Genomic DNA, 144,179 nt, shown 5'->3' with positions numbered 1-144,179 from the left:
GTAACGATAAATTACGACTAAAATATGATGCTAGTCAAGGAGAGGTGCCATGCTAAGGATGTAAAGCCGTAGCATTGTCTTTTTCTGCTATAGAGCTGCGTGAAATAAGCTACAGAAGGACTGAAATTTGGGCCAAGTTAAGGTGAAAAGAGTATAGTAGTGGCTCGGGATGGTCAAATGTCTTAGAGGCCTGGTCCGTCACCTGAGTGGTCCAATTTCAGTACCTGGGATGTGTATCTTTGAATAATGATCAGATACTGTGTTGTGTGCTTCCCTAGAGCGCTCCGTGTTATCTCCCGCCATCGTCTTTCATCCATCACCGTGTCGCAACGTAGAGGGATAGGATGGCATGGTATGGGAATAGGGATAAGGACTGAAAAATAGAATACTGGAGACCATTACTTGTGGGCCATAATGTATTGTGTGTTGCGACAGGCGATAGATGAAAGATAGATAGCTAGATATATAGACAAACGGACGAATATAGATATCTGTAGATAGGTAGATAGATAGATAGACAGATAGATCAACAGACAGATAAATGAGTAAACAGGTCAATGAATGGACATACATACAGTAGTTTTCACTCAGTATCTCTCGGTCCTACGGATCAGTTCAAGAGGCGTAAAGCATGAACGTGTGTAGTACAGCTCCCCACCCATGTCTGCTGTGTACACACGGACGACTACAAGGCTTACACACACACACACACACACACACACACACACACACACACACACACACACACACACACACACACACACACACACACACACACACACACACACACACACACACACACACACACACACACACACACACACACACACACACACACACACACACACACACACACACACACACACACACACACACACACACACACACACACACACACACACACACACACACACACACACACACACACACACACACACACACACACACACACACACACACACACACACACACACACACACACACACACACACACACACACACACACACACACACACACACACACACACACACACACACACACACACACACACACACACACACACACACACACACACACACACACACACACACACACACACACACACACACACACACACACACACACACACACACACACACACACACACACACACACACACACACACACACACACACACACACACACACACACACACACACACACACACACACACACACACACACACACACACACACACACACACACACACACACACACACACACACACACACACACACACACACACACACACACACACACACACACACACACACACACACACACACACACACACACACACACACACACACACACACACACACACACACACACACACACACACACACACACACACACACACACACACACACACACACACACACACACACACACACACACACACACACACACACACACACACACACACACACACACACACACACACACACACACACACACACACACACACACACACACACACACACACACACACACACACACACACACACACACACACACACACACACACACACACACACACACACACACACACACACACACACACACACACACACACACACACACACACACACACACACACACACACACACACACACACACACACACACACACACACACACACACACACACACACACACACACACACACACACACACACACACACACACACACACACACACACACACACACACACACACACACACACACACACACACACACACACCTCACATCACACTTAACATACCTCTCACTCATTTTCACCATCATGTTCACTTTGCATTCACTCTCTCTACGTCATTTCTCAGAAGCAACCTCTCTCACGCATTCAGCTTCATTTTCAGCTTTCACCTCTTTTCACTTGGAGCCTCACCTCTCGCTCACTCGCCCTCACTTACTGACTCATTCACTCGTTATACATATTTCATTACTCATCCTCAGCTTATGGCAAACTCACCCATCTGTCATCTGAACGACCGTATCATAAAAATAAAAAAGTATACGAAGGTGTATATTGACCTTAATTTATGGTGATTCATAAAAAAAATACCAGTAGTAGCAGTAGTAGTAGTTTTTGTTATTGTTGTTGTTGTAGTATTCCCAGGCTCATTTGAATTTTAACCTTGTAGACTACAGGCTGAAGCTGTCCTCTTCCTGCAATCCACCATCCTCCTTTCAGGTGATAGGAAGGAAGGTGAGGGACGTTTACATAGCCGTGCAGTAGCACCACATGCAGACTCCCTTCTCCAGAACCCAAAGCTCCGGTGAGGACAGGAAATGGCTGGACTGCTTTTCTTTCTCTTCGCATCCCAATCACACACCAGTCCTCATCTCACACCCCACTCATATACCAGTCCTCACCTCTCACACCCCACTCATATAACAGTCCTCACCTCTCACACCCCACTCATATACCAGTCCTCATCTCACACCCCACTCATTTACCAGTCCTCACCTCTCACACCCCACTCATATAACAGTCCTCACCTCTCACACCCCACTCATATAACAGTCCTCACCTCTCACACCCCACTCATATACCAGTCCTCATCTCACACCCCACTCATATACCAGTCCTCACCTCTCATACCCCACTCATATAACAGTCCTCACCTCTCACACCCCACTCATATAACAGTCCTCACCTCTCACACCCCACTCATATACCAGTCCTCATCTCACACCCCACTCATATACCAGTCCTCACCTCTCACACCCCACTCATATACCAGTCCTCACCTCTCACACCCCACTCATATACCAGCCCTCACCTCTCACACCCCACTCATATACCAGTCCTCACCTCTCACACCCCACTCATATACCAGTCCTCACCTCTCACACCCCACTCATATACCAGCCCTCACCTCTCACACCCCACTCATATACCAGTCCTCACCTCTCACACCCTACTCATATACCAGTCCTCACCTCTCACACCCCACTCATATACCAGTCCTCACCTCTCACACCCCACTCATATACCAGTCCTCATCTCACACCCCACTCATATACCAGTCCTCACCTCTCACACCCCACTCATATACCAGTCCTCACCTCTCACACCCCACTCACATACCAGCCCTCACCTCTCACACCCCACTCATATAACAGTCCTCACCTCTCACACCCCACTCACATACCAGCCCTCACCTCTCACACCCCACTCACACACCAGTCCTTACACACCTGCTTTCATCGCTCACAGTCCTCTCACACCAGTCTCCACCTTTCACATGCCACACACTCACCAATCTTCACCTCTTATACAACACTCACACCCAAGTCCTTACTCCCCAGATCTCTCTCATACACCTCTCACCTCTCACACTCCTTTCATACTTCTCATACCTTCCTCATTCCTCATCCCAAACACTCACCAACACCGTCATCCATTCGTCCTCTCGCTCATCTTTTTCCACACTCATCAAACCCTTATTCTTTTCACAACCTTCATCCAGCCCTCACATACACCTCATATCCCTCTCACTCCTTATCCACACTTCACACTCTGCTCACCCTCCTTCATACCCCACCTCTCACCCTCACACACATCCTCACTCACACTTCACATCACTCTCTTGCCACTCATCCCCACTCATACCCCACTCACACACTTTCATCCACCCCTCATACCTCATCTCAACACACCCATCACCCACACTCACACACCTTCATCCACGTCTCACATCCCTCTCTCACCACTCATCCCCACGCCTCGTCCACACATCTTCATCCTCCCCTCACATCTCACCCCCACACCCCTCACCCTCGCTCACACCTCACCCCGACACCCTTCACCCTCACTCACACCTCACCCAGCCGACCACCCGGATTCCTACACCTCCACGCCAGGCTAAGGGGATTAATCATGATCTACCACCAACTTTTAAGGCTTAGGTGAGCGGGTCGGATGCGAGACGGGCAGTAAGACAGAAGGTTAACAGCCCCAGACATATTTACAGGCGTGTCTGGTGGTGCCCAGTGGGAGATTTTGTGGTGGGAGAAAGGTGGGGGTGAGTTGTTGCTTCTCTGTTTGGGAGAAAGGAAAAGAGAGGAGGAGAGAGGAAGGAAAGGAGAGGAGGAGGCTATGCAGAGAATTGTTATGGCTGTGGAATTATTTACCGGCGTGTGTGATGGTGCCCAGTGGGAGATTTTGTGGTGGGAGAAAGGTAGGGGGTAGCTATTGCTTTTCTGCTGGGGCGAAAGGAAAAGGAAGGAGAGGAAAAACGGAGGGAGGCTATGAAGAGAAGGTTAAGGGCTACAGAATTAATTACAGGCGTGTGTGGTAGTGCCCAGTGGAGGACTTTGTGTAGAGTGAAAGATGTGAGTGAGGGGATGGTTTTCTGTAGGAGAGTTAAGTGAGATATAAGGAAACAGAGGAAGGAAGGAAGCTAAGGGAACTGGACCATAGAACACAAGGTTAACAGTCCCAGACTTTGGGTGTGTATACTGGTGTTCAGTGGGTGATTTTGTGTGGGGTGAAAAGTGGGAGTGAGTGGTTGGTTTTCTGTGTGGGAGAAAAGAAAGCAGATGAAAGGGAGGAAAGAAGGGGAGGGAAAGGTAAGACAGAAGGCTTATGACTCGCGCCTTATTTACAGGGATGTGTCTGGAGGTCGTTGAGTTGGTGATGGTGGTGGGGATTTGTGCGAGGGCAAAGGTGGGGGTGAATGGTTAGGTTCCTTTAGGTGGAGGATAGAACAGGAGAAAGGGAAGGCGATGGAAGCAGTTGGACAAAAGGCTAACAGTACCAAGCTTATTTATGGGCATGTGTGGAGGTGCCGAGTAGGGGAAATGGTACTGGGAAAAAAATGGGGGTGAGTGGTCTTCAGTGGGGGAAGGTGAAGGAAAGAACAATTAATTTTCTACAGGGGAAGGAAGGATGAGAGGGAAGGAAATGGATGAAAAAAATAGGACATCAGATTAATAGCTCTAGACTTACTTACAGGCGTGTGTGGTGATATCGAGTGGGGATTTAGTGGAGGGAGGGGTGGGGTGAGTTGGTGGTGGGGGGAAAGTGGGGTGAGTGGCTGGGGGGGGGAGGAAGAGAGGGTAAGGAAGGGAAGGAATGTGGGGGTCAGAAATATAGAAAGCCAACAAATCCAGACTTACTTACAGGGGTGTGGGGTGGTGCCTAGTGGGGAATTTTCTGTGGGGAGAAATGTGGGGGTGAGTGGCCGTCTTTTGGGGGGAGAAAGGAGGGGAAATGAAAGGAAGGAAAGAAGGAAGAGGAGGGTAAAGAAGAGAAGTAGAGAGGGTAGAGACAAGGAAAGAAAGAAGAGAGAGAGAGAGAGAGAGAGAGAGAGAGAGAGGGGTAGATGGGGAATCAAGGGAGAGAAGGAAGAGAGGGGACGGAGGAGGAGGAAGGGAAGGGAAGTGAGAGGCGAGCTGCTGACAGGAAGAGATGACAGGAGAGGATGAGAAGCGAGGACGTTGAGTGTGGTGGAGGTGATAGTTGCGTCGGTGGTGGTGGTTGTGGTGGTGGTGGTGATAGGATGTGGTGGTGATGGCGGTGAGGATGTTGTGGTGACAGTGGTAATCATGAGTATGTGGTGGTAGTGGTGGTGGTTTTGGTGATAATGATGAGGATGTGGTGGTGGTGGTGGTTTTGGTGATAGTGGTGAGAATGTGGTGGTGGTGGTGGTGGTGGTGGTGATATTGGTAAGGATGTTATGGTGGTGATAGTGGTGACAGTCGTGAGGTTATGGTGGTGGTGGTGACAGTGGTAAGGACAATGGTAAAGATGAGACGAAATACCCTTGCCTCCACCTTGTTTAAAAGCGTTGTATATACTAGATTCACACACAGAGGAAACCACGACCCCTGAACAGAGCCAATAAATGAAAAGAAGTTAAGGAAATCACGGGGTCGGTTCAACACACCTGACATCTGCGAATCTGTAATTAGAAGAAAAGTAATATGATCGCGCCAAGATAAATCACGAGAAAAGACGCCAAGGTTATTGAAACGTGATGAAAGAGCGAACAGTGTGTTATTACAGGTAAATGGATAGTCGTGCGGAAGATTGTATCAAGCTGGAAGATGGAGGAATTGAGATTGTAAGACATTAAAAAAATATATTTCTTTTTCTCCACAGAAGTTATGAGAGAAATTATGAAGTTACTCGTAGGTAGGCCAACATATCCCAAACAGTGGTGAGGATATGCCGTAGTTATGGAGATAATGGTAGTGATAGTGGTAGTGATGGGGGTGGTTATATGATGTTGTGGTGGTGACAACTGTGGTGAAGTGATGCGGTGGTGGTGATAATGGTGAAAATGTGATGTGCTGGGGATTGAGGGGGATGTTGTGTTGTCGTGGTGGTGACAGCGGTGGAGATGAGCTGTGGTGATGTGAGCAATTTGTGGTAGTGGTGCTACAGAAGTTTCAGTAGTTGCAGTAGTAGTAGTAGTGGTGGTGGTGGTGGTGGTAATTACTGATCGATCGTGCCTGTACTGACGATACAGGTAAATATCGAAGAGGCACTGGTTGCGTAAAAAGGGCTAAGAATAGGTGAAACAGAGGCTTAAGATAAAGTGAAGGTCTTTATATTTTCTGCTGAGAGTGGATGAAGCAATACACATACTCTTTCATCTCAACCTGGCTCAGATTTTCGTCTTTTTGCAGCTTATTTCACGTGGCCCAGTGGCAGAAAAAAGACAGTGCTACGGCTCTACATCCCTTCCATAGCACTTTTACGTAACTAGCATCATAGTCTAGCATACAACTCATCATTCAAGATAGCAGTTTTAGGCCAGGTTAGGGTGAAAAGGGTATAGTTGCAAGTTGGTGTCAAGAATTATATAATGAAAAGTGCGTCATCGGAGTGAAGAAGTTAAGAGTGTGGCTGTGTGAGGGATAAGGAGCACTGATAGCAAAGATGTATCTTATCAGTAGCCGGCCTGATGATAACAGAAGGTGAGAGAGAGAGAGAGAGAGAGAGAGAGAGAGAGAGAGAGAGAGAGAGAGAGAGAGAGAGAGAGAGAGAGAGACAAGTTTCAAAGACAAGTAATACCTCAAAAGTTCTTACGACCCATAGCAAAAAGGTACGAAGAGAGAGAGAGAGAGAGAGAGAGAGAGAGAGAGAGAGAGTGAGAGAGAGACGGCAGAGTTTCTCCCGACAGGTAAGATAGATCGAATGAGTTTACACCAATAATTTTCTCTCGTTTATTATTTACATGTTAGTCTCTTTATATCTAACACCATATCTTTTTCTCTCAGACCTAAAATGGATGGACTTAATGTACATGAGATAACTGAGAATAATCGACTATCTTTTTTTGTCATTTTTTTTTTTTTCAATAATTCGACTAACATTTTGTCACCAATTTCTATCAGTATTTCAGTTTTCAATATTAGCATTTTGCACATTCAGTCTCAAGCTTCTAGAAAATGAGAGGGAGAATATCTGTACACGTAAAAAAAGTTATAAAAAAAAAATTCAGAATTTGATTTATCTCTGTTTTGGGTAATTACGAGTTGGTTAGTATTTCACACTGTTTTACTTATTTATTTATTTTATGTTTATAGAAAATGTGACGGGGGAATGGTGTATGTGAGAAAATAATTGCTTAACGTTTGAGCAACATTCTTTCACCATGACTATTTTCGCGTTCGTTTACCTGCGTGTTATTATTCTCTTTTCTTTTTTTATTAACAGCGTTGTATTTATTTTTTGGAATTTCTTTCGGAAAATGTGAGGGAAGGTTAATGTATGTGAAAAATGTGAAGAAATGAGCAATATCATCACCACCATATTTTTCTCAGTTATGATTTACCCGTCAGTTTATATCTTAAGCATCATTTTATTTTTGCATCTACCTCAGGTTTTTAGAAAATGAGGAGGGAGGATGAACAGATCTAAACAAAAAATCGCCTAACTTTTCAGGACCATTTTTCTCCCAATACTTATTTTTTTCCGCCATTTTCCTGTTCTGATATCCAAATGTGTGATTTATTTTAGGATCGAATTCTTTATTTTTTTAGCTTACCGAAAACGATATGGAGGATTTATACAGCGTCAACTCCTCGAACTGATTTTACAGCGAATTATTTTAACTATATTAAACTCATAGAAAGTGACAGATAGAAAGAATGAATATGTGAACTCAGCTAGATAAGAGAATCGATTATATTTTTCTATATCGCGCCTACAGAAAGTGACGAGAGATGGATTTATGTAAGTGGGCTCAGCCATTATGTTTGGGGATCCAGTGTCTTTTTTCTTTCTGTATAAAGCTTGTAGAAAGTGCCACTGAAATCTATTTAAGCTTTTGAACTCGATTTTATAAAAGAACGCAGTGTTTTGGTCTATTTTGGCCGAGCGAGGACGAAATTACTATTCTTTTCGTCTATACTAAGGTCATAGAAAGTGACATACAAGAGGATCTAAACAGACAAACTCAGCGACTTAACCAGAAAGTTTTTGTCCATATGAGCTACATAGAAAGTGACACAGAAAAGGATTTGAATAGGCAAACTCAGCGATACATATACCGAGACGTATATTTTTCTCTGCCCATCTCTAGCCGACGATAATAAGACAGAGGCAGAGATTTATAGAGGAAACTTTGCGTCTAAATAGTGAATAAATAAACAGGGGTCGGGCCAAAAGTCCAGTCTGGTCGGCTATCTGTTTGTGCCATCGAGGGAACAGGTGCCTCTCCCACCCAAACTGTTTATATACTGCGACCAGAGTGTGAGTGTGTGTGTGGGGTGGGTTGGGGTGTGTGTATAGTGGGGTGGTGTGAGTGTGTGTGTCAGTAGAGTGTCTAAGTGCAAGTGTGAGTGTGAGATTTTGAGTGTGTGTGTAAGGGAGAGTGGGGTGTGTGTTTAGGGGAGTATGGTGTGAATGTGGAATGTGTATGTGTGTGAGTTTGAGTGAGAGATCTTGTGTGTGTGTGTGTGTGTGTGTGTGTGTGTGTGTGTGTGTGTGTGTGTGTGTGTGTGACGTGGCAGCCGAGTATAGGATTATGGGTTAACTTAGAGTCGCAGATAGAGAGTGTACCGTGCCGATAATTATAAGAGTGTACGAGATAAGTTCAGTATGTAATCAGTATGTGCTTCTAATGTACCAATGAGTCCTAGGTGTGAATGGACACCTGTAATGTGGTGATTGGAATGTTTTTTTGTTTTTTGTTTTTTTTGCTTTCACTGTTCATCTTCTTAGAGAGAGAGAGAGAGAGAGAGAGAGAGAGAGAGAGAGAGAGAGAGAGAGAGAGAGAGAGAGAAAGTGAAAAGAATGGATTAATAAAAACGTAATTGTATGAAAAAATAGAGATTGTTTCTATTTTCTTCACTTTTCGATCTTTCTTAGGTAAAAAAAAAAAATCCGGTGGTGAAAAGACAAGGACAACCAAACGCTGAATGGATTAAGGGTTATGCAACAGGTGTGTGTGTGTGTGTGTGTGTGTGTGTGTGTGTGTGTGTGTGTGTGTGTGTGTGTGTGTAAGATGTTCCTGTGTATATGTGTGAAACGTATTGTGTGTGTGTGTGTGTGTGTGTAAGTCTATACATGTAAATAAGGTGGCACTGGAGAGAGGCTTAACGAGTATGTGGCACCTTAGAGGCAACACCACACTGACACCCGAGCCTTATATCCAGTCACCCAGCCACCCAGCCAGTCAGTGCCTCTCTGGACGTGAGTGGGAGTGTATACACTGCGCCACTAGAGGGTAGGAAACTGTGACAAGCCTCAGGAGTGGTCACGTACACCTTTTTCTCTCACCGTTCCTCGACCCCCCCACTCCTGTTGTTTCCTAGGCCTTCACTCTTATTAACCTGTCCTCCCTTTCTGCCCATCCACCTCTCTTCCTATTTAAATTTCTCTCTCTCTCTCTCTCTCTCTCTCTCTCTCTCTCTCATCAGCTACTGTTAAATGTTCTGTCCTGCACTTCCTTCATCAGTTATACTTCTGTTCCCTATAATCTTATCATCCCTCTTATCTCTACCTCTCTCTCTTCCTATTTCCTCCCTCCTGCCCCTCCATCCACTCATTTCATTCAATCACCACTCCCTCTCCCTCTCCCCCTTCACTACCCCTCTCTCTCTCCCTCTCCACTACCCTATTCTCTCCCTATCGTGCTCTCCACCACCTCTCTCTCCCTTTTCCACTTTCCCTCCCTCTCCCTACCTTGTCCTTCATCCCCGTTCTTTTCCCCACCTCCCTCTCCAACCCCCCCCCTCTCTCTCTCTCACACACACACACACACACACACACACACACACACACACACACACACACACACACACACACACACTTTTCTTCCCAGGTTCCCGTGAGAAAGTGACAGGTGAACCAAGTACAGTGAACCCCTTGAGCACGATAAGCCTCCACGAGTAGATAAAGAAATAAACAAGTAGTTAAACAGGAAGATAAGCAAGTAAACAAAAACAAACAAACAGACTAATCATGGTCACTTGCACGGACAGCCGATAGCAACTTCAGCTGTCAAGGGTGAGTCGGGGGGGGGGCGGTGAGGCTTAGGTTCTTCGAGGGTGAACTGAACGTATGAGTCAAGTGAACGTGCAATGGGTTACGTTCATATGTTAAGGTGACGTGAACGTGAATGTGTTTGTGAGCTGAACGTGCACTGAGTAACGTTCATTTGTTAGGGGTGAGGTGAACGTATATGCGATGAGTAAAGTGAACGTGCAGTGAGTAACGTTCATATGTTAAGGGTGAGTCGTGGGGGAGTGAGGCTTACGTTCTTTTTCTGTGCTGAGTAAACGTTTTCTGTGCTGTGAGTAAACGTTTTCTGTGCTGTGAGTAAACGTTTTCTGTGCTGAGTAAACGTTTTCTGAGGTGTGAGTAAACGTTTTCTGTGCTGTGAGTAAACGTTTTCTGTGCTGTGAGTAAACGTTTTCTGTACTGTGAGTAAACGTTTTCTGTACTGTGAGTAAACGTTTTCTGTGCTGTGAGTAAACGTTTTCTGTGCTGTGAGTAAAGTGAACGTTGTCTATGTTCCGTAAAGTGGAAGTGAGAGTGAGTTTTATGAATCATGGAGTGGGGTAAACGTTCAGTGTGTCGTGAATAATGTAAACGTCCTTCTTTTGTGAGTATACTGAACGTTCCCTGCTGTGAGTGAACGTTCATTGTGCTATGTGTAAAATGAACGTAATATTGTGTGTGAACGGCTGTGTCATACGCCTCAGAAACCATCACTTGAACGCCTCATTGTAGCGTGATATGAGAAGCGTGAAGGAATGTGACACAAGGCGAAAGCTGGGAGAAGGAGAGCAACACCAACAGCAAGAGTGTAGCGGTGGTGATCTAGACTGTTTATGTAGTGAGGTGTAGGTGTAGCCATAACCACGCTGGCACAGGAAGCCCCGTAGCACCTCTTCTGTAGCGATTTATTTTGCGTAGCGTCCTAGCGATCTGTCATAACGAGAAAGTTAGATGCAGAACAACAACGTCAACAATAATAACAACAGCAAGAGTGAGGTGTAAGTGAGGCTGCAGTCCCGCTGGCACAGGAGCCTCCGTAGTCCCTCTTCCTTAGCGATTTATTTTGTGTTTGTTAGTATCATTCCCTCATCGAATTATTTCGTGTTTTGAACAGGGATTTCATTTTCTTTCCTTGCATTTGTTCATTATCGATTTTGTTTTTTATGTCGTAGTATCTCTTCCTTAGCTATTTATTTTGTCTTTAGTTGTGCCTGTTCATTGGCGATTAATTTTTCTTTTGTAATCCCTCTTCCTTAGCGATTTATTTTTTGTTTTGTAATCCCTCATTCTTAGCGATTTATTGTGTCCTCCGTCGCACCTCTTCCTTGGCGATTTATTTTTCCTATTACACTTTAACATGCACACTTATGTTATTGATACAACATATGTCGATACTAAAAAAGATATAAAAAGGATATAAATAACATACAGGAGAATATTAAATTGTAATGTGCAAAATAAATCGCTAAGGAAAAAGTACCAAGGAAAACACAGACAAGAGAACTGTGGTTGTGTTGTGGCAGGGTACTTGAAGTGAGAGATGGGTGAGGTGGAGTGGGGGGAGAGGGATGAAAGTGGAGTGGAGGGCAGGTGGAGAGATGGATGGAGAGAGGGGAGAAGTGGACAGGTGGATGGAGAGAGGAAAAGACTGGAGGGTAGATGGAGAGATGGAGAAAGTGGTGGATATTTAGAGAGGTAGATGAAGAGAGGAGAGATGAGTGGAGGAAAAACGAAGATGTGAATGGAGAGAGAGAGAGAGAGAGAGAGAGTGGATGTCAGGTGGAGAGGCTCAGGCAAAGTGACGTGGTTGAGTAATGCAGGATATCCGTAGTGGGGGGTAGGTAGGATGGGGTGGGGGAGAGGAGGGATTGGGGAGGGTGGGGAGAGAGAGGAAAGGGGAGGCAAGATAGGGGAGAGAGAGGAGAAGGGTGAGGCTGGGTGGGGGAGAGGAGGGATGAGGCAGGATGGGGTGAGAAGGGGTGAGGCAGTGTGGTGGAGGGGAGGGATGAGGTATAATGGGAGAGAGAGAGTGGAAGGGGGAGGCAAAACGGGGGAGAGGAGGAGTGAGGCAGGGTGGGGGAGGACAGGTGAGGCAGCGTAGAAGAGTATATGGGTGTGGTAGGGAGGTGAGGAGGGGTGAGGCAGTGTGGGGGTGAGGAGGGACAGAGGAGGAGTGAGGCTGGGTGAGGGGAGGGGAGGGATGTGATGGGGTGTGGAGGGAGAGAGGAAGGGAAGAGAAAAAGCAGAGTGGGATGATGGATGGAGAGAGTGGATAGAGAGAGTGGAGAAGATGGAGTGGAGAGGGAAGGGTGAGAGGGCAAGGTTGGTGAAAAAGAGAAGTGAGGATGGGAGTGGAGAGGAGAGGGATGAAAATGGGGTGGTGAAGAGGGTAGTGAAGTGAGAGGGTTGGGGAGGTGGATAGCAAGAAAGGAAGGGGGGTAGAGTGGAGAGGGAAGGAGAAAATGAGTGTGTGTGTGAGAGAGAGAGTGGAAGTGGAGCTGTGTGTTGAGTGAATAGAAGATGTGGGGGTAAGGATAGGGAGAGAAAGAGAGAGAAGGGAGGGAGAGAGAGAGAGAGAGAGAGAGAGAAACGAGATGCTGTCACTCCTAACTCCTACCAACAGACACGGGATTGCCTGCCCCCCCCTTCCATCCCTATTCTCAACGGGTTAGGAGGCTTTATATCACCAACAACTCTTTCAGATCGAGGACACATTTTTAATTTTATGCATTTTATCTCTAGACGATTTTATTCATCTTAGGAGAGGCTGTAGGTGTTAAATATAGCTTTCTTTATCTCACACGGGCTCTCCCAAAAACTGAATAAAATCGTCTGGAAGTAGCAAGAACGAATCAGTAAAACACGTTACAGGACGGAAGGAGTTGGGAAATTTGCTATGCCTGTTACACCGTCACTGCTAAAACCCATTACTCTGTGAAAAATCGTCTGACAATACCTGGAATAAAGGTGACATGGCTGCATCACACTGACCGCACCACTACTAAGACTTGCTTATACCTGCAGACTTACACTAGACGATTTTGATTTAAGCTAGAAAGGTATTACATAGTCTGTCTGTTTTTCATTTGACAAAGATTCATAGCCCTGTTTCAGCTTAGCTTTAGTCTCATGCAGCTACGGCTTAGTTTTTGAGTTGTGGCACTGACCTAGTTCCGTTAGATGAAAACAAACCAAGTACAGTAGACAAAAGCTTAATGATTATAGGAAGAATAAACTAAGAAAAAAAAAAGACGTCATCGCCGTGAAAAGATTGTCACCATATCAATGGAAAATTAAAGGAGACAATTTCGAATCCCTTCAGCATAAGAGATCTCCCATACTCTGAATAACCTAAATGAACAACGTAACTAAAACACAATCACTTGGTTTTAACTCATGCAAAAAATGGGCGTTTCCGTTCTGTTGGGGTTAATGTTTTGAATGATATCTGTAATACCCGAATGTCGACGTGGTTTGCATTTACAACACACTGACTGTTCATTATCTCTGCAAGCGAGGATGGACGGAGGCTATGTTTTTACCCGTGTTTGTTTGCGTGTTGGTCTGTGTACACGATATCTTAAGAAGTTATTGTCAGCGTTCAAGGAAATCTTGTGGATAGGTGGGCAGAGGGTCAGGGAAGAGCTGATTAGATTTTGAGGTGGAGCTGCTTCCGGATGCAGGAATATATCATTAATTTTATTAGCTTCCTGTAAGCCAAGGAACCATTTACAACGCTGGGTGGTAACCATATAACCAAACCATACGTGCTCCCTACGTGTCAAGTGGGTTGGTGGAGGGTTAGTGCCCCTCCCTGTAAAACAAATAACTCAGAGTCAAATGGCCACCCCGTACGGGATTATGGCGTCTGGCAAAAGAAGAAAAGAAGAAGAAGACGGAAGGATGCGCCCTCTGTCTAAGACCTCATAATTATTTAACCATATGAGACCGAGTAATTATTCGTCTGTTAGGGAAAAGATATCGCAGAAGTAAATTATAGACTGGGTGGAGGTATGAGCTTTGTGAGCGCTTACTAGTTTTTCATATGCATAGATAAATCAGTGAAAAATGGTGCTAGGGACTTGTTAACCCCAAGAAAACTCCCCTCCCCCCTCTGTCTGTCTGTCTCTCTCTCTCTCTCTCTCACACACACACACACACACACACACACACACACACACAAAGACAGGCATCCCTTATCACACACCTGCCGGCACAGTCAGGCTCACCACAGGCTCCTCTCTCTCTTTTGCCAAGCAAGGAGAGGCCCTGGTGTACTGTTGCACTGAAGGATAGTCATATAGATATACTTTATATGTACCGGTATATATTTTTAATGCAGAGATAAAGGCTGAGAACCTGCGAAACTTGCTCCTTCCAAAGACCACTGGAAACACACACACACACACACACACACACACACACACACACACACACACACACACACACACACTGATGAGATACTTCTGAGTAGAATATTCAAACTTAATATGGATATTCCTTTACTGACTTTTTTTTTTTAATTTGGTACCGAAACTTAATTAGTCGACTACGTTCATTAGACCTACAGTAATTAAAGAAAATCACTGTTATTTTTGCTGCAGGACACACCATTTTAAGTTAGTGAAATAAAATTGTCGAATTGGTGATGATAAATCTGGTGAACGATCAATAGGCGAGTTAGCTTCTTTTTTTTTTTTTTTTTTTAAAGAGATATGCCTCCACTATCTGACCTTAGTATCCATAATAGGGATTTATCCAACTGAAGTATGAAGTGCAGTATGAAATGCAGTACTTAGTCACAGTCTTCTCCGGATGATTTTTTTTTTTCATTTATCTCTGCTCTTTTTTTTCTTTTCTTTTTTTGTCTTTTTTTTTTTTTCATGGGGAAGTGCGAGAGAAATGCCAGCAGTCGAGAACACTTTTAAAAATTTTTCTAGCTAACCCGACCTTTTTATATAGCTTAGGATACAACTATAAAATTGAAGAGACTCGTACGGGCTATAACTAACTTCAGCAGATAGAAAATTTACTCCTGAACTGAAAAAAAATAATGTATACGTTGTTCACTTTAACTTGACGTAAAATTGCCATCTCTCCATCCTGAATGCTGAGCTATAGCAAGAGGTCAGCACTAAAATATGCCGCTAGTAACGAAGAAGTGCTGTGGAATGGATGTAGGGTCTTAGTGTCGTCTTTTTCTGGGACTGAACGACGGAAATACTGACTGGGAAAGGACGAAAATCTCAGCCAAGTTAAGGTGATCGAGGTATAGTAAAGGGAAGAAGTAATTAAAGAATGATGCAGAAAGGTTGATGCAGTTTCTCTCTCTCTCTCTCTCTCTCTCTCTCTCTCATTCCAGTCCTTCCCGCCTATCCCATTTGTTAATGAGAAAGAAAATTAAAATGATAACCATGATATTGCATTTTTTCCCTAGCTGACATCGAACATTTTTTTTTTTTAATCCGAGAGAAATCTTATGCAGTCGAAATTTTAATCCCTTCAGTCCGACGACGCATTTTTCATTATATTCTTGCTACGTCCAGACGATTTTATTCAGCTTTGGGCAGGCTATTCGACCTGGGGAGGGTTAGATGCAGCCTTCATTCACCCCTTCACTATCAAGAAGTCTCCCGAAATATGCTGAATAAAATCGTCTGGTGGTGGCAAGAATAAAATGAGAAAATGCATCATCGTCGATCTCTCTCTCTCTCTCTCTCTCTCTCTCTCTCTCTCTCTCTCTCTCTCTCTCTCTCTCTTTTCCATGCAGTCAATTCCAGGGTCCACTTAATCAATGCCTTTCCGGCTGTGTCTTGCCATTTATCAGGCGGTCATGCTGATATCTTCCTCATCGCTTCTTTTTGACTTCTTGAGCTGTTGTTCTCGTGTCCGCCTCTGTTGTTTTCTGCCCCTTCCACCTGTCTTCCTCTTTGTCTTCTTTGCCGTATCTTTTTTTGCTCACATTACTCCTTTGTCTATGCTACCTCTGCTTCTTCCCCTGTCATCCTTTCGCTCAGTCCTCTTCGTCTTCTGTCTTTTATTTCCCTTCTTTGCATCTTTTTATTCATTTTTCTTCCTCGTCTGTGTTCCTTTGACTCGCTTTCACTGTCTTTACCCTGGTCATTCTTCGTTACCTTCTGTTTCTCTCGACTGCTTTTGTATTCTTTTTTTCTTTTGTTTCTTCCATCGCCCTCTATTTCTTGTTCCTTTGCCTTCTTCCATGTTCGATCGCACTTCTTTCCTTTATTTTCTGTCTGTTCTTTGTTTTTATAGTCATTTTTCTTGCTCTATATTTCTCTGTATCCTCTCTATAACGCTTCTTCGTGACGGGCATCATATTCTAGTGTTAATTGTTACAGCTGAGGATTCAAGATGAAGAGATGCCAATTTTACGCTAAGGTAAAGAGAGTATAGCAGAGTATAGTAAGCTGTCTGTCTGTCTGTCTGTCTGTCTGTCTCTCTGTCTGTCTGTCTCTGTCTGTCTGTCTGTCTGTCTGTCTGTCTCTCTCTCTCTCTCTCTCTGTCTCTCTCTCTCTCTCTCTCTCTCTCTCTCTCTCTCTCTCTCTCTCTCTCTCTCTCTCACTCTAAGCAAACAGGAAGATGTCGTTTGCGATTCATAAACTGAGAAACTGTTTTGACTTTTTAGACTTGCTCCGATGAGTGCCTAGTTTCGGATCTGCATAAACCTACTTAGGCCTGAATAACAAACAGTGCAAGTTAAAGGTTATGGGAGGGAATGGGGAATCGAGTCTTATCATCATCATCAACATCATCATCATCAACAACATCACCATCATCATCATCATCATCATCATCCTATTTCAATCTCAGTATGTGGAGTAGATTTCAAAAAGTATCATCATCATCATCATCATCAACAACAACAACAACAACAACAACAACATCACCATCATCACCATCATCATCATCATCAACAACATCACCATCATCATCATCATCATCATCATCATCCTATTTCAATCTCAGTATGTGGAGTAGACTTCAAAAAATATGATCATCATCATCATCATCGTCCAAGAACAGGAGCAGGGAAATAGTAACATCTTAAACCTCTTCACTGCGAGGATGTTACAAATAATCTATCATTCTAACACTCCTATAATTTCTCCAGCTTGGGGGAGGTGTCTGGCAGAGAAAGGATTATAATGAAGGGCCTGGTTTAAAATAATACAATGAATCAGGCAAAGAATTTATGGTTTAAGAGAGAGTGAAGCAACATTCCAGCTATGAGAGAGAGACAGAATAATATGTTAGCCTAAGCGTGGAGAAGAAAGATTTGAATTACTACTTAATGACGACCCGAGTTTTAATCATTTAGACAAGCAATTTTTTTCTGAGTCTCAATCTTCACCCTAGAATACGTCTCGCAGTGTCAATGTTACCTCAAGGTCCCCATTTGTTCTGAGTGAAGAGTGTGAAGGAAGTTAGGGGGAGGATAAGCCTTTGATCCAGTTAGAGACCTGTATTTCCTGTATACTAAGCACTCCACAAATATAAGCAGAGGGGGAGACGAGGAAAGAGGTCAGGAGGTACGTTCAGCACAGTGATCTTTCTCAGAGTAAAGCGTCATCTTCATCATCATTACCATCATCATCATCATCACCACTGTAAATATCACTATCTTCCCTCTCCTCCTCGACCTCCCCTTCCTTCCTCCTCATTATCATCATCATAATTATTGCCACCATCATTAATGTCATCATCATCATCATCATCATCATCATCACCCAAAAACAGAAGCAGAAACGGAAAACCACATAAGAGAGAGAAAAAAACACATTATAACTCCCAACAAATTCCTTCATCTCTCTATCCCTTCCTTCCAATTTCCTCCATTTCTTCCAGGTACCTTCCTTTCTCGTCGTAGTTTCCTCCTTTCTTCCTTCATCCTCTTCTCACCCTCCTAATTCCCTCTGTCTCTCCTTTCCTCTCCCCAGCTTTCCTCCTTTCCTTCCCCTCCTTCCTATACAACATTCTCCTTGTATCTCAATTTGTTCTATCTTTACCACATTCCTTCATCTCTCTCTCTCTCTCTCTCTCTCTCTTTCCTTTCCTGTTGCTCCTGCCTGTGACATCAACACCTGGCTTCCACCTTCAGTATCGATTACTCCCCCAACCTGTTGTGCTTGGGCCTCCTCTTCTTCACTTACCTCCTTTCCTCCGCCTCCTCTTTCACCTTCCCTACCTTCCTCTTCCTCTTTTTCCTCCTGACTCCCCAATCCTCTCCTCTTTTTCCCTACCTTCCTCTTCCCTCATGTTACCCCCTCTACGGATACTCTTTTTTCCTATTTCCTTTCCTCCCTCCCCTCCCTCTTTTCCTTCCCTCCTCTCACCTCCTCTACTGATACTCTACTTCTATCTCCATTCCTCCCCCTCCCCCTCCTTTCCTACCTTCTCTTATCTCCTACCAACCCCTCTATGGATAATATTCTCCTCATACTTCCCCTTCTCCACCCCTCTTTTTCTCCTTATTTTCATCACCCCTCTTACTGTCCCTTCTTATCACTTTGCATGGACCATTAATTCACCTTACTGAAATAACACACAATTATTTTATTTTTGTGAGGAAAATTCCAGTATCTAATGGGTAAAAAATAACGTCTAGATTCACCCTTGGAATATATGAAGGATGCTACTGAGAATAAAGCAGTGATAATCTTTATATCACCAATTGCGTCCGTGGCAGAGAAAGTGTTCCAATACCACCATCTTTAGTGATCTGAACCTATAGAAGCCTTGATGTGGAACCCTTATACTCCTATTTTTTGCGTATCTGTCTATCTGCCTGTCTATCTATCTATCTGTCTATTAAACTAGCTACCTATCTGTATTTGTTTATCTGTCTATATAAACTACAGACGTGTATAACTCAAGGTAGAGAGAGAGAGAGAGAGAGAGAGAGAGAGAGAGAGAGAGAGAGAGAGAGAGAGATTAATGGCAGTAAAAGCAGTATGAGGCACAGTGGTCATCGAAGAATAATCAAGATATCGGAAAAAATTGTACTTTTTATAACAGTGAAATCTAGTGTAGGTGTGGGTGTGTAGGGAAAGTGTGTGTGTGTGTGTGTGTGTGTGTGTGTGTGTGTGTGTGTGTGTGTGTGTGTGTGTGTGTGTGTGTGTGTGTGTGTGTGTGTTTGGGTACGTGTGAGTGTGTGTGATATAGTAGTATACATGTTGGAGATATAGCTCTCTTCTGTTTCCCCTCCCCACCCTTTCCCCACCTCCCCTCCCCACCCTCTCCCCACCTCCCCCTCCCCCAACACCTCTGTTTACAATCACACCCACCAATGTTTATTTCTTTACTGATCCTCTCTCCTCTCCTTCCCCCTCCCCTCACTTTCCTGTTGTCCTCTTCCACCTTCCCCCGACTCCCCTCCCCCTCCAGTCACCCTCTCATTCCACTTCCCCCTTCACCTCCCCACCCTTCTCCTCCCCTTTCCCACCCCTTCAGTCCCCTTATCCTGCCACTTCCTCTTCTTGTCTTCTTCCTTCCATTCTCCCTCTCATTCCCACCCCCTTCTCCTTCTCCGCCTCATGCCTCCCCCTTCCATGCACTCCACTTCTCTTCCCTCTTCCCTCCTCTACCCCCTCACTCTTCAACCCCCCTCCTCTGCTGCCCTCCTCCTCGTCCTCTTCCTCCTCCTCCTCCTCCTCCAGTCTCATGTAGTTCTACTGCCTGCCTGCTCTAGTTCAGCCTTGACCCTTGAGCACGAGTGTTTTCTCCTTACTGAATAAAATCGACAGGCGGAAGCAAGGATAAAAAACAAGTCATTCTCTCTCTCTCTCTCTCTCTATTATGCAAATAGCCAAATACTTGTGTCACAACTTTTAATTAACATCAAAATTTCTCAGGTACGCCTCCGTCCACTCTGTCTCTCACGAACCCTGTGTTTCTGGTGCGATTATTATTATTATTATTATTATTATTATTATTATTATTATCACTATTATTACACTTTTTTCTTTTTCTTCAGGATTATCTATGTTATCTAATCAACTGGGTATTCATTCTTATTTCTCTTTCTTTATTTCATCCCCAACCGATCTAAAACACAGACACATACACACACACACACACACACACACACACACACACACACACACACACACACACACACACACACACACACACACACGCAGTATCTTACCTCTCTTTAACCTTGTATATATACATACGTGTGCAGTCAATATCCTCTCTATCTTTGGACTATCACCTTACGTCTAATCTGCTTTCAAGCCCTCTTCACATATCCTCTCTCTCTCTCTCTCTCTCTCTCTCTCTCTCTCTCTCTCTCTCTCTCTCACTAGCTTTCTGGTTGTCTCGATGCTTTTTTATCTCTACCTATCATGTCGTCCTCATTTTCTTCTGCCTCTTCTTTCCTCTCAACACCCTCCTTTCCTTCATGCTTCATAAATCTTTCTTGCTTCCCATCCCTTTTTTTCCCTCTCTTTGCACTCCCTTTCCTCCCTGTCCACCTTTCTTCCAAGTTCCTCCTCTCCCTCTGCTTGTCTCACGCACCCCTCTTTGCCTCCCTCCCATCCACTTCTCATTTATCTCTCCCTCTCTCACCTCCTTCTGCCTCCCCTCCTTCACCATCCTCCTCCATCAACCCCTCCTTTCCTCCCACCTCTACCTCCACTCTCCTTTCCTGCCCCCTCTCTGCTACCACACTTCTGCCTCACTTCACACCCACCTCTCTACTCTCTCCATCACCACTATCACTCTCCTTCCCCCCTAGACCACAACTTCTCGACCACCCGACTCCCTCACCATCCTTCTCTGCCATCTACCTCCACCGTCCCTTCCACAATCACTCCACCCCCCCCCCTCCAACACCACCTCACCACACACCTGCCACCACTACCTGATATAAATTGTATCTTTTACGCCGTGACTTTCCCTCACTTCTAAAATTCGTAACTGGAGCACTTCCACTTGCCTCTCACACCTGCTGGCTCGTTACACATATTTGTTGCTGTACTCACTCCCTAGTACCCCACCCCCCCTCTCTTACACACACACACACACACACACACACACACACACACACACACACACACACACACGATGCAGTAGGTTAACAAACTCTGCTCACCAAGCATTCAATTTACATACCTGGAAAAGCATACACATCTGTTGAAGCGTGCGTGGGCTTCAACAGATGTGCATTAAACATAAGCAGACACCCCACACACACACACATAGATAGATAGATGGGTAAATAGATTGATATGGATAGATAGATAAATAATCAGATTAATAAATATATATATATATATATATATATATATATATATATATATATATATATATATATATATATATATATATATATATGGCTATAGCTATATCTTTCTTTCTATCTATCTATCTATCTAGATAAATAGATAGATAATTAGATAAATAAATGGATAAATATATTGATAGATAGATAGATCGGAAAAAAGCACAGTGTTGTTGTTGCAAATCACTTCACATTTACGCACTCACACACTCATGAGCTGGTGTTGCAGGCAGCCTCAGTGCTGTATACGAAATCAGTTTTTGTGTACAGACATCTTTTGCTGTGTATCGTCAACAAACTGAAGCAGCAGGACGCCACCCCCACGCTGAGCTACAAGGAACCACACACAAAGGCCGCGTCTCTGGCAGTAGGCTTGGAGGGCCCCTCACGTCAACACCAAATAACACCCACAACATTTATCACCAAACATAACTCGCTGTTGATTTTAGTTTTGTAGTCACATGATTTATCACTGGTCATAACTCCTTGCAATCCTGTTTTTACATTCATAGTATTTACCATTGGAGTTAACTCGTTGCGGATTTCATTTATCTGTTATGAGTAATAAATAAGAACAGTGACTCGAGAAAAAGGCCTGGGAGTGGGGGGACGGACAACACTACAGCTTGGTTAGTTAGAGTCTTCAGTGTAGGCTTGGACTGAGGTGAGGTACAATCGCACTAGGAAGTAATGTCACAAACTTCAGTGATTTTCAGTGGACTTGTAACATCACTTAATAGCACAACCGTACAGTACAGTCGCGGACATAAATACCAGTATACCTCACTGCGATAAATAGTGGTAGTGCACAATGATTTTTGGGATCCAGTAACCCAATCTTCGGAATCCAAAAAGCTTTACAGAATATTGGTGTCAGAGTTTCATTATTGTTGGACTAAAGAAAATTTATTCGAGTCTGCAACTGGACTTTTATACTTCCTAAGTCTTTGTATATTGCCGCTGTATAAAGGCAAGGGTAACAAAAGGGAAGTTTTATCAAGGGTAGTCCATACATAACATTCCTCTTCGCACTTCGCCTGGGGTTATCTTGTTTGCTACGAGGAAGACTCAGGTAGGGTTGTCAATATCCATCCTGCACCACATCATTTCTTACTCTCACTCACGCCCACACCAGTAGACTGAGCCGTATCCCGCAATACATAATATACCGCTTGGTGAGTTGCTAGTGGAGCGCTGTTTACACCTGGAAAGTGTATGGTCATTTCTCTGCCTACTCTTTTTTCACTTTCTTCCATAACATCTTAATATAATGGTTTTTGCTTTCTTTAAGTTCCTGTCAACACATCTCACTCTTATTACACTGCTCACTCTTTTTTTTCCCTCTATTTTTTTTTTCACATCCTGCAAAAACTATCCCAATTATTCTACTATACCCTGAGCTCTTCATACACTCTCTCCAACTCTTCTCCTCGCCACTCCTTATATCCCCAGTCTTATTTACATATCCTGTCGCCTCCTGTCAGTCCAGCGCCTTGTTTTCTTTGCTTGCCGGCCATTCCCTGTTTGCCTCCTTTTTTTTGCTCCCTCTGCTTTCTCTCACCTCCTTATTCCACTAAGCTATCTCCTCGACTTCCTTTCCCATCCCTCGCACTACGCACCTCCTAACTCGCACCACATACTCCTTCCTTGAAAATATATTGAAGAGAAGGATTACTTGATAACACGGACTGGCTCATAGATAGAGTGTCCAGCAAATACCCTAATAATCAGTTCATAATTATGGGAGTCAAAAGTCGGTTTGTATATAAGTACCAAATACAACCATTACTAGTGAAACCTCTGATTATACTGTGTGATTTACTTGGAATATACTTATCCAAAAAGACATGATATATACATGACTAGGGATCATATTCAAATATTTATTTTAGACACATTAATCCACAAATACAACGGGTCATATACAGAAAACGACTATACTCCGTTCACTTTAGGCAAAAAATTATCTCTTCATATTGCTTTCTGATTTTATACCAACCAATTGACATTATATTATATTAGGTATGAAGAAGCACCATAAATAGATGTAGAACAGAAAGACTGAATTATTTGCCAATGATCAAAGTTAAATAAGCCCATAGGGGTCGTAAATATCCTCTTAGTTAAAATAAATGAACTGTAGTAATAAATAATGCACGGGCAATATTGATGTATTAATTAAATATTCTTAAATGGTCCTAAACCAACTTGGGAATATTAGCTTACGTGTCTCTAATGGCGAGGTCTAGTTCATCAGCAGGATAATAGGATATTATTCATTTACTGAATTTGTATATCTAGATGTAACTAGTCATTAGTCTGCTCATCCCCTTTTCGAGGTTCTGTCAGACAAGCATTCAACCAGTTTAATATATCATCTGAGAAAATGTAACAAGATTTCTGTTGACGTGTAGATATATGTAACATGTAGAACGTCTCAGATTACATTAGTGATTACTCCAGATACACACACACACACACACACACACACACACACACACACACACACACACACACACACACACACACACACACACACACACACAGACCAGACATCCATATCTGTGTGATCAGGAACCTCAAGTCTTTTCCTTCTGCAGGCACTTCTGACCGCTGCCTACTGCTTCACCTCCACCCTCCTCGCCTCATCAGTCTTGTCTGCCTCACCATCATCACTCACACCTCCTTCCCTTCCCCCCACTTCCCCCTCATCACTCATCCTTAACCTATCTTATTTTTAACATCATCACTCACACCTTCCCCCCCTCCCTCACCCCCCATCTCTCATCATTCATTCTTTATCCCTCTAGATCAAGCATTATCATTCTTCCCTTTCCCCCTCCTCCTCACCCCCCTCCTTCTCCCTTCTACATACTTCCCTCTCTCTCCCTCTCATTATCACACCACCTCCTCCCCTCCCCTCCCTCACCACCCCTATCATCACACATCTTTAGTCCCTCTTACTTATATCATCACTCACACATTCCCCTCCTTCACCATTATCCTTCTCATCACTCATCTACAGTCCCTTGTGATGATGATGATGATGATGATGATGATGATGAATTGTTCCTTTCACTTCTTTGCGTACTCTCTCTCTCTCTCTCTCTCTCTCTCTCTCTCTCTCTCTCTCTCTCCTTCATCTTCCTCTTAGCTCCCGTCTCTTCCTGTCTTCACAGATGACCAAACAATTCATCCTCTTAAAATCCACAAGCAAGAAACAAATAACAACACTTTCCTTTCACTTCTCTGCCTACAGTCTATTCTCTCTCTCTCTCTCTCTCTCTCTCTCTCTTTCCTCTCAGGTGCCTCAAACAACTCTCATTCTCTCAGGAAATAAGTCTCACATAAACAACAACTCTCATAAAAATCTGCATAATCAGAACTGGGCCCGTATTCTCGTTGGTTAAGGAGTCTCCCTAACATCTTTTCCTAAGCGATTTATTCCACTTATTACCTCCAGCCGTCTTCTTCTGCGTGAAATTAATCTGATATCGCCATACTCTGCATATGTAACGTACAGAACGATATTAGCCGGCCGTATCGAAAAAAAGAAGTTGGTAAGGAAGAGATGTTATGGCCATCTGTGTCCTGGAATAAATAGGTAAGGAAGAGGTGTTAGGGAGCTTCCTTCACTGACGAGGATGCAAACAAGAACCTCCCACAACCAGAGTCAGGCAGCCAAAGAATATTCACAGGTTACAGGATCTTCTCGTTCAATTACCACTTGTCTTACTGTAGGGAATAGTCGATATTTAGAAAGCCTGGTTTGCCTTAATCCCTTTAGTTCGGCTGTGTTTTTTTATCTTACTCTTATCTCCAGACGATTTCATTCAACCCAACAACAAATTCTAGTAGTGAAAAGGTTAATGTAGGCTGTGTTTATTCCTGTCAGTTCTGGAAGCCTCATCTGAGCTAAACGAACCGTCTGGGGGCAGCACACACACACACACACACACACACACACACACACACACACACACACACACACACACACACACACACACACTGGTAAAACGTACATAAAAGAGCTAAAAGGTGCACATAGTCAAGGCTAAACCGGTGTCGGTGCACGTCGATGGCTGAGAATTATGCTATACAATAAAACTTTATGACCCTCTTGTGTACCAACTGAGGATATACACACATTCAAGCAAGCACGTGTACACACAGATATCGGTATACACACATAGGACATACACAAACACAGAGAGCCATACACATACAGACCAACATGCACATGGACACATACACGTACACAGACCCTGACATGCAGACACGAGCACAGTAATTCAAACACATACTAAAAGTAACTACACACAGGTGTAGAAACACACACACACACACACACACACACACACACACACACACACACACACACACACACACACACACACACACACACACACACACACACACACACACACACACACACACACACACACACACACACACACACACACATGGAGAGAGAGACATTTCGACACAATCTCTGTCTGTCCGTTTCTCTCTCTCTCTCTCTCTCTCTCTCTCTCTCTCAAGTCCTCCGTCAAATAGCCCAGGGCACACATTCTTGCAGGTGTGCGTCAGGCGGTGCAGGACATGACCCTCGGCTGGGGACACGGGCAAAGGGTTAATTTATAGGCGGAGTAGGAGGGGGGCAAGACAGCTCGAAGGCATAGACGGTGAAACAGAAGAATTAGGTGGTGGACAGTGGTATTAGGTCGGTTAGGGTAGGTTTAATTAGGGTAGGTTTCCTTAGGTTAGGGTCAGATTAGATTAGGTTAGGTGAGGTGAGGTGAGGTGGGGTTAGGTTAGGTTAGGCTAGGAGATGGATTGGGCAGATATAAGGCACACAGAGAGAGAAACAAAAGATAGTGGTAGCAAGGAGTGGTATGGTGTAGGTTGTTTTAGGTATAGTGGTGGGAGTCAGTGGTTGCAGACAGTGGTTAGGAGTGGTAGCAGACAGTGGTTCGGCTAGATTAGAAGGTTAGGATAGTTACAAGGAGCAGAGAATGAAACAAAAGATAATGGTAGTAGGCAGTGGTATGATGGAAGTTAGATTAGGAGGAGGTTAGGGCATCGTGGTAGTAGAAAAAGCTATGATGGAAATTAGGCTAATAGCGCGGCAGGACAAACACAAGGTATAAATGGTAAAATATATGATAGTGATAGGACACAGTGGTATGGTGAAGATTAGAGTAGCTTGGCATTTATCAAAAGAAGCATGGGACAAAAGCAAAAACGGTGAAACGGATGATAGTGTAGCTGAGTATGATAGGTTAGTTGAGCGCAGGTGAAATATACAAAACGGTGAAATAGAAGACAGTGGCAGCAGACGATGATGATAATGTGTACGCTAGTTTAGAAGTAATGGAGGACAGTTACAAAGACAATGACACAGAAAAACAGTGATAACAAACTGGTATGGCATAGGGAAGGTGAGGATGCTGCTGAATAGATGAGGGTTACTGACTGAAGCAGAAGACGAAGGCAGGAGACAACTGATTGACACATTGACTTGATTATCTGACTGCTACGAACAGGTGTCAGAATGTAAGCAACTTCTCCCCAAAACTCAGTAGCAGTCGGGGTTGGGGTAAGACTTCCCCACTCTAGAGCGACCTCCTAATGCGAGGCCAGTACCAAACCCACCGACCCGCCGAGTAGCCTGAGGGACACTTCTTTATAGGGGGGTCATTAGGAGAAGAGTAGAAGTGGAAAATAAAGTTAAGTTGCTTGGTGTAGGTTGCGAGATGATGCTGGTGACTTAGTGCTGGGGTAAAGTGTTATTTTGTTGTCTTCTTTCTATACCTCTTGTCTGTGTGTGTGTGTGTGTGTGTGTGTGTGTGTGTGTGTGTGTGTGTGTGTGTTTGTGTGTGTGTGTGTGTGTGTGTGTGTGTGTGTGTGTGTGTGTGTGTGTGTGTGTGTGTGTATTCATGACCCTATCTAGGCACCACTCCCCCCTCCTCCCTCTCTCTCTCTCTCTCTCTTTCTTTCTCCCTCCTGCAAGGTTGGAGTTGCCCCTGCTAATGAAGAGCTAAATATGGATAACCCAGGCAAAGGGAACCGCTGATAATTAGGGTGTCGTGGGATGCGGTTGTGTGTGTGTGTGAGAGAGAGAGAGAGAGAGAGAGAGAGAGAGAGAGAGAGAGAGAGAGAGCGGTGGAGGCAGTTTTTCCAGTAGGCAGACGGACGACATAAGACTCGTAGATGTGGTGTGGGAGGCTGTGGGGGGAGGGAGAGACGGGGGTTGGAGGTAGGGGGGATGAGGAAGGTGTGTGGGTAGTGGAGGAGGGATGAGAGAGAAGAGCAGGAGAGGGATGTGTGGGGTTCGAGGAGCGGTAAGTGGGGTGTGGGGATAGAGGAGGGGTGAGGGGGTAGAGAAGGAAGAGTGAGGGAGAAGGGACAGGGGATAACGGACACTAGACTAGGTTGGTGTTGAATCATGCGGACCGGTGGAAGCGAGTCACTATAATTACTCAGCAAAACAGCACAATAATATATCTTAACATCTTCACTGCTAGGCTGGAGGAGGCATTGAGCGACTGGCCCGTCCGTTCGCTCGTGCATTGAGTGCGTGTGTATGTGGGTGCGTGCGTGCGTGAGATCGTGCGTCCGTAGCACTATCATGTATTGTGGGCAAGATATCTCCTGAACCCATCGGCTGATTTCCATTAAACTTTTGTCAGTGGTGCAGTATTAGGAGGTGATGAACAGATTAGGTCAGGTAGGTAAAAGGGTTAAAGGTAAAGGTAATATGGGGTCTACTTAGTTTATTCTTTTGGGCTCAATATCTCCTGGGTATTAGTGTCGATGTGGTGGCATGTAAAGGTGTGTCGCTTGAGTACTGGGATGTTAACTTTATGCTCACAGTCGGAAAAAAAAAGCATCATCGTGATCATCATCATCATCCTAACCATCATTATCATCATCATCATCATTATCCTACTATTTATTAACTCTGATAAATGATGTTAGTGAAATCCAGGAAGAATTCAATATTTCTCATGCATTCTCAGTTAAGCTCTATAAATGATAAAAAATAAATCATTAGCAGGTGGTGACAGGTAGTTATCGTGTGGATGATTTGACGCTTTAGCATTTTTTGTCACCTTTGCAAACTCAGCTCAAAAAATTAGCATTGTTATCGTCATCATCTTAGTCAACATCACAGGTGTCCTTATACCCCTGCTCCCCTCATCATCATCATCATCTTTTTTATCATCAACATCACTCTCATCTTCGTCGCCATTATCATCATCATCATCGTCACCTGCATCATCATTATCACTTCCACTATCACCATCATCATCATCATCGTCACCTGTATCATTATTATCACTTTCACTATCACCATCATCATCATCATCATCATCATCATCACATTTTCAAACAATAAGCATTAAAATAACAGGCAGCATTATCATCGGCTCGTACTCTTACTATCATCATCACCACCACCATCATTACCATCACCATCATCAATCATCATCACCACCACCATCATCACTTATCATCATCATCATCAATCATCATCATCATTATCATCATCACCACCATCATTACCACCACCATCATCAATCATCATTATTATCATCATCATCATCATCATCCTATCATGATAACCTGATTTCCCACTGATTTAGGTGAGCTGATTTCAATACGTAATAAGAGAAATTAATAAGCAGTGAGAAGCTGGTGTTGTGTAGAAGATAAGGAGGCAATTTTTTCATTATTTTCCAGTTAAACTCATGAGCCATAATAATCTTCATCGTCTTCATTAACCTTATCCTCAGCATCATCATTATCATCATATTGTTTCTATTATTGATACTGTTTTTATTTCTCTTGTTATTGCTTTTACCACCACCACTACTACAACTACTACTACAACAACAACTACCACTACAATTTTTTTTATTATTACTAGTAGGAGTAGTAATAGTAGTCTTTTTATTAGTATTATTATTCATGTTATTTCTCACTTACAGCCGGTTTGAGTTGGGTCTAAGAAAAAGGCAGTTCAAGCTTTCTTTCTTGTTTCTTCTTTTTATGACTGGTAGGCCAATCTCGCAATGTGATAAGTAATTAATTAGTGAGTTGTGAGAGGTTGGAGGCTTGTGTGTGTGTGTGTGTGTGTGTGTGTGTGTTTCTTTTTTTGTGTGTGCCTCGCTCCACCCTTCTCCCACAATACAAGTCTTCCGCCTCCTCCTCTCTTCCTCCCCGCTATCCTCCTCCACCTCACTTCCTCCCCACCTAATTTCTCCCCTCTCTCCCTCTCCCTCTTCCACCTCTCCTTTCCCTCCCCCTGCCCTTCTCTCCCTCCTCCCTTCCCTCCCTCTTTCGCCTCCTCCCCCCACCTCCTTCATTATCTACCAAGCACCTCTGAATCTCCTCCACGGTCGACCCATTCTAACTTATAAATAAACTGCATTTCGTGTTTGTTTTTGGAGTTTAGTTTTTTGCCTTTGAGACTTTGATAAGGGATTACTTACTTTCTCTCTCTCTCTCTCTCTCTCTCTCTCTCTCTCTCTCTCTCTCTCTCTCTCTCTCTCTCTCTCTCTCTCTCGTCCACCATGTCGTAAGGAGTCACATATATGAGATACGGTGATGATCCGGAGAGAGATAAATAGACAGATAGATAAAAGAGATAGGCAGATAGATAGATAGATAAAAAGACAGATAAGCTGACCGATAGACCAGCAGGTTGATAGAGTGAGAGATAGAACGATAAATAGATGGATGAATGTATGGATAGATTGATGGATGGATGGATGAATGGATAGATGGATAGGTGGACGGTAGGCTGATGTTTGGATGGATGGATGAATGGATGAATAGATGAAATGATAGACAGCTACCCAGTTAGTGAGACAGATCAGTAGACAGATAAACAAAAAAGAATATATAATTATCTGTCTACTTATACGAGAGAGAGAGAGAGAGAGAGAGAGAGAGAGAGAGAGAGAGAGAGAGAGAGAGAGAGAATAAAGCGAGTAATGTATACCTCCAGCAAGACAGGGCTTCACCTGACGTAAGCCTATATGCAGAGTCCTCCTCATTACTAAGCCCCTTTTCTGACGTTATTTTCTCTTCCCCTTTTTTTGACTATCTTTTTTGTGCTCCTTCTTCGACGTTCTTTTTTGTTCCTTTCTGACGTTCTTTTTCATGTTCCTTTTTTGACGTTCATTTTAATGTTCTTTTTTGACGTTCTTTTTTATGATCCTTTTTGACGTTCTTTTTATGCTCCTTTTTGACGTTCTTTTTGTTCCTTTTTTGACGTTCTTTTTTGTTCCATTTTTATGTCTTCGAAATTCTGATTCACCTCCCCCCCCCCGTCACTCTTACCCCTCCCACTTCTCCCATAGCAAGCCCCTCCCCCCCCCCACACACACACAACTGAGACCATAAATTTCATCTCACACTCCCATTTTCTCTTTCAGTGGGGGGTGACTTGAAGAACACCCCTCAAAATCCAGTCACCATGAGCACGAATTCACCCCCAGTCACCCCTACCCCGCCCACCTCGCCCATGTCACCCAGCACACCCACGCCCCCGCCCACGCCCCAGCACGGCACCACCTCCTACGCCAAATCCATAGTGTTTATGGGCAAAGGCAGGTCACCCAACTTTGTCACCGAATCCACACGTCTGCCCATCCAGCTGAGTCCGGGCCAGGTTAGTAGTAAATCCTTTTCTTTCTCTCTTTCTTTCTTTTTTTTATGCTATTCTTTTGGTGCCTTTTTTTTCAACCGAGTCCACAGTTTATTTAAGAAAAAAAAAAGACAGCCAAGTAAAGTTTCCCTGTGACCTAATGTGTAAAGTTGGTCTACTGTAGTTTTTTCACCTGATCTTGGTCCAGATTTTCGTCCTTTCTTAGCTTATTGCATGTAGATCAGTGATAGAAAGAGACGGTGCTCTGATTCTGCACTCTTTCCATAGCACATCCTGGTGACCAGCATCCTAGTCTAGTGTTAATCTCTTGTTACAATACTACATTCAAGATGGAGAGATGGCAGTTTAGGGATAAATTAAAGCAAAATGCGAGGAGTTTCCTCCAATTTACTGTAGGTTTGCTGTTTTGGAACGCATCACTGAAATATAACAAGGAATTTCTGTGTTTTGTTCCCTGATACATTCTTACTCCTTGGACTTGGATTAGGAGTTCCCTGGCACCTATCCCTTATGAAGTTATTATTATTATTTTTTTTTTCATGTTACACCTTATTATTGTTGCGCTTGTTACATATATTAATTTCTCTTTTCCAAGTTTGTCACACACTGAAATGTTACATGTTTGGGCTATTTTGATGAATAAACAAAAAGCTAAAATTAGCTAAACCAGGCTTAACTTATCGTAAGCTAATCAAACCAAACCTACGCAAACCTCACCAGACCTAACACACCTAACCCTACTAGGTAAGTTAGAGAGCTCAGCATATGTTTGGTTTGGGCTGACTGACCTAAGTAACTTATGCACAGTTACGGGAAGGAACAAAAATTTTACCCATAACATCATTCCCTCTACTCGTTCTCCTGTGTTAGTTAATATTCCTAAATTGAGAGAGGCTTAGTATGTTTCTCAGGTCATAGAGGATTCGATTTCATATGATGAGTCTGGCAGGAAAGTGACGTCCATGCCCTAAAGTGTGGAGAACTAGAGGAGGAAAAATTAACTGCACTGTAAAATTAAGACACATCTGCCTTGTAAAACACGACGCGGAAAAAATAGTAATTGTGTGTGTGTGTGTGTGTGTGTGTGTGTGTGTGTGTGTGTGTGTGTGTGTGTGTGTGTGTGTGTGTGTGTGTGTGTGTGTGTGTGTGTGTGTGTGTGTGTGTGTGTGTGTGTGTGTGTGTGTGTGTGTGTATGTGTGTGTGTGTGTGTGTGTGTGTGTGTGTGTGTGTGTGTGTGTGTGTGTGTGTGTGTGTGTGTGTGTGTGTGTGTGTGTGTGTGTGTGTGTGTGTGTGTGTGTGTGAGTGTGTGTGGGGGTGTGTGTGTGTGTGTGTGTGTGTGTGTGTGTGTGTGTGTGTGTGTGTGTGTGTGTGTGTGTGTGTGTGTGTGTGTGTGTGTGTGTGTGTGTGTGTGTGTGTGTGTGTGTGTGTGTGTGTGTGTGTGTGTGCTTTCTTCTGCAGGTGCTGGTGCGGGTCGAGTTGGCTACCATCTGCGGGTCGGACCTGCACACCCTCAATGGTACCAGGACGTCGGTACATCCATGGTAAGCTACTGTGTGTCTAGTAATAGGGTAGGTGTATAAAGATGTAGATTACAATGTGGTAGGACCTTAGTTTCCGTGTGTGGTAGATTTCTTGCTCTCTTAGTGTGGTATGGTACTTTCCTCTTTGCGGTAGACAGTATTTTCGCTCTCTGGCAGGTCGTTCTCCTTTTTGGTAGGCCCTCATTATGTCTGTGTGATGGGTGTTTGTCTTCTCTGGTTCTTTGCGTAGTGTGTGTTGAGGTGAGAGGACTACAGCACAAGCATTGAGGGTCCCTGTCTGTTCCGGCTGAGTGGTAGTTCTTGATGTTTGAGTGACAGGTTCTTGTGCGTACTGGTTGTGTGCTAAGTGTTGTGTCGTGTCTTTCCTGTCTCCTTATCTGTATAACTGTGTATTGTTTATTTATTATATTTTTTTTAAGGGGGGGTAAGGATGAAATTTTACATACAGTCAGGTTTGGTTGTTTATTATTCATCACGAAAAAAAATCTCAAGTACTGCACATCAGAAGTAGTTATGGTATGTAAATGAACTCAAAGATGATTTTACACATGACTTTTGTTACTTAAAGCAATAATCCCATTCTACACCAGAACATTACCTTAAGGCTGCATGAAGTTGTGATTACTGTGCACTGTAAACATTGTGTGTGTGTGTGTGTGTGTGTGTGTGTGTGTGTGTGTGTGTGTGTGTGTGTGTGTGGCCATAAGAGAGAGAGAGAGACAAGCGGTCACTTGTTGGGAAGCCCTAGTAACAGTGGGCTGCATTTTAAGTGGAGATTTCGTAACACCCCTTTCTTAGCGATTTATTCTGCATATTGCACCTCCATATCGCGTTGCATGTTGCTGATTCGAACTAAAGTCTATATTCAAGCGAGATAATGTGTATACAAGAGAATCCTAAATTGTAATATGCTAAAATAAATCGCAAAGGAAACAGTGCTACGAAATATCCTATCCCTCCAAAAACACCACCAGTTACAATGTGGGCTGATGATAAACCCGTACCGGATGGCCGCGTAGATAGCATGCGAGAGAGATAATAGGCAGTGTGATGTTAGCTGAAGTATATAATTGTAATACAGAGTTTCTAGATCTTTATAACAATCTATTCATATCTATATCTCTCTGTACGACCATACCATCCAAGCACATTCTTTTACTCTCAGATCGACCGACTTTCTTCCCCCACATCTCTTACAAATCTCTATGTTTCTTATCCTCCGCAGGCTGCACCACCCATATATATTTCCTAACAGGGTAATATCCATAGCTGTCACTCTTGCCTTTCCAAATCCATGCCATGCCTGTCTCACACGCCAGCAGTAATGAAATGACTAACGCGCATTCGAGTCATCTTCTTCCATCCTCCACACTCACTCCTCTCTTTTATCTCAAGGCTTTCATAGCACTGTCCACTGTCTCCCTTGGCCCACTCTGTTTTCTACTTCCTCTTTCAGCCTTCATACCCAGACCTTTGTTTCGTCTTAAAGCCTTCATAGCACTGTCCACTTTTCTTAGGCACTCCGTTCTCCACACACACACACACATTTGCCTCTCCCATCACTGTGCCCAAGTACGTTAACCAATTCAACCAGAAGACGTCATAACTTTTTGTTACTGCTGCTATCGAACAAGTGAACTGGAGTGGAAATTAAAATGACGTATACTAAAAATAAAAAGGATCTACATCGGCTTTGCTCATCGAAAAAAAAAAAAATCAAGCAAGGATCTTTTACAAATACACTGCAATTTCAGACACCTTCCTCCTCAGCAGTTATAAATCTGCTCTCGTTTACCCATACTTTCACATCTCGCCTCACAGACATTCACAAAACTCTCAATCAGTGGTGAGAACGATATTTCTTGTCGTCTTAAAAGGTTTTCTAGCGAACCATCCTTAACTGTTTATATTATTTAAACCTTGTCACTCACTTGACATGTTATTTATGTTTCTCTATTTTAGCCAGAGGTTGTACAAATATCACAGGCGAGAAGATAAACTTACATATTACGAGAAATAAGCAGGTAAGGAATAGGTTATATATTGTCTCCCAAAACGAGCAGAACACGAATTTCTTCCTTAACATAACGAAAGAAAAGCCAAAATAAGAACCATAACAACAACAAAACATACCTTACTTCTTTCTTCTTCTTTCCAGTACCTTGCTTCCTCCTTTTTCTTCTTTCTTCTCCCTTCCAATACTTGACATCCTCCTTTTTCTTCTCCCTTCCAATTCTTTACTTCCTCCTCTTGTTTTCTCCCTCTCAACAGTGTCCTCGGTCACGAAGGGAGCGGAGTAGTGGTGGATTCGCGCAGGGAAGGGGTGGAAGCTGGGCAGAGGGTGACGTGGGGGGTATGTGCCTCCTGTGACAATTGCCTATCCTGCTCACTGGCACTTGGGAATAAGTGTATGAAGCTCCATAAGGTAGGTGTGCATGGGCGACTGGATGTGTGGGTTGGTGTGGGTGTGGGTGTGTATGTGTGTGTGTGTGTGTGTGAGAGAGAGAGAGAGAGAGAGAGAGAGAGAGAGAGAGAGAGAGAGAGAGAGAGAGAGAGAAAGAAGGTATGTGTACGTGTCATGTTTGTGTTGTGTTGCTTTGTGTTGTGAAGTGTGTGTGTGTGTGTGTGTGTGTGTGTGTGTGTGTGTAGAAGGGATTACACTGGTAGGTCAGAGGGTTCCGTGATGGGATTGGAGAGAGATGCAAACAGACTGGTAGGCAAGATAGAACAGGAAGTGGGGTCGAGGGATAGGGGAGGGGAGGGGAGGGAAGAAGAGATGAATTTTAGGGGAGGGCAGGATACGCAAGAGTAGGGGAGGGGAGGAGAGGGGAGAAGTGAGGAATGGAGAGAGAGGTAAGGTTCAGCAAGGCAGGACTAGGCAAGGCATAGAGGGAAGTGAAACAGGAAGATGAAAATAGCTATGAGTCGACGTCCATACTTTCGTTTCGCTGTGTCTGTCGGAACAAATCGGAAGGAATCTCGTATCATTTGTTCGGAAACCAGGTGTGTAAATGAATCATGCTCTAACCTGGACTCGAATAACAATAATAATAATAATAATAATAATAATAATAATAGTAATAATAAAATAGAGTAAGAAGTCAGAAGAAAAAGGAAGGTACAAGAATGTTTTATACTTTTATTTTTCGTACCTGGGTAAACATTGGAATCTGGTGAGAGAGTCAGAAATAGTAACAATAGAGTCAATACTGGAAGGAGATAAAATACAGGAAAAAGATCGTTTGCCTAAATGAAGAGAAAACAATAACTTCATACTTAGGACAGCTTTTTCATTTTGTCTTACTACTGTCATAATATTTTATTCGAATTTCCAGACTTTTTGAACTGGAAGGGTTAGGTAATGCTTTTTTTTTTTAATTTCTAGACGTAAGAAGAAAATTAAGTTCCCTCCAGACTTGAATTAAAAGCGTCTTGAGGTCACATGATCAAACTTAATGAAAAGATGACATTGGAGAGAGAGAGAGAGAGAGAGAGAGAGAGAGAGAGAGAGAGAGAGAGAGAGAGAGAGATTAAACTAGAATTGGGCAATGTGGTGAAGATGTGAAGGTGCTTTAAAATGACTTCGTTTGTAATAATGTCAGTAAGATAAATAGATAGACAGACAGACAGACAGATAGATAGATAGACACATAGACAGACAGATAGGCTCTTAAGGATGAAATGAGCAGCGTGATGAAAATAAAGTGAATGTGCATGGTAGGTGTGATGCTGGTGGGGCGACATGAGGCGGAGCAGTGTTGTGTAGTGAGTGTAGTGTACGGAGTGTGTTGATGATGATGGTGATGATGATGATGATGATGATGATGAAGAACGTGTGATGGTGGGGTAACATTAGGTGTAGAAATGACGTGAGGCGATGTAAACAGGTAAAATGCTTGGTAATGACCTCTTCCTTAGCGATTTTATTTTGCATATTGTGCTTTGGCAGTCTCCTGTATTTTAATCTGATCGTGTTAATATCGACATAATTTTCCTCAGGGACACACAGGAGTATACTAGTGTGCAGTGTGTAGAATAAATCACTAAGGAAAAGGTATTACGACCCTAACATGACTTGCCAACCCACAGTGCGGCCACACCCTAGTCACCACAGCCCCTCTCTTCGGCACCTACTCCACCCACACCCTCTGTCTCGCCGGCACGCCCATCGTCCCCCTCCCCCCCGCCCTCACGCCCACTCTAGCCGCCCCCCTCAACTGCTCCCTGGCCACAATGGTACACGCGATGGCCAAGATACCAACCCTGCCCCGACCTGGCCACCCTGGAGCTACTGTGGCCCTTGTACAGGTCAGTTTTTCGTTTTTCTTTCTTTCTTTCTCTTCAGGTCAATATATTCTCTCCAGCACCTACCCCCCCCCTCCATGTTTCAGGAATCATCATCATCATCATCATCATCATCATCATTATTATCATTATCATTATTCTAGTTCCCTCTTTAAATGAGGTGGGTAATATCAAGGAATAATAAAAGTGAAAATTTTTGAGATATATCAACTGAATGTCAAAAGAAACGGGCCACACAATTTCTCTCTCTCTCTCTCTCTCTCTCTCTCTCTCTCTCTCTCTCTCTCTCTGTATCTGTCCATCCATCCATCAATCTATTTATGTATCTATCTATCCATTTACACCCCCACACACAGATCCATCCACACACACACACACACACACACACACACACACACACACACACACACACACACACACACACACACACACACACACACACACACACACACCTACACCCCCCCACACACACACACCTACACACCCCACACACACACACACACACACACACAAACATTTTGAGTCAACATGAAGTCTCCGTCAAATACCAAGACCCACACTTAAGCCTCAGTCTGTCAAATGTAAGTGTTGTTTTAGTGTCTTGCCGTCTCACCAAGTACACAAGGTTGGTGTATTTTATCGTCGCTAATTTTACTGCTTACCTGGTGGGATATTAATGTTAAAGGAGAAAGTCATTAAAGTTTGGTACAAAAATTTACTGACACACCATTGCGAGATTGTGGTAATAGGTTTTGTTTCGCTTTCGTTTTCATATTTTTTTATTTCGAGTTTTTTTTTTTCACCTTCATGGCTGTATTTAAGTCTTTCTGTTCAGTGGCTTTTTTTTATTTATTTATTTTCGATGCTTCCAGACGATTTTTATTTAGCTTAGCGAGAGATTTTTTGCTATAACTAGGAGATTTCACTCAGCCTTGGGGGATGAATCAAGCTGTGAAGGGGTTACTGTACTGTACAGTACCCCTCCTTGCCCCAGCCAGCCACGCCCCGCCCCGCACCGCCCCATCCCATCCCACTAACCCTGTCTGTATAAAGGTGTTGGTGGGGGACGCCTTCCCGTGGTGGCACCGATATAACAAGGTGTCTTCGCTGCCAGGTTACACAAACGTCCCTCACCTCCTTCCTTTTCTTCTTCAGGGAAGGTGGTGGACTGCTGAAGAAGGCAGTAGTAGTAGTAGTAGTAGTAGTAGTAGTAGTAGTAGTAGTGGTGGTGGTGGTGGTGGTGGTGGTGGCTATGGTGGTGGTAATAACATAATAATAATCATAATAATAATAATAATAATAATATAATAATAATAATAATGATAATAATAACAATAATAATAAAAACTCATTGATAAGGTTGAAATTCTTGGTGTCTCACTTAACAGTGCCCTCAGCTGGACCTCTCATGTCAGATCACTTGCTAAAACCGCCTCAAAGAAACTTGGATTATTGTACAGAGTCCGTAACTTCTTCGCCGATGAGCAGTTAGCTATAATTTATAAGAGTCATGTGCGCTCTCAGCTTGAATATTGCTCACCCTTGTGGAATGGTTGTGGAGAGGTTGCATTAAGACAACTAGACAAAATTCAGAATAAAGCTGTTAGAATCATTAACAACCCTGCCATTACATATAAACTACCTTCCCTGCAAGTAAGAAGGAATGTTGCCTCCCTTGCATTATTTTACAGATATTTTTTGGCAAATGCTCAGACGAAGTTGCGTCCATGGTGCCACCTCTCCATGCCTTCCCTCGTGCTACACGGGCATCTGGTAGCGCTCATTACTGGAATGTCACTCAACCATATTGCAGAACTTCTGCCTATCAGAATTCTTTCATTCCCCGAACTGCATCTCTCTGGAACTCGCTTCCCCAGAGTTGTTTTCCTCCAAATTTCAACCTACAACTGTTCAAGTCTAACTGTTACAGATATTTTGTGAACAGAGGACACCAGTAATCTGGTGTATGGATAATTTTTTTTCTCCATTTGTTTTTCCTTCCTCCGTTCTGTTATTTAAAAAAAAAAAAAAAAAAAAAAATTATCAGCAGCTGAGTCACATCAAGGCCAAAACTGCTGTTATCTCCCAAACCAAACAGATGACACTGACTCGATAAGATGCACGTTATCCCTGAGTGTCCTTCCTTTGCGGGGACAGACAGATAAGAAAAAAAGAAGCATACATATAAGCAGTTCCCTGATAGAAAGATAGCAACCTAATCTAAGCCAAAATCAGTCAAGTCCTTCTCAGTAATTGTATCGATATATACAGAGTAATATCAGATTTCAAGGAATTGATTTTGGACTGCTAATGGAAATGCTCTGTCTCTGTCTCTGTCTGTATGTCTGTCTGTTTCTGTCTCTGTCTCTGTCTGTCTGTCTGTCTGTCTGTCTGTCTCTCTCTCTCTCTCTCTCTCTCTCTCTCTCAACAGTTACTTCTAGTTATCTCTGTGTCTTGTTGCTTCCATTTGTTGAGAGAGAGAGAGAGAGAGAGAGAGAGAGAGAGAGAGAGAGAGAGAGAGAGAGTGAGAGAGAGAGAGAGAGAGAGAGAGAGAGAGAGAGAGAGAGAGAGAGAGAGAGAGAGAGAGAGAGAGAGAGAGAGAGAGAGAGAGAGAGAGAGAGAGAGAGAGAGAGAGAGAGACTGTAGAACATGGAAAGGACACACACACACACACACACACACACACACACACACACACACACACTAATGCATGGTCAAACACAGTCCTCCACATTAACGTCTCTCTCTCTCTCTCTCTCTCTCTCTCTCTCTCACTAAAAAATCCAATAACTGCATAGATGATCAACAGCTTTATGAAGCAGCCAAAAATGTTGCTTCCCCCCACACCAGCAGACTGAGCCGACCGCACAGGAGGCAAGCTAGGTAAAACAGCCAGTCCCATTTAACCCTTGGGAGACGTAGGGGCCCGAGGCTAGGCTAGCGTAGGGATAGATGACTAGTCTACTTCTCTGATGGCAATATTATAATCGAAAAGCCTCCAGTCACTTCACTTCGGTTGAGGAAGCTCCCTAACACCTTTTCCTAAGCGGTTTATTTTACTTATTACACCTTGGCGTCCTATTCTGTGTTCTATAAATCCTTCTAATGTCGCCATACTCTATGCAAATGACATACAAAAGGATATCAACCAGTCATATCCAAAAATAAATCGCTATGGAAGAGGTGCTAGAGAGATTCCTTACCCGACGAGACTACGGGGATCGAACCTACGTAGGGCTGGCACTCCAACCGGGGCGCCCTGACCACTAGACCACCAGGCGCAGTATTCGGACAACTCTACTAAACCGCTACAGGAAGCACGTCCTCCCCTGTGTGGGTTACTGATAAGGGAGGGTGGATAATGGGGCGCTTATCGCAGGACGTTATGAACTGTCACACACACACACACACACACACACACACACACACACACAGACTATGAAGCATGAAGGGGACACACACACACACACACACACACACACACACACACACACACACACACAAATCCATGGTTTTACGAAAGTACAAATTGACCACATCATTGTGTTCCATATGCAAAAACAAGAACCTGAAAATCGACGAGAGTATAGAGGAAGCATTCGTTTTCTTTCTATCATTTGACGCCAGAGAAAACGTCGAATAAATAATTGTCTCCCCTTTTTGGTCTTCAGCGACAGAGCTCCTTAGAGTGCTGGGGCTTCTGAATAAATTTTGTTATTGCGGCTACAGACTCATGTGAACGTGAAACTGGTGGACTGTAGGCTGAAGTTGTCCTGCAGTTCACCATCCTTCTCTCAGGGGATAGGGAGGGAGCTGAGGGACGTGTGTAAAGCTAGGAAGAGGAGTTGCTCGGTGTCACATTAACAAGTACGTTCGTTAAGGTACATACCAAATCCCTGGAATTTTCGCATATAATCCTTTAAAAGTTATTTCCTAAGGTAGACAGAGGGGCAATGTGATTTCTGCATACAAACTGTCCCCCTGTCTGTCAAAGGAAGCCATCTGTTTAGCGGTACATGCCTAACGACAGGGATGTGGTAGGGAATACTTTGTGCATAAGCTGCTTTGTTCATGCTCTAACAGGTGTATATGACCCCATGCTCAGGGAACCCCATACCATATCCCCATACTTGGACAAAGGGAGCTTAGTGCACAGGGTATTTTGTGCATGGACGAACTTGATGCATGTGATACCAGTTATAAGTCGTCTCTCTCCAGCGCCGAATGCCATTCTAAGGAAAATAAATAAATAAATCCTTTCTTGTTTGTCAGGGTGCAGGCATGTTGGGCGTGTACGGGTGCGCCCTGCTCCGGGAGGCTGGGTTCGGCCGGGTGTATTGCTCGGACCCAAACAGAACCCGGCTGGCCAAGGTGTCTGACTTCGGGGGCATCGCAGTGCATCCGGAACAAGGTAAACACAAATGAATTGGGAATACGATTATTATCCCCTTAAGCTTGATGTGGTAATTTCTTTTTTGTTCTTTCTACCTGGAATGTGGTCTCTTACTCTCCATCTCATCCTCACCCAAAAAATAATAGTAATGTGATGATGTTTTTTCTTCTAGAGGATGACCTGATCGCGCCAGACAGCGTGGACGTGGCATTTGAGGTGTGTGGCAGTAAGGAGGTAAGTTGTACGCAGTTCATACCATTATTTATTATTCAGTTACATTTGATGCATTAAAATACTTGATTAACTACACCATTGCACTATTATATTTATCACGTTATTACATTACATACTCTACTGGTAACTAAGGTAATTTTTGACTGGTTGAGATAACTAGTTCAGACCCGCAAATGTAATTTTCATTATATTGTTGGCAACTGCTATCAGTTCTAACTATCTATCTATCTATCTACTTATCTGTTCATCTATGTGTCCATATAAAACATTCTTCTTTTTAACCCTTCCCACTATCTGCTACTCACTCATTTCTTACACCTTAACTTGCCTTTTCATCTTTTTCTCATCCTCCCTCTCTCTGTTTCCTACCTTCCTCTCTCTTTCTCTTCCCTCTCACCTACACCCCTCCTCCCCCCTCCCTCAGGTGATGAGTCGTGGTGTAAGGGCGCTCCGGCCTGGGGGAACTTACATTTTAGTGGGCCTAGTGCATCCAGACTCCCGCATGGATGTCACAGCGCAGACTATCATTCTTAAATGCCTCACAATCACGGGTGTGTATGCATGTATGTAAGTGTGAATGTATGAATGTATGTTAGTATGTATGCATGTCTGTCTGTGTATGTATGATATAAATGTACAGTCGCCGTCAAAATTATCGTTCCACTTTTTTAGTCCAACAGTGATGAAACTCATATTATTCTGAAATGTCCTCGTTCACTGCATCGTTACTTATCGTAGTGACGTGTATCTATATTAATGAAGTGTATCGTTATTTATGTCCTCAGTTACGTGTCTGTCTCCATATTTACACCTCTTACTCACTTTCTTTTCTTTCCTTTTTTCCTTTTTCTTTTTTCAGGTGCAGTATTAACACCCAATTTTTCCCCTCTTATTTTCTCAACTATTTTTCTTTCCTTGGTTTAGCACCTTTCTCTTGTCCTCACATTTTTGACACATTGTTCTTGACTTTTAATTTCCACACCTCCAGTATTTGAACTTCTTTTTGTCCTCTCATCTTCACATATTTTTCTTGTCTTTTTCACCCTCTCTCTCTCTCTCTCTCTCTCTCTCTCTCTCTCTCTCATTTCTTACACGTCCACTTGTGCTCCTCTAATAGCCTAATGATAATAGTAATAAAAGTAATAATAATAATAATAATAATAATAATAATAATATTAGAAATAATAATAATGCCAAAACAAACAGAATCGCACAAAAACTACTACACTCATTCTCTTCCACAGGTGTCCACAACTACACAGGGGAACACCTACACAGCGCAGTCAACTTCCTCGCACGACACCATCACCGCTACCCCTTCAAGTCTCTCGTTGGGCCCACATACCCTCTCTCAGACTTCAGGGTACGTGTGTGTGTGTGTGTGTGTGTGTGTGTGTAGTTTTGCGCAGGGTGTCGTGGCAGTCTTTAATGTGGTGTTGCGTGGTGGTTCGGTATAGTGTGGTGGTGTGGCGTGGTGTGCTGCAGTGGTGAGGTGAAGTGTGGTGGTGTTTCTGCCGAGAGAAGATGAATAAAAAAAATGAAAGAGTAAAGTAATTAATGTATTATACTCAATGGACTTAGATATCTGAAACCTAGAATGGTGATGATGATGATAATGATGGTAATGATGATGATGTTAATGATGATTATGATGATGTCGTGATTTACTTATGCAATGGTTATTTACAGAACGCCCTGGAGGTTGCACGATCCGGCAAGTTCTTCCGTGTGGCAGTGAACCCTCAGCTGTGACAGAAACAGTGACAGTGACAGACAGTGGCAGTGATAATGAGTGATTGTGACAGTGACAGTGAACCCGCAGCAGTGACAGAGGCAGAGACAGACAGGGAGAGACAGTGGCGGTGACAGTGCTTGTGGCAGAGTGACAGTGAGCCCTCAGCAGAGACAGGGACAGCGACAGACAGGGAAAGACAGTGGCAGTGACAGTGAGAGATTGTGGCAGTGACTGACAGTGAGTGATTGTGGCAGTGAGTGACAGTGATAAGGAGCCAAGCACTTCCCCATCAAAGACCTCTTGCTATCTGGCACTACCTAATTAACTCTCCTTGCACGTTGATATCCATTGCCTTATCATCTTGCTATCTCTCGGCAATTGGATTAAGATTTCTTGAAAGATTATTATTGTTATTTTAAGTGGGAAGGTTAGATGCAGCATTCATTTACCCCTCCACAACTAGGGCTCTGACTTAAATTGCGCAAAACGTCTGTAAGTAGCAAGCACAGGATATGAAAAACACCATCGCCACGAAGTGCATAGCCTTATTCACTCACAGCGCTATTTCCAAAGCTGAAAAAAGTCGTCTGGTGATAACAGGAATAAAATAAAAGACACTCGGGGTATGCGGTTAGACTGCAAGCATCAACTCAGACAACCTTATCGTCAACAATGGAAGAAATAATCAAATTATCAATCTTAATTTTAAGTCAGGGGCGTGTTGCAGAAAAACACAACTTCTTGCAACTGGAACCGTAACCCGTAGAGGACTGAGAAATCACTATTTACTGTGGGTGCATTCTGACGGGCACAGCACACCTCGCAGAGCTTGATATTTGACTATTTAGTTCACATATTTCATCGTAAAATACTCTTGTGTGTGATAAATTAATATGGGACACTTTTACCTTGATAACCTACAAGACTGTGGACAATGAGGTGTAATGTGAGAAATAAATCACGAAGGAAGAGGCACTAAAAAAATATCTAAACACTAAAAACAGGACCCTACAGTTAAGAGACCTGTACGATAATAATTACTGTTTTTCTAATATATCATAAAACAGTGAAATGGGGGAAACTCACAAAAATACGCTTTATAGGAAACAGTGAAAATGTTAAGGGAATATTTCTGCTTTTGGTGTACTTAACCCCTTCAGTCCGATGATACACTTTCCTTCTTATTTCTACTGAGACGATTTTCCTCAGTTTAGGGAAGACCTCTCGTACTGAAGGGGTTAATGAAGGCTGTATCTAACCCATCGCCTAAGCTCCTGTTTTTCGTCGGTAAAGGAAGCTCCGTAACATTTCCTCCTTAGCGATTTGGTCGTATCTTACCCATCTACTTCAAGAAATTTCTCCTAAGCTCGTATTTTTCGTCGGCGAAGAAAGCTCCCTAACACCTGTTCTTTAGCGATTTGGTTGTATCTAACCCATTTACCTCAAGAAATTACACATAAGCTTTACTTTTTTGTCGATTAAGGTAGCTCCCTGATACCCCATCCTTGGCGATTTATTTTTGGCCACTGCTGGTTATTATCCTTTTGTACGTTATTTGTGCAGGGTATGGCGATCTTGGATGGATTTATACAAAGCAGAAGGGGAGAGTAAAGTGTGATAAACAAAATAAATCGCTAAGGAAAAGGTGTTAGGGAACTTTCTTAACGGATGAGAGTATGAGCCGTAAGTTTAATACAATCCTTCTCAAATAACAAAACTAAAATACATGGAAGCGCCATTGGAGTGGAGTGGCAAAAGAGGCAGATAAAAAAATAAATCGCTTAGGAAAAGGTGTCAAGGAGCTTTTTTAACCGATGAGTGAAGTGGCTAAAAAGGAAAAATTAAAGTCAGAAAAAGCGGATTTAGAAAAAGGATTTACAGGAGCCAGAAGCAGGATTTATAAACATTTTTGGGCTTCAGTTGTGCATATGAGAATCGCCTGTTTATATTTTTTTCTGAAATCATACGGCAACTAAGCAGTACACAGCCAATCGTGAGTAAAAAAAAAAAATGAAAAAAAAAAACTACAAAACAAAATGATTCAAAGTGAGAGAGAGAGAGAGAGAGAGAGAGAGAGAGAGAGAGAGAGAGAGAGAGAGAGAGAATGCAAAGATCTTCCACCCCTTCACCTTTTTTTACACCAATCTTGCTACTTCCAGACGATTTTATTCTGATCAGGACTCTCTTGGGCACTGGATGGGTTTAATGAACGCTCTATGTAATCTCTCCAATCTTAAAGACCTTGGGTAAGATGATTAAAATCGTCTGGAGATCAAGGAACAAGAGATTATAAAGTGGCATGTATAATTTCTCCAAGTTCCAAAATTAACCTCCCCAATTTTAAAGACATGTAAGATAATTGAAATCGTCTAATCTGGCTAAATTAAATTATCAAGTGACATATATAACTTCTCCTGTCTCAAAATTCTTCCCTTAGCTGAAGAAAATCGTCTGGAAATTACAATAATAGAATAAGTAGTTGGTCGGAAGGGGATAAGGATGGGTAGGGAATCAACAACTACTTAATAATCTAGTCTACACACAGCCCCCTGACTGTATATAAGGTAGTTCGAATATTGCCCCTCTCTGCCTTGTGTGTTGCGGGTACGGCTTAGTCTGCTGGTGTGGGAAGCACGTGAAAAGAGCAAGTATTTTAGCTGCTCCGTGAAATTAGTAACCAAGCATGCAGTCAACGGGCAAGAAGAGGAAAAATAAGAATAACAATAAAAAAAGGAACTATGAAGAAGTAAGAAGAAGAGGAAGCAGACTGAAGTAGTAAGGAGAAGAAATAATAATAATAGGAAGAAGAAGAAGAAGAAGAAGAGGGGGGAGGAGGAGGAGGAGGAGGAGGAGGAGGAGGAAGTAGTAAAGGAACTCCGAATCATAGAAAAGGTAACAGGATATAGAAAACGACGCAGGGTTGTTTTTTCCTTGCTTAACTTCGGTCTACCTGGCCGAGTAAACCCGATGACTGCAGGTAAGTAACAGCCTCAACGATAGACCCTGGTAACGCTGAGTGAGCCGTCCTCGCGACACGCGAGAATTCGACAGCTGAGTGGGAAGGTTGGGACAATGTATGGACCGCCTCGTGTGCAGCTGGGTGGATAATGTTGTTATATGGATGGTCAATCTTGGCACCGTATTTTCCTTGGCAAGAGAATTCGTTGCATTTCTTCCTTAGCACCCTGAGATATAGCCAGAATAAAAGAAAATCATGATGGTAAAAAGGTTAAGGTGTAATGGGCAAAGGAAACATTTTATTTTTTATGTGTTCGACTGTGAGCATTAGCTTCCCAGTCCGTTGCCTTAAGCCCAGCAGTACTCCTACGTGTCACACACCTTTGCATGTCACCCAGGAGGAAGTGTAAGGAAGCCTCTTACAGCCAAAGGGAATACGGTCCTTAGTTACAGTGTAGGGAGGTGTAAGATGATTGATTATATTGTTATTGTTATTATAGGGTTCTCTGTACTTAAATGTAATAAAGAGATGATACTCAACAACACTTATTTTACAACCAGTGTGTAGAGTTAAGATCCTAACCTAATCTAACCTAACCTAGCCTAACCTAAACTATCTAAGCTTTAACTAATCTGTCCTCTCCTAGCTTGATCTAACCTAACCTAACCTCACCCAACTTCTCCGACATCGCAAACTTAGAGTAAAGAACGAAAAACCCTTGCTTTACAGGAACTTTGCTTCAGATAACAATATTTCCACAATATATTTTGAACATCAGCGTCAGTAAGTTCTGTAGGCTACATTATACTATTAGTGTACAGGTGTTGGGGTCTGTTCAGGTACCATTAATAACATCAGGAATTTCAATAACAACATTAGCAACAAAAAGCATTCCAACCATAATCCCCCCAAAAGTAACAAGAAATCTAGTTCAGAATATTCACTTACCAGTTTATGCAGCTCACAAATGATACTTCTTTGGGTCACAGTTTCTTACGTTCCAGTCTTTACCTTCTTCACTCCGACACCAGCAGCAGACAAGATCCAGCACTTGACGATGATCTCACCTGTTATAAGCACAACAAGGCAAGCAACGAAGGAAGCAGAGGGAGTGTGGGATGAAGCAAGATGGTGGTGGTGGTGGTGGTGTTTGAGGGGTTTGGTGCATCGTATTAGCATCGTATGGTGTGGTGTATCAATGTGCGGTGTGGTGTGACGTTGTGTGGTATGTTATGGACGTCTATGTGCAGTTTTATACAATCTTCTATACTTATATACATATAGATGGATAGGTAGATAGATAGATGCATTAACTACAGAAGAGCCCAGCTGATACTTCATTATCCATGACAGACCGAACTACCGTACATCTCTGGTGTCTTAGCACAGGATGCTTAGTGATCATCATTAGACAATCATCATTCTTCAGTCATTATAATCTAGCGTTCTGGTATACAGTCTGCCAGCAAAATTTCGTTATTCCTTCAGTCAATTACTCTATTAACAAGACTGAAAGAGAATATAACTGCTCATTCACTGCACTTTTAAGACTTTGTCCATTTTATAGTAATATGTGTATCTCAACATATTAAAAACTGACCTAACTGCATGATACCTTAACCTTAATTCATCTAGGGTTAAAGCGACATTGAGGCTCTTCTGCTTATTAGACTCAGGTTACACGCGTGTCAGCAGGTAACGTAAAACACCTTCACACACCACCACTTGTGCGATAGGAGACGTCGTGGCCTGGCTGGGGTGGCACTGGTCTGAGGGACTCTCTGTTGTGAGTTTGAGTTCCTTGACTGCCAGTGTTCATATCAGTCTGAAAAATAAATAAATAAATACACAGAAATAAAAAACAAACCTTCACCATACCTCGTCTACTACCATTATCTTCCGGATCACCATCTGTGCTGTTTATGTGCCCTACCTTCCTCCTAATCCCTCTCAGATTCTACTCCTTGCCCTTTACTTGTCCAGCGCCACCAGAATACGTCTGTACAGAGATATGGCAGGGCTATCTCGTTCAGGACATCTCACAATACCAAGAATTCCAAAGTCTTTTCTCCTGTTCGTCGTGAATAAGTGAAGCAATTGACGAAAAGGTTCATATACAGTTCGAAGCAGCAATAATTCTTTCTCCTCGTAAATGGCTGGAAAATGGGAGTGCCAAGGAAGGGTGCACTAAGACAAATTGCTTTCATGATTACTAGGGTTGTACAGGACAGGCGATGGTACAGTGGTAACATATCCAGCTCGTAACCGGAAATCTTGAACTCGATTTTCTGGCTGGTCAGACTCCTAGATAAAGTTTGTTTCCCTTTTGCCCCAGTTCACACAGCAGTTCAATTAGGGACTTGGGTGTAACTTAGACTGTTTCGTGCCGTTTTCTAGGATTAAGGAAACAGTTGATTGTCTGCCTTAAAAGACCCTCGTGTGGTCGATAGGTACTGATTTAATTTTTTTCTTTTCTTTCCTTCTGGGTTATAGAATACTTGAAGGTTGAGATCACTGGTTTGGTTCTATTTAATTGACCTGAGGGAAGGGGGGCACAACCACCAGTGAATATTGGGTACTTGCTGGCACACACACACACACACACACACACACACACACACACACTTCTGGTATAAAAACTGAGGAAAATACTGGTGTCTGGTGACCACTTAGTCCGGACAAGTGAGGTCCCTGAGGAGTAACGCAAATGCTGACTTATAAAACGGCCCAGCCCAGAGGAAGAAGAAGATGATGAAGAAGAAGAAGAAAGAGGAGGAGGAGAAGAAGAGAAAGAAGAAGAAGAAGAAGAAGAAGAAGAAGAAAGAGGAGGAGGAGGAGGAGGAGGAGAAGAAGTGGAAAAAGAAATAATTTGTTCCACCCTTTGTTCCTGGACCTTTAACCCTCTCGTTGCCATGGCGTCTTGTGTTGTTCTTGAGACTGGCAGACGATTTGATTCAGCTTCAAGATAATTACAGAAGGAAAGCAACGAGGAGGTTTTCGTTATTTTAATCCTCCGTGGGAAAACTTCCGGGAGAGGTTGAGGTGATACGGAGATGGTTAGGTAGAAGTAGATGGAGAAATATACTCACAGACAGACAGATAGCTATATAATCTACCTATCCGTAAATGTCTTGCCATCCATTTACCCCCATTATTATCTGTTAATCTATCTGTCTATCTATTTACCCGTAACTACTGTCCATCTATCCATCTATCTACTTATCTATCAGTCTATCTATCTATCTGTCCGTCTCTATAACTATATATGTCTATCTATCTACCTATCTATCTGTCCATCCACAAATAAATATCTCCTTACTACTGAAACCAGAATACTTTTAACACGTATAAAATTATAAGTACAAGCTTATACACACTTCTACAGCCAACAGCAACTGCACACATTTTTGCACACCGCTCCTCCACACACACACACACACACACACACACACACACACACACACACACACACACACACACACACACACACCACAGACAACAGTGATGGAGTTAATATTGCCTGTCGTGTGGGCTGATGATATTAAGTTCCGATATATGGAGGGGTACTGGCACTGCTGCAAGGTTGGGACGCTTTGTTATATGTCTGTCAGCTTTGTTATGAGCAAGAGTGATTGAGTTAACCAAGGCTGTGAAACATATATTGCTCCTCCTTTGCAATGTTTGGGGCATATGGCTCTCTGTCTGTCTCCCTCCTCTCCCCCCAACTCTCTCTCTCTCTCTCTCTCTCTCTCTCTCTACTTACCTACTTACCTATCTTCCTACCTACCTGCCTAGATACCCATTTACTTTCCTACCTACCTATCTACCTATCTACTTTCCTACCTATCTTCCTACCTATATACTTTCCTACTTACCTACCAATCTCTCTTCCTATCTACTTACCTGCCAATCAGTCAATCACTCTATTTATCTATCTAAAAACAAAGTTCTTGGAGAAACAGATTAAGAAAAGCCGATGTCACGCTATTTCAAGCAAGGTTAGTCGCTGGCTTTACGACACGAAAGACATTCAAAATTTAGTTCACTACTTGCTCACGCTTTTCATACTTGCTCACGCTTTATCTGTGTGGCCTAAAGTGATCAAAAATGGTAAGGCAAAACTGAAGCAAATTAAAATAATGCACAGGACAAAGGCACACGACAAACGCACACGACAAACGCACACGACAAACACACACGACAAACGCACAGAACGTCACTCCTCTTCTTTATAACTTCAGGGTCGACTGTCAATACCAACAATTTCCATCATCAATTTCCCTTAAAGACCTGAGGGAGTATGGCACTATATGGGTGGAGATTGAATGGCTAGATGCACTTTGGGTAGGCGTGATATGGGTAGACAATATATGGGTAGATGCTATATGGGATGAAGTATGTTCCGTGCAAAGTCATACTAGAGTGTGAGGGAAATGGGTAACAATGGGGTTATAATTTGTCATGGCCGGGTAGTTTTAGTGGAGTCTATGCTTCCCAGGAGGCGAAGTGGTATGTGAGACACCAGAGGGTAAATGGAGAGACAGGAGAGACGGAGGAGGGGAGTAGAGATGGGTGAGACGGATGGGGAAGAGGGGAGAAAAGGGGAAAGTGGAGGAGAGGGAAAGAAAGAAGGGGAGGAACGAGGGGGAGAGGAGAGACAAAGGGAAGGATGAGGAGAGGGGAAGAACGAAAAGGGGAGTGGAGGATAAGAGAGGGACAAAGAGGGGAGTGGAGGAGAGGGGAGAGACAAAGAAGAGAATGAAAAAAGACTAGAGACGAAGGAGGAAGTGGAGAAGAGAGGGGAGACGAGAGAGCGATTTTGATGTCGAAAGGATAAAATGGAGGAAAAAACACACATGAGAATAAAGGAGAGAACAGGTACATGGGTAGAGGAGGGAGAGAGAAAGAACGAAGGAAGAGGGGAAGGTGATAGCGTAGAAGGGGTGGGGTGGACGTAAAGAGGGTGGGGAGGAGAAACTATATATCAAGTGGCTGAGGGTAAGGAGAGTGGTGGAGGCAAAGTGGGGAGGGGGGAGGGAGGGAGAGAGAGATTTTAAGAAGGAAGATATATGTGACATGAGGTTATGGGAAAGCATTTATACTGAGGACTTGGTGGACACTTGGTAGACGTTCAGACCGCTTCTGCCTACCTCCTTGACTGGCTGCCTGAACGTCCCATCTGCCTCACCATCTCATCTACCTAACTTACCTTCGCCTAATCTGAAGTAACCAAACCTAATCTAATCCAGCTTAACCTAATAGCCCAGACTGCCTGTATATCTCACCTCATTCTGTTTCTCACCACCTTTTCACCCTCACCACTCTTCCTGCTTCACTACCTTTCCCGTTTCACCATCCTTGCTACTTCACAATTCTTCCTGCCACACCGTCCTACCTGCCTCACCTCTCTTCTGCTTCACCACTCTTCCTGCCTCATCGTCTCAGCTGCCTCATCGCCCTGCCTACTCCTCACCTGTAATCACGCCTCTTCCAGTAAGTTGTGACTGCCAACTATTACATTTTATAAGGACTACACATAAAAAAAAATAGAATCATTGACTAGGTGGACCATTTCGTGCGCATGATAATGAGTGGAGAGAAACTGTGAATGAATAAATGGTGACGCAGCCCTGACGGGATATTCTCCTGCATTAGGTCTGATCAGCTGATCAGGTCAGTTGAGTGTAAGGGGATGGGTCCATTATGATGTGGCAGGGGTAAACCAGCTTTGCTGTCTGGCCCTGCTGTGGATGTCGCTGATTGCACTGCGCAGTTGAACCTCGTCGTGCGGTGTGGTTCGATGATGATCTGTCCCTTCTCCCCTTGGGGCTAAGATACGAATAAATGTATGTGTGTGTGGATGAGTCAGTTGCAAGTGTGTCGTTCTGTCTCGACTACCTCCCTTTCTTTGGAGGAAGCAGCCTAGGTATATAGACAAATAAATAGCTGTCTAATATTTGGGTGACGGCTTCAGTGAATGAGGTGATGTTCTTCAGTGCTGGAATCTATAAAAAAAAATACTCCAAATTCTGAGGAGTGGAGAGACGTACAGTAGAGGACATAAATACTGATCCACTCCATTACGATACATATACAGACAAAAACCTAAAGACTTTGGACACCGAGCATTACGATCCTTGGAGCCCATCAAATACTTCGTAATATTATGTAATATTTTAGTTAATCAAGGAAGACAAAGAACGAGGTAATCACGAGGGAATCAAGGAACAAATAATTATCCGCTATGCTGTTAAAATGAAGAGATGCTCAGGTGTATATGTTGATGTACAAACTATCTTAAAGTTATTTCTACTCCTGTGCTTTACTTGCCTTTGGTTCTGGATCACATCTCATTCCATGCCTTGTGTAGAATTAGATACATTTACAGAGTACGAGGGAGCCCCTGTGACTCACTGGTTGAGGGACAATGTGGCCAGCTGCACCCTTGACCCTACTGCTGTTGCTCTTGCTGGTGGCGGCAACGCGTGGCCAAGCTAACGGCGGCATCAGCATTAACACGTGGCACAAGACCCTGGTACCACAGGCCTCACTGACGGGCAGGGAGGTGAGGGAAGTGGGACCTGTGAGCCTTATCCAGTGTGCTACAGAGGCATCCCGTCACCCCAACACACACCTTTTCTGTGAACCCACCTGCACCACCTATGACATACAGGTGGGAGTCGCGCTGGATCAATGGGGCACTGGACCCGTCACATCCTGCTGGACCAAACACAGTGAGTCTCAGCAGCCTATATCGTCGCACACTTTGCCACAGGTACACAATGTACGGCAAAGTAATATATTGAAGCCATGACTAGAGGTATTCATTTGACCTCTTCCAATCTTTATAGGATTAGGTGGTTATTGTGTATAAGTTTAACCATACGGACCCTCAATTTTCTTCACTAAAGCTAATCTAATCTACCCTACTCCTATCTAACTTGCCTTAATTGGGAAGCATTAGAACCTGCGTGGGTTTTAAAAGGATAACGACTAATAGTACATTCATCTAAACCTGGCCAAGAATCCCAAGCTTTTGCAGCCTATTTCCCGCAGCTCAATACCAGAATAAGAATACTTTTGCCTTGCTTGCTTCCTATAGCACGTTTTCGTGACTAGCACCATATTCTAGTGTTAATCTTTTCTTACAGCTCAGCATTTAAGATTCACATATGCCACTTTCATGCCCGTTTAAGGAGAATAGAGTCTAGTCGTTAAAGAAAAAAAGATCTCCGTCAAGACACAGGATATGGAAATGTATCTGCAAACCATATCAGGAGAGAAATATCATGGCATAGAAAAATGAAAAGAAAAGAAAAACTAGGAAATAAGGTAACCTGAAAGACCCTCTGGTGATGATCGTTAAGCATGATTATACCAAGTTCGCCCTAATTATCTGTAGTAATCATGCCTCATTACTTCGACGAGAGAGAGAGAGAGAGAGAGAGAGAGAGAGAGAGAGAGAGAGAGAGAGAGAGAGAGAGAGAGAGAGAGAGAAAATGGGAGAAATGGAGTTCCCCCGAGCTAAGCCCTGTATTGGACTATATAGCCCCGCTAGGGTTACAGGAGGGAGCTACCCCTCCCGGCACGGCAAGAGAGAGAGAGAGAGCATTAACTTTGTCTCTCCCTCAGCGTGCGTGTTGGAGGAGAGAAGTTACAGCGCGGGAGAGTACGTAGTGAACGACGATTGCTCTATCAGCCAATGTCAGCTTGGTTCCCTGCCTCTCTATCAAGGTAAGTCTGGTTCGATTCCCCCCTCCCCCCCGTCTCTCTCTCTCTCTCTCTCTCTCTCTCTCTCTCTCTCTCTCTCTCTCTCTCTCTCTCTCTCTCTCTCTCTCTCTCTCTCATAATGATGCACTACATAACACATACCACACTAAGATGCAGGCACAACATGAGCAGTGTTAGGAACCTATGGGATGACCTCTTAGGGACAGCAACTTACCTGCAATTGACGGTTCTGCTCGGCCAAGGGGACCGGGGTGAAGCAAAAACAACCACAACAGCCGAAGAGTCCTGAAGCTCCCGCACCTAATATTATTTAACTAGCAAAAAGGAGCGCAATTAATGCCTATTGATAGCAAGGACTTGTTCTATTTACAATGGAGAGGGGCGTTTTCAAGCGATGGTACAGGTATAACCGGGTTGTTCCACTGCCTGGTTATGCAAACGGCCATGAACTTACCTCCCTATCCCTCGAAAGGTGGCTAGTGGCCTGTGGAGGGTCAGCTTCAGTCTTCAGTCCACCAAGTCCCCCTTCAGATGAGTTTAGGGTTGCAGCTACTATTCTCCTACTCTATTCCACAGGTGAAACTGCCCCTAAGGTGAAATTCAGTGATCTGATGGCCAAGAACTGCATCTACCTGGCCAATACGGAAGAGGAAAGGACGAAATGGGATGCGGCTCGGGACGTCTGTGTGAACCAGCTGGGTGGAGACCTGTATGTAGCCGGGGACCTGGAGGGAATGAAGCACTACCTTGCGAACGCCATTTCAAGAGGTGAGTGAGGGCTTGAAGCACTACCTTGACAACGCTATTCCAAGAGGTGAGTGAAGGAATGAAGCCCCATCTAAATGCTACGAGGGTGAACGAATGGATGACGCACTATCTATGAGAATGCTATTAAGAGAGGTAAGTGAGGGGATGAAGCGCTATTTTGAGAACGAAATATTGAATGGTGGGTGAAGATGTGAAGCACTACCTTGAAAATGCTATTCCGAGAGGTGAGGGACGAAGCACTACCCTGAGGACTAAAGTACGAGAGGTAAGGCAATGAAGCACTACCTTGAGAATGCCACTATGGACGATGAGTGGGTGAAGATGAAGCACTTTCTTTACGCTGCGAGAGTGGGTGAGAGGACAAAGCGCTCCCTTGAGAACCCCATTAATTGAAGTTAGTGAGTTGGCATCGATGAATTGACAGTGATGATTGTAAAGACAGTCCTGTTTATATTATCAAGGATACGTTTCAGTATTTCACATCTTTAACCATATATTTAAATTAGAATTGTCATCTGTTTAGGAAGCTTACTGTACTCTTCTCACTTTGACTTGGACTAAAATCGCCAGCTCTTCATCGTGAATACTGAGTTACAGCAACAGGATAATCCTAGAGTATCGTGTTTGTCAGGACAGAGGTTTGTGAAAATAACGTCGAGATAATATTTTTTGTTTTTCTGCCAATGACACGTGAAATAAGCTGCAAAAGGACAAAAATCTAGGACAATTTAGAGTGAAAAGAGTATATCACCGTTTGCTTACGTGTGTATTCTATTTATGGCACGCTAATGTTTTTTTTTTTCTGTTTGTTTTTTCTTTCCATAGTTCGCCGGGAGTGGGCAAGACGCGGCATTTCTCCAGGGGGATAAGGAGGAGGAGGAGGAGGAAGAGGAGGAGGAGGAGATGAGGAAGAAGAAGAAGAAGGAGGAGGAGGAGGAGTAGGAGGATAGAAGTTTCAAGAGAAAGCATTGTCAACAGCAACAGGGAGCGTTCAGAGACCGTTTTTAGGGCTAGCAATGTTATTATTAAAGACAACGTTTTAGTGCTAACTTTAGTTTTATTTGTTTTTGATGTGAACCTCTGGGTTCCTGCTGTGGAGTGTGGCTGCATAATGTTGCTGTGTTTGTTTATGTAACATCTGACCACATCAAAACAGCATAAATAACGTATAAGAGAAAATGAAGAAGCATGCAAAATAAATCGGTATGAAAGAGGCATTGTAGAGCCCGCAGCCGCTCCTTGAGGATATAACAAGTCTTAACCATTTCTCTGTTTCTAACGCTAGATGATTCTATTCAGGTCAGGAGTACCTCTAAAGTTTAAATACGTCATTGCAGGTCACGTGTGGATTGGAGCCAAGGGGGGGATGTGGGTGGATGGACGGGCGATGACGAGTGAGGACTGGGGAGAGAACCAATCCACAGGAGAACCGGACAAATGTGTTAAGTTCTCGCTTAACGGCAGCGCCATCTCCGAGGCTGACTGTGATAAACGTCGGAAGTACTTGTGCCAGAAGGGAAAGTCTTATCGTCCACCGGCCAATTGATATGGGGAAGTGATGTAGAAGATATACTTGTGCCAGGAGTGGATTTTTTTTTTTTTACCAGTGAAGTAAGGAAGTAATGTGCGTGCGTGAATGTAAGAGGTGGTGTGAGTGGATGCGTTCAAGTGTGAGTTAGAGATGTAGCGGTGAAGAGTTGTACCAGTCTTACTCTAACTTGGCCTAAAATTGTCATCTCTCCATCTTGATTACTCAGCTGAAGAAGTGCTGTGGAAAGGATGTAGAAATATTGTTTTATTCTGACACTGAGCTACGTGAAATAAGCTGCAAAAGGACAAAACTCTGTGACAGGCTAAAGTAAAGCAACGATAATGGCTGTAGGTAATTAATGTGAATGGACGTGCAGGTGATGTGGGTGAGGAAGGAGGCACATACAGTCGGTCACCGGAAAAGTGCATAGCTATAGTCCTTGTCTGGGAGATTATAATTAACCTAGTGCCATTTTTAGGCTACGAGAAAGCTCAAAATGTTGACACTAAAACTTTCTTGTAGTGTAAGTCGCGTTTAAGGTAGATAAATATCGTGTGTCAAGTACTTTCAGTGTTATGCTTCGATTTGGCAGTAATGAGGAAAGTGAGATATTGGAGTTCGCTCATCTTTGTACAGTGTTTGAGAAATTGCTTATTATTTTCCTTTTTTACAGCTAAACTGAAACATAGGAATACTCAGCAAGTACCTGATACTATGTTCAAAGCTATTTTCACTCATAGCCATCTATTTAAAATGCGATTTGTGGTAATATTACGAAAATTAGCAGTGCTGATATTTTGAACTTCAGCCCAAAACTCTCAAGGGGCCAATGGTAACCCTGAACAGCATCGAGAACCGAGAGAATAACGAGCATCCTGAGCTGTCTCTTTTCATTCTCACTTTTTTTTAATGTATATATATTTTCATGTGTATACTTCTCCCTCTGGCCGACTCCATAATAATTAAGGACCGCTATATTTTGTATTTCATTAGTCACTGCAGCATTAGCGAGCATCTTTACTTCAGACGTCGAAAATCATGTCATTGAACTGAAGGAATTGATATGATGTGATGCTGAATGGACTGAGAGAGAGAGAGAGAGAGAGAGAGAGAGAGAGAGAGAGAGAGAGAGAGAGAGAGATCAGACTGAAATTATTAATGGTCAAAGGAAGAAAAAACAATGTATGGATACTTAGCTTGTTGAAAGCAAAATTTAATAAAGAATAGTAGAAGTGTGTGATTTTTTAAACTGAGGTTATTGACATCCTTTCATCTCTCTCTCTCTCTCTCTCTTCTTTTTCTTTGGTCAACTCCTCGCAAGATGCGGTGTCAGGCAGTAAATAGATAGCTAGATAGATAAACAGACATATCTCCTCTCTAGGAAAGTCCGTGGTGGGGCCTTCCCGGTCAGAATAGGAAACACACACACACACACACACACACACACACACACACACACACACACACATTATTATTATTATTATTATTATTATTCATTATATAAGGGTGGAAGTTAGTGTTCCTGAAAAAATGAAGTAAGATCATGATTTTGCTTTAAGTACGCAATAGGTTTTCAGGGCTATTGTGGTTTTGTTTAGTGAGTTAAACTGTCCAGCCGGGAAGAAAAAGAACAACAATTTTTTTTCTATTGATGATAATAATAATAATAATAATAATAATAATAATAATAATGCTTAAGTTATTGTCTTTATTGTACAAGAGGCTCATTAAAGCAAACATTAATTTTTTTCTAAGCCATAAAATTAGAATACAAACCGTAATATTAATGTTCTATTCATGTCTCCAGCTGTCTAGTTGTGTGCGTGGGGATGAAGGGGGAAAGAAACCGGAAATGATGCAATTCAATTTTCCCGAGTTACATTATATAACGCCCCACTCCGATGTGATTATCTGATAGAGTGATATGTTATCGAGGTAGGATGTAAACAAGCTCATTTCCTCTACTATTCTCCCCTCCTCCCAACAAGCTCCCTTCCACACCTCCCAGCTCCCCTGTGATTCTCTACCCCTCATTCCACTATACCTCATACCAATTAATCTGGCCAGGCACGTATGGCAACACTGTTTCTGCAGAGATTCTGATTGGCTGGAGGTGTTTGTTCGATTTCGTTGTTGCTTAAACCAATACTCTCTTTATTATCAGATGTGATACTGAGTTTGTCGACAGTACAATCGTAAATAGCAATACGAAATCCTATATATACTTAACAACAATGAAATTTTCGTACGAAGATAAAGATATGAGTCAACTAAGTATTTTAACAGTCCAAGTCAAGGTCAGCATTCGAACAATTCCTTTAAATCTCCGACACTTCGTAATATAAAAGGAAATTAAGGAAACCTGCTTAATCTAAGCAAAAGGCGTAACACACATTTAAATTTTAAGATCAGTCCCTACTGTGATAATAGAGGAGATATAATGAAATAGTTTTCCTTTAGCCTACTTTGATTTTCGCAATTTTTTCAAAAACCTCCCTCCCAGTGAACTCGTCTTTCCATTAGAATTTTTAATTATTCAGAGTTGTGGCACGATTTAAGGGTGCGGACTGATCATAGAATTTAAATGTGTGTTATACCAATGCTTAGATTAAGCAGGTTTCCTTAATACTCTGTTATATTACGAAGTGTCGGAGATTTAAAGGAATTGTTCGAATGCTGACCTTGACGTGGACTATTATAATACTTCGTTGACTCATATCCCTATCTTCCTACGAAAATTTCATTGTTGTTAAGTATATATAGGATTTCGTATTGCTATTTACGATCGTACTGTTGACAAACTCAGTATCACATCTGATAATAAAGAGAGTATTGGTTTAAGCAACAACGAAATCGAACAAACACTTCCAGCCAATCAGAATCTCGGCAGGAACAATGTTGCCATACATGCCTGGCCAGTTTAATTGGTATGAGTTTTTTTTTTTTTTCTTTTATACCCTTCTCCCCACACTCCACCCCCCTCCATCCCTTCCACACCCCACTATCCTATTTCACTCAACCACACCCACACTTCCTTTTCTCCTACCCACTCACTTCCTCTTCCTGCTCCTCCATATTCCCCCTACTCCCTCTCCCCTTCTCCCCCAACTCTTATTTTCCTACTTTCCCAGATCCTCTCTCCCTCCGACAGTCATGTCCCCCACTACCTTGCTCCCCCTGCCTCCCTTCTACTCTCATGCCCCTCGCCCTCCCTCTCCCTCTCATTCTCCCCCTCTGATTCCCCCTCTTACATTCCAACCCTCATAGCCTCCCCTGCACTACTCCTCCCTACCCTCGCTCCTTCTTCCCAACCTCCTACCCTCCACCCTCCTGCTCCACCCCATCCCCGCTCCGTCTCCCCTACCCTCTACCCTCGTGCTGGTGTTGGGGGATTTACCGCTTGTGCAAGAGATGTATCATGGGGGAGCGAAAGGCAGTCAAGTTGAGGCAGCGCTGTTGTTCAGAGCACCCACACTTGCTCCTCTCTTCATTTTACAAAATTAATAATAGACCAGTTACTCGTATAATTCAGGCGAGGTATTGTGCGCTTGGAAAATAATAACTAATCTCGCCTCCTTTTTCTACACACTAACGATAGACCCGTTGCAATTCAGGCGACGTATTTAAAGTGTGGAATTTTATAATTAAGCTTGCCTCCCTCTTTTTCACGTACACAGTAGATCAGACCCTAGTTTATGTGTGAAAATAGAAACTGAAGTGCAAGGCTGTTTACAGTGCTGAGGTGTCTTCCTGGAGTGGTTGAACTGCCTCTGCTGAAGTGACTGAACAGACTTAACTTACTGAATTGACTTAAATTTAGTACAGTGTGGAGTGATCATGCAGTATCTAGCCACTTCAGTTGCCTTCATCGTCGTCCTGGGTGAGTAAAAAAAAATTATAATCTCAATGTACCCGCTTCGAGGTGTAGAGGCCCAAGGCTAGGCTACCGTAGTCCAATATCCCTTGAGCATAGATGACCAGCCTACTATCCTTGGTAGCATAACATAATCTAAAAGCCTCTAATCACCTATAGGATGGGATCAAAAGTATGGAAGGCCACTACCCAGACTTGGGTGTTTAACTACATATCGTCTCTAACATGGGATTATCAAAACTGAATGTGGGAAGGTGTAGGCAGGACCCAAGTTTATGACGATAAGTTTCAAGACACATGTTGTTGTTATTGTTTAATCTTGCTCCTTCTGGCCAAGCAGAACCATCGACCACAGTTAAGCAACTGCTTCTATGGGACTGTAGTACAGCCACAGTAATGCAGGGACACCATACAGGGAACAGGCACTCGCATGTGGTAGACAGCTCCTTGCCATGATCCCTCCCCTAAAGCAAGGTGCAGGGAAATATGAAGAGGTTTGCCTACTGGGTGCAGAGCACTACTACGTGTAAGCTCGTTATCAGCGCCCCCAAGGCATATATGAGGACAGGAAATGGTAAGGCTGCGCGTCACTTTACATGACGCAATCACTAAAAAAAAAAAAACGCATACCAATTAATCTGGCCAGGTATGTATGGCAACACTGTTCCTGCCGAGATTCTGATTGGCTGGAGGTGTTTGTTCGATTTCGTTGTTGCTTAAACCGATACTCTCTTTATTATCAGATGTGATACTGCGTTTGTCGACAGTACAATCGTAAAAAGCAATACGAAATCCGATATATACTTAACAACAATGAAATTTTCTTAGGAAGATAAAGATATGAGTCAACAAAGTATTGTAACAGTCCAAGTCAAGGTCAGCATTCGAACAATTCCCTTAAATCTCCGACACTTCGTAATATAACAGAAAACTAAGGAAACCTGTTACTTTAATGCATAGGGAGTTCATAGGGAGTGTGTGTGTGTGTGTGTGTGTGTGTGTGTGTGTGTGTGTGTGACTCAAGGTATGTGTGGTGGTGATGCAAGGTGGAAGCTGATTATCAACCACTGGTGCTGTTGCAGGGTGCGTGTGCTCTGGCTTGCGGGTGGGACCGGTGCGTCTCATCAACAACCAAGACTACATATACTACCGCCACGATAACGATACGTCCTTCTATGTTCTTCAATGTCCCTACACGCTGAAGGCTGGGGACGGGGAGGTATCTAAGGTGTCGTGGATTCTGTGGAAAGATGGAGGGATGGCAGGCACCTTTGAATATCAGCCCCGGAACAGAACTTTCGGTAAGAGAGAGAGGTTTTATAGGTCTTTGTCACTAACTTGACCCGGATTTTCGTCCTTTTGCAGCTTATTTATATTATACCTCAGTGGCAGAAGACAACACTACAGCCTTGCATTCTTTACACAGCACTTCATTACTAGCACCGTATTCCACTGTTAATCGCTTTTTACAACTCACCATTCAAGATGGAGTGATGGCCATGTTACGTCAAGTTAGAGTAAAAATGTGACAAGATCATCTGAGTCCAGAAAACATTCTAAAAATCATGCAAAATTTCATCATTACCGAACCAAAAAAAAAAAAAGGAAATACAGTAATAATGGAATGATATTTTAGTCCAAAACTCTGCCTATGAATACCACTGCATATTTGCGGACATAAATTTCGATACACTCCATTACGATTAAGAACGAGACAGTGACCAATGACTTCCGAAACCATTTATGCCACATTTCGAGTCCAGTAAACTCCTCTGAATATCATGTAGACTTTTCATGATTATTATTAAAAATGGGAAGATGCAATTTTTCTGCAACTGTGTAGCGAGGTATAAAAGCTCGGCTATTATTCCACTGTGTCTGCTTCACACTTACTGCATGTCTGTCACTTTCCTCTCTGGCACATCATATTAAAGTCATATATGTGCAGAGAAACATATCAAGCTTCCCGCAGCCTAGGAACATGAGCCCAGAGAGGAACGCGAAAAGTAGAAGAGGTGGAATAATACAGGCGAACTGAATGTCAGAAAGTACTCCACATTTAAGACATATTAGTTGCTTTCTTCTCTGGCACATCATATTAAAGTCATCTATGTAAAGAGAAACATATCAAGCTTCCCACAGCCTTGGAACATTAGCAAACAGAGGACAGCGTAAAGTAGAAAAGGTGCAATATTAGGTTCATCCCTGACTGTACTCATTTACAGCCGCATCCTAAAGTATTACACATTTTTAGCAGCAAGTGGTCTGCTGGAGGGCAAGGTCAACTTGGAACGGAAGGATGGGTCGTTGCAGTTCACGGAGTTGGAGTATGACCTGAGCGGTTATTACTCCTGCGCTGTCACCCCCACCAACGGCAGGACGGTGGAGGCAGAGAAATGGGAGGTGCTGATCGTTGGTAAGGCTGCAAGTTCTTCTCATGCTACTCCCTTGAATTTGTAGGTTTTATAAAGGGCGTTCCCTATATAGCGCTGCACTAGTCACTCATATGGTGGTGTTTACATGTTATGGGGATTGCTCGGTGTGCTGGTGTGGGTGTGGGTGTGGCAGTGGGCATGGGAATGAACAATTGATGTAGGGTACACACTGACAACACAGAGCCGTCCCCATAACGCAGAGAAATCGGCCTGCAGAGTAGTTGGAGTCACGTTATATATGAACCACCCTATCGTATGAATCAATAACAGGCAGCTGTAATTATGATTCGCATTTATCATCGTCTTATTTCCATATTATACCTACTTTTGTTTTAAGGGAATTATATCTATGAGTGAAAAACAGAATGCACAAAGTTTTTTTTTTTATATTTATTTTGATTTTTTGTTTGTTCCTTTTCATCCAGCGGTAGAGTTGAGGACCTGGCTATGAATTCTGATGTTGTGTATTATTCTACGGGAAGGTTGTATCTTGGTTGAAAACTTACTGTCAGGCTTAAAGACCCTCTGCATTGTTTATATGTACTGATTCTAATCCATTCGCTCTCTCTCCCTCTCCCTCTCTCTGTCTCTGTCTCTGTCTCTGTCTCTCTCCCTCTCTCTCTCTCTCTCTCTCTCTCTCTCTCTCTCTTATTGCTCCCAGACGCACGAAGCTCTTACATTATGACTTGGTAAAAATATCGACTACGTTACCGGACCTCTCACTTTCTATAACCATTAAACCGTAAACCTTCTCTTCCCCCCCTCTACTTTTAACTCCCAGACATACGAGGAAGGTGGATAATTCGGGAGAAATCTTGGGATCCTTGCACGCTGGTGAAGAGTTTTCAGACCCACGCTGTGTTCCCTGAGCTCACTGTGCGTTCCGGGATCTACTCAGACTCCTGGGGTGGTTTCTACAACGAAGTGCCCGCCTCCATGTATTCCAAGTTCGTCTACCCCAACAAGTCCGTCATGTTGTCCTACAACGACTATACCTTCGAAGTGAGTTATTGGATGGAGGTTATGGATTCACTCGTGTCTGTTTATCTGCTTTCTGTTTGTAAAGAAGATATCCAAAAAAAAGAAAATCCTATCCGATTTCAGTTACATCTGATGGAAAGGTAGGCAGTGGGACAAGAAAGGGTTGATTAGTGTTTGAGGTGGGTCAAATTCAGAATGCAGGAATAGATAATGTTCTTTGCGTTGACAGAGCTATGTGTTCTCGTAGACTGCAACAGGGCAGACGAAGACAATAGAATTAGTTATGTGAGACTGAAAAAATGAGCCCGGTAGGAAAGATGAATTGCGTCACTGAATCATAAATTTAATGACGTCTGTAGAGGTGTGCGCTACCTGTGTGCTCTCTAATTTAAAAGAGGTTTATGCCAATCGATTGCACAAGTCATTAACCCCTTGAATCCGGGTGACGTACGTTTCTGTTTATTCTTGTTGCTACCAGGCGTTTTTATTCGACTTAAGAACCATCTCTTGCAGTGATGGGGCAAATTAAGATTTTACATATTCCCTCCACTGTAAATAGTCTCCCACGAACTGAATAAACCCTTTGAAAGACGAGAAAAATAAAAGCAAATGGGATAATCAGAATCGGAGTTTACCACTTATCTGTCCGTTCATTTAACAGGTCGCAATTATGGACAGATTTCGACGACTGAGGTTTCAAATGAAGCCTCTCAAGCTGACGGTATGCCCTCGTCTTAGTGGTTTACATTCCTATATCAATTGCAAGTCAAACAAGTATAATAAATGAGGCTTTTTTCTTCCTTCTTCCTGCAGTTTGTTAAAGATACCCCGACAGATGCCGTATTTATGACTACTGTTGGGGTGACGAAGAGCGACAATAGTTACATCTCACTGGACCAAGTGATACTCAACAGTACTGCGTGTAAGTAGGAGAGAACACACACACACACACACACACACACACACACACACACACACACACACACACACACACACACACACACACACACACACACACACACACACACACACACACACACACACACACACACACACACACACACACACACACACACACACACACACACACACACACACACACACACACACACACACACACATGCACGCAATCGCTGTCATATTCACCTGAGATTCACACTCACAGTTATAACACACCTGATTCAACCTGAAGATGAGTGAGTGACATGTGGTGTGGTGTGGTGATATGGTGTGATGTTGTGTGGTAATGGTGATGTGGAAGGGTGATGCGGTGTGGTAGCTTTGTGTGGTGATGCTTAGTGATGTGGTGTGGCGTCTTGGTGAGGTGATTTGATGTGCCTATGTTGTGTGGTGACGTGGTGTGGTGAGATTGCAGGGTGCTTTTGATGATGTCTGGTGCTGTGATGTGTTAATGTGGTATTGCTGTGTGATATGGTGATGTGTGATATCGTGCTGTGGTGTGATGATGAGGTACAGCGATGTTGCAGGGTGATATGGTATTCTGATGTGCTGTGGTATGATGTGGTATAATGATGTGTGATATAGTGTCTTCATGTAGTGCAATATTGCAGGATGGTGACGTCCACTGTGGAAAAGGGATGCAGTGTGGCGATATGGCAGGATAATATGGTGTTGTGATGTGTTGATGTGGTATGAAAACAGAGAGGTGATGTGGCATGAAGATGTAATATGGTGTGGTGTGAAAACACAGTGGTGATCTGACGTGATGATATGATGTGGTGATATGATATGTAGTGAAGTGTGTGGATATGACAGAGTACTGTGGTTTGCAGGGACAGAGAGAGGATGCCCTGAAATGAGTCTTAAAGAATACCAGAAGTTGATATTAAGAGGAGCCACCTTCACCTGCAGGGATGAGTTTAAGCCACAGAACGATGGGGGCACAGCATTGGTACGTATCTTCACTGTGGCTGTGTTAAGTGAGTTGCCCTATAATGCTGCTGTTTTCTGGTCTTGCTGCTGGGTTTTGGAAGCTGTTACTTACTGTTGCTCCGTTATTTACTGTTACTGCTTTGTGAGGATCGTTAGCTGTTGTTACTATTATTCTCAGGAGTCGGTTTTTACTGTGGGTCAATGTAGATAATTTTCCCCGTCTTGTGAGGGATGCTTTGTACTGTTGCTGTGCTGTGGGTGATGCTATTTCTTTTGCTCTGCTATTTATGCTGCTACGTAATGCGGGAAGATGGGGGAACGAACTCATGTATAATGAAAACACTGCCCTTGTATGTGTTTCAAGCTTTGTTATGGAGGTTGCTATATACTGCAGTTGTGTTAAGGGAGCTGCTGCAGGCAAACAACCCTACATTTTTTTCTATCTACCTGGAGCAGCTTGCAGGGTACAGCATCTTTTTCTTATCTCTGTGCGTCTTGGGGAAGGTATTTTTGTCAGTTGAGAGAGCTCCCAAACACCTTTCCCTAAATGATTTATTGTGCATACTACACCTTACTCTCCTCTGTGTTGCATAAATCCTTCCAATATCGCCATACTCTGCGTAAAGAACGTACACAACTCTGTTAACAGCTATATCCAAAAATAAATCGCTAAGGTAGAGGTGTTAGGGAGCCTCCTCAACCGACAAGAATACGGGCCTTCGTACAACTAGTACTTGATCTCTTTCTATCAGCCCATGGACCCTCCCGAGAAGCAGCGTTTGTGGCACTACGTTGCTGCTGGGTGGAAAGCCCCGAGACAGTACCTTATTTAATGTACCCTAGACTGACGATTGCTTCCAGTGTTTACTCTGAGTCATCCAAGTGCTCTCTGTCGTTGCTCTGAAGTTGATCATTTTAATACCACTTTCTTGTTTTTACCATACTGAGTGCCTTTACTTCTGATAGCATTCTGTTGTTGTTCTCCTGTTGAAAACCATTACTTCCGAGAGCACTGTGTTGCTGCTGTCACACTAACATCTTTACTTCTTATGCCGTCCTGTTATTACTCGCTTGTGATATCATTCTCTTGTCTCATGCTGAATACATTTATTCCTGATAGCATTCTGTTATTGCTGTCACATTAATTCCTTTACATTTGATATCCTTCTGAAGTTCTTCTCATGCTTTTGACACCACATTTATTCTGACATATTGATATCTTTACCTTTTAGAGCAATTCTGTTACTATAATACTGAGAGCGTTACATATTTGCTACTGTTCTTTGTCACTCCCGCCTTAATAACACCACCTCTCTCTCTCCCGCTGTCGTAATGCTGCAGGCTTTTGTGGAGTGCAAGAAGGGTTACCACGGACACGGGGTGGTGCAGGAGCTGGAATTCTACTGCGACCTCACTTCCCTAAACTGGACCAGCCCAGCCGGCCACCGCCTCAGCGACCTCAAGTGTGGTCAGTGTGTTATTCTGATGTTGACAGCATTACTTGTATTACTAGTCACTGATTCTGCAGTGTTGATAGTTTTACCTTCATCACCATCTATCAATTCTCTGATGTTTATAGCTTTTCCTTTATCACCATCCATCTAATTTTGATGTTGCCAGCTTTACATTTATCATCATCCAACAATTCTTTGATGTTTATGGTTTTGCATTTATCACCATTCTATTTCTGATGTTTAATTGCCTCATTCCCTACCAGTTTATCCCGTGTGGAAATACACATGTGGATGGCATACCCTTTTTTTACTCCAACTTGGCCTAAACCTGCCATCTCTCTACCTTGAATCCTGAGTTGTAGCAATTGATTAACGCTAGAATATGATGCTAGTCGAGAAAAAGTGTTGTGGATAGGATGTAGAGCAGCAATATTGTCTTTTTCTGCTATTGGGGTAGGTAGAATAAGCTGCAAAAGGAAGAGGGCCAAGTTAGAGTAAGAGGAGTATAGTCACAGCGCTCACTTCTGGTGTTTTTCCTGCAGTGCTTGACGGGACGGACCACCACCACAACGAAAGAGATGATGATAACGCAGGGATGGTGCCTCTGGCCTCCCTCACTCTGCTGTTGACGGCGCTCACCCTGCACCGCCTCATACACTAATTCATATAACACAGCTTTGCCACCACCTAACCAAATGGCCACAGGTAAAAAGTTGTATAATACCTAGAAGACTTCTTTGCTGTAGGAGTATCACTAGGAGCGGATCTGACTGTCTGTCTCTCACCAGTGATTTTTGGACGTGTGGTGTTTCATATCCTTAAACTTTGGCGACTTCGGCAAAGCCACACTGCATCATGCCACACAACAGCACACATACCACACCACACCAAACCACGCCACATCACACCTCACCACACAAAACCACATCATCCCATCCCATGGACATTAAATGAAGGACCATGAACCTGTTGATTCATACAATACAATTAGATAATCAACGACTAATTTAGAATATGCTATTTAACATTCATCATCATCGTTTTGCTTCCTCACTGTTAATATCTCACATTCTCTTCAACTGTTAGGATAGAACTGATATATACATTGCAATGGATTAATTTCCATACAATATTTCTTGTACATAAATAAACCTCAATTTCATACCTTTGTTCTGATTCCTATTAAGTGCTAATTATTATGATGAAAATCCAACAGTCGCCCCGTACATAAATATATATGTAACACCTACAAAAATACCTACAAAATTTCATTAACTCTTATATTAATTATTTATACTATGTTTGTTAGAACTAATTTTTACTGCTGACGTTAAAGTGTTCGGATGGTAATTGACTGTCCACCTTCCGACGAGATCCAAAGCATGTTTTTTTGTTTTTGTAAAATACGCCACACTGCATGAAAGTGTGATATATACTGAGAGTCAATGAAAACGAACCGCCTAATACAGTTGCAATAATTCGTATACCGTTACTTGTTTCCAACACTGATCTGTTTTGGTATGATCATCTACTTATACAACACCCACATGATCAAAAAGATTCGCTTTGTTCACGACGCAGTGCCTCAGAGATAAGATTAATCTATTCAACCCATTCCACTCTCTGCCTATTGGTGAAACTGGAAAACATGGTTGTTTTATGTCTTGGACAAAGGCTCGGTAGTGTGTAAGTGTAATATGGCCAATTAATTCTTGAGAGACTGCCACCATCCTACGCTTGTAATGCCCTGTATTGCCCTGAATGTTATTGTGTCTTAGGGATGCTAGAGGGTGGCATGGTGCAATGTGAGGTAGCCCGTAGAATGGGTTGTCTCTGTTCAGCAACTGTCAGGCTCATCTATAGGCATCATGAAACAGGCTCAGTTGACTACCGACAGCGTCCTGGAAGAGCTTATGTCACAACAGAACGTCAAGATCACCACATCCGTATGCTGCATCTCCGGAACAGATTCAGGTCTCCAGCACAAACAGCACGTGAGACTGCTGGTCTATATAATCACAGGATAAGCAGGTCCACCGTACAGCGACGGCTGCGATAGTACGGCCTAAAAGCACTTAGACCGGTAAGGGGTTTGGATCTCTCACTTACCCATCGTTGGGACAGACTACAATGGTGTAGCCAACACGAACGTTGGACCAGAAGACAGTGGACTGCTGTTCTCTTCACTGATGAATGTCGTTTCTGTATCGATCACTCTGACGGACGTCTGCGTGTTTGGAGGTGACGTAACGAACATTAGTGTTAATGGCTGTGTGAGACAGGGTAATCGCTGGGGTGGACCCGGCATCATGGCATGGGCAGACATTTCAGCCAACTATAGTATAAAACACTTCTAGTGATTATCGAACACAACCTAACTGCTGGAGGATACGTCGACAATATTCTCAGGCCCCATGTAATCCCGTTCCTACGCGACTCTCCAGGTGTAACTAATTTGCAACAAGATAATGCTCGTTCTCATGCTCCTTTAGTCGCAGCTGAGTTTCTGCAGGCTGAGAATGTCAACATATTGCCATAACCAACCTTCTCATTTGATTTAAACCCAACTGAACATGCGTGGGATTATCTTAAGAGGTGCCTATCATCGGGTGACACCAGACTACAAAACAGACGACAACTGATCCCGGCAGTGCAAGATGAGTGGGAGATGCTTCCCCGTACACACTGAATGAACTGGCGTCTAGTATGAGGCATAGGATTAAATCTTGCATGGCTGCAATTGGTTACCACACCCCATATTGACTGATACATGTAACGTGGAATTGCCTGTTTAAGGGTCAAGTTACAAATACACTGATGAGTGATTGTGTAATGAGTTGCTTGTCCTTATATTCTCTCGTGAGCTTGTAGGAAATATAGGTGGACTCACTGTGTGAACTACATTTTGATATGTCAAACTTTACATTCAACAAACCACACGTAACCTACTGGTGCCGTTTCACTGACTCCCAGTACATATCCCTTAATTTGATGTATATGAGCCGTTTTAGTATGAGTCTACTGTTCACTTTCTATCATTGTCGTCAACCTATTACTGGCGCTGGGCGATTTTGCAATTCAGTCATTTCTCGTTCAAAAAAAAAATATATATATATACATATATATATATATATATATATATATATATATATATATATATATATATATATATATATATATATATATATATATATATATATATATATATATATATATACCAGAAGCCATAATCTGTAAATGTTCCAATACCTACATTTGGTACTTTATAAAGTAATTTGAAATAACCTTGTGGACAAAGCTAGGCTGCTGGTGTTGCCGCTTGTTATTCAGGTCCATAGAATTAGAGACCTGAGTGGATGTAAATGTGTGTCCTGACCACCAAAGGGTTAAGCTCGATACATTCATTTCCAGACTGAATAAACTGTTAAGTAATTCATGTGACAATGAATAAAAAGCGTGTTTGAAAGGCAGTTATGCGTCGTTGCTAATCTGCTAAAAACAAAGATAACAGTGGATCATTTCTTCAACACAAATAAGGAACTACAGTTAAGAGATCAGTAAAAGTTGCCACTTCCCAGAAAAGGTTTGACAAAGCAGAGGCAAAATCAAGATCTGCTCATTTCCAGAAGTCTTGGTACAACAATAGGAAAGCAACTCAGAGTAAATTTATTTCCAGTCAGATTCAGGGAATTCATTAATGCACTATCAAATGTTGCAAAATTCCAATCTTCCCTCCAAAAATGGACTGCAAGTGGATGGTGTCATTTGTCTTGGTTTTAATGATGAAAATAATAGGCATACATATACGTGGGAAGCTCCTGGAGAATACTATCAACTTCACTCACTGGTTAAAAATGTCAAGATGGGAAAGGTGGTTTATTTTCTGGTTGAATGTACACAAGAGATTAATGCTCAGCATGACAGCTAAATTTCTGGGTAGAGGAGACTTCCCCCAACAGCCCAGCAGACACAGGAGAGACACAACACCTCTACTCCCTGCTGTGTCGCTGAGGTTTGCTGTGTCCCTAAGGTTGTGTCCCTGATGACGGCTGTGTCCCTGAGGTAGAAGCAGCGCCTGTGATTCCGCTACTTGCAGAGGTTTCAGAGGCCTCAGGAGCACCTTTGGGAAAATACTATTTTTATTCTCTTATGACGAGAAAAAATCTTGTAACACTAGCCGAAATGAAATTGGTGAGCTTTCCTGAGAAGGAGGGAGTTAATGGTGACAGTATCAACACTTATTATTCACTCAGCTGAACAAAATCATCTAACATTAACTAGATTTAAAAATAGAGTTGTTCCGACGATGAGAGTGTTAAGTCCTCTTTGGTAATGCCACATTAACTGATATGTCAGAACTATAGCCGAATGGTTATCTGATTGGTACCTGCCCTTAAACATAAATGCATTGTTAGACCAAGTAAACGTAAGAAAGGACATGGAAATGACAAGACTAAACATAGGGGTACTTAGAGAAGCATCAGTGGTGTATGTGTGAAAGTATCAAGATATTAAAACTCTCCCAACATTGAAGTGAAGCAGTCTAGAAGGCCAGTAAAATTCCACGATTTGTGAAAAGAAAGACATTCACTTTAAAAGGACGGTAAATATATTGATATCCAATAATCTAAAAGACTAGTCTGACCGCACTCAGATTACGTAATGCAGTTATAGTCTCACCACTTTAACAAAAACGGAGCAAAACGGTCTGTGTGGTGTATAGGAACTAAATTAATTCTTCAGTTCGCGATAAATCTTATAGGGGCAGACTGACATCACTTGCTCTTTACTCCTCATCCAGGTGTAGACTGAGAAGAAATGTAATACAGTGTACCAAAACCGTTAATGGAATCGATATTATAATAAGTAAATTTTTCACAGCTGCTCATATGACCTCATAGGAGAACAAAGGTACTGTAGCTTATATGTTATCAAGTATGTCTTTATAAATAGGGGTCTGGAAAAACATAAATTTATATAAGATCAGACGAGATAATTACTGGTTAACTACTGGTGATTCCTAAACAACATCTGGCACCCGTGTTAATGGGGTAATGCTCTCTGAATTACGCCTTCAGGAATGATTATGTCCAGGATGCAGTCACTGAGAACGGGTCATGTAAAAGTATATATATACATCAATAATCCTTGGCACTGTGCATTATATACCTTTATATCTATCTATATCTACCTATAAACGATACAGTACCCATTGTAACAGAGACATGACGACTTCTCTTTCATCAGAGAAAATTCTTATATTAATGTATTATTCAAATTTTTAATGATGAAATATCCATAGACAGAATAAAGAGGTAATAAAATTCTAAACGGAAAATGGTGACCCTTGAGAAAGAAAAACTATAAAATAGAGTTCCAGAAAAAAAAGTTATCAAAAGTAAATACTTAAATTATCTAATGAATGTAAGTAAAACACAGTAGAATTTGGGGAGTCAGGGTCAACCAGTGAGGGTGTGAGCCGGAGTGAGGAAGGACGCTGCTGACCCTCATCACGACATCACAGACAGTAAACAGAACAGAGAAATTCGAGCTCTGGACTCTGTATCCGAAAGATTCACAGTGATTTCGAGTAGTAGTGAAAATTGATAATAGTCAGTGCCACTCCCGTCCGGAAGTACGCTCCATGATTATTTACATTTCATATCTGTATTTAGCGCTTACTTTGGCCAATACGAGATTAGCACCAGTAACTACATTAATTTGTACTGGCAACGGCAGGGCACCAAGGATTCTAGCCCTCAAGACTGAACCACCGAGATAAAGTACTGGAGCAGCTGAACACATCCCTTATTGAGACGTGGGGTTAAATTAATCGACTTATCTCGAGACTTTGGTGTGAAAGGAGAAACTCTGAGGTCACATGAAAGGTATAACGATAGGTAGATGCTTTCCTCGCTGGTATAATTGGTGTAGATGGGGACACTGTTTTATCTACTCTTTACCAGCGTTTGTGTAAATAAAACTGAAAAGAAATATCGTTTGCCTGTAGTATATTTTATGATTAAATAAAATTCTTGCAAATTGTTGATGTACGAGGAGGATAATATATGATTTTCCCTAATGTCATTTGTAGTCTATTGATCAAGTTACGTTTATGGTGAATGGCTACTGATTAATAAAATATAATGGTAAGTCCTGTGAATATCCATTTTCTATTCACTTTCTGTGTATTTATATCAAGAAATGAAAATATACTCTTCTCCTTAATATCCAGTGTAAAATTATGGTGTTGCTTGGTGCTGAGGTATTCAAGGAAACGCACACGGGAATCAAATAGCAGGAAGGTGTTATTTGCATAGCCTCTGCATAGTAAAGGTCAAAAGATGCAGGATATTGAATGAGTTATCTCGTGGAAGGGCAAGAAAGCGTTAACCAGGGACAGGCCCAAAGGGTGTCCTGGGGCAACTCCATCTAACTCCCTATATATACTATCATATCTTTATATCTGTCTATCTGTCTACATCAATATCAATCAATGTGTCTATCAGTCTACTCTCTGTATAACGTGTGTGTGTGTGTGTGTGTGTGTGTGTGTGTGTGTGTGTGTGTGTGTGTGTGTGTGTGTGTGTGTGTGTGTGTGTGTGTGTGTGTGTTTCAATAAAGTGATATTAGTAGCAAAGGCGTGGCGTTACATGGGTTATGACACTTAAACGGATACCTCTCACCTGTCAGACCTTTCACACATGGCTTAGCCTCGGGTCGGAAAGGTGTAAAGCTGGGGTACTCTATGGTCGACTCTCGGTACATCTATAATAACAATAATAATAATAATAATAATAATAATAATAATAATAATAATAGTGATAATAATAAAAGCCGTTTAATATATTCAGCTGTGTGAAAAGTAATTCAGAAAAAATATATATGATTAATGTTTGAGGTTTAAATGGTGTGTGAATGATCGTGTACTCTATTTTACTTGCAATGTTGTTGATACTTCTCTCACTTTTTTCTTTTACATTTTTTCTGCTTCTGTATATTCTCTAATCCCATCTTTAAACTGGAAAGTCAAATAATGATGATGATGATGATGACAGCTGTATTCCAGGAAGCAGGTTACTGAGCTGGGTGGTAACCATAATATACCATTTGTTGATTCTGTTATAACCAAAAAATAGATTCCTGGTAGTCTAGTAGGCTGAGACGCATCAGTGTGAGTTTTTTTTTATCCTTATTGAAACGAAATAAATAAGTCTAACACACAAGGAATTGTTAAGGTGTAATAGGTTCATTTTTCTTATCCTGGGGGAGATTTATGTCCTTTCGCAGCTTATTTCCTGTAGCTCTGAGGCAAAAGGAAACCAAGACTTTATATCCTCTCCAAAACACTTAATCGTGACTAGTGTTATATCCAAGCATCAGCCCCTTGCTATGGTTCAGAATTCAAGATGGTGTGATGTCAGTGATACGCCTAACTCCTTTGACTTTAGCTTGGTTTAAAATTGCTATTTCTCCGTCTTGAATTTCGAGTTGTAACGATATATTAACATTAGAATATAATGCTTGTCAAATGAAGTCCTACTGAAAGGATGTTGAGCTGTAGTATCGTCTTTTTCTCCCACTGAGCTACGGGAAATAAGCTGTAAAAGGATGAAACTCTAGTTCAAGCTAAGATGAAAAGAATCTATACTCCCTTCACCTTAACATGGTCCTGATTTTCTCCGTTATGCAGCTTATTTCACATATAAAATGACAATACCAAGGCACAACATCCTTTCTATGGCACCTCTTCATGACTAGCATCATATCCGATGTTAATCTATTGTTACATGTCAGCATTCAAGATGGAGAGATAGCAATTTAAAGCCAAGTTAGAGTAAAAGAAGTATATTTAAAGTGAACAGAGCATAAGTAAAACAAGTCATTAAGGACTGAAGGGCTCAACTCACCTTGGGGTCTCCTGTCCTAAAGGTACCGATGCATTGTTGCATTTGTGGTCCCTTCAACGTGGCCTCCTGCAGCGCCGACGTGATGCCCTCGTCCCGCCACGTCCCCTCGTCCTCCAAGATCTCCAGTATTGTTTTGTTCAAGTGCTCTAAAAAAAAATGTAACGCCACAGTACTTTGAAGCCTCAGATAGTCGTGTTATTAAAGTACTCAAAAGCCCAAAACAGTCATGCTGTTATGCACTGGAGTCCCAAATCGTCTTACCAAATAACTGTGAAACCCCGAATCACCGTTGTTAAAATACTCTGAAATCCAAAGCTACGATGTTAATGTATTCTGAAAAACCCAAATCATTCCGTTAAGTAACTTGAAATCCCAAATCGTCTTGTTAAAATACTCACATCCCCCAAATTGTCTTGTCAAATTACTCTGAAACACCAAATCGTCAGTCAAATAGCCCTGAAACACCTGATCGTCTTGTTAAATAGCTCTGAAACCTCGAAGACGATTGACTAACTCCTTGATATTGGGTGACGTACTGTACACGTGCCTCTTAGTGTATTGTTTTTATGACTGAAGGATGTTAAACTTGGGAAGGATTTTTAATAGCGAAGGTTTTATGAAGGCTGTGTCTACCTTATACAGTATGCAAAGTCTAGCCCAGGGTGGATTGAACCGTCAGGGAATGGCAAGAATATAGGATAATAATTCAGAAAGATGTGATTGACCTCTTCAGTGAGATGACGCTTTATATCATTTTATGCTTGCTATCTTCAGACGATTTCATCCAGGTTTTGTGAGGCTTTTTCTGCTGCAGGGATTATAACTTTAAACTTGTACTAGGTCAGACGCATCCAGAGCTGAATATGAATGGAGGGAAGGAACATGAAAAGAAAAAGTCATTAGGATCGAATGAGTTAACTACGTAGAAGTATAAAAAGATGATATAGTACACAAGACAAAATAATCTCAGACACACACACACACACACACACAAATAATCCTTACTCTGAGGTGCTTTGGCCACCAACGCGCTCCAAAATGATGCAAATTTGATATCCGTGGCTTCGGAAAGGTTGCCTCTCCGGCTCATTTCATGCAGTGTGTTCTCCCATTCCTCATCTATCTGAAAACTGAAAAAAAAAAAAAGAAAGATGGCACAACACGCACCAGGAATCTTGAGCTTATGTAATGAATTCTAAGTTTCAAGCTTCGTCTTCACTGATGTAGAGAGACGCCTTCACGTGGTGGCACCGACGTATCTGGGCAGCTCAACTGTACGGTTATACAAATCTCCCTCACTCCCCTCCCTTCCTTGTCCACCCTGAAGGATGGTGGAGTACAAGAGAAGAGCAATTTCTGCCTGAAGTCCTCATACCGTGAATTTTTTGATAGCTACATGAATGAAGACAAAGCTAATAGTAGAAGTAGAACTAGTAGTAGTAGTGGTGGTGGTGGTAGTAGTAGTAGTGGAAGTGGTAGTAATAGTAGTAGTAATAGTAGTAGTAGTAGGTTCATCTAAAACGTGAACCTAGTGGACCGCAGTCTTGCGTTGCTCTTCTCCCACGGACCACTATCCTCCTCTGGGGGGATAGAGAGGGAAATGAGGGATGTATAACCAGGTAGCTCCACCGTCTAGTCATATCGATGCCACCACATGAAGGCGACCCTCGCCAACCTGTAACTAGACAATTTAGAAAAGTACATATTTTGGCAGGTGTGAAGAAATGATGACGTAAGAACTATTACTAGGTATTACAAGATGTTTCCATTTGTGCTTGTGTGTGTGTGTGTGTGTGTGTGTGTGTGTGTGTGCGTGTGTGTGTGTGTAACAGTACAGTACTTACGCGCTTGACTCCGGCTTCGATCTGAAAAAGAAAAAGATCCTTTATTATTTCAAAACAATACATGTCAGGTAAAAAAAAAAAATCACAATAATATTTCATTTGTTTCACGGCTTGTTCACCTCTGACGTCACAGATTGTTTACCTCTGACGTCACGAGTGGAGATGCCAGGTCTCACTTGATGGACACGGTCTTTCGCTCATGAAATTAATCGCAGCTAAAAGATAATGACGACAGCTTCATCCCATCACTAATTAACCCACATCAGCTACATCCAATAAACAGTAATTAACCCCCATCTGCTAGCTACATCCTATCACTAACTAACCCTCTAATGACTGGGACACCCATAATACTCCATTCCAGCTCCTTCCCTAAAATTATTATAAACCTTGGAACTTTACTACTGCCCCAGCCCTTCACTGTGCTGTATCCTTGGGCTTCAGTGGGGAGAAGACTCTAGTTCTTTACTAGCCTGAGGGGCCTGTTGTATGTAGGGCAGGTGTCTTTCCTCGACCCCGTGCAGCGGATCCCTCACCCGTTGTTTTAAGTCATCCAATGTGCTGGCTGAGCCGAGAGCATGATGAAGAAAATCCATATTGCCTTTCATCTCCGTCATTTCCGTCTGAATTGAAGTTAGCTTACCAAACATAGCCTCTACTCTTTTCTGTGCGGCAATGCGATCGCACTTCATATATGTCAATGTTGACTCCACCATATCATTGAACGTGGAGACAATACCGTCAAAATGCTCAAATGCCCCTCGCACTTCGTTCAGACCAGTAGTGAGTCTCTCCATTGTCTCCAGATTCCTTAGTCGGTCCTCTAGAGTGGGGTCTGACTTGGGCTGCCATGCCTGGGGGGGCAGAGGGTAGGCCTGGCTACTCTTCTTCCTGGCCGCCGCTTGTGGTGGAGCCCTTCAGCGCTGGGGCTGACTGTTGCAGCAGCTGCTGGCGTGGGCTGAGGGTGGGTCAGGCGCGCCTCTTCTTACCCCCCTAGCAGCAGCAGCATAAGGACCACAGCTTTTTCAAAAAACCCATTTCGGTAAGATTTTCGCTTTTTTTATGATCTGGAGGATTAATGAAAATTACATGAGGAAAGTTAATAACAATAATCAGAAAAGTAGATAAATACAGATTGGGAGAGAGAGAGAGAGAGAGAGAGAGAGAGAGAGAGAGAGAATGCTGGTGCTAGCCTATCCTTGCTCAGTTACACCTGCACACTAGCGCTGTAGCTTGTCTCAATCTCTTTACCGTTCAGCTTCCTTTCTCAGTGTCTCGGGGGGGGGGGATGGGAGAAGATGGCTCAATTTTTTCCCTCTATATTTTACCACCGCGCCAGGAGTACAAAGGAGTACAAGGAAAGCAAACAGCAACAGATCTAATGGTCCTTTCGAGGCTGCTTGTTAAAGAGAAGACTATCACTATGATATCTACTTCTGTAAGTTGAAGGTAAGGCTAGTAAAGCAAGAAGGCTACCCCTCACCCACCAGTCGAAGCAGGCAGGAAAAAAGTGAGAAGAACCAACATGCAGCATGGAAAAGATGACACGGAATTTTTATAGGAAAGACAAAAAGGGGTAAACTATATTCTGTCCTACTGTATCGATACACTACAAGTGTCAATACGCTACAGGTGTCATTAACTACATAGTATTTTCCTACTATAGTTTCATCACGATCTGAAATAGAGAAAAGCAACTTACATTATTATTCAGTCATGAAGGAGTTTTGCTGGGGATTTGAAGCGAGATACTTATCCAAGCGATTTTTGAATATCACCACTGTACTGCATTCAACGACATCCCTGGGCAGTTTATTCCAAATATTAAAGACCCTGTTCAAGAAAAAATGCTCGGCTTCATTAAACTGAAGATGCTCTCCAATAATCTTACAGCCTACCCATTACCTCTACTTTAGTATAGTTTGAACGATCAGTTGCAAAGTACTTGTCAACATCCATATCATCAATTCCTTTAATAATTTTGAAGATTTGAATCAGATCCCGTAGTAGTCTGTGCTTTGATAGGTTAAATACAGTAACTTTAGCACAGTTGAACACTCCTCGTATGATTTGCTCCTCAGTCTGGGTATCATTTTTGTTACTCATCGCTGTACTCTTTAATTTCTTTATATCTTTCCTGTAATATGGTGACCAGAACTGCACACAGCACTCTAGTTGTGGACGCACTAAGGATTTGTACAGGGTAAGAATTATATTTTCAGATTTTAACTCAAAAGATCTACCTTTAAATCCAACTTCTTTGTTAGCTTTCTTTATAGTTTCTGTGCGCTTTATACTTGGCTTCAGATCATCTTTTACAATTATTCCTAGATCCTTTTCAAGATTTACATTCATTAAGTGAGAATTATTCATTGTATAACTAATTTTTTCATTTTTACCTCCAATATTTAGGGCTTTGCATTTATCACTATTAAAATCCATTTGTCATTTTTCAACCCAATTGAACAATTTAACAAGATCCCTTTGAATCAATATTCTTTGTTCTGGGGTATCTGCCATATTACCAATCACCTTATCGTCAGCAAATTTTGATATTTTATAAAACATGCCTTCATCAATGTCATCTGTATAAATCAAGAACAATATTGGACCCAAAACCGAGCCTTGCTGTACCCCACTTATAATACTGTCCCAGTCTAATTCCTTACCATTGATTGCAACACTCTGTTTACGATTCTTAAGCCAGCTTTCAATCCCTTTTAGTTCACTGCCACCAATACCGTAGACTCTGTTTCCCGACAAGTCGATTATGTGGAACTTTATCAAATGTTATTTCCAAATCTAGGTAAATGACATTGCCTGATTTAATGTCGTCATACATGTTGATGATATAATTGAAAAAAATCAAATAGATTAGTAGGACATGAATGCTTATTTCGGAATTCATGCTGAGAGTCTTTGATGAGATTGTTCTGTTCTAAACGCTTACCAATTTATCTCTGATTATGGTTTATAAGAACTTGCAAATAACTGATGTCAAGCTTAGGCTATTTGTCGGTAATTGCTGGGGTGATATTTGTCTCTCTTTTTTAATATTAGAGTTACATTTGCTAATTTCCAGCCGTTAGGTACAGTGCCGCTACTGAAAGAGTGAATATATGTGCTAAGGGTTTCACTACTTCGTCTGTTGCCTTCTTTAAGACTCTTGGAAGTATTCTATCTGTCCCTGGTGCTTTCTTTATTTTCAGTTTATTTTGTGCAAGAAGTTCATCTCTCTCACTGGTAATAATTTCTTAGAGTGTGTTGTCTTCATCTACAGGTGCGGAGGACAATGTCTAGATCGAACATGAACTTTCTTCTGTAAATACATATGTAAAGAAAGTACTAAGAATCTTAGCCATCTTGGTTTCATCATTTGTATGCTCACCATCTGCTGATTCTAGTGGTCCTATTGTTGGTGTTAGTTTCTTATTTCTGATATAACTGAAAAATTCCTTAGGGTTTGATTTACTGATGTTTGCAATATGTGCCTCAAGGTTTTTCGTACTTTGTTTTATTAACTTTTTACCATTTCGGTGTAAGTTATGGTAAGTATCTTTATCTTCCTCATTATTAGTGACTTTGTATTTCTGATAAGCAAGTTTCTTTGTTGAAAGACTTTTCTTAATATTGCTGGTTGACCATTTTTGCTTATTACTTTTCACTGGTCTTCTGTTACGCATCGGTACACGTTCCTTATCTACATTATTAAGGATTTCTGTGAACTCTGTCCATGCTGTGTGTATGTTTGTACTTTCAATAATCGGTTTCCATTCATTGCTATGTAAAGTTAGCTTCCATTTGTGAAAGTTAGCTTTCTTGTAGCCTAGAATTTTCTAGTAACTACAACTTTGGTCGGTGCTGCAGAAACTGAGGATGAACGCGACTGTGCAATGATCACTAGTAGTAAATTCATCTCCTACTTGAGCATTACGAACGAAGTTTTCTGACGTCACCAGTATAAGATCCAGGATATTTTCTCCATGCGTGGGTTGCACTTCAAGCTGATATATTGAGCTTTCAAGTAAGTTAGTATACAAGTCTAACCCTGTGTGCTAAGATAAGAAACAAGTCCATCTTGTTACTGGTAAGTTGAAATCTCCTACAATTATAGCATTCCAGGTGCAAGGAGGTATACCCTTTACCCTGTCTTGGTTTGTTGGTTTGTTTATTTGTCTGTCTCTCAGTCTGTCTCTCTGTCTGTTAGCATTATTACTCAAAAACAATGGATTTTGATGAAATTTTATGGAAGGTTTAGCCATAATCCAATTAATAAATGATTAAATTTGGGGCCGGATCCGGATGAAGATCCGGAGAATTCCGCACAGTATCTCCAAAAGTTCTCAATGAATTTCAATGAAATTTAGTGGCAAGGTGAACCATGGACCAAGAAAGAACTGATTAAATTCGGGGGCTGATCCGGGTCCGGGATTACTTAAAAAGCTATGAAAGGATTTTGATGAAATTTTATGGAAGGGTGGGTCATGGGCCAAGGAAGAAATGACCAAAATTTTGGAGCGAATCCGGTGTATCTAGCACAATATCTCCAAAACTTTTCAATGAATTTCAATGAACTTTTGTGGGAAGGTGGGCCATGGGCCCTCAGGCACACAGACATTCACAAGCTACAGAAAAGTGTGGAAGGACCGCGTTTATTAGAGGTGAGAAACAGCATCATCTACACACATCAGAATTTTCATCGTACTCTTATCAGCATTAACCTTCAGACCTCCGACATTCACAAACCTTCGATAAGTTCGCAATATCACCGTTTACTACATCATAAGCGAGAAACACAGCACTTTCTACGTACGTACATTCGATTCTTCAACTGAGTCTTATCAATACCAACTTTCAAATCTTCATTGAACACACATCCACAAACAGTACACGAGAGAGCACCTGGCTAGCGGAGTGTAAGAGGTGTGAAATATGGACCGCCCTGTATAGGACGGAAATCTGCCCCCCCTCCCCCCCAACCCCCAGACTACTTACCCATCGGGCTGGTCGTACAGTTCCAGGACCCCCAGTGAGTTAAAAAGACTATCCTTCACCGGTGCAGATTCACACATGGATAGATCCACACGCGGGTAGTAGGATAGGAAGGCCAGGCACATCTCTTCCTCTGAACTCAGCCCGCCCTGTGAGAGGAGTACAAAGCGGTGAATCCAAACTGAAGTATTTTTAGCACCACAGTGGAATAAAACTGTAATATATTCATCACCAGGGTGAATCCAGACTGTTGTATTCCTAGCACCAATGTGAATCCAAACTATCGTATTTTTTGCACCTCCACGCTGATGAAGTTGTTTAATCCCCCTGTCCCCCGAAAGGACGATGGTGACCTGCTCATGAAGGTAATACTCACGAATGTAGGCTTTCTTCTAGCAGAGGCGTCGTAGTTACACTCCATAATCAAGTGGTCGCCTGGGAGAAGAGTGACCTCTTCTCTGAATGCCCTCATCTGCTGGTAGTTGAAGTCGTAGGTTTTGTCTGTGGATGAGGATTGGTGATGGCCTACTGATTATTAGGATCTTTAGTGATGAGTGAGGTTGGGAAATACAAGCTCGGGATAGAGCTTTATTTCTGACCGAGGACTGGATTAGATGAAGTCTGGTGATAGAGCTCTTCAGGATATTTATAGAGATGTCGAGAAACACAAGCTGTCGTGCTCCACAGACCGCAATGATGGACTGATTTTAGCAACTGAGATGTGAAATGAATCCCCTCTCCCCAAGGTCACAGTGGCTAAAAAAAATAAATAAATAAATAAATAAAAAGTCGAGGCCAGTCAGCTGGGAATTGTCTGTGACGTATTAATTATGTCAACCAACCATCTACCAACCAATCTAGCCACCCGTTGCAACATGTAACTAGAAGTAATATAGAAACAGCTTGCATTAATAGCATACAAGAGGATACTGACGCGAAATATGCAGAATCGATTGCTAAGGAACGGGTGTTAAGAAATCGTCAAAGTCACTTAGAGTCAGTTCTTAATGGAGAGTGAAGTACTGAAATTGTACTGAAACTGTATACATTGTGCTGAAATGTGATGAAGTAGCTGACCTGAAAGTATGGGTGGAAGCTCCGTGCCGTTCCTGATGTGTCGAAGGGAGAGTGAGGAACCGAGCAAGTGAGAATGGAGCAAACCTTGGAACGCCTGCACGCCCTCCACCGGTAGATACTGTAAATTGGAAAAGGCCTAGATTGACGCCTATTGACAACACGAGGGTCTTTTAGGCAAACACTGTATATTTACTTAGTCCTTTTACTCGGCTGATGCTGTAAGTGGTAAAAAAAGAAGGATTAGATTAGCGCCTGCTGACTAAATGAGAGGGATCAGGCGTAAATACTCAATATTGCTATGGTCCCAGCGTTCTTCATACAACAACAAGTAACCTTTGAATTTATAACCTTGGTTTCTGCTTCTCTCATCTTGTTCAATTTTGCTTCTCTTCCATCATGGTAATTTAGCTCTTGAAGTACGGGATGTGACAGGACAGTATGATGGTTTCAGAGAGGGAATGACTAATTTAGGTCTAGGTAGTGTCGATATATTATTTAACAATTTAACAGACTATTGATTTTATGGCTGTATCACATAAACAGTGCGAGACAACTCACTACCCTCACCACGAACACTCCCTCTCCTAATCCTCCTGACCCTAAACCCCCTTTCCAACACTGTTATCAATGTGTCTTCTCAATCTATGAACATCAATGTGTAGCGCGCGGATGAGTCATCAAGTGTATCTTTGTAGATATAGATCCCTGGAGTGGATAACGTCTGGCATCTCTACACCTATGCAAGCCGAAAAGTTGTACTGTCTGATTAACACATCTACTGGGTTGGGTCCTTCCCTGCTGCTGCGAACTGCGTCGAGATATATATGTTCACAACTGTACCTTCTTGTCTCTACTTAAGTTTACCTAAGTTAGTAATACAAGCATATATTTGTGGCATTGCGCGAATACATGTCAGTGCATTAAAGGCTTCCTTCAACTACACTTATAGCAACACCATTAATCACTTCAGTTCAGAAACGTATTTTGTATTCTTGCAAGCACCTTAGGATAAACTCTGCCATTTAGAGGGTTGAATATGCCCTTCATTTACTTCTTCACTAACTGAGGTCCATCATAAGTTCAGTAATATCTCCTAGCAGAAGCAAGAATAATAATACGTCACCTGAAGTCAAGGGTTAACTGAATGGTTATGTTATACCTGCTGTGTACAAGATCCCGAGCAGTGGCCAACAGACAGCCACTTCTGTCCTGGCGGCACAACCTGAAAATGGGAGACGGTGTGGCCCATCGTCAACACACCAGCATCATACTCTCTCAGCTTCTCTGTGTAAAATACTCGCACCCCAGAGTTGTCCACAATACCTGCAAGGGAATTTTCACTGTCATTGTATGCGTTAAATTTGAGCGTGGAATACAGTGCATTTTGCTTTAACTTTTCCTGTCTACATTGAAGTATAAAAATCACACTAATTAAGGACGTGCTTTGCCTGAGTCAGTACATACTGGGAACGAACCAACAGTACGGGTCGTCTTTTATAGGCCAGATCGAATCATTTGGTAGCAGTAGAAATGGAATATAAAACAAATAAACAAAGGTATATAATTTGGGAGATGCATGCTGACCTGACTTGAGGTATGGGTTGTCGTAGTGCATCTGCAGCAAGAAGTAGGTGGCGCCCCCGTGTTCCTCGCCCAAGGGGAAGCCAACGTGCTCGGGCATCGTCTCACCTGGTGGTAAGAGTAGAGACAGATATTGGTAACTGGGACACGGAGGTAGATGTGTGTGGGGTTAGTTAAAAAGACTGGAAAGGGTATAGCGGGTGTATTTATCAAAGGATGTAAGTTTAGCTTGTTCTGGCAGACGATCAACAGATATTTAACTTACCGCAACCCAGAGGCCTGACTCGGACAGCTATTATAATTTCTATACACATAGTAATGATACCTGAAGATATTCTGGCATCATTTGTATTGATCAACGGAGTTTTATGCAACTTTCAACATTCTAGCATAGTTCAATTTAAAGTGGGTCACATTTCTGTTGGGTTGGGACACTTCATAGTGCCTCTTTCCTAGCAGTACTTCCGTTTAATGCAAGAAGATATTGCACTCACTTAAGCCACAGACCGCCCAAGTACTGTGCAATACAATTTTAGCGCCAGGATTCAGGCATGTTCTTGAAGTGATTTTGAGTGCACTATGCCTAAATCTGTCAGAACCTTCAGTGTACCACGCCAAATATTTCCCGAGGTAAAGCCAGACAGACGGCACTCACCTACACTGTTGACCACCCTCATGATGAGAACGGTAGAACATTATTATTCCAACATGTTCTTCAGTATATTACACTACCCATTGATTCCGGGGGTCCAACTAATACCCAGTGTTTCCTAATGTGAAAGAGAAGACTGCATTCGCCAAAGCCATCAATCGCTCAAGCAGTAAGTACATTATACCAATAGCACCAGGATTCCGGCATGCTCTTGGAGTGTGGAAGGAAGGACGGAGCTTTGGGAAATTACGTCATGAATTTAAGTGCCTCCCATTAGCGGATAAGAAAACGAAGAGCAAAGGGATGTGATGTCATGGGTACTGGGGTTGGTTAGAACAGTGGGTAAAGCTTAAAGGAGTGACGTCACATATTTTAATGCCTCCCACTGGGTAAGAGTGTAATTTAAGCTTTCCGTATTCATGAGCAATTCAGATCTTCACACATGCACTGCCACCACTGTTACGAGTTTAAGTTGCTACACTCTTTCCACCTTAGCCTGACCCAAATTTTCGTCCTTTTGTAGCTTACTTCATGTAGCTGAGTGGCATGAAAAGGACGGTGTTGCGGATTTACATAATTTCCATAGCACTTTTTCGTGACCAGCATCATATTCTAGGTCTAATCAATTGTTACAACTCAGCATTCAAGAGGAAGAGATGGCAATTTTAGGCCAAGTTAGAGTAAAAGTAGAAAAACAGAGGCAGTTACACTCACCCAAACCACCGACGGCCCAAGCAATAAACGCTTCATAACAGTAGCGCCAAGACTGAGGCATATTTTGGGAGTAGCACTGCACACTGTCCATCCCCAGCCACCTCTCATAGTATTTGCTGCTCTCAGGCACGTGGCACTGGTAGACGAGGAGGTGGTGCACGTGCTTCAGGTTCTTTGGTTCGATGATAGGCACGTACTGAGGAGAGAAAAATGTATAAATGTACGTGCTTAAAGATGGGAGGGGAAATGTATGAATCTATTTGCTTGAGGAGGAAAAAGTGAATGGATCTACGTGCTTCAGAGGGAAAAGTGTATGAATCTACGTGCCTGAGGAGGGAAAAATTTATGAATGTAAGTGTTTGAAGAGGAAGAAATGTGTGAATCTACGTGCTGGAGGGAGGAAAAGTGTATGAATCTACCTGCTATAGTTTTTTCTGCTTGATTTTTCGAATATGCTGAGCAGGAAAAAAATCAAAGTCAGGATGAAACTGAGAGAAGAAAAGAGGCACGTAATGAGGAGAAATAAGAAATCTAAGGTTCCACGAGTTTTAGGTTCTGTTGGATTATCTGAACATGCTAAGAGAATCATGGAAGTCAGGGTGAAAAAAGGAAAATTAAAGAAAAATTAAAGGCAGTATGAAACTAGGGAAGGAAAAAAACAAAAAGTAAAATATACTAGATAGATGAGGGAGCTTCTGGGCCTTAATACGAAGCTTTACTAAAAGTATTAAAGTCTGCGGGAATGAAGCACCTCGTTTAAAAATTCTTAAAGTCTACGGGAGTGAAGCACCTGGTTTCCAAATTGTCAAAGTCTACGGGAGTGAAGCACATCGTTTCAAAAATAAGTAAATAAAGGTAACTATCTGATAAAGGGACAAAGCTACCCCTAGAGACGCTTTCAAAAATAAAATTGTGAGAGAGAATGAAACTGGGGGAGGGGAGAACAAATCAAGACATAATGAAACGAAGTCGAGATATTGTAAGACTGGATGATATTAATAAAAAATAAATTAAAAAAAAAATAGATGGAACTGAGAGAAACAAATATAGATGAAACTGAGGGAGAAAATTTGAAACTGGAGAGTGCTTAGGGGAAAAAAATATTGAATTGTATGATATATTAACCTACTCTTGATCTGGTGACATATTATTTTTACTAATATTTTTCGAACCTACAGATGATTTGACTCAGCTTCTGTTCTCAAGGTTCTCTGGGTCGATATATGAAAAATACAGAGAAAATATGTAAGACTGGGTGAAATAACCTCACTTACATAGAAAGTAATGTAGGAAGAAAATAATAATGATGATAGTAGTAGTAATAATAATAATAATAATAATAATAATAATAATAACAAAAATATACCCTTAATTACACTAAAAAGCAATAATCATAACAACATCATCAACAACAACCATAGTAGTAATAATAATACCAATAATAATAATAATGATAAAAATAATAATAATAATAATGATGATGATGATAATAATAATAATAATAATAATAATAATAATAATAAAAATAATAATAATATTACTCCTCCTCCTCCTCCTCCTCCTCCTCCTACTCCTACTACTACTACTACTACTACTATTACTACTGCTACTATCACTACTACTCTTCTACTACTGCTACTACTAAAGCAATAAAATCAGACTTACCCCAATCACATGCACTTTCCTTCTGAGAGGGGGAACCTTGAAAATTTTGCACCAATATACAGTGTCCAAATTGTCAGGCACGCTCACCTGTAAAAAAAAAAATCAATCATCAAAGGGTTAAGGAGGGTCTGGGAGGCATTATATAGTCTGTCTGTCTTCATCTGAGGGAACTGGGCTTGTCCTATAGTCTGAATACTAAATTGTGGTTGTGTAAAATTCGACCAACCCTGCATATGAGGGAAGAATGGGTCCTCTCTGTTACCAGTCATATCCAGTCTCCAGTCTGACTACACCTGGCCAGCAAATGATACAAAAAAGTTGTGGATTTTTGACAAATGAAAAATCAGCTATGGTATCTCTCTTCGTATGTCTCCTCTTCCCAGTAAAGCCACAGGTCTCAAAAATGTTAAGGGACCAGCTATCCAGACCCGACCTATCTGACCTAATCTAACTTTTAAGCAATGTTAAAGTGGCTGGACTTTATCGAAGCCCATATTTATCATGAAAAATAACAAACACTTCAGCACAGATGGTCAGGCCCGTAAGATGGAACCAGGATTCAGAGGATATAATGCTGAATGGGTGAGTGTCTGGCTTATATCACTGGGTATTCTCTTGGTAGTTCTCCCTTTCTCATGCTCCCTCATTCCTTGCTCTCTGGACCCTGCTTCAGCGCATCCTTAGTGGGAAAAAGAGGCCATGATGATGATGATGATGATGATGATGACGATGATGATGATGTCAGTTATTTCCTCACGTTATGTAAGTCTGAAGGTGAGATGGCTCAAAGAAGGAACTATAACTTGTAGAGAAACCTGGAAAAAAATATTGAAATAGCCCATTACGAGAGACGGGAAATGAATGGTATTTAGAGTTGTGCCATTGAAAAGGCAACGCACCTCACAACCTGAACGCCGTCTAACAAACAAGCTTATGATCGATTACCCTTTGCAACAGTGATTTTTTTTTTTTTTTGAAGTAGGACAAGGACACTGCTAGGGGTAGGCCTACAAACGCCCTTGTCACTGACTTACTGAGTTACTGAGTGATGAACTTTGGCGTATGTCAGAACACGCCGCCTCAAGGCCACACCATTCCTGCCAGGCTGCTGCCAGACTACACTTTATATTGTCCTTCGGACTTGGATTCTCTTATTAGAAGCTCGTGGTTGAGGAAGAGACCTTTGCAGCCCTCTAGAGCCTCAGGACATAGAAAAACATGTATATTATTTGCATGTCACTAAAAACGATTAAATAAAAAAAATACGGTATCACAATTAGGGCACATGGGGCTACTGGGCTGGGTGGCAGGGTAGTCAGGCATAGTGGTTGTCATGGTTGTTGAGTGAGGTACCCTGTCAGTCCTCGTCCTGTCCTGTACCCCACCCCCATCCCCTCCTCTATACTGACATGCAGGCAATAAATACGTTTTAATCTAGTTATGTCATGCTTTCGTGAGGGTTTGGTGGAAAAATAAATCTTATTTCAAAAAAAAAAATGAGGGTACATTATTTTGCGCAACAGGAAGGACAAGAAAAAAAGACAGCAAAATCATCCCGCGTCACAAGTTCTTCCTAAAAACGAAGAAGAAGAAGAAGAAATCTAGACTGTTTTAACTGAGAATGTGAAACTATTTTTTTTTTTTGCTTGCTTACATTCCCAGCAAAGATGTCCCAGGTCTTAACATCGGAGGTCATCTCGGGTGGGGTGAGCTGGGGCTCCCTCAGGTACAGGCTCTTGGTCCCTCTTTCGTCGTGGCGTCTCATGGTCGTCTCGTCCGTGGGGTCCGCGAAGCTGTGCGACCAGATGACTCGCACGGTGTCGTCCTGAAAAAAAAAGCAGGAGAAATAAATGTAGTTATATATAGATAAAAATGAGAAAATATAACTTATTAGTTTATTTAGCCTACTTATTCATATATTTATTTTCATTTTATTTGTGACAGATATAACGAAGGTAAGTTGTCAGCAAACACGTATTTAAGAAAGAAAATTCCTGACAAATATTAAATGAAGGTTAGGAGATTTTAAAATGTTGAACTAGAAGATCTGCGAGTCAAACGTATAAGTGCTGAGTGAACAGCCTTGAACAATATGTTCTATAAGGGTGATATAAATAGATAGACAGGTATATATATATATATATATATATATATACGCGTATATATCGTCTGGAGAGAAGAGGAGTAAAATGAAAATGACATATTAACACTGAGCGATGAATAAGAAATAACTTAGATAGCCGGAGGAGAAAAATAAAGAGGAGGAGGAGGAGGAGAAGAAGAAGAGGAAGAAGAAGAAGAAGAAGAAAAAGAAAAAAAAAGAAGAAGAAGAAGAAGAAGGAGGAGGAGAGGAAGGTGATGAAGAAGAAGGAGGAGGAGGAGGAGATGAAGAAGAAGACATACTGATAGCTGCAGATCTTGTGTGGTGTCGCAGGTGGTCCAGGGTCGGGAGAACCTAAGGATGGTGTGGGTGTCGTTCTCGTAGCCGCCAAGAAGCGTCACGTCCTGAGACTCGTCCACAGCTGGCACCATGTACCCAGTGGCGAACCGATCCTGGCAATGATTAGTAACAACACTGTACCATTACCTCTTGATGATGCTATGATACTATAATGTAGCAGTTGTTGCCTGACGGTATGCGCTACGCTTTATAACTAACAACAAAGGGAATGACAAGACTGAATCTTACGCTTCCTGTACATAAAAGCCAAGTTTAATTGTGTTTTGTGTATGTGTGGTGCGTGTGCTACTGTGTGTGTGTGTGTGTGTGTGTGTGTGTGTGTGTGTGTGTGTGTGTGTGAGTACACTCACGTGCAGGAAGGGCTGTCCGCCTTCGTCCACCCATCCCAGCACGATGTCGGCGCCCTTCATGCCGCCGCTGGGGGAGAAACCCAGACCCACCCAGCCCCTGGTGGCCACCTGAAGCACAACACAACACAACACAGGTCAGGGAGGGACATGGGGATGCTGGACACTGATTGCAGTACGTTAAAAATATACTCTTTTTGCACTGACTCGGCTTAAAATTGTTACCACTCCATCTTCAGTCCCGAGTTTTAGCAACAGAATAATACTAGAATATGCCAGTAGTCACGAAGAGGTGCCAGTAAAGGAATGTAAGACAGTAGCGTTGTCTTGTAAAAAGAGTATACTATGCATTTTTTTTTTTCAGAGAAGAAAGAACCCAAGGCGTAAAAAGTATTAGAGGTGTATAAATACTATTGTTCTTTCTCCCTTACCTGCACTTCAATGACGATATCGTTGTCTCGCGGTGTCCACATCATGAGGTATTTATCATAAGGATCCATGATGACACTGTGGGAGAACTCCATGGGTGGCAGACCAACCGAGCCCTGACCCTCCACCACGTTGGCAGCCCCCACCACCAACGCCACCGTCGCCACCCACATCAACATCACTGATCTGCAGGAGAGAGGGGAAGATGTAGTAGCATCATAGACATCGCTGTGCTACGCGTCCACCCACACGAACATCATGTAACTGCAGGAATAGGACATGGTGAAGTGACATCGTGACACCACCATTCCACATTTATGGGAGGAAGATGGGGTGAAGTGCAGTCTGTCTGCCTGTCTATCTATCTTCCTATATTTGTGTGTGTGTGTGCATTTTTTTTAACAGAGACAGGTGCCGGATGAAGGATGAATGTCATTTCCAGAGTGATTCAGCTCCTCGCATGGTGTTTTTAGTAGTTTCTTCCTGCTACCTCCATATGAACTGGAGGAGTGAGATTTGGATTTACTTAAGACTGTCATTGATAAAGGTACATAAAATCACTCAATAAAGTCGTGTGGTGGCAGCCTGCATAAAGTGAAAGATACGTTATCGCAGTGAAAAGGTTAACATCATCAGCGTACTCAGTCAGACCTGGGCTTGTGTGAGCGGAAGACAGGCCGGAAGCACACCTTGTTTAGGAGCAGCAGGTGTCTCAATGTCCGTCCACACTGAGCACCAAAAGGCAACTGAGTACTCACCTGTCTCAAATGTCCTTCCACAGTGAGCGCCAAAAGGAAACTGAACACCCACTTACCTGTTTCTAATGTCCGTTCACAGTGAGCACCAAAAGGCAACTGAGCACTCACCGGTCTCAAATGTCCGTCCACAGTGAGCACCAAAAGGCAACTGAGCACTCACCTGTCTTAAATGTCCGTCCACAGTGAGCACCAAAAGGCCACTGAGCACTCACCTGTCTCAAATGTCCGTCCACAGTGAGCACCAAAAGGCAACTGAGCACACACCTGTCTCTAATGTCCGTCCACAGTGAGCACCAAGAAGCAACTGAGCACTTACTTATCTGTCTCTAATGTCCGTCCACACTGAGCACCAAGAGGCAACTGAGCACTTACCTGTCTCAAATGTCCGTCCACAGTGAGCACCAAAAGGCAACTGAGCACTCACCTGTCTCAAATGTCCGTCCACAGTGAGCACCAAGAGGCAACTGAACACCCACTTACCTGCTGGTGATAGCTGGAAACTTCTTACCTGGAAAGTTGCCACGTCTAACCTGTGTCTGGTATTGCGGGTTTGTTTATTTTTTCCCCGAATTTACAGGTTTACGCATTTAAATATAATACAAGTCGTAGATGAATGAAATTAGGCGAATATTAGCTATGCTGCTGGACTGAGTATCATTTGTCACTGTGTCTGTTTTTACCTAACGACATTGCACCACACTCAGGACTCCAAAAACTACGTCATGATGACAGGAAATTTGATGGCATAGTTGCAAGGTAGGATTATGGGTTTCTCGTCTAATCAGTGGGTGGGTTGGTTGGCTTTGTGGATGGGTGAATGGGTGGATTCTGTGGATGGGTGAGTAGGTAAATGGGTGGATTCTGTGGGTGGGTTCTGTGGGTGGGTGAGTAGGTAAATGGGTGGATTCTGTGGGTGGGTTCTGTGGGTGGGTGAATGGGTAAATTTTCTTGGTAGGTGAACGGGTGGATTCTGTGGGTGGATGAGTAGGTGAATGGGTGGATTCTGTGGGTGGGTGAATGGGTGGACTTTCTGGGTAGGTGAGTGGGTGGGTGGGTGAGTATACGCTTTGTGAGTACGTGGGTGGGTGGGTGCGTGGTGAATGTGTGGCTTTTGGGAGGACAGGGCAGGATTTAGGCGTACCATACTGAGTCAATGGGTAGGAATAAGGATTGGTAGGTGGGTTAAAAGGGAATAATAGGTCAGCTGGGGAATAGGTCTAAAAAAAGCCCAAGAGAGAAGAATGTCCATGAGCGAAATTAGGCCCATTTAAGGAATCAGAGATGTAAGGGTAGAAGGGGAAGTGAAAGAAGACAGTAGGTGAGAGGAGAGGAGAGGAGAGGTGCGGAGAGAAGGCGAGAAGAGAGGGGAGGAGTGGAGGAAAGGAGAGGATAGGGAGACACACCCGACTTCACTTGTATCTAAATGTTCTGCCTTGTCCGTAAAAATGTATTGTTTTTCCTGATAGAGACAGTGGGGTGGCAAAAATATTCCAGTCAATTTGAGGCGTTTAAACTAAGCTCGCAGGGCCACACCTCAGCCACGACGAAAGCCACCACATGGAGGATCCTATTCTAATGTAACTATGGAGACTTTGTAACACCTCTTTCTTAACGATTCATTTTGCACCTTACGCCAACATATTTTTCCACGTCCTTTATTTATCTACATATTGACAGACACCTTAATCCCGTGAGGGGTGTCCACAAATAAATCGCCTCCATGTCACCCTATCAACAGCCATTTCGCTTCCCTCTCTCCCAACTCACACTCCCTTCTCTCATATACCTCTCCACTCCCTCCCTCCATCTCATCTTCTGTCTTCCCCTCCCTCTCCTCACCTCCTGACATCATCCACTTCAAGATCATAATTATGTCTGAAGGGGAAAAACCACAGTGAAGTTGTGGAAGAGATAACACTGTACTTTAGAGCAAGTTCGTTCAGCCCAACATCATGTATGTGCCGGCGTTAGGAGCATGGTGCATTAACATCGTCCATACCAACATACAGTATGTCCGCAGGAGGAGGAGGAGGAGGAGGAGGAGGAAGAGGAGGAGGAGGAGGAGAAGGCGAAGGAGGGGAAGGAGGAAGATCCACATCAATATATATATATATATATATATATATATATATATATATATATATATATATATATATATATATATATATATATATTTTTAGGGATGTAGGAGGACAGTGAAAATAGGGTCATAGATTACAGTGTAGAGCTTTGTACATTAACACTGAATCAATTAATAACGACATACAACGGGGCAAGGAAGCAATACCTTATAAATCCCTGTGCTGCAATCTTAAAAGCTAAATATTCCTTTATCAAATGGTAAAAAAAAAAATGTAAGATGGAGGAGTTCCACAATTTTTCACCCGGAGTTCCATCTGTTATTACTCTCCACGGCTTTCTAATACAAGTAGGGATATAAGTCGGCCACTGTGTCTACTTTACACTTGAGGCATGTCCTTCATTTTCCTCCCTGATGCTTCGTATAAAGGACACTTATCTACAGACAGAGATGAGTTAAAATTTCAAGGCCACTACTGCGACCTACGTTGTCTTCACTTTTCTTACGTGTATTTCATTTTCTTCCTGCTATCTCCAGGTGAGTTCATTCAGCTTAGGAAAGACTTATCGAACTGACCAGGAGAAATACGAGTACGATCTTCATTGCACCGTTTAAATCTAGACACCTATCCTGAAATGGGCAACACGGGCTGGAAATACCGGCTGGAAGTTAACCTTGGGGTGGTGAAAGCTGGGGACTTCAGAGAATCACACACACACACACACACACACACACACACACACACACACACACACACACACACACACACACACATCTATGGGAATATATTTCTCTATCTACAACTATATCTGTATCATTCTATCTATCTATCCATCTATCTACCTATCTATCTATCGATCTATCTAATTTCTTAGCCTTGTTATTGTGAGCCTATCAACAATACTTTCCTTAAATTATACCCTTCATGACTGGAACAACTCTAGCTTTATATCCTAGGTAAGGCCAGACTGAGCTGAGAATAACTGAGGTAAGAGTAATTGAGCTAATAGTTTATACCAGTGTGAGATATTCATACTGTTTCCACTAACCCCTTCATGAACGGGCAACTCTCGTATTTTATTCCAGTTACAGCCAGGTGATTTTATTCACCTGAGAGAGAGAGAGAGAGAGAGAGAGAGAGAGAGAGAAAACAAGTCAGAGAAGAAAGTTTTCCTGCAGTCTTGAACCTATTGCTATTAGTCAGTTGAGAGAGAGAGAGAGAGAGAGAGAGAGAGAGAGAGAGAGAGAGAGAGAGAGAGAGAGAGAGAGAACGTAATGTTGAAAGTTTTCCTACAGTCTTCACCCTACCCCTATAAGTTCAATAAAGAAAAAGTGGTAGTGGTTCACCCCCTTACTGGCGGGACAACTCTGGCATCCCATCCCAGGTGACGCCAGGTATTTATGCTCAGCTGAGATTGAGTCATAGGAGCCCCGGTGTTAAAAAAAATATATATCTGAGAAAAGGTGAATGGTCTATTGCGAAGTTAAAATTAACCTGCAGGATATTTACTGAGAGCCCATGTGTTATATTATTATTATTATTATTTTTATTATTATTATTATTATTATTATTATTATTATTATTATTATTATATCATCATCATCATCATCATCATGGTCAGGGTGTAAAATATAAATAATACATTTTCCTTATTGACTTGCAGGTGTTCTCACTCCAACACAATTCCCGATTATTCTTTTTTTTAGCTGAGAAACAGGGAAGAGGGATTATATGGCTATCAACTGCACGATGGCCATTTAGAAATTTAGTTTGTCTATCTAGGTATCGCTCTATCTGTCTGTCTATAGCCAGACGCCGCAGTCTCATCAAGGGTGGCCACAAACAAATAATTTAGTTTGCAAAGGAGTTGAAATAGCACAGCTCTTGTTATGTGTATCTCTGTGTATTTATCACACATCAAGGGCATGTCCTAAATAACTTCAATCACTACATTTACCCAGACTCCGATATGATCAACATCCATCTACGCTTCACTATCAACTCACAGTACAATTCGCAATCTACCGTACCCTCACCGTCATGCAGCCCACCATCTCACAATAACACACTTACCTCCTCTACCCAACCTTCTCCACATAATCTCAGTGTAAGATTACTGGGACTGCCCACCGGAAGTTACCTGTTTCCTGTTACCGACCTGTTCATGACAAAAGGAGACAATAACAACAGCAGCAACAACAACAACAACATCTACTACTACTACTACTGCTACTACTACTACTACCATTACTACTACTACTGCTACTACTACTAATACATACATACATACTGCCTTCTCCATGTCGCTATCTGACTTTTTCATGGCAAGAAAAGAACTAATAAAAACAGAATATTAACTTCAGATTACATTTATTGTGCCAATGTGAAATCTAAGAAAATAATGGCTTTGATAAATAAATAACACTGTTACTTATTATAATGGACTCACACAGATGCCTCATACATATGCATATAATTTACACCCACAAAATTTTACTGGATCGTTGACTCATTGTTCATATGATATTGGTTATTTTATGACTGTCAGCACTGAAGATGAGGTGCATGTAAAAAAAAGAAAAACGTAAAAATACTATACATACTTTCATTTAACTGTATGTCGAATGTATTTAATACGCGGTACATAATTATAAAGTAGAACTAATTTAACCCACTTTTGGTGGCAGACCATTTTTTGATACGACAGCCTCTGGTAAGCAGTCATATTATATATATATATATATATATATATATATATATATATATATATATATATATATATTAGGGTGGGAGGTCTAAATCTGTTCAACGCACTCTGTAACTGAAGAAAAACCATGTAAATCACCACGAAAATGTTACGATCTTTCTGTTGATTCACATACTGTACTCTCTTTAAATGACCTTGTGGATCCAGCTGTGCCGCCAGTGTTGCCTTGTTGCCATCAAGGTTCACAGACACATGGTCCAAGGGGAAAAAAAAAACTGACCAGCATTGGGTTAAGTCCATTACATTCCTTTTACAAACTGTAAAAAGTGTTTCATGGTTTATTTGAATCATTATTAAAATCTATGTTTCAGCTCCACTTATCAGTCTTTGCAAATTTTCTCAAAACAATTAAAAAAAAAAATTAAATGGAATATGTATGAAGCAAAGACTGGGAGCCAACAAAAAGTGATCACTTTGAAAGATAATATTGAACAAAAAGCCAAAATCAAACTTTGCTCATTTTTAAATGTTCAGACACACTAACGTAGACAGTCCCAGGATAAAAAGAAGGACTGGATTTATGCCTGTTGACTACAAAAAAGTTACTAAGGCAGGCAGCCAAATGTTTCCACATACAGATCTTCTCCTATGTTCAGAACACATTGCCTTTTATGGATGGAAGGATGGAAGGATTTGAATGCCCAAATGTACGACTTCTCAGATTGAAATAGTGACCATACTGGACTTGTTTGTTTCCCTGTAAGACATATAGAAACAGGTTCGTCTCTTTCCTTCGCAAACAACATAAACTTTATACAGCAAGCATGACATATGGCTCTTGTCCAGTATATTTTAGAATTTTAGATGCAGGTTTAAGTTAGTAAAGGAACTGGGCCAGATGAGTGATGCACGCACACTGGAATGCATCATAGAACACAAGAGGATTTAAGCCCATCAAAAAAGCTAATTTCTGGTTCAAGGAAACTTCCCACATGAACCCAGGAGACACGGCAGTGATGTAGATGCCTGTGCTCTTGACTCTGTCCCTGGAGCCGACTATGTCCCAGAAGCAGGCTGTGTCTCAAAAGGCGGCTCTGTCCCTGGATCCGGCTGTGTCCTCGTGGTGGATGCAGCGCTAGTGATACCTCCATTTCCAGAGGCCTCATCTGCAGCTGTATAGGCAAACAAGGGTGCAGATGAAAGCAATAATAAGTACTCAATCAAGTAGCAAAATTATGGATCATTTTTAGATTTGCCACTGTCCACAATCCTTCCCTTCATCGCACTGTGAACTCGCTCTCACTCTTTCGCTATTTTCGTGTTCGTTTGATCTAAAGGGGAAAGTGGACGCTCACAGCTTTTATCAGCTGGGGGGATATCGATTACTGCTCTCACGTGTACGTACCTCTGATTGCTTCCTCACGTGTCATATTAAATGGGAATGTTAGGCAAAACATACAAGATAGCCGAGTTGTCCCCTAACTGGCCCATACCGTCTAACATACTCCCAATGCTACAAATTGGTAAGAACAGTATGGATATGAGTATGAAATGATAAAGCAGTAGAAACAGTCGATTTTGAAATACCATTAAGATTTGTGTGAAACTATCAGTAAACTTAAAATTCTCCTAACATTGTTGTGGAATAACAGAGAGGGCCTGAAAAATATCTGATATATCAAAGGAATCTTCACTTATAAATAAAGTAATGCCAGTGGAATCCAGCCACATACAATATAAATTTGATAACGGTACACGTAGAATACATAGTGCAGTTGAATGAAAACAAAAAAATTAATGCCCGTACAGCGTCGAGCAAAACAAAATTAAATTCTCCAGTTCGCAAAAAAATCTTCAAAATAGACCAAGGACTAATAATATAATGCAAATAAAGATTATTTCTTCATATTTGCCCTAGATTTGTTGGACACTCCAATAGTTACCTGATATGTTTTCAGTTACTTCTTCAAAGATGTAACCAGCTAATGGAACAAGCTCTCAAAAACTCAGTAGAAAGCACAACCATAAGCAAGAATAAACTAGATAATAACTTGTCAGCTACCAGTATTTATATTCCATGAGACGTTTTAGAAAAATCTATCATCTTCAAAAAGATATGGTATTATATGATATTTAAAAATTATAAAATGTCAACGGTGAATAAAAAAACGGCATCATTGTCTAAAAAGGGAGTCATTGCAAAAGGAAAAATACAACTGAGAGAAGTGAAACCAAAAAAACTTATAAGAAAACTGTAGGAAATACAGTTCACTTGAAATGGAGAAGGTTAAATGAATAAAAATCGTGTAAAATTTAATAATTAAAAGCTAAACTAAGACACTGAAAACACACACGGGCAGTCATGGCTGCCCACGGAGGGACTGAGGCTGACTGAGGGACTGCAATCACCCCAGTCGTCACGTCCTCTTGGGCAGTAAAGAGGCCAGAGAAATTCCATCCCTGGATTCGGTGTCCCAGAGGTTCAAAACGATTTTGAATTGCACTGAAGATGGTTTGCTAGAGCTTCTGATATCCTGAAGGGCACATCTCTGTGTTCTGTAATTTTAATCTGTTTCTGGTACTTATTCTGGTAATTATAAGTTGCGTTACATAGTTACACTGGACTGGTAAGCAAAAGATTGCAGCAAAGAAGGGATGCCGCCCTTAAGCATGGAGCTCCGAGGTACCGAACCTGAGGGCTTGAACACTACCCTCAGTGAGACTTACAAGTAAAATTTATTGATTAAGCTCAGGACTTTCTGCGACGGGAGAAACCCGTCGGCATCATGAAAAGTAGAAAGAGATAAGAGGAACTTACTTTGCTGTTATGACGATTTTAGGATGGGACACTTATTTTTTTCTAAAGTATATAAATGCACGTGTTTATGATTCTGAAGGGAAAATTAAATTCTTTTCGGTGCATTCTGACATATACAAGTCTTTAAGTAAAATATGCAAGGAGGATAATCTATCTATTTAAAACCAGACGTCATTATCCCATAAGAGGTAGTCGTTTGTCTTTGAGTTTGTTTTACAAAAAGTTGTGGCGAAATCCAGTTCATTAGGAAATTCTGTGTATGTTGGCTTTCTATCTGGTGACGTGTTGAAATACCACACATATATGACTTACCTGTCGACGGTGCTACACACTGCTTAGCTTCGCGTTGCAGCGGTGTGAAGTCAGGGTAGTCGATAGTGGTCAGTATAGTCTCCTAGAAATATGAAGAAACTGTTAGCCATCCAATAGGTGCACTGTAACCTATGTGAAACCATCTTGAATTAATGGAGATATACAGGGTGTCTCGGGAGATTTTTTTAGATTGAAATTTCATGAGCTTTTTTTTTTTTTTAGGACTAAAGTTAAGAAAAAAGGTACATCAGGATGGGTCCAATCATCAACCGTCACAGCGATACAATTACTGATGACCTTATGGAAAAAAAAAAAAAGGTCTCCCTCATAATTAAACCATCAGGTCATCAGTAACCCCGCTTCAGTTGAGAACTGGACCCACCTCCATAAGTCATTTTCCTCCTCAAAATTATCACAGAAAGACCGCCGCTCGATGTCAAGTCACTTCATACCTTTAGAAATGATTCATAATTCAGGAACCAGCGGCCCGATTGGACTGGGAATTGTTTTATTCCTCAGGTCAGAGCATTTAACGGTACCTTGCTCTAACAAAAATTGCACTACATGCGCTGTTTTTGCTGTATTACGGTAACAAACCAACAAACATACAGAAATTGGATCATTATAATACAGATGTCTTAGAATAACCCTCTCCAGTCTCTAAAAAATCTCTCCCTTCACCCTGCACGTGTAGATGCGTAGAAAAAGATGGATACAGGATTCCTGGGACATAAATGAAATGTGGAAATAGGTGTGGATCATTTTACTGGGCACGCTGCTGATAGTGCGTCCAATATCATACCTTCTGTTTCCTCGTTTATGGGGGTTACCTCAACCCTTCCAGAGAGAGAGAGAGAGACAGACAGACAGAGACCGACCGACAGACAGACAGACAGAGACAGACAGACAGACAGACAGCAAGAGGTTAGAGCTTGAATTTATTATTTACTAAGGAATAAGTGAAACTAAGCCTCTATGCCACCTAGAATACGATCGTTTAGGGGTAAATTCACCAGGTGTTCTACAAAATAAATCGCTAAGGGACCGGAGCTGCGACGCCACGTGCTGTATATCGCCTAGAAAACAATCCTGAAGGGGTAAACTGTCCAGGGCATCTGCTACAGAATACATCGCTAAGGGACAGGAGCAACGAAGCCTCCCATTCAACCTACTGTACAGGGGTAAACTCACCACGGAGTCACCTATCCAGGAGGATCTGAGGCAGTGGCTGCGGTGTGGTCCCTTCGCCATGGCCTCCTGCAGCGCCGACGTGATGGTCTCGTCTCCCCACGTCGCCTCGTCCTGCACTATCTCCAGGATCGTCTTGTTGAAATATTCTGAAAACCACAAATCGTCTTGTTAGAAATCGTCTTATGCTAATCTCCCTCCCTATTCCCCAAGAGGAGGATGGTGGACTGTCGCAGAAAGGCACCTCCAGCCTGCAGTCCACTGAGTTCAAGTTACAGCTGAACCTGAGGCTACTATAACAACTACTGCTAATCCAGATCCATGCAAATCTGAATATGGTTGTAAGGATATAACATGAAGGAATAAAATGAAATAAAAACTATCGTGGAGTAAGAAGGTTCAGAATATGGCCGTAAGAAGAAGAGGAGGAGGAAGAAGAAGAATAGGAAGAGGAAGAAGAAGAATAGGAAGAGGAAGAAGACGAGGAAGAAGACAAACTTACTCTGGGGTGTCTTGACCATTAGCAGGCCCAACATTCTCTCCAGTCTGATCTCCTTGGCTTCGGGAAGTTTGCCGCTTTGGTACATCTCGTGCAGTTTTTTCTCCTTTTCATCATCTATCCCAGAACTAAAAAAATAATAATAATAATAATGATACAAGTAGCAGCAGCAGTAGTAGTAGTAGTAGTAGTAGAAGTAGTGGTAGTAGTAGTATTAGTAGTAGTAGAAGTAGTAGTAGTAGTTGTAGTAGAAGTAGTAGTAGTAGTAGTAGTTGTAGTAGTAGTAGCAGTAGTAGTAGTAGTAGTAAAAATAATAATTTTAATAAAAAGAATAAGAATAAGAAGAATAAGAATAATAAAAACTAAATAAAATAAACAAAACTCCCTTTTACTTAGACAATTTATAAGAGAGCTTTATAAGTGGTAGGTGGGGGCGCCCATCATCCACTCACTCGATGTAGTGCTGCCTTCAGTTGATTATGCTGAATGACAAGCCAAATGATTTCTTGTGAACCTGGAAGCCATTTACTACGCTTTGTGGTAATCATACAACCAAATGAGGTCTGGTGGTTTAGTGAACTAATGCGCCCAAAATGGTCTTTTAGGGTTTGCCTCCGAGGGATGATTTGGATTTATTGCTCATACAGTGTGACTCAGGGGCGAGTGTGGCTGGTTCCCCTCGCCTTAAATGTCGGGAATGAGTAACCCCCCCCCCTCTCTCTCTCTCTCTCTCTCTCTCTCTCTCTCTTTCTGTATGTGTGTGTGTGTGTGTGCAGTGGAAAAGTACTTACCCAGAAGCCAGCGCCTCCGCTCTGAAAAAAATAAAAAATAAAACATCATTCAGTACTTCAGGGGAAATAAAAGAAACTCGAGAAGAAATTACAAAGACTAATATTTTTCCAGTATATTTTCAGGCAGTAATGGAGATCCACTTTTGGTCGAACAATTATGCAACTCATACCTAACATCATGAAAGTTTTGTTAGCTTCCGAAGAACTTATCATTGGGTAGCAAATGTCATCGTTCACTATTTTATTATTTATCGGTCGGAGGAGGATCGTTATACTGTACAGATTTATGAATGCGACGGGCAAATTCTGAAAACACAGGCATGAGTAATAGTTCGTCCACATTTCCTTCCCGGCTGAGGCAATGGTGTTATGTGGATTATTTTTCTGTGATAGAAGTACGACACACACAACAAAAGAATATGAGAGGAAAGGACACACGATGCCACTTGGGGAGGAACAAGAAATACGGAAGCCAGAAGACAATGCTGGTATAGGATTGTAGACGAATTTTGTCCAAGTCTGTACGTGAAGTAAAGAGTAACGTGATGGCTGTTTAGTCACTTTTCTCTCAAGAAGTATCACGTTACTCGAATCAGCAGTAACTCTCATACCTCTTTTAACGTAAACATTCACAAGCATCTGAACCAGTCTGCAGTGATACCGGATTCACTGAACAACTATCTACCTACCCACCTACCTTCCTAGTTTCCTAACTAACTAACTAAAGCTAAGAGTAATAACTGATAATCGCCTTTTACTTTATTTGAGTGTGTAGGGGCCCGAGGTCAGGCTATTGTAGTCCAGCAAATATTTATGGATAGATGACGAACCTACTTGAGCTTTTTATACAGTCGAAAATCTCCAGTCACTTCCTCAAGATGACACCTAGACTTTCAGTCATTCTGGGACCCTCTGATTACTCAACCACCATTAGCCTCAAGTTGATCACATATAAAATTCATTCTGTAATTCCTGTTTACGTACTCAACGAATTCACTGCTTACTCATGCCCTCAATTTTTTTACATACAAATTTACTATGGAACCCTGGTGGTGTAGGGGCAGCATACCTGTTTCGGAAGCATGAGGACCCTAGAGTGATTCCTGGGTCAGTGTAATTCCTGAACACTTTTCCTAGGCTGCGGTGTCCCTGTTCACCTAGCAGCGATTAGACGCCTAGAGGTATGCGTAAATGAGCTGATCAGGGCATGTGCTTAGGGAAGAGCGTACAGATTCCCAACACACGCAGGCATACCAGCTATCTCACATACACCCCACTTCGTCCCACACAGGTCTTCCCAACTCTACCTAAGCTATCGTGGGAACTCTAACTGGTTACAATCCTCCAAAATAGAGAGGTACAATGGGCCACACATGAACCAGGGACAGTGGAGGTACGTTCATGCATCACAGTCACTCGGTCATTCCAACTAATTTTTGACACTTCCTTTCATTCATGTCAGTGGCACCAACAAATATGTGATTATGTCAAGGTTGTCATGTGTACCGAATGCTAGATCTCTGCTACACATTGATGCTGTCCCACGTTCATATGCTGCCAACTGTACATAACTGCAGTGGACTATAAAGGACTGCAAATTCCTCCTTATCAAAATCGTTGTGGAATTCTGGCCTCGACTTACTCACACATCAAATTTATTGTACAGCTCCTGCACCCCCAGTGAGTTGGTAAGGCTGTCCAGCGGCGGTTCAGAGAGGCAGGCGGCTAACTCGACAAGCGGGTAGTAGGAGATGAAGGCCAGGCACATCTCCTCCTCCGTCCCCAACCCGCCCTGTGGAAGTAGACAGTGTAAAGAATTTATATTTAACGTCTTGACCATGATAACTGAGCTAGAAAGAGACGCCTTCGTGCGGTGGCACTGCTAGAACTGGGTGTCTCAATTGCCTGGTTATACAAACGTCCTTCAGCTACTTCCCTCTCCCCCAAAAAAGGATGTGGGCTACAACAGAAGCGGAGCTAAAGCCTGCAGTACACTGGGTTCAAGTTTCAGATGAGGCTGGAGCCACAACAACAACGACAGCCACGATTATGTCTATTTATTTATAGATTTATTTCTTTATTCGCAATATCCAGACTCATATTTTCAACTTAGGCAAGCGGTCTCATACAGAAAGGGTTAATGGAAGCTGTATCTAACCCTTCCAGTTCGAAAATCAAACTGAACAAAATCGTCTGGAGGTAGCAGGCATATGATGAAAAAAAAAAGGAAAAAGAAGAAGATGAACAAGATGATGATGATGATGATGATGATGATGAAGAAGAAGAAGAAGGTCATCAGGCTGTGAGGGTTGGCTCCTAGCATCCGATGACGTGTAAGTTTACTTTTACAACTTTTACACGATTTTATTCCGTTTAGTGGGAAATTTGCAACAGTTCTTCCTTAGCGACTGACTTTGCAAATTGCATCTTAGCATCCCCTTATATGCTATTTATGCAAACTATGTCAATATTATAACCATGTACTTAATACGTAAGGGAATGTCACAGCCTAATATGCAAAATAAGTCGCCAAGGAAGGGGTGCTAAGAAGCAAATCAGGCTTATATTCCAGCCGGTTAAGGAGGCTCCCTAACACCTTTTCCTCACTGATTTATTTCTGGATACTGATTCATTTCTGGTTAATACTGTACGTTATTTTTGAAGAGTATGGTGATAATAGAAGGATTTATGCAACACACAAGAGGACAGTCAGATGCAATAAGAAAAATAAATCGCTTAGGAATAGGTTTTAGGGAGCTAGGACCTTAGACCACAACCCTAATACTCACGAACGTAGGCTTCCTCTTAGCGGTGGAGTCGTAATTACACTCCACAATGAAGTGATCGCCAGGTAGTAAGGTGACCTCGTCCTTGAATACCCTCGTCTGCTGAAAATTAAAGTCGTAGGTTTTGTCTGTGGAGGAAGAGTGGTGATTGAGCTGTTGAGATATTTGGGGCAGTAATTGAGGGGTGATTTTGAAGTTGTGGCAGATTTTGATTTTTGATGAGGATTAGTGACAGAGCTGATGAAACTTTAGAACAGGAATAAAAGGGTGTCGTGGAAGAAGTCGTTAATTTTCTCTGTTAATGGAGATTGACAATAGATTTACTAAGACACTAATATAGGAATAGAAGGATGATGTAAAAGTTAAAGTAGTAGAGTTTTTATTCTTGGTGGGGACTGATGATATAGTCGCTGGAGTAAAATAATGGGAAAGTAATTGAAGGCTGATAGAGAGGTTTAAGTCACAGGTTTTGGTAGCTGATGAAGATTGGTGATACTGTAGAAATGTTAGAACAGGAATAAATGAGGCGGAGGATGAAGGCGTACATTTAATCTGTTAATGGAGATTGGTGATTGAATTGTTTGTACATTAGAGCAGAAACAGAGGGTGATGTGGATAAAGTCGTACATTTTATCTGTTGATGGAGATTGACGATAGAGCTGTAGAAGGGTGATGTAAAAGCTGAAGGCATAGGTTGTGTCTGAGATGAAGATCAGAGATAGAGCTGTTAAATATTAGCAAAAAAATCTCTTGAGCTGAAATACCCAACAATATTTCTTTCTTATAATTGGATGTGCTTAGTGACAAATACCGTAATTGTTCAATGAGTCCTATATCGATATTGTGTTATTTCTCTAACGGCCCTACCATGTCAAAAAAAAAAAAGTTTTATTTCGCTCGTTCATTCCCAAACCCTGTAATACTCTTCCTAATGATACTGAGGATATGGAGAGTGCTCAGTCTTGCAAAATCTGAGTTAACACATTATAGAGTCTTCAGTGAGACATATATTTTGTGTCTTGAATAATAATAATAATAATAATAATAATAATAATAATAATAATAATAATAACAATAATAATAATAACGCTTCACTTTTAGAGACTGTTTGTTATGCTCAAATGTAATGAAATAGCTTTACCTGTTATCAATGGTGAGAGTTCCGTGCCGTTCCTGATGTGCCTAACGCCGAGCGAAGTACCAATCACGTGGGAATGAAGAACACCTTGGAACGCCTGCACGCCCTCGCTCGGGAATTGCTGCAAGTGGAGGATGAAGGACCAGATTAAGAACAACACACACCATGTCAGTCAATAGGCAAGTTCGGGCGGGTGAGAGCTAAGACGTAACGTTATTTGTAGAGCAAGAGACAAGAATGTAGTGTCTAGATCTTGGTTCAACCCCATAACACAGTATACCATCCCACCTTCACACCAAACTATACCACCATTCCCCTTACCAAACAACCCCATCCTCACACCTCACCATACCATCCTACCCCCACACCACACTACACCACACAACCCACCGCACTACACAGCCCCATCCCCAACACCACACTACACTACATCATCGTACCCCCTCACCATACGACACCACTCCACCCCCATATCACACAACCCAACCCCCATTCCACATTCCACCACAACATCCAACCTCAGACCACACTACTCCATCCCATCTCCCACACCACACCACGCCGCCTCACCTACACACTGTACCACCGCACCCCACTCCCACAACTCAAGACCCCAACAGAACAATATATTACCTTCATACAGTGCTGCCTACTTCTTCCTAAAGTGACTGAACACTGAGTGACAAGCCTAATGGTTTCCTGTAACCCAGAAAATCAGTTATAACGGTGGGTGATAACCATACAACCAAATAACGGGGTAATGTTGAGTCTACTATAGTGCCCCTATTAACTGGGTGGAGAAACGAAAATGCGACATTCATCCAGGAACATCGGTTCACTACACGGGATAGCCCTGCAGTGGAGATTACTTACCTGCGGCTGATGGGTCTACTCAACCAGGCAAAGCAGGGTTGCTCTACTATTGCTACTAATACTACTACTATTACTATTACTATTACTATTACTACTACTACTACTACTACCACATGACTCTGAGCAGTGGCCAACAGTTAGCTACTTCCGTCCTGGAGGCACAGTATGAAGAAGACAGACGTTGTGGCTAAAAAATATAGTCAGGAAATGACGAGAATATACTACAACAACAACAACAACAGCAATAACTAATAATAATAATAATAATAATAATAATAATAATAACAACAACAACAACTAATAATAATAATAATAATAATAATAACAACAACACTACTAACACTAAAGTCTCTGGATTCAAGGTGCCAACAATAATGATGATAACAGTTACAATACCTGCTCCGTACATGACCCTGGACAGTGGGTAACAGTCAACCACTTCTGTCCAGGCGGCACAAGATGAAGAGGGGAGAGATTGTGACCAAGAAGCAGAACACCAGCGTCATACTTCCTCAGCTTCTCTGTATAGAACACTCGCACGCCTGAGTTATCCACAATGCCTGGGGGAAAAAAGAAAAATAAGAGAGCATTCACTGTCATTGAATGCTCAAAATCAAGGGCATGGAGTGCAATGCTTTTTGTTTTAAATCTTGTATTCAGGCTTCTAAGACTATTATCATTACTGTTATTCTCCTCCTCCTCTTCAAAATCATCTTCATAAACCTCCTCTTTCTCCCCCTCCTCCCCCTCCTCCTCTATTAAAGGTGGGGTGAGGTAGAGTCTAGAGACCAAGAAAAACATAACAAGGAAAGAGCTAACAAAAGTCTGACCAGTTCATCCCATAAATTAAAAGAGTAAATAAAGGAAGTGGTGGGGGATGCATTCTGCCGACGGTGCTAGGGTTGTTAGTGAAAGGGATAATATTGCGGAAGATGAATCCTAACCTGACCTAACCTAACTTTGCCTAACTTAATTAGACCAAAAGTAAGGCACACCTAATCCAACCCCACCCAACCCACTCTAACTCAGTGTAGCCCAGTCATCCCAACCCAGGTCAACCCAACCCTATCCAATTCAACCAAACTACCAACCTAGTTCAGCCCAATCCAGTTCAACCCAACACCCAACCTAGTTCAATCCAACATCCAGCCCAATTCAATTCAATCCGTATCAATCCAACCCAGGTCAACTCAACTCCCTTCAACCCAGATCAGTGCAACCCAACCCAGTCCAGCCTAAGCCAACGCAACGCAACACAATCCACCTCAACCTGAGCCAACCCACCCATGTTCAACCCAAATTTCTGTTATGTCAAACCAAATAAAACCTAACATAATCACACCATACTTAACCTAACCCTTTAACTTAGCCAAACCTGACCTAACCCAGCCTATCTTAACCCAACCTACCCCTGTCTACCTAACCTTGTCAATCATTACATAACCTGATCTTCACCATCCTCACCTGACTTGAGGTTCGGGTTGTCGTAGTGCATCTCCATCATGAAGTAGGTGGCCCCCCCGTGTTCCTCGCCGATGGGGAAGCCAATGTGCTCGGGCATCGTGTCACCTGGAAAGTAACTGTTGTTTTTATTGTATTTCCTCGTTTTCTTTCTACATTCTTCCAAACGCTTTTTTAACTTGGCACCGTTCTTTTGTTTCTTCACCAGTTCGCTTCAAACTTGGGTCAACTTCCTATGGCCAAGAGTCTCAGACAACTTTTTCATTTTTTTTTTATTTAGACTTTTAAATGTGGTCTGTTGTGCTAAAGGTTAAATCACATAAAAAATATAAACAGGACATGAAGTACACTATATACCGTGATTCCATGTGTATATGAAAGTAAAAGGGATGAACTCACTATCACCGATCGCCCAGGTAATGAGTGGTTTGTAAAGGTAGCATCAAGACTCCAGTATGTCCAAGGAGTGATAATGTATGCACTAAACTACCACACCATTTATTTTCAGATGGTCAATAGAGGGAGGGAACTGAGGGACCTTTGTATAACCAGGCAGAGGAGTCACCCGGCCCATATCGGTGCCACCACGTGAAGGCATAGGTTTGGGTTAGGTTAATTCACTCACCTAAGCCACCCACCGCCCAAGCAACGAGTACTTTGTAGCAGTAGCGCCAAGACTCGGGCATGTTCCTGGAGTGACACTGTGTTCCTTCCATCCCCAGCCACCTCTCATAGTATTTACTGCTCTCAGGCACGTGACACTCATAGACGAGGAGGTGGTGCACGTGCTCCAGGTTCTCCTCCTCGATGACAGGCACGAACTGAGGAGAGATGTGCGAATTCACGTGCTTCAGGTTATTTTGCTGGGTGATAGGAAAGTAGGAGGGAGAGAACGGTGTAAAACTTCGCTTTGTTCAGGTACTTTTACTAGGTGATAGGATTGTACTAAGGAACGAAAAATGCATAAATTCACGTACTCTAGGTATCTTTTCCTCGATGACAGGCACGTAATGAGGAGAGAAAAATGTAAATATTCACGAGCTATATTTGGTTTGATTATAGGAACACACAGGGAAGAGAAAGCTATAAGAAATCATGTGCTATAGGTTATTTTGCTCGCTTATAGGAACACACAGAGGAGGGAAAAGTGTAAAAATTCACGTGGTTCTTTATTTTTAGTTATGCGAACACACAGAGAAGAGAAAAATGTAAGCTATCAGGTGTTCTAGTTCTTTTCTTCGATCATATGCACGTACAGAGGAAAGAATCAACATAAGAACTGATGAAAAAGAAGACCAATTGATGTAAGACTGATTTTTTGTTCGATTACGGGAGAATACTGGTGAGGGACGCCTTCAAGTGGCGGCACAGATATAACTGGGCCGTGGAGTTGCCAGGATGTACAAACGTCACTTAACTCTCTCCTTATCCCCCAAAAGGAGGATGGTGGACTGCAGGAAGAGGGCAGCTTTGGCCTGTAGTCCACCAGGTTTATATCTAGGTGAGTATGAGGTTGCAGCTACTACCGACTACAGTACCGGTTTAATTACCTGTCTATCTACCTGTCTGTCTTTTTATCTGTCTACCTATCTACCTCTGTCTCTCTATCTATCTGTCCAAAAACATGCAATTTTGAAGAGTGCCCATTCATCTTTCCATGCCTGCGTGGCTGCGATCAAGGACATACGGACGCCACTGTATTGTACGTAGATATGTATATGATTCAAGGCCAAGGGAAGAAAATTATGAGAGAGAGAGAGAGAGAGAGAGAGAGAGAGACAGACAGACAGACAGACAGACAGACAGACAGAGACAGACAGAGAGAAAGAGAAGCATTAATCATGGTTACCAGTCATCCCACTAGTCAGATACACAAGGCTGAACAGGATTTCAAGCTCCAACACACACACACACACACACACACACACACACACACACACACACACACACACACACACACACACACACACACACACACACAAATTCAAGAGATGCGTTACCCAAGCTTAAAAAAATCGTTCGGAAATAGCAAAAATAAATGTGAAGGAATTAATATTTCAAACACATAATGAAACACACACCCGACATACTGCGGAAAAAAATAGAGCAAATAATAAGACAAATTCATAAAAACTAAGTCATGGTCAAAGTATCCCCTATCACAGATGCAGAATATAATGTAAGGATAGTTGCAGAAAATAAGACACAAACTCAATGAGAAACTGTAAATACACAAGCAGACTTACCCCAATGACGTGAGCCTTGCGGTCGAGAGGGGGGATTTTGAAGATCTTGCACCAATAGATCGTGTCCAGGTGGTCAGGTAAGCTCACCTGTACAAGGGGTGAAAAGGAAATGAAGGGGATAAATAGTCCTGGAACATGCTCGTACCTCCTATATTCCTTTCACTCTAATTTGGCCTAAAACTCCCATCTCTCCATTTTGGCTGTTGAGGTGTGATAACAGACTAACACTTGAATATGGTGCTAATCACGAAAAAGTGCTGTGATTAAGATACAGACCCATCCTTAGGTGGGAAAAAGAAATCAGGATCCTGAACATGAACTTCCCTTCCTTTTTTTTCTTTCTTACTTTTACTAAATATAGAATACACACTTACGTTCCCAGCAAGGATGTCCCAGGTCTTAACATCGGGGGTCATTTCGGGTGGGGTGAGCTGGGACTCCTTCAGGTACAGGCTCTTGGTCCCTCTCTGGTCGTGGCGTCCCATGGTCGTCTTGTCTGTGGGGTCCTCGAAGCTGTAGGACCAGATGACTCGCATGGTGTCGTCCTGTGGAATGATGAGGGAAAGAAATACTCCCTCTCTCTCTCTCTCTCTCTCTCTCTCTCTCTCTCTCTCTCTACATGTAGCGATCCACGCAATTTTATGTAGCAGCGATGACAATGCCTTAACTGTACGCTATTCTATCACGTTACTCGATGCCTGCTTAAAGATGATCAACTATGCAGAATTTTGAGTCAGTGTTACAGAAATGTGAGAGGCAATAATCGCTGGAGCAAAGACTGGTGTGTGTGTGTGTGTGTGTGTGTGTGTGTGTGTGTGTGTTAAGAATCGAGAAGAAGGCCACGTGTTCAATATCAATAAATGGAAGGACACAAGTCAAGAGTGAGAGCAGTGGAAATGAGTTATTTAAGAGGAGCCTGTGGAGTCACGTGGAGAGACAGGCTGACGAATGAGGATATAAAGGAGCGTTGTGGTGTGGATGTGGATGTGATAGGAAGCGTTATGAGGAACACACTGAGGTGGTTTGGCCATGTGGAGAGGATGGAGGGTGAAAGACTGACGAAGAGAGTGTATGTGAGTGAGGTGGAGGGGGGAAGAGGGAGGGGGAGACCGAGGATGAGATGGAGGGATGGGGTGGAGAGGTATATGAGAGAGGGGTGTGTGAGCTGGGAGCAGGGCAGTGAAATGGCGGGGGACAGGGCGACTTTGAGGCGATTTGTTTGTGGCCACCCCAAACGGGATTGAGGCGTCTGGCAAAAGATAGATAGATAGAAAGTCAAAGAATATTATCTCGGAATTAACACCTTCAAGACAATAACACCTCGACCTCAGAGCATGAAATTAAAACACTCCTCCTCCATTCCATTCTATTATTCAGCTGAGGACAAAGGAATTAACTGATAATACTTTGGCGGAAGAAAATCGGTTGGCAATATATATAAGCTGTGATAAAAATGTGAGAGTAAGGACACGAGGTATTAAGGATAATGTGATGGGAAAAAGGGCAGGAAGAAAAAGCAATGTTGGTCTAAAAAAGTGGAAGGGTAACAGGAGTGGATGAGCCAGCAATACAACGTCTCACGAAGGAGGAGGAGGAAGAGGAAGAAGAGGAGAAGAAAGAGGAGGGGGAGGAGGAGACTAGGAACAGCAAGGAGCGGCTTACCATATATTTTAATTTATGAGACCAAAGGGAATATTCAGGTTTTAAAATCATAACTCCCTTGAGAATAACAGGAATGGTGTTTAGAGAAGAAGTGATTGAAAAAGTAGTGTGCCATTCAGTACGACAATGTAGGGAGGATCTGGGAAGTTTTGTACGTGTGTGTGTGTGTGTGTGTGTGTGTGTGTGTGTGTGTGTGTGTGTGTGTGTGTGTGTGTGTGTGTGTGTGTGTGTGTGTGTGTGTGTGTGTGTGTGTGTGTGTGTGTGTGTGTGTGTGTGTGTGTGTATTAGGTGTTTGCTTTGGGGAAAAAAATATGTAAAGTAAGCAGAGAAAGGGGGTGATCTGTTTCTTGCATCACAGAAACGTGGAGAGCAGATAAAACAACTAAATGAAAAGCTCATGGGTTAGAACTACGAAAATGTATGCAGTGGCAGGGAAACTTAAATGCAGTCAAACGTTCCAACCATCCAGCATTTGCAAATACTGAAATCCGTTCTCCTTCCCTCCCTCTTCTTCACTTCTGGATTATTTGATGCCTAATGAGAAACAGGAGATACAAGTCACAGTTGAATGATAGTATAAACCAGCCACTAGGCCATATTCAAGCGTCTATGAATTTAGCCATGAAACTGAGGCAGTAGAAGGGAAGGGACTTATATTTTTGACTGTACGCAAATAGTAAGTATTAGGGAAATGGGTGAACTTAGAAATATCAACAAGCTTAGCCAGAAGAGAACAAAATCAAGAGAACAGTGACACTAAGCCAACAGTCTCTAGAAATGTGAGGTCTTTAGATATTGTGTTGACAGCGTGTTGAGCTTCACTTCTGGTCCAATTAGACAAGTTTATCCCAAGTTGAAAGAAATTGTCTGGAGATGGTAAGAGTAAACTGGAAATAGCAAACTAGTAATGGGAAGGGTATATGGAACAGACTAAACATTGTAACGAACTGATAGCTGCAGATCTTGTGTGGTGTCGCAGGTGCTCCAGGGTCGGGAGAACCTAAGGACGGTGTGGGTGTCGTTCTCGTAGCCGCCAAGAAGCGTCACGTCCTGAGACTCGTCCACAGCTGGCACCATGTACCCAGTGGCGAACCGATCCTGGCAATGATTAGTAACAACACTGTACCATTACCCTTTGAAGATACTATGATGTTATAGTGTTGCAGTAATAGCTTGACGGCAGATTCAACGCTTATAACTAACAACAATAGGAATAACAAGATTGAATTTTACAGTTCCTGTCCATAAAAGCTATGTTTAATTGTGTGTTGTGTTTGTGTGGTGCGTGTACATTTTTATTTCTGTGTGTGTGTGTGTGTGTGTGTGTGTGTGTGTGTGTGTGTGTGTGTGTGTGTGTGTGTGTGTGTGTGTGTGTGTGTGTGTGTGTGTGTGTGTGTGTGTGTTTCTGTGCATACACTCACGTGCAGGATTGGCTGTCCGCCTTGGTCGACCCATCCCAGCACGATGTCGGCGCCCTTCATGCCGCCGCTGGGGGAGAAACCCAGACCCACCCAGCCCCTGGTGGCCACCTGAAGCACAGCACAACACAACAAAGGTCAGGGAGGGACATGGGGATGCTGGATATTACACTCCTTAAAAAAAATATTTAAAAACTCATCGGCACTCTTATGATGTGATATATTATGACACACGGATCAAGGATTCTGAAATACCAACACAACCATATGAACACGGATTCACTTCTATCAGTCATTTCCAAGTCCATCGCACCCATTGATGCCGAAAAAAATTTTGTACGTGTACACTGATGACAGTACAGTTGAGGCAGTATACAGGTATTTTTGATGCAGGAAAGAAAGAACCAACTGTTAAGGACTGATGTGTTGTCTAAGTTCTCCCACTTTCCCTCTCTCACCTGCACTTCAAAGACAATATCGTTGTCCCGCGGTGTCCACATCATGAGGTATTCATCCTGACGATCTAGTATGACACTGTGGGAGAACTCCATGGGTGGCAGATCCGCCGAGCCCTGACCCTCCACCACCATGGCAACCTCCACCACCATCGCCACAGTCGCCACCCACACCAGCATCACTGATCTGCAGAGACGCGAATGTGAAGTGATGTCATTGGCTACACTGTTCACTGCGTCCTTCCACACCAAAATTATTTAAGAAACTCTCTCTCTCTCTCTCTCTCTCTCTCTCTCTCTCTCTCTCTCTCTCTCTCTCTCTCTCTCTCTCTCTCTCTCTCTCTCTCTCTCGATGAAGTGACATTATAGATAACACTGTGCCAACCTAATACATCTCCAAGGGTACGAGGAGGTTCACTGACACCTGGGTAACACTGCAACTTATCATTTTACCGTATTATGTATTCAACGGGGAGGAGGAAATAAAGAGCCACCATCTACTCCAACATCATGACGCTGCAGGGGATGAGGAGGTGAAGCAACGTGACAGAGAGCATACACGTCCATTCACACTAGCATTGTTTTTCCACACGAGAGAGGCACAGTGAAGCAGCATCATAGATAACGCTAGGCAATGCATCTTTCCACACCAACACTATATATCTGTAAGGCGGAAGGAAGTGAAATTATATCATCCACACCAGCATCACACAGTATAGTGGGGAGAAACACGCTGCACTGACGGCATAGATGATAGTTTGTACTGGTTTTACACCGTATCCATCCATACAAACATACTGTGTCTCTGGAGGGAAAAATATAGAGAAGTAAAATAATCCAAACGAGCACCATGCATCGGCAGCAGAAAGATCGTGGTGATGATGCCAGCACCAACGTGACTTAAACCGCAATGGTGGGGGGATAGTGGTGGCGTCAGAGATAACAGATGCGGACATATATATTAGTTCACGTCATAACAATGATTCTGGACTACTTCGATCACTGTTGGTTTGATACTGAAAACGAAACTTAACTAATTGATCAATGCATGTTCACCACCCCAGAACGATACCCACAACTACCTCAGTTACGATTGGTTCACTTCCCCAAAACGAAACTTTGAACTACCTGGATTACTGGTGGTTCATTTTTTGAGAGCAAATTGTGGAAGTACTTAAACCACTGCTGGCTCACTACTGAAAACGAAACTGAGCCACTTCGATCACTGCTTATTTATTCCCTCAAAACGTTACTTTGAACTGCTTCGAGCATTGCGGTTTCCCAACTAAAACGAAACTTTGAACGATTCGGATTGTTGCTGGTTCATTACCCCAAAACAATACTCTGAACTATTTCTATTATTGCTGGTTCGATACCTGGAAACGAAAATTGAACTTTTTCGATCACTGTTGGTTCACTACCGTAAATCGAATCTTTGATCTTGAGTTCATCTTGGGTTTATTTGGTGACTAACTTAGTTCATTACTTCCAACTGTTGAATATCTCTCATCGTGAAATATTGCCGAGAGCATACATATCAATACAGAACCTTAATTATTTATAGGCAAACGCAGACCATATTCCTCTGTGACTCAAATTCCGATTCACTTAACAATATCTTTCGGAATCAGCGTTGCGGTCTTCAGAGGGGGACAAAAATCACAGAATATTATACAAGAGTTTCATAATTGTTCGACTTTAAGATGGACTTATTCTTTATATTTCATATTATTTTATTTATTTATTTATTTATTTATTTTTTTTTTTGCAGTAACCCTATGTGCCTTTTTCAGCAACATTAAAAAAAAAAAAAAAAAAAAAGCCACCACATCCGTAATCACTTGCTCAACTCCGGGTAAAGAAATTGATCAGGAGAAGAATATATTCAGCACAGGATGGCTGTCTCGTACTGTAGGGGTTATCGAGCGTATCTCTATCTCTCCCTGTTCGAAAAAAAAAAAAAAATCTCTCCATTAAAAAAAAACGGTTTTGAGACAGAATAAGGTGAAAAAAAAGTCACAGAACAGTAAAGGTCTCTCTCTCTCTCTCTCTCTCTCTCTCTCTCTCTCTCTCTCTCTCTCTCTCTCTCTCTCTCTCTCTCTCTTATAGAGAGAGAAAGAGATGTATTAAAATAAGCGGTTAGCCTCTTCAATCCGTTGCTATAGCTTATTATATTCTTGCTGTCCTCAAAGGATTGTCTGCAGGTTTAAGAGAGTGTCCAATCTCGGGAGAATAGATCTATCTATCTATCCTCTCTCTCTATCTATCTGTCTGTCTATCTATGGCCAAACACTTCAGTCTGGGAAAGTGAGGACACAAACGAATCGCCTCCATGTCATTCGGTCCTCCTCTATCAGGGTGTCCTGTCTTCAACTCACACCTCCCTCTCTCATACACCTCTCCTCCCCATCCCTCCACTGCATCCTTGGTCTTCTCCTTCCCCTACCCTCCCTCTACCTATATATACTCTTCTAGGTAGTCTCTCATTCTTCACTCTTTTACATGGTCACAACATCTCAAAGTATTTATAAGGTTTTCCAACCTCTATTAATTTCTCTTCTACTAGGGAGGTCACCTGAACTGTGTAGAATAATTTGGCAGAAGCAAAAGTGAACTACAAAATAAAGTTTAGCAATGCGGTTAATTCTTTTCAGTCAATGATTTATATTTAATTTTATACTTGCTTTTACACTGCAATTTTATTCGGCTGAGAGAAGAGATTTTCCTAAGAGTAAAATTTATCCCTTCAGTTATAGACGACAGGAGCTAAAAAAAAAATGTAGACTGCAAAAAAAAGTAAATAAAAAAAGTATAATATGACATCATCCTTGTGAGGCATTGAAAAAATACACAGGTCAACTGACTTGCTCCTTCCCTCCGATGACGTGTGTGTGTGTGTGTGTGTGTGTGTGTGTGTGTGTGTGTGTGTGTGTGTGTGTGTGTGTGTGTTACTGATATTCTGCTTTGTATAAATTAGGAGAAATTTTTCGAAATGAGGGGATTTTTATACAGTCTTCATTAACCATTTCACCGCGATAGGATTCTTTCTCAGGTGAATTATAATTGGCTAAAGGCACAAAAATATAACATACAATGGGTCAACGGTTTCTTCAGTAAGCTTCATTTATCTCCCTTCATTACGATACGGTTCTAAGTTGGCTAAAACCGTCTCAAGATGGCAAGAATAAAAACTGCGTCCACGGGTTGAAGGGTTACGTTTTGGGTGAAGAAATCGGAGGACTTCCAAGAATCATCCAAAAAAAAGGGGGCGGGGGGGGAAGGAAAAAAAAATTACCTCATGTGTCGGCCGCCGTAGCTGCGTTTGCGATTTTTTTTTTTTTCCCACTTCGAATATTCCAAACTTATTTTTTTCACTCCGGCACTTTGGTAATACTATTTTTAAGTATTTATCTTTTACACAAGTTTGATTTCATTTCCTAATTCTGTTTTTATCTAGCCAGTACTTTTCTTAAATTTATCGTCTCATAATAGGAACAACTCAGGTGCTCTGCTCCAGGTAACGCTAGAACACACAAACACACACTTTTTATGTGTGTGTGTGTGTGTGTGTGTGTGCAAGTATTCCTTTTTACACAGTCTGGCATGACTTAACGCACGAATCAGCAGCCATTTCCAGAGTGATTGAGCTTTAGGGGTGATGTGCTTAGCGGTTTATTCTACCTACTTCCAGACGATTTTTTTCAGCTTGGGAGACCTTTTAAAAACTGGAGGGGTTAGATTGGGATTTAACTCATCCCTCCATCACTTTACATACGAATAACATCACTGGTAATTTGGAAAAAAAAACACGTCATTGCAGTGAAAAAACATAATATTACCTGGGCGTGATTGACAGGTAGAATGGCAAGAAGAACACCTTATTTAAGAGAGGCAGGTATCCCTTTGTCCGTCCACAGCGAGCACCAGACGGCAACTGAGCACCTCCTTACCTGGCGGAGGACGACTGTGAACACCGCCTCATGCCTGGAAAAGTTGCCTCCTCTTGCATATGCAGGGGTAGAGTGAGTATGGTTTTCGCCCAACAAACAGGGACACTTACTCAACCTGAATACTAAGTGGTAGTTCTATGGAATTTGATGATCCTTAGTTGAGGTAGGATTGAGCCTGTCTATATATCTATCTATCTATCTATAGCCAGACACCCTAATCCTGTAAGGGGTGGCCCACAAATAAATCGCCTCCATGTCCCCCTGCCCCCTGCCACTTCGATGCTTTCCCCCTAACTTTCACCCCACTCTTTCATATACCTCTCCACTTCATCCCTTCATTTCTTCCTCGGTCTCCCCCTCCCTCTTCACCCCCTCTACCTCACTCCTATACACTCTCCTCGTCAATCTCTCACTCTCCATCCTGTCCACATTACCTCCTTTGTTTATATAGTCATCTTGATTTCGCCTGACGATAGCGGGCCACTCCCAGAACTACAGCTTGCCATCAACTGTGCTAAACTACCTAAGGGATGTTCGTCGGGTCTGAAAAAATGAAGTTTGGTTTGGTGCAGAGCTTAACAACACCTGGGGGTTTAAGTGGCTTGACTGAACCCCACTTTATTGTTGTTGCGGCCCCAGGGTTCAAGCTTATTAGGACATGAAGCCCGTGGAATGCAGAGCGAGGTTCTTTTCCCATGCAGACCACTATCTTGTATCTTGTTTTCAGGAGATAAAATGTGGGAGTTGAGAGATGCTTGTATAAATGGGCAGTTTAGTCGCAGGCAATACTAGTGCCAGCGCGTGAAGGCTTCCCTCTCCAACACCTCATTCCACTTTACATGTCAAAAATAAATAATACCTACACACTGATACATACACATACATACACACTGATACATACACACTTATACATACACTGATACATGCACACTGACATATAGACACTGATACATACACACTTATACATGCACACTGATTCATACACATACATACACACTGATACATACACACTGGTACACACAGCACTGGACTGAACCAGAATAACTACGTCTTAGGTCTGGCTAAGGACAAGACGCCATGGGACCGCTATCAAGGCAAGACCAACACCGGAACCACGTCAGGTGAGGCCCAGTCCACCCTGAAGGATTATGTAATTTGGAGGTTGACAAAATAAGGAAAAAAATACATCTATCCATTCATACATATATACATGCATACACACATACACACATCTATACATACAAACATATTCGTCTCTTTACTTATCTATTTCACTCCAAGGACGTCATTCTTAAATAGTGTGCATATAGGAAGACTAAACAAACAAATAATAATAAGAGTTAATACTAATAGCAGCCTCACTAGAAGTTATAGTAGCAGTAGTAGTAGTAGTAGTAGTAATAGCAGCAGCAATAGTGGTAAAATTAATAATGATAGTACGAAAGTAGAAACAATAATAACAACAACAGCAACAATGATAATAGTAATAATAATAATAATAATAGTAATAATAATAATAATAATAATAATAATAATAATAATAATAATAACAATAATAATAACAATAATAATTATAATAATAATAATAATAATAATAATAATAATAATTCAGTTGCAATTACGATTTCAGTAGTACTTTCACTGTAGTACTTTTACCTTAACATGGGCCAGAGTTTCGTCACTTTCCATGGCGCTTCTTCGTGACTAGCATCATAGTCTAGTGTTACTCTACTGATACAACACAGCCTTCAAGATAGAGTGTGCTATATAACATTTCCGCAACACTTTTTCGTGACTAGCATCATATTCTAGTGTTAATCTACTGTTACAGCCTTCAAGATTGGGTGTGCTTTACGTCATTTCCACAGCACTTCTTCATGACTAGCATCATATTTTCTCTTTTATCATTTGTTATAAATCAGCCGTTAAGATGGAGTGATGGCGATTTTAGGTCAAGTTAAAGTAAAAGGAGTATAGTTTGAGTTTAGATTTTCTTCTTTATTTATTCAACTCAAGAACGACCCCTTTTGCCTGTTGAACATAAACCCCTTCACTTCGATGACGATTTTATTGTTCTTGCTATCTCCGGACTTTTTTTTTTTCTAACCACATCACTGCAAATAAGAAAGAGAGAGAGAGAGAGAGAGAGAGAGAGAGAGAGAGAGAGAGAGAGAGAGTCACCCCCTGTCTCAATACATCGGAAGCATGTTCGGCGATGTCCATTCTTCCGTGTAGGCTCCACTCACCTGGATAATGATTAAGTGCACCTGTAATCATTCCCGCCAGGTGCTACATCACTGAACTTAAGTAACCTAACCTTGTACTTACCATATCAGTTTTACCTTCACAGTCTTAATCTAACCAACTAACCATTGTAATCAGTCCTTTCTAACTTTATCCTGAACTAAACAGCCAATTCTAATCTATTCAACGTCTTCTGTGACCTAGTAAGCTAATCCTCTAATCAAGTTATCCTGATCTAACCATTCTAACAAGACCCAGTCCTAATGTAGCCAACTTTGCCAAATCCTACCACCCTAATCTAAAAAGACAGTCTCAGCCAAACCACATTAAACCAGTCTAACAGTCCTAAAATAAACTAGGATTCAGTTAAAACATTCTACATACATTTCATTAGAACGACAGAGAATTACGCGAATCCAAGTTGGTCCCTTCGCAAGCGGAAACATGGAAAAAAAAGAATAGAAAAGAAAAGGGAAAGAAAACTGTATGGTGGTTGTAGGAATAAAAACTAATTGAGTGATTGATTGATTAACTGACTGAATGACTAACTAACTGCTTGATTGATTGACTGACTAATTCTCTGACTGGCTGATTGACTGACTGACTGATTGATTGATTGATTGGCTGATTAACTGTCTTACTGGCTGATTGACTGTCTGACTGATTGGTTGACTGACTTACTGACTGGCTGATTGACTGACTTACGAACTGATTGGCTAATAGATACGAGTATAAAAGACATATTTCATTGCTAAAAGGTTAATCAGGTCCCCCCCCTCCTTGATCACAGAGGCCAAGAAGAAGACCTTAACCAGTGCCCATCGACTTTACGTGAGTCAGTTTTACGAAGTCCCAATCCCCCCCACCCCAAATACAACCCTCAGTACTCGATATTACAACCAGGTCCCCATTTACATACCTGGGAGAAGAGGGACAAGAATAGGAAACAAATTGAGTCCACTAGTTTAATGAGAACAAAAATCAATCTCCAGTTCTTGTAGTTGTGGACCGAACGAGCTAACCAATACACCAGCGACTCCCCCTTACACACACCCATTAGGGACGTTGACATGATCCAGCGTTGCATAAAAGGACTGCAGCTTGGAGTCTTTCTCCTTCAGGCTCTCTCCGGTGGGGTTTTTCCAGAGGGACGAAAAGCGTATGAGAGCGTAACACACACACACACACACACACACACACACACACACACACACACACACACACACACACACACACACACACACACACACAAAACATGACTAACATTTCCTTGGGTGTATGAAGGCTAAGATGGAGAGAAAAGTAAAAGAGAAAAGGGAAAGCATCTCTACTAAGCTGAATGAACTCGTCTGTAGGTACCAAGAATCATTATTATAAATGACAATGGATTCAGTCGAGAGAGAGAGAGAGAGAGAGAGAGAGAGAGAGAGAGAGAGAGAGAGAGAGAGAGAGAGAGAAAGCATAAAGCTAGCCAAGAAACATGTGCACAGAAAAGTGGTACAAAATCCCTGGCCAGAAAAATAATCCTCGTCATCACACGCCATTAATCCCCGTCACAAGACATGGCGGCGCGTTATGTAAGGGGGTAATGACTCGCCTACGAAGCATTCCAAACCCTCCGACCAGAATCACAGACGCACTTACGATCCATACCTGGTCGTAACTTAGGTATCAATTTACAGGACGAACAAGGGATGAGATTCTTGAGGATGTTTGCGACCATCTATCTTGACTTTGATTTGTTATTTTTTTACAGGAAAGACTAGGCATATAAGAAGATCCTTGTACTCTCCTTTCCTTACTGTTCTTTGGACGCTTACGATAATTTTCTTGTCTTAAGTATGATTAAATTTTACAGAAAGAGCGAAGGAAATAGGGAGATTTTTTTTTTTTGTTACTCTCTTTTCCCTTCCATCTTGTGAAGAGAAAATAACTTACGATGATTTTCCCTCTAGTTACTAAAATTTTTGCGAAAAGAAAAGGACAAATGGGAATATTCTGCCCTGTGTTTGTCCTTCCTAGAAAAAGCAAATCGTAGATACAAAAGGAAAATGATCTTAAGCTTGTCTGTTAATCGAGCCCATTTTATAATAAACCCAATAATTTTTAAGGTAAACAAATATCGTCAGTACTTATTGTCGGGGATCATTTTTTAATTCAAATTTTCCACTTTGATACTGACGTTCATTTGATGGGGGACTGTTTAGTGGCTTTATATATGAAGACAACATTATAAACAAAAATTAAACACAAATTATAAACAAACACATTATAAACACAAACGTAAATTATAAACACAAATTAAGCTTAAGAAATTTTATAAACCTGGTCCATTGTAATTAGTGTCTCTTTACCGTTAATTCCTTCAGGTAGCCTAGACGAGGTCATTCTTTGCGGGATTTCGTAACACCTCATCTCTAGCGATTTATTCTGCACCTTGCACTTCATTAGTCTCTTGTACGTCACTGATTAAATTTATGTCGAAACTGAAATGAGATAAAAAACGTACTATAGAGTCTAAAAATAATCGTGTTGTTTCAAATAGTTACATTCAGGGGTTGTGTGAGGACGAGGTATTATGTCATGCATTATGGGCAAAACCGCAAGCATATCATCCTGTCTGTCCACCTACTTACCTACCTATCTGCCTACCTACCCACCTACCTACCCACTTACCTACCTACCAACCTACCTATTGACCCACCTACCTTCCTGTTTACCTACCTACTGTACCTACTCACCCATCTACCTAGCTACCTATGGGAAGGATGTGGAGCCGTAGTATTGTCTTATTCTGCCATTGAGGAACAGGAAATAAGCACCTGAGGACAAAAACTTCCGTCACGCTAAAGTGAAAGAGCAGATGAGTTTTTCCATTTTTTTTTTTTTTTAGCATAGCGTTGTTAGTTTTGTAAAAATTTTTAGTCACACACACACACACACACACACACACACACACACACACATATACCTTAGGCTCTTGAGGGAAGTCTTAGAGTAAAGTTTGTCCATAGATATAGATATTAAGACTGACATAAATAGACAGATAGAAAGACCGATAGACAAACAGATACCCTAACAGACGGACAGAGATAGACAGACATTAATGTAGACAGAGAAACAGATGGATAGACGTATGGATAGACAGCTAGATGGATGGATGGGTGGGTACATAGATTTATAGAGAGATAAACATATAGAAAACGTAATGTGAAGTCCAATTGGCCACTTATAAAACACAGCTCATTGTTCTAAGGACGAGGACGTAAATGAATGGGGAGAAGAGACAAGAGAAGAGGTGAGGAGAGAAGAGAGGAGACGAGAGGACAGGTGGTGGGAGGGGAGAAGAGAAGAGGGGGTGAGAGATGAGTGGAGGAAATAAAGGTGAGAGGAGAGGAGAGGAGAGGAGAGGAGAGGAGAGGAGGGAGTGGAAGAGAGGAGAGGAGAGAAGACAGCGAGTGAGAGGAGAGGAGAGGAGAGGGAAGGAGGGGAGATAGGGAGTGAAGGGATAGGAATGATATGAATGTGAGAGGTGAGGAGAGATGGGTAAAAGAAATGAGGGCAATGGAGAGAAGAGGAGAGGAGAGGAGAGGTAAGGAGACGAGAGAAAAGAAAAAGAGAAGAGGAGAGAGGAAAGGAGAAAAGAGCAAAGAAGAGGGGGACACACCTGACTTCACCTGTAGCCAAATGTCTCACCTGTTTGTAAAATATATGGCTCTTCCGGTGTTGGTAGAGTGACAACAAACAAGGGTGAAGCTTTAGAGGGAGCGTTGTGTAACACCTGAGTCATCGCACACAAGGCCACACCTCAGCCACAACAAAAGCCATCACACGCAGGGGCGTATTCTAAAGGGGCCTTGAAAATTACGTAACAGCTCCTTCTTAGCGATTTATCTTGCTCATTATACCTAAATATCCCCTTGAATGTTAATGAAGGAGACTATGTCGATATTACAACGATATTGATAACATACAGGAGAGTTTTAAGGTGATATGCGCAAAAATAGAGGAAGATTTGGTGCGAAATATCCAATGCCACTTTAAATATAATCGAGAGCCTCATTATATCCCACAATAGAGTTCTTGCATATTAACCTTCCAGGGTCCACATCACTTGGCATTTAAGAATATTGACAACAAAAATTTTAACGAATAATCGAAACTCCCCTACATTAGCATCCATATCTTCTTCAAAGACAGAATTGATCCGGAATCGAGACAACTTTTGATTTTTCCTTTGGCAGATTTTCAGATGCTTTAACCTGACAGTGAAGTTATAAAACCGACAGGAAGTAACATCAAAGAAATTATGATATTAAGAATAAATCAGATACATCACTTAGTTCAGTACACAGGTATCTATAACTTCTCAAAAATCAAACTTAGCTTCTTCACAGCTTTAACAGTCACCAAACTTATACTAATATATCTGCACAAAAATTAATTTACAAGAATAATCTGACAACTGGTGATGTATTTTTCGAAGACATCTGATTTCCCAGTAAAATTCGAGGGTCAAGCTGCCTGAGCCACGATTATGGGGGCATCAGGAGTGGTGATGCGATGCCTTGCGTGGCCGCCCAGGGAATGAGTCGTGTTGAGCGAATCTCCGACACCCGAACTGAAGCTGTTTCGTAGAAGACTGGTTTCAATGAGCTCGATTTTCCCAGCGTCTTCGTCCTCCATTTTTTTTTTTTTCCAAATTTAGTGTTCACAGTAAAAATAACGTTATTTCGAATTTTTATGCCGTTTCTTCACACTCATGCAATTATATATACATTTATGCACAATGAGTCGCAAAAAATGTAATTATCTGAAGTCTAATATTGCCCAAACCTGCAATAAACGCGACAATAAAGCCCAGATAGCAACACCAACGTCTCCCCATCCCGCTGCACTTGGCCGTGATCCTCTCTTGACTTCCAGGATAAATATTCGAATCCTGTTTGTCAGAGCCCATTGTTTCGTGCCAAAAGCCTTCGACAGGAGGGCTATCAGCTATGGAATGTAGGGCAGTGTTGGAACAAGCTGGTGACTCTGAGATGTGTGTGTGTGTGTGTGTGTGTGTGTGTGTGTGTGTGTGTGTGTGTGTGTGTGTGTGTGTGTGTGTGTGTGTGTGTGTGTGTGTGTGTGTGTGTGTGTGTGTGTGTGTGTGTGTGTGTGTGTGTGTGTGTGTGTGTGTGTGTGTGTGTGTGTGTGTGTGTGTGTGTGTGTGTGTGTGTGTGTGTGTGTGTGTGTGTGTGTGTGTGTGTGTGTGTGTGTGTGTGTGTGTGTGTGTGTGTGTGTGTGTGTGTGTGTGTGTGTGTGTGTGTGTGTGTGTGTGTGTGTGTGTGTGTGTGTGTGTGTGTGTGTGTGTGTGTGTGTGTGTGTGTGTGTGTGTGTGTGTGTGTGTGTGTGTGTGTGTGTGTGTGTGTGTGTGTGTGTGTGTGTGTGTGTGTGTGTGTGTGTGTGTGTGTGTGTGTGTGTGTGTGTGTGTGTGTGTGTGTGTGTGTGTGTGTGTGTGTGTGTGTGTGTGTGTGTGTGTGTGTGTGTGTGTGTGTGTGTGTGTGTGTGTGTGTGTGTGTGTGTGTGTGTGTGTGTGTGTGTGTGTGTGTGTGTGTGTGTGTGTGTGTGTGTGTGTGTGTGTGTGTGTGTGTGTGTGTGTGTGTGTGTGTGTGTGTGTGTGTGTGTGTGTGTGTGTGTGTGTGTGTGTGTGTGTGTGTGTGTGTGTGTGTGTGTGTGTGTGTGTGTGTGTGTGTGTGTGTGTGTGTGTGTGTGTGTGTGTGTGTGTGTGTGTGTGTGTGTGTGTGTGTGTGTGTGTGTGTGTGTGTGTGTGTGTGTGTGTGTGTGTGTGTGTGTGTGTGTGTGTGTGTGTGTGTGTGTGTGTGTGTGTGTGTGTGTGTGTGTGTGTGTGTGTGTGTGTGTGTGTGTGTGTGTGTGTGTGTGTGTGTGTGTGTGTGTGTGTGTGTGTGTGTGTGTGTGTGTGTGTGTGTGTGTGTGTGTGTGTGTGTGTGTGTGTGTGTGTGTGTGTGTGTGTGTGTGTGTGTGTGTGTGTGTGTGTGTGTGTGTGTGTGTGTGTGTGTGTGTGTGTGTGTGTGTGTGTGTGTGTGTGTGTGTGTGTGTGTGTGTGTGTGTGTGTGTGTGTGTGTGTGTGTGTGTGTGTGTGTGTGTGTGTGTGTGTGTGTGTGTGTGTGTGTGTGTGTGTGTGTGTGTGTGTGTGTGTGTGTGTGTGTGTGTGTGTGTGTGTGTGTGTGTGTGTGTGTGTGTGTGTGTGTGTGTGTGTGTGTGTGTGTGTGTGTGTGTGTGTGTGTGTGTGTGTGTGTGTGTGTGTGTGTGTGTGTGTGTGTGTGTGTGTGTGTGTGTGTGTGTGTGTGTGTGTGTGTGTGTGTGTGTGTGTGTGTGTGTGTGTGTGTGTGTGTGTGTGTGTGTGTGTGTGTGTGTGTGTGTGTGTGTGTGTGTGTGTGTGTGTGTGTGTGTGTGTGTGTGTGTGTGTGTGTGTGTGTGTGTGTGTGTGTGTGTGCGTGCGTGCGTGCGTGCACGTGCGTGCGTGCGTGCGTGCGTGCGTGCGTGCGTGCGTGCGTGCGTGCGTGCGTGCGTGCGTGCGTGCGTGCGTGCGTGCGTGCGTGCGTGCGTGCGTGCGTGCGTGCGTGCGTGCGTGCGTGCGTGCGTGCGTGCGTGCGTGTGTAATAATATTTTGCCATTTTGAAAACGTTTCTGGCTCTGGAAAGGTTCGCTACGTTGGTGGTCTGCTTATATAAGGTAAGTGAGAGTATTTTAGTACTGTACACCCCAGAATGTGCTTATATCTTGTCGGTACTAAGTTTAATAGTACACAGGAGGATGCTGTAGCCTTTCTCACGACATCATTAGGTGATTTTAATACACTGCATTTTATTGGCCTCATATTTTGTCACAGTGAGAGTATAATTATGATGATTTCTAAAACTATTCGTTTTTGGCTGATGTTTGCCATATAAGCTTGGGAAGGGTGTCAGTATATGGGAAGTGTGTGTGTGTGTGTGTGTGTGTGTGTGTGTGTGTGTGTGTGAGAGAGAGAGAGAGAGAGAGAGAGAGAGAGAGAGATACACTTTGCCATTTCGAAGGAATATGCCGAAAAATTCCTAACACGTGGGTCCATGCTTACCAAGTGTTCCTTTACTTTGCTTTACTTAACTTTGAGAATGGGGTAATATTGAGTGAGAAGTAGGACCATCTCTTAAAAATTACTAGAAAAAAAATGCCCTACCTTTGAAATGAACTGGTGACTCTGTAGAGGTATGCAGAAATGTGTTTTCGAGTATGAAGAGGATCCATCAATAAATAATGAAAATAAGATTACATTAAGGGATAGGTTTGGTTTACCTAGGATGCGTTTGGTTAGGTTGGCATAAGAGATGAATTAGGTTGGATAAAGGTACGGAAGTCTAGGTTAGGTTTGTATAGCTACTGATAAGGGTAATCTCGTTAAGAGGTGGAGTTTTTAGATGGAGTCCCTTTTTCTTCGCCTACCACAAGACGACGTTCCTCTTTCTTATCCCACCACAAGATGGCGTCCGTCTGTCTTCTGCGCTGTTAGGGACCGTATAGAAACACTGCCCTTTAAACTCTTTTCACCAGTTAAAAAGAAAGATCAAAACTTGAAAACGTACTCAGGAAATACACAAAGAATCCCGTGAAGAGCTACGGCAAAGAGGAAAAATAAAATAAACTTCAAAATTGATGTGATCCTATGCCTCCTTGAAGAGTGCTGAGAATAATTTTCGGACCAGCATAGCAACCACTTTATAAATTACCCCCAATATTGAATTATCACGAATCATCTGCTTTGCTTTGATTATTTTTGGTCATACTAGAGAGCTCGTTTTCTCTGAAGCACTGTAATATTCGTTTTCTATATTTTTCAGGCAGTAACTATTCAAAATTCACTTCCGTCGTATTTTCCTAGTTACAGTTATTTGTTCTCCAGACCCTTGTTCACTCAGCAGCGTAGCCAAAGAGGAGTCCGGAGTCGCCCTGGTTACCCCATAAATAAGCCAGGTCACCTCAGTCTTCGCGAAAAATACCCCAAAGCCCACAAGAGAATTTTCCCTCGGCCACATCATAATTAAGGCTGGACACTAATTTGGCCACCCAGTTTTCAAAATCCTACCTGTGCCCCTGTGTATGGGTCAGAATTCTACAGTATGGACGAATGACTCATACGGCTGCATGGGTAAGGCTAAAGTATGGAAAATGAGGTATTGTTTTGATTGTTTTGATTAATTTATTACACCCGAAGGTGGCAGACATAAAGTACAATTAGTTAACAATGATAGTACATGGGACTCGTGCCACGTAGGACACGCTATGTACTGTAGTCATCATGAAATCAAAATCCACCAAAGTGAGGATGACACATAAGAATAACATCTAGCAAGTCATTATCTGTTAACAGCAGTTTACAAGTGTCAATCAATGTGAGTCTTTGTGGTAATAAGTTAACAACATGTGGACAGTGCAGGCAATAATGGTCCAGGGTGTTGGCATTGGGTGCGTCACACAGCCTACAGGAGGTGAAGTGAGGTGCGTCTTCCTGCCTTGCCACCTGCCAAACTGGCTGTGGTTTCTTTTTCGCTTGCATTAAAAAAAAAAACTGTATGTAAGGGAAGTGACGAAACCTGATTGGTGCGCCTGAGCAGTATTTGATGGCTTCTCCAGGGTGGCGCTTGAGCAGCATTCACCACTCCTGTACTAGACTGTCCGTTTTACTCTTCTGTAGTCGGTTTGCTCAAATTTTACAAGGATCTCCAACTCCTTTAAGCTTAATTGATGGCAGGGTGTAGTTGGGACTGGAGGCTTGGTATGATTAGTAAAAACCAACCTCATTCCTACCACAACTTAGGCTCATCGAATTTCATGCACCCTGGACTTAGGACTCATGGGGTGAAATTTGGTCCAGATCCACCAAATGAAAACAGACCGATTATAGTCGTCCAAATATGCACCTTGTCTCCGGCCGCGAGTGCATTTTTACTACTCATTTGGAACAGGCTAAATATACTTTTGTTACCCATTACTATTTGCTGTGTGGGGATTTTGTTGAAAGGGTATTTAACGCGTCGTCCCCCACCTATTGACACATAGCGTGAAGCTCACGACTTTGTTCTTTATGAAGGATCCTGGACACAAATAGGTTAATGCAGACAAGTACAAATAAAATAAAACGCTGGTCCATACACTAGGTTACTGGTGCCCTTCATTCAAAAAATAAATAAATAAATAAATAAAAAATCTGTAACAGTACCGGTATGCAAAATGTAAACAGTATTTCCTAGGCCATATTGTGCTTGGAGTCTCAAACCTCATCCTGACACAGCACGACTACAATACCGGTACCTGCGTCATAAAAGGCAGTGACTCAACATGTCTCCTGCTCTTAACAAACGGTGAAGTGCAGTTCCTCCTCCAGCGTAATTCAGGGGTGTAGGTCTCCGGAAAGCGATCCCATAATCACATACAATCACAGTTCTTCAGTGACAGGAGGCATTTACTCCGAAGGTCAGAGGAAATTTATACCTGTTCACCTGCAGTGTCATCTAGATCATGATGAGAATGATGAAGACAGTTTTTGTCGACTTCGGAAAAAATTAGGGCAGGTGTTATTACCGTTAACGTTTTAACTTGTATTCAGATATGACAATAATATATCACTGCTTTGGGCACTTCCGTAATTATTCATCAGGAGCGTTGTCTAGATCGTGATGAGAATAATGAAGACATTTTTTTTGGTGACTGCCAGTGAAAGATTAGGACATTCAGTATTATTAAATACGTTATTATATTCTGTTTTAATATAACATTATTTTTTCAATATTTTTGGCTTTTCTCTAATTTTTCATACGCAGTGTCGTCTAAGTCGTCTAAATGTTGAGCTGTGGTAATAGAAATATGGTGCTAGTCACGAAGAAGTGCTATGATGCTAGTCACGACGAAGTGCTACTTCCCTATCCTTCTTTGGGGGGGGATAGGGAAGTAGTTGAAAGACATTTGTGTAACCAGGCAGTTCAGCAGCCCCAGTAATATCAGGGCCACCACAAGAAGGCGTCCCTCTCCAGCGTCACAGTAAAGCATGCACAAACAGAAGAACAGAATGAGACACTTGGCAGTTATCAACGTCATAGGAAAAAATCAAAGGGGAGCCTCTGCTATAAAGGATGACAGAGCGGAGTGCCTTCATCATTATCGACATCACCCACACAGAGGAAGCATAGTTACCCAGTATCACCAGGTCAGTGTGGTGGAGTAGTGGTGGAGAGGGACGCCTTCATGTGGCGGCACCGATGTGATTGAGTGACTTCGTTGCCTGGTCATGCATACGTCCCCCATCTCACTCTCTATCCCTCAAAAGAAGGATGGTGAAGGATGCGTAACTTCAGCCTGTGGTCCATCAGGTTTGCATTCAGATGAACATGGGGCTGCAAGTGCTACTACTACTGCTACTACTACTACTGCTGCTGCTGCTGCTGCTACTACTACTACTACTACTAACCGTGCACTAAATATGAGCCTGATAATGGATTCACAAAACTGTGGAATCTTAATCTGTAACATCTGTGTGTGTGTGTGTGTGTGTGTGTGTGTGTGTGTGTGTGTGTGTGTGTGTGTGTGTGTGTGTTATATAGCCGCCTCAGTGAACCCCTCCAATACGAGAGGCCTTTCGTAAGTCGAATAAAATCGTCTGGTAGAAACATGAATAAATGAAATACGACGTCACTCGGATTCAAGAGGTCAAGAAGAGAGCCTTGAAGACCCGTGGGTTATAGGAGCTTGCCTTAGAAACGAAGGTCATCATTCCACATCTTCATCTTAACCTTTCTTTTCCCATCTGAGACTGGGGAAAGGTAGGACTCAGAAGCTTCAAGAGAGAAAGTATGAGAGTAGGAAAATTGTCAACTGCATGGGAAAAGAGAGAGAGAGAGAGAGAGAGAGAGAGAGAGAGATGCTGTCGCAATATCTATAATTCTTACATGACACTTCGCTTTCATGTCAGACACCATTATGACATTTACCCGGCCTCTTCATTCCCCTGCAGGTGAGAGGAGATCATGGCAGCGCTTATGGTGATGGTGGCGATGGTGGTGACGACTGCCATGATGGTGGAGGGGCAGGGCTCTGAGGGTCTGCCCCCCATGGATTTCTGCCAGTGTGTCAAAATGGATCCTGGACATAAATACCATATGAAGTGGAAGCCGCGGGACAACGATATCGTCTTTGAAGTGCAGGTGAGAGAGAGAGAGAGAGAGAGAGAGAGAGAGAGAGAGAGAGAGAGAGAGAGAGAGAGAGAGGTAATTTTTACACACCTGTAGTGTATTTTAAACCTTGAGGTCTATCTTCTTTGCGTGAAAAATACATCTGTGCGGTATTTTTTTTACCTTAACCTGGTCTAGATTTTGCAGCTTAATTAACGCAGGTCAAGAAGCAGAACAAGACAATGCTACAGTCTTACATTCTTGTACTAGCACTTCTTCGTTACTAGTTCCGTAATCTAGTAGCATTCCATTATTAGAACTCAGTATTTAAGATGGTGAGACAGCAATTTTACATCGTCAGAGTAAAGTCAGTATAGTTTTAACGTACTGTATTTTTATTAACTGCCCAGCATCTCTGTCCCTCCCTGACCTGTGTTGTGTTGTGTTGTGCTTCAGGTGGCCACCAGGGGCTGGGTGGGTCTGGGTTTCTCTCCCAGCGGAGGCATGCAGGGCGCCGACATCGTGCTGGGATGGGTGGACGAAGGCGGACAGCCCATCCTGCACGTGAGTGTACTCACACACACACACACACACACACACACACACACACACACACACACACACACACACACAACAGAGAAGCGTAATATGTGGATTTACAGCCGCAGAATGTCCCTCCCCTCCCCTTTCCCATTTAAAAAAAAAAAGAAAAAAAAAGGCTAGATTTTAAGATTTTCATTGTACAAAAAATACCCCACTTAATATTTCAGTCTTGGTGAGAAATAAAAGATAATATGTTAAGTGTTACATACACAGAAATTTGAAAATGATAATTTTGAGTAGATTGTTTAATTATTTTACATATTTAGTTTGGCCCCATACTTTACGTTCATGACTAAGTTGATGGCCGACTTGAATGGTTCTTCTTTAGGTCAGCGACAAAGCGCTTCCCTGTGAACTCCTGTACAAGTCGAAAAGTGTATGAGCAACATTTAATTCAGTACAACAGCAGCCCTTCACCGTTTTGAAGAATTTGGATCTAAAACGCTAAGCTGCAATTTTCGTCTTTTGCTCAGCGGCATACCTCTTGCTAATCCAAAGCAGTTGACATTTGCCCGTATGATAATTTAGTATATCCTTTTCATATTCTGAAAAACAGAAAAAAGTGTTCTTGGTTTTATATGGTTATGGATTTGTTCCTTTTTTTTTTTTTCCCTCAATTCCCAGTTTTATACTATTTTTTGTCACTTCCAATAATTTCAGCGACTTAAATAATTAACAATGACGAAGGTATTTTTTAATAATCAAGATATCATCAGAAGGTATTGGGTCCCTTATTTGTTTATTTATTTATTTATTTATTATTATTATTATTACTATTATTGTTATTATTATTTTTATTATTATTATTATTATTATTATTATTATTATTTTTATTATTTTTTTTATTAATGTTATTATCATTATTATTATTATTATTATTATTATTATTATTATTATTATTTTTATTAATATTGTTATTATTATTATTATTATTATTATCTTTATAGTTTTTCAGGATTGATATTCTACTTGGTGTGTCCTACTACTGCTACTACTACTACTACTATTATCATTTTTTTTCAGGATCGATATTCTCGTTCGTATGCCGTGCCCACCATGGACGAGTCTCAGGATGTGACGCTTCTTGGCGGCTACGAGAACGACACCCACACTGTCCTCAGATTCTCACGACCCTGGACCACCTCCGACACAGAGAACGACATGCAACTCACGGTTCGTTCCATGTTTCTTGGTGGTTCGTAGTTCGGTCCATGTTTCCAGGTGGTTCAGGGTTCGTTTCAATATTTTCAGGTGGTTCAGAGTTCGTTTCAATATTTTCAGGTGGTTCAGAGTTCGATTCAATATTTTCAGGTGGTTCAGAGTTCGATTCAATATTTTCAGGTGGTTCAGAGTTCGTTCCATATTACTAACTGGTTCTTAGTTCGTTCCATGTTCCCAGGTGGTTCATAGTTGGTTCAGTGTTTCTAAGTGGTTCAGAGGTCGTGCCATATTTCTTTGTGGTTCAGAGGTCGTTCCATATTTCCAGGTGGTTCAGAGGTCGTTCCATATTTCCAGGTGGTTCAGAGTTCGTTTTATATTTCCAGGTGGTTCAATTAATGCATCTGTGCTCCTGACTTGGGTTCTTTACTATACTCCTTTTACTCTAATTGGCCCAGATTCTCGTGACCTTGTTATTTATTTCACCAAACTTAGTAGTGGAGAAACCAATGCTCCAGCTTTACATATCATAACACTTCCTCGTGACCAGCATCATATTCTAGGATAAATTCATTGTTACAACTCGGCACTAAATATACTTCTAGAGAGTTGGCAATTTTAAGCCAAGTTAGTGTAAATAGAGTATAGTTATTGTCTGCGTGTTTGTCTTAACTTTCAATTCAGTGTTTCCCCAATCTTTCATTAGTTTGTGAATTTCATTTGGTGCTAACACAGTCGCTGCCGAAAAACCACACTGCTGTGCATCAGAAAACTAGGTGCTGGAGAGGGGCGCCTTCATGCAGTGGCACTGAAATACTAGGCTACTCACCTGTCTGATAGGTACCACAGTGGAGACAGTTAGGTAGGCAGGTAGATAGGCAGGTAGACAGATAGAGAGATAGATAGACAGATAGGTAGATGGATATAGATAATTTATTGAGTACACCAACCTTGCATGAAGTATTATACAGAGTATTATACAGAGGGTTTTGGTACAACGTAAAGTATCAGAGAATTACTAAATCTCAAAAGAATAAAACTCCAAAACTTGTAGCGCGTTATCAAAGTACACAAAAAAAAAAAAAAAAAAGTTTCTAGGGCACCGCAGGAAGAAACATCTGTAAAACTAAAAAAGAGAGAACGAAGGAATGAAAGAAAACTACATCTTAGTCAGAAAAAAAAACACACACACACACATCCACATATTCATCCCTACTCATGAACGCCGATGTACTGACATCACCTTTATATTTACAGACGAGCACGATACCTGTAATCTGGGCATATCAGAACGAGGACCCAACATCCTTAACAGAAATGAGGAAGCATGACCACGATGGAGCCAGGAGACTGAACCTGAAGAACCCACGTTGTTGACCTAGGCAGGGCTCGCTTCTCCTTGCAGTTTCCGTAATCTTTTGACTTCTTGGACGTCTCCTAGCTGAAAATAAGTGCCTGGTGTTAGTCAAAGTGAACTCCTCAGATAACCACTTGTTCTGAGGTTACTGGAGATTGTTTTTGAGGCCTTTAACTGCTAGGATTTCTCGCGGTTGAAGAAAAATAAATATTTGGATCCTAGTTTCATCATATTTACCATGCACAAAGTCTAATATTCATGCAACTTGTATCTATATATCTATTTATCTGTCCCTCTATTTATATCTGTCGATCTGTTTATCTATCTGTCGATCTGTTTATCTTTCTATCTATCCATCCATCCATCTACTGTAGATTTATGAGTATGGGTGAAAGTAATCAATAGAGTAAATGACAAAATCAGTGATGAAAACAAGTGGTAACATTCACTTCAGTTTATAATAAATTCACCATATCCTAGCCATCTAATTTTACCTAAATATGTAAGGGAAATCACTTAGGCACTTGATTTCAAGAACTTAAGTCTCCTCTGTACCTGCATTCCATAAACTTCCCCGCTCTTCCAAGTATTTAAACATTTACCTTCCCAGCCCATCTCTGGACAAACTGATTTTATAGAGACATCACACTTCTCCAACACAACTTTTTGTTATCTCTGGCTCTTTACCTTCCTCCTTTCCCAGTCTCACACAAACTCTATTTCTCTGATAAAACTCTTGGCTGCTCTTCAAGATTTCCCCTCACTCCATATATCTCCAACACACCCAATCACATGCCCTTTCCAGGTTCATGAAAGCTACGTGCAGATTCCTACCTGGCTCTCTGCATCTTTTTCCAACTTAATTCTCAATGCATAAGCGGTTCATACCATACATTTCCCTCCAACTCTTATGCACAGCTTCCATGAACTCCTTCCACCTTCTTCCAATCCCCTTTAGTTTACCATCTCTTCCCCTTACGCCACCTCTCTCTCTCATTCTGTCCCGCAGTGTCACCATACACATCCCACTCGAAAATTCACCTCTTTCCCACCCACGTCCTCCCAAACCTTTAAAATAACTTCACATTTTGATAACTGTATCCTCCCCTTGGAGAAGACGGTGGCCGAGTCGGTAGAGAGGTGGCCTAAAGTCCCAGTAGTCCATGGTTCAAATCCCAGCTGGGGCAAAAAATTGGTTACGGATTTGAATTTCGTCAAAGCAGACTATACTGAGCTATCATAAGACCCGCCGACAAGTCATAAAATCAACCCCGGCTAATACCAATACACAAGTCTTGTATGAGGCAGCTCTAGCATATATTCAGTATGGATGGTGGGTGTTAGCGCCGAAGTGGTGACATGTGGAGGTGTATAGTACGTAGGAGGACCGCTGGACCTCAGGGAAAGGGATTTTATGCCTATACCCAGAGCCGGACACCTAAAATAAAATGGGTGCTTCAATATTCCTCCTGCTTCCCATCAAAGGCGTTCACATCAAATTTTCCCTCACTCGCCTGTCCATCACTAAGGACCACCAATGCCCTCTGTATATTATAAACACACTCTTCAATATTCCATACAATAATTACACACACCCAATAACTTTACGTAAGGTAACTACCCCCCCCCACAACATTACGTAACATAATTCTCTCTCTCTCTCTCTCTCTCTCTCTCTCTCTCTCTCTCTCTCTCTCTCTCTCTCTCTCCATAACTATCTATCTATCTATCTACTGCCAGACGCCATAATCCCGTAAGGGGTGGCCATTTGACTCTGAGTTATTTGTTTTACGGAGAGGGGAGCTAACCCTCCACCAACCCACTTGTTGACACGTAGGGAGCACGTATGGTTTGGTTAAATGGTTACCACCCAGCGCTGTAAATGGTTTCTTGGCTTACAGGAAACCATTTGGCTTGTCACTCAACGTAAAGCCGCCTGTAAAGGAAAGAAAAGCAATAAGAAGTGACAGGAGAGATGGGAGAAATAGGAAGAGAGGAGGGCAGGCACAGAAAAGGAATGATAAAGGCTAAGGAAGAAGTAGGTAGCACTCTTACGTAAAATAGCGACACCCCTCCCACACACAACCTCTCTAATGGGGAAGTTAGGCACACGTAAGCAGGGAATAACTACCGACTAAGACCCCCTCAATTTCTCCCCTTTGGCCAGGTACAATGATAGATTAGGGCAGTAAATTATGGCAGGTGTTGACTTTCCATATACCCGGTGCTTTATTCATGGAGGTCATTACTAGGAAGCCCCATTAGCCGGGTGTTTATTTTATCATTATCCAGTCACACACACACACACACACACACACACACACACACACACACACACACACTGGCTAGCTGCTAATTGACAGAAGACGGGTACTGGGACTCTCTCTCTCTCTCTCTCTCTCTCTCTCTCTCTCTGCCATCCCAGCTCAGTTTTACTCAGTTTGGGAGACCCCATTCCAACTACAGTAAGAGTTGAGGGACCTTTATATGACCAGGCAGAGGAACCACCATTTGTATCGGTGCCACCACGTGAAGGCATCCCTCTCCTGTTCCTCCCTCTCTCCTTCAACACGGAGATTAATTAGCAAGGGCAAGAGAGCTATTGAATGTACCTTTACCTACCTTGGGTACTTGATTGCTTCACTGTAATCTACAAGAGAAATATTGCAGTACTCCTTCGCCCCAGCTTGACGTGTTATTCATCTAACTTATGCTGCTGAGAGTCGATTTATGTGAAGTTAGGAACGACATCTGTTAGTAATGTGAGATTAAAAACGACTTTCACAGCAAAAGACATGGTTAGAAACGACTTCAATTAGTAAAATGTGAACAGGATCTACTTCGGTAACAAAAAGGGAAGCTACGAGCCATTTCTATTAGCAAAGAGCAAAGCTAGAAACGACATCAGTTTGTAAAAAGTAAAGTTATGAACGACTTGTATGGCAAAAAGCAGTCAGAAACGACATTTGTTAGTAAAAGGTGACGTTAAGATCAAATTCTGTAAGTAAATGGCATTAAGAAAGACTGTACATATTTAACATTGCTAGATGGAGAAAAAAGCTGTCCAAAACTGAAAAACGCAATTCGGAGAGAGTTAAAAAAAAAAAAAAAAAGTCACCAAAGAAAAGAAGTGAAGGTCGAAGAAAGGAATGCTTCACGTAAGTCTTAACACCTGACAATTATTCACTCACTCTAACATGCAGTATCGAGACGTCAGGATATGCATTTTTTCCTTTTCTTAATTTTTGCTTCTTCTTTCCTTCTTCTTCTTCTTCTTCTTCTCCTCCTCCTCCTCCTCCTCCTTTCTCTTCTTCTTTTGTCAAGGAATGGCTGTACCCCACACCTGTTCGAAAGAATGACACGAAGCATATGAAGCATTTTTTATTTTTCAATTCTTAACCTCAAGACAGAGTCGAATTATTAAGCATCAGATGGCGAAGAACAAGCCTGGAAAAGGTTGTGTTCAAGTCTTACTCACCAAGGTACTGAATACTCTGAAGGTAGGGTCAAACTCTGCATCAATAACGTGCAAAAGGATATCAACCAACCACATACAAAAACGAATCGCTTAGGAAGAGGTGCTAGGGAGTCGGCTAAAGTTACAAAAAATACACGCCTTCAACTTCATCAGAGGGTTAAAAGACAAAGTAACAGGTCTATCCTGGCCCCAAACCCCTCCGTCTCTAATTCATTCCAAGCTGGATTTAGGTAGGTTAGGTTGGGTTTGATTAATGCAGGTTAGGTTAGATTAATTCAGTTTAGTGTTAGCTAGGTTAGGTTAGGTTAGATTTGATTAGGTGCGATTAAATTAGGCCACGACTGACCTGGGGATCAATTATCTGGGGAAGGACTGACCTTCAGGCGGAAATGAGCAGAAAACAAGTGGGTGTTGTGCATTCAGAAGCCTTACATCCTACACACTACACCCTACACTCTCATGTAGACAGTTAGTAGAAAAGTTTGCTTAAGGAGGTGGGTCGAAAATTATACAGTTTTATAGTGCGCGGGGAAGTTTCTTTGCAGAGGAAATTAGTGCAGGCATATATAAAGAGTGATCGATGAATTAGAACAATTGATTAGACAGAACTCAAGGTAAATAAAGGTATGATTGCAACAGGTGAACAAAGGTAGGGTAATATTCCACGATTAAATTGATTATAAAATTGGATTATTTGGGAAAAAGTATATTGTGTTAGCCAAAGCGTGTTCAATATTTTTTTTCTCTCTTTTCTTTCCTCCTCCTCCTTCTTTTTCTTCTTCTTCTTCTTCTCCTTCCTTTCTTTCTTTCCTTCTTTTTTTTTTTTTTTTTTTTTTTTTTTGAATGGGAGCATCTCTAGAAGCTGCCCTGTCAGTCAGTCCCCACTTGAAGAATATCGTCTAACGTAATCAACTCAATTACTGCCCAGAATTGGTTGCCTGCGTCTGGGAATTTCCTGGAAGGACTCTTATAATACCTCCCTCCGCCTACCAGCATTTAGTCACGAAGCTCAGAGGTCATAAAGCCTTTAAACCTGACTACTACACTACTATCATTCACACACACACACACACACACACACACACACACATAATAACTACCCAGCAACTTTCTCCTTTCCATCAGTCATACGCAACTACATGTACAGTACTGTACGTAACGCCTGACTAGCACCACTTAACAATGAATGACGTCAGATTGTAAACACTTTTGTAACCTTGTGAGTATATTACCGGGTATTCGTTCCTAGTGTATTTCTCTCTCTCTCTCTCTCTCTCTCTCTCTCTCTCTCTCTCTCTCTAAGCTAAATAAAATCGTCTGGAGGCAGCGGGAATTGAAAAAATAAATCTGAATGGAGTGCTTAATGGCATCCCTTCGAGTTTTTCTTTTTTCTCAAAGCTGAAAAATCCTGTATCCATAGAAGGAGTAAAAGGAAACAAAAGTAATTAATGCGGAAGCTTCGGGGCCCTTTTGGTTGATGTCCGGTGTGGCGTGGTGTGGAAGAGTGATTCTGTGTGACGTGATGTGGTGTGTAAGGGTGTGGGATGATGATTTTGTGTGGTGTGGTGTGGTGTGGGAGGGTGATTTTGTGTCGTGTGGTGTGGTGTGATGTGAGGGGAATATTGTGTGGTGTGTAGTGCGGGAGGGTGATTTTGTGTGGCGTGGTGTGGTATGGTCTGGAAGGGTGATTTTGTGTAGTGTGGTATGGTTTGGTGTGGTGTGGTGTGGCGTGGTGTGGTGTAGGAAGGTATAATTATGTGGTGTAGTGTTGTGGGGCTTCACGTAAGTCACTGAAGTCTATGGGAGTAAAGTGCCTTATATCCGAAAATCATTAGTGGCAGGCAGACGGACAGAGCCTCATCAATACATGCTCCCTCACATAAATAAATGAAAGAAAAAAAAAAAGAAAGACATTAATCGTGCTGAGGTATTAATGGAAGTTGCTTGTGATGTTTGTAAAGCCATCAGCACAAAACTTTCCCCTACGTTAATTGAAAGGAAGGGTCAGGGAGTAACAAAGGAGCTTAGAACATTTAAGTAATTTATTTCTGTTTATTCGCTTAATGCAGTCGCGTCTCGTTCTCACTCATACCTAGTTCTTACTCCCTCCAAACGAGCTGTAGTTAGCGAAAGACTTTGCAAAATAAGGTTAGATGTAGTCTTTATTAACTTCTTAAGTACGAGTGTTTCTTCTAAGATGAACAAAAACGTCTAGAAGAAACAAGAAATAATATATACGTAATAAAGCGTGATCGTTTTGAAAGACTAAAAGTATTCAGTATTTTAAGTTACTAATTCATATAAGCCTAAGCTCTTGATTCCACCCACCTACCCACCTACCTACCCACCCACCTATCTGCCCACCCTTCCACCTACCCACCCACCCACCCACCTATCTACCCACCCACCTATCTACCCACCCACCTCGTGTGGCTGGGATATGTTTCAGACCCAAGAGAGAGAATTTAAACGTTCGGGTATAGAGACAAAAAGAAACCTCTCTCTAAGTTTTTTCTTTTACTAACGCGTGGTGGTGTAGTGGTCAAAACACCCCATGCGGAGAGAGGGCCTCGAATAAATTTGAACCTGAGGAGGTGACTTTCTCTCTCTCTCTCTCTCTCTCTCTCTCTCTCTCTAGCTGGCCAACTATCCTGAAATATATTGAATTACCGTAGCCTAGCCTCGGGACCCTACTCTTTTCGCGGGGGGTAAACTAAAATAGATTCCTACCTTTTTAGTCTAACACCACTAAACTAATGAAAAATGATCAGAAGAACCGAAATCTTATTCCAGTACTTCGAAATTCTTGAGACGTGGAGAGGCAGACAAATGAGGAAGTGAAGGAAAGCTGAAGTGCTGATGTTACGCCTTAGAGGGCATTAGGAGAAATACCTAGACGTGGTTTGGTCGTGTGAAGAGGATGGAGAATGGGAGACTGGCTAGGAGAATGTACGTGAGTGAGGTGGAAGGAGGGAGGAGGAGGAGGAGACCGAGGATGGGATGAAAGGATGGGGTGAAGAGGCGTATGAGTGAGATGGGTGTGAGTTGGTAAGAGGGCAGCGAATTGGCAGAGAATGTGGTGACATGGAGTTGATTCGTCTGTGGCCACCCCTTACAGGATTAAAGCGTCGGGCAATAGATAGATAGATGGACAGATAGATAAATAGACAGATAGGCAAATAGGTAAAAATAACAGGTAAAATAAACAGATGTAGAGATAAACAGGCAGATAGATAGATAGAATGATAGCTATAGGTAGATAGATAGATACTGTAGATAGATAGAATGATAGATATAGGCAGATAGATGGATACTGTAAATAGATAGATAGAAAGATAAATAAATAGATGAACAGTTAACCCTTTGAATCCTATGACGAGTTCTTGTAATATATTCTTGCCACGATCAGACAATTTATACTCGAGGGATTTATATTAGTAAAAGATGTTAATTAAAGATATACCAAATTAAAGCTATATCTAATTAAAGCTATATCTAATGAAAGCTATATCCAGTTAAAGCTGTATCTAATTAAAGCTATATCTAATCCCTCCAGTTCCAACCCCCTCACAAGTAGAATAAAATCGTCTGAAGGAAGGAACGAGACGAAAAATAAATCGCTGAGGTGCAAAGGTTAATTAATTGACCAAAAATGTACACTATCGTAAATATAGATGTATTGGGATAGAGAATTAATCTTAATTACATTTTTAAGCGCTACTAATTACGTGGATGATTAAGGAGTAATTGATAGGCAAGGCTTAGTTAATTACCTGAAGGCACAGGTGAGTCCAATTAGTCTTTTTTATATTTCACTTTATGTCATGGAACAATTTGGCTTTTTTCCGCCAAGAGCAAATGTTAATCTAAGGACAAATGACACATATACATCATCACCATCAGGCTGTAATGTCTCACACACACACACACACACACACACACACACATTCTCTCTCTCTCTTTCTCTCTCTCTCTCTCTCTCTCTCTCTCTCTCTCTCTCTCTTATAGCGTCATTGACTATAATTACGTACTAAATTGGCTATACCATCAACAACATAATATATAAGCAGTAATTAGGAAGCTCAATAATTCTGTGGCATATAATATTAAACAAGATATAATTACAATGGATTATAGAGTACTTCAGATCTCTGTTGTATAGTAAATATTTTGTTATATAACTTTTCGCTTGAGTTTTATCATAACATCTGTCGTGTAATGAGTCCTTGTTTTAATATCAGATTGGAAAATATTACCACTGATAATTTTCGTACAACTAACTCTGAATTATTATTATTATTATTATTATTATTATTATTATTATTATTATTTTTATTATTATTATTATTATTATTATTATTATTATTATTGTTGTTATTATTATTAATATTAATATTATTATTATTATTATTATTATTATTATTACTACTACTACTATTATTATTGTTGTTGTTGTTATTGTTTTTATTGTAATTGTTATTACTGTTATTTGTTATTGTTATTATTATTATTATTATTTTTATTATTATTATTATTATTATTATTATTATTATTATTATTATATTTGCTGCTGCTGTTATTGTTTTATAGTGTTAATGGAGCGGATTTGTTATATAATACTTTAGCAAACAGTAAGATACAATGAATATTAAATTAAGATACAATGAATATTAAAATAAAAACGTAATGACATCCCTATATAATGACTATAGATGTATAATTAGTTTCACATATAATCATCACCCATCACTTTATTTCGTCATACTCTTAAATTACTATATATATAATGTCCTCAGCCTTGCAGTATTACTATATGACATCCTACATCATCCCTTTCATGTAGTTCTTTCATACTGGTGGACATTGTTTAGGATAATATTGAGTTCTAGCACTGTAAGAGAAGGTCCCCGATTTGTACAGTACATTTTTAATCCAAAATACTCTTATCTCTCTAGTTTCTTGCTCGTCCTCCTCCTTCTCCTCCTCCTCCTCCTCCTCCTCCTCCTCCTCCTCCTCCTTCTTCTTCTTCTTCTTCTTCTTCTTCTTCTTCCTCTTCTTCTTCTTCTTCTTCTCCTCTACTTCTTCTTCCTTCTCCTCCTCCTCCTTCTTCTTTCTTTCTTTTTTTTTCCTTTTTCATAATATACTCTTTTTGCAACCAGGGTACACTACAGAGAATTCTAAAAGTTCATCACATAGAGAAAGGAACATTCATATCCACCATACGTTTCACGCACATGTCGGATCCATCAATAAAATGTAAAGGAAACAAAAGACTTAACATGCAATAACATTCCTTTCCCCCACTCCCATAAATACCAAACTTTTGCACTTAAGAAAACCCGCCATTGTGTTCTAGGGCCACTTTCTTGCCAGGTAAGGAGGTTACGTAACACCTGTCCCATAGTTTATATTACAGGATTTTATTTTTATGATTCTCTCGCCCATTTACATATTTTTTAACATCGGGAATAATTTACAGTAATAACATACATGAGGATATTGGAGTATTTTTTTCCTTTTTCTTTTTTTTTTTAGCCCAATGAAACGAAAAATTTCAAAGTCGTAGACCTCCACGCGGACTAGGGATAGTGGAAAATAAATAGCTGAGGAAAAGGTGCTACAAAGTTTCGTAGGGTACTGGTAATATGATACTTTTTATTAAGACTTTACCGTCATACGTTATTATACTGTGACACATGACTATACTGTAACACATGACTATATTGTGACACATAATTATACTGTGATACGTGACTATACTGTGGCACACGACAATACTGTGACACATGACAATACTGTGACACATGACAATATTGTGATACGTGACTATACTGTGACACATGACTATACTGCGACATAAGTATACTGTGACACATGAGAATACCGTGACACATTCCAGCAACGAGGCAAACACAGGGAACCAATTATACCTTACCATCAATTTGTTATGGAACGTTTATAAATCAGGCGAATTTAAGTCCACGGCAACTC

General features: G+C 42.0%; 4 protein-coding genes across 4 annotated transcripts; 3 read left to right on the top strand and 1 right to left on the bottom strand.

Annotated features, from left to right (window-relative positions):
- Window positions 1–9,610: 9,610 nt before the first annotated feature.
- LOC145394642 (5-exo-hydroxycamphor dehydrogenase-like) lies at window positions 9,611–43,745 on the top strand. The gene is made up of 10 exons (XM_080268423.1): window positions 9,611–9,698; window positions 31,260–31,495; window positions 32,951–33,033; window positions 35,305–35,458; window positions 37,123–37,341; window positions 41,611–41,749; window positions 41,904–41,965; window positions 42,390–42,516; window positions 43,210–43,328; window positions 43,655–43,745. The coding sequence occupies exons 1-10, from the start codon at window positions 9,611–9,613 to the stop codon at window positions 43,715–43,717; spliced, it is 1,290 nt and encodes a 429-aa protein (XP_080124549.1). The 3' UTR covers window positions 43,718–43,745.
- A 16,398-nt stretch (window positions 43,746–60,143) lies between these two features.
- On the top strand, window positions 60,144–68,488 carry LOC145394641 (uncharacterized). The gene is made up of 8 exons (XM_080268422.1): window positions 60,144–60,569; window positions 61,646–61,864; window positions 62,818–62,979; window positions 63,780–64,000; window positions 64,793–64,901; window positions 65,773–65,891; window positions 67,214–67,340; window positions 67,869–68,488. Exons 1-8 carry the CDS (start codon window positions 60,527–60,529, stop codon window positions 67,985–67,987), a joined length of 1,119 nt encoding a protein of 372 aa, XP_080124548.1. The 5' UTR covers window positions 60,144–60,526; the 3' UTR covers window positions 67,988–68,488.
- A 2,700-nt stretch (window positions 68,489–71,188) lies between these two features.
- LOC145394640 (uncharacterized) lies at window positions 71,189–118,137 on the bottom strand. Its single transcript, XM_080268421.1, has 35 exons — window positions 118,031–118,137; window positions 114,195–114,378; window positions 113,740–113,847; window positions 113,267–113,416; window positions 111,031–111,201; window positions 110,657–110,743; window positions 109,036–109,231; window positions 108,414–108,518; window positions 107,346–107,509; window positions 106,080–106,197; window positions 104,942–105,066; window positions 103,799–103,944; window positions 102,153–102,173; window positions 101,365–101,489; window positions 100,866–101,029; window positions 99,675–99,756; window positions 97,602–97,716; window positions 92,129–92,220; window positions 91,650–91,812; window positions 91,001–91,184; window positions 90,573–90,680; window positions 90,165–90,314; window positions 89,416–89,586; window positions 87,762–87,848; window positions 86,097–86,292; window positions 84,734–84,838; window positions 84,309–84,472; window positions 83,150–83,267; window positions 82,449–82,573; window positions 82,076–82,221; window positions 77,081–77,101; window positions 76,242–76,366; window positions 75,237–75,382; window positions 74,013–74,094; window positions 71,189–71,446 (listed from the first exon to the last, which is right to left on the bottom strand). The coding sequence occupies exons 2-35, from the start codon at window positions 114,369–114,371 to the stop codon at window positions 71,352–71,354; spliced, it is 4,332 nt and encodes a 1,443-aa protein (XP_080124547.1). The 5' UTR covers window positions 114,372–114,378; window positions 118,031–118,137; the 3' UTR covers window positions 71,189–71,351.
- Window positions 118,138–130,592: 12,455 nt separating this feature from the next.
- LOC145394695 (DBH-like monooxygenase protein 1) lies at window positions 130,593–134,738 on the top strand. The gene is made up of 5 exons (XM_080268474.1): window positions 130,593–130,631; window positions 131,436–131,625; window positions 132,049–132,156; window positions 133,219–133,368; window positions 134,611–134,738. Exons 2-5 carry the CDS (start codon window positions 131,449–131,451, stop codon window positions 134,728–134,730), a joined length of 555 nt encoding a protein of 184 aa, XP_080124600.1. The 5' UTR covers window positions 130,593–130,631; window positions 131,436–131,448; the 3' UTR covers window positions 134,731–134,738.
- The last annotated feature ends 9,441 nt before the right edge of the window (window positions 134,739–144,179 follow it).

The sequence above is a fragment of the Coenobita brevimanus genome, chromosome 28, assembly GCF_032717465.1.
Source record: "Coenobita brevimanus isolate Jiangsu-jjx chromosome 28, ASM3271746v2, whole genome shotgun sequence".
In the NCBI taxonomy this organism is placed as follows: Eukaryota; Metazoa; Arthropoda; class Malacostraca; order Decapoda; family Coenobitidae; genus Coenobita; species Coenobita brevimanus.
Note: the sequence above shows the minus strand (reverse complement) of the source record. Positions and strands in the feature narration are given on the sequence as shown.

What these genes read in the sequence shown, in the direction of transcription:
- LOC145394640 (XM_080268421.1), bottom strand. Translation starts at nt 114,371, where the DNA reads ATGCTGGTGTGGGTGGCGACTGTGGCGATGGTGGTGGAGGTTGCCATG. An exon ending in TTGGGCGGTGGGTGGCTTAG is followed by an intron (nt 108,519 to 109,035) that starts GTGAGTGAATTA and finishes GTTACTTTCCAG; the next exon opens with GTGACACGATGCCCGAGCAC. An exon ending in CTGTACAATAAATTTGATGT is followed by an intron (nt 102,174 to 103,798) that starts GTGAGTAAGTCG and finishes TATTTTTTTCAG; the next exon opens with AGCGGAGGCGCTGGCTTCTG.
- LOC145394642 (XM_080268423.1), top strand. Translation starts at nt 9,611, where the DNA reads ATGTGGCACCTTAGAGGCAACACCACACTGACACCCGAGCCTTATATC. An exon ending in AGGACGTCGGTACATCCATG is followed by an intron (nt 33,034 to 35,304) that starts GTAAGCTACTGT and finishes CCCTCTCAACAG; the next exon opens with TGTCCTCGGTCACGAAGGGA. An exon ending in CTACTGTGGCCCTTGTACAG is followed by an intron (nt 37,342 to 41,610) that starts GTCAGTTTTTCG and finishes CTTGTTTGTCAG; the next exon opens with GGTGCAGGCATGTTGGGCGT.
- LOC145394641 (XM_080268422.1), top strand. Translation starts at nt 60,527, where the DNA reads ATGCAGTATCTAGCCACTTCAGTTGCCTTCATCGTCGTCCTGG. An exon ending in GATACTCAACAGTACTGCGT is followed by an intron (nt 64,902 to 65,772) that starts GTAAGTAGGAGA and finishes TGTGGTTTGCAG; the next exon opens with GGACAGAGAGAGGATGCCCT. An exon ending in ACGATGGGGGCACAGCATTG is followed by an intron (nt 65,892 to 67,213) that starts GTACGTATCTTC and finishes GTAATGCTGCAG; the next exon opens with GCTTTTGTGGAGTGCAAGAA.
- LOC145394695 (XM_080268474.1), top strand. Translation starts at nt 131,449, where the DNA reads ATGGCAGCGCTTATGGTGATGGTGGCGATGGTGGTGACGACTGCCATG. An exon ending in ATATCGTCTTTGAAGTGCAG is followed by an intron (nt 131,626 to 132,048) that starts GTGAGAGAGAGA and finishes GTTGTGCTTCAG; the next exon opens with GTGGCCACCAGGGGCTGGGT. An exon ending in AGAACGACATGCAACTCACG is followed by an intron (nt 133,369 to 134,610) that starts GTTCGTTCCATG and finishes TTATATTTACAG; the next exon opens with ACGAGCACGATACCTGTAAT.